Source organism: Talpa europaea, assembly GCF_964194135.1.
Source record: "Talpa europaea genome assembly, chromosome: 2".
NCBI lineage: Eukaryota > Metazoa > Chordata > Mammalia > Eulipotyphla > Talpidae > Talpa > Talpa europaea.
Genome location: NC_140068.1, coordinates 88,722,724 through 88,866,902, shown reverse-complemented (window position 1 = coordinate 88,866,902; position 144,179 = coordinate 88,722,724). Strand labels below are relative to the sequence as shown.

General features: G+C 38.1%; 1 protein-coding gene and 1 pseudogene across 5 annotated transcripts; both read left to right on the top strand.

Moving 5' to 3' along the window:
- Positions 1-35,283: 35,283 nt before the first annotated feature.
- UBR2 (ubiquitin protein ligase E3 component n-recognin 2) lies at positions 35,284-143,612 on the top strand (the record flags this gene model as incomplete). 4 transcript variants are annotated; one of them, XM_084228348.1, is made up of 47 exons in its annotated part: positions 35,284-35,361; positions 43,159-43,418; positions 63,895-63,973; positions 65,722-65,835; positions 74,928-75,058; positions 76,922-77,060; positions 78,100-78,162; positions 82,028-82,148; positions 84,346-84,453; positions 84,888-84,976; positions 86,093-86,191; positions 93,414-93,577; positions 93,663-93,762; positions 94,993-95,121; positions 96,179-96,362; positions 99,261-99,322; positions 100,107-100,217; positions 100,874-100,939; positions 102,786-102,908; positions 103,040-103,103; positions 104,005-104,129; positions 105,513-105,565; positions 106,437-106,539; positions 107,986-108,034; positions 108,439-108,593; positions 109,966-110,068; positions 112,624-112,733; positions 112,846-112,926; positions 113,252-113,430; positions 113,894-114,093; positions 116,536-116,629; positions 117,386-117,547; positions 120,102-120,205; positions 120,866-120,944; positions 123,115-123,263; positions 123,705-123,760; positions 129,516-129,612; positions 129,838-129,905; positions 132,182-132,317; positions 132,698-132,788; positions 134,606-134,736; positions 135,485-135,593; positions 137,081-137,137; positions 139,152-139,229; positions 140,249-140,419; positions 141,861-141,962; positions 143,471-143,612. In XM_084228348.1, 47 exons carry the CDS (start codon positions 35,284-35,286, stop codon positions 143,610-143,612), a joined length of 5,268 nt encoding a protein of 1,755 aa, XP_084084474.1. The 4 variants fall into 4 exon arrangements, with proteins under 4 accessions (XP_084084474.1, XP_084084473.1, XP_084084476.1 ...); XM_084228347.1 differs by having other exon boundaries at positions 132,659-132,788; XM_084228350.1 differs by lacking the exon at positions 86,093-86,191 and adding an exon at positions 85,924-86,022 and having other exon boundaries at positions 120,105-120,205.
- Positions 118,888-119,732, top strand: LOC311167396 (small ribosomal subunit protein uS5-like; annotated as a pseudogene). Its single transcript has one exon. The product of its transcript is annotated as a small ribosomal subunit protein uS5-like (transcript).
- Positions 143,613-144,179: the final 567 nt, after the last annotated feature.

The following is a 144,179-nucleotide window of genomic DNA, read 5'->3' as shown; positions in this document are numbered from 1 at the left end:
AAAGAAATCAAGTACTATGCAAAAATGAACAACAATGTAAGAAAATAAATATATTTAATGATAAAAAATAAATAAGGTTGTGCAGGCTAGAGACACAAGAGAGACAAGGGGATCTTCCTGGAAAGGTACAGTTTACAACCTATGGGATCATATGAGGTAACCCTACTCTGAACTCAGAACACAGAGATGGATTTTAATTAATAACAACATTAATATTTTGCTAAGTTTACTCTCGGTCTTTTTTCTAAGCATATAGTACTTTAGAAAGATATTACAATGTGCACCCAATATAACTTCTTTCTTTTTTTTAAAGATCTATGTTTATTTATTTATTCATACAAGAACTGGAGTATAGGTCAGAGGTGTGTGTGCGTGCATGCGTGTGTGTGTGTGTGTGTGTGTGTGTGAAAGAGAGAGAGAGAGACAGAGAGTAGAATAGGCAGATCTACTGAAATACACTGCTGTGGGGAACAGCGGGCGAAACAGGAGAGGGCTGCTGTACCATGTGGGTAGCTCCCTGGCTGGGGATGGAACTTGTGCCTCAGTGGCTGGCAATAGCTTCATAGTGCTGAGTCTTAACCCCTTGTTCCACCAGGGAGGGCTCCGCTTTATAACTTCTTTCACTTAAGAATTAGCTATAAGCATTTTAAATATTTAATTAAATGTTCTTTAAAACATCATTTTTAATGGCATGCATTTTATTATTTCACTTAACAAACCCATTGTATTTTTCAATGTGTCAGCCACTATCCTAACCTTGTTCAAAATATGAACTCCTGTAATCCTGGACAAATATCCTTACTTGCTTCCCCAGATACTGCTATCCTTTCCCAGCCCGCTCTGCACCCCACACAGAACTGCATCAAAGAGCTCCTGTGCCCTTGCACTTACTTTGGGTGTGCCCAGTGGTGAGTGCTGTAGATCAGATTATCTTTTCCACCCCACTCTCTCCATGTTAGGATTTGCCGCTGTTAGAGCATATGGAACATAGTTATCTCTCTTTATTTTATTTGGACTCAGTCACGTGTCACACTTTGGCCTGTGGAATGCCTGAGGGAATTGGTATAAGCAGAGGTCTGAGATGGACATGCCTGTTTGGTTTGGTTTTTTGGTTGCTGGTTCCAAAAAGTGAGGCCTACAAGTTGAACCCAATCAACCCAAAGACTGTAGCTGTGTCACCCCAGTCAATCTAGGAGTGAGAAAAACAAGTGTTTGCAATTGGTAGTGGCTGGAGATTTGGGGGCATTTGTATGCACCATTATTGCTGCAGAGATAGAATAACCACAGAGGTCTCTCTTCAGGATGAAATAACCGCTCATCTACCCCCCATGACCTCTGACAGTTACTAGTTTGAGAACTGCAGCATCCTTGGTGAGTTCCAGATACCTGCCCATACCTCTGTAATGACTCCCTTTGTTAAACTCTCCTCAAATTACCCTTAAATGTGTCATCTGTTTACTGTGTGAATTCTAACAGATAAAAGCTTCATAACTATTCTGTGGGGAGGCATTATTGTTATCTTCATTTTACTAATGAACAAATGGAAACTCAGAGAGGTTAGGTAACTTGCACAAGGTCGCACAGCAAGTAAGTGGCAGAGCTGAGATTTGAACCCACGCAAGCTGAATGCACACTGATCTCACCAGGCTGCTATAGGTCCATCCAACGGGACTTGTCATAATTTATTTATCTAGTTCCCTATTGTTAGACTTTGAAAAGGTGTCTGTGTTTTTTAGTCTGGATTTTTGTTTATTTTTCTCTGTTAAAAATACTATGATGAGCAATCTCTATATAAATGTTTGCTCATATCCAGGGTTAAAATTTTTCTAAAAATGAAACTGTTGAATTAAAGAACTGTTGAATTAAATTATTATGCATACAAGGACTGGGGTACAGGCTAGAGGTACAGGGGATGAGAGGATTCACCAGAGACAGAATGGGAAGCAGAACAGGCAGACTGACTGAAATACACTGCTGAGGGGAGCAGCAGGCAAGACAGGAGAGGTCTGCTGCAATATGTGGGTAGCTCTCTGGCAGGCCGGGGATCAAACTCATGCTGCAGAGGTTGTGGATAGCTTCAGAGTGCTGTGCTTAACCCCTTGAGGCACCAGGGAGGCCCTCCCAAACTCTTTTTTAAAAAAATTGTTTCCTTTTGCTTTACAGAATCTTTTCAGATTCTGTAATCCCAGGTGTTTATCTTTTCTTTGACTATCTTTGCTTTGGGTGATGAGTCTTTAAAGACATTATTGCGATGTATGTCTTGTAGTGTTTTTCCTACATTTTCTTCTAAGTTTTTATGGTTTCAGGTCTTATGTCCAGTTCTCTTATCCATTTTGAATTGATTTTTGTGCATGGTGAGAGGTAGTGGTCTAGTTTCATTTTTTTTGCATGTGGTGGTCCAGTTATCCCAGCCCCATTTATTGAACAAACTGCCCATGTTCCATTGCATGTTCTCTGCTCCTTTGTCAAAAAACAGTTGTCCATATAAGTGTGGTTTTATTTCTGGGCTTTCTATTCAGTTCCATTGGTCTGTGTGTCTGTTTTTGTTCCAATACCAAACTGTTTTAATTATTATGGCTTAGTAGTATAGCTTGAAGTGTGGAAATGTGATACCTCCTTTCTCCTTTGTTTTCATCAGTAGGTCTTTGGCTATTCGCGGTTTTTTGTGGTTCCACATGAATTTCATCAGTATTTGTTCTATTTCTTTGAAGAATGTCATTGAGATATTTATTGGAACAGCATTGAAGCTGTATTTTGTTTTTGGTAGGATGGAGATTTTAACTAAAACAGAGAGACACCCCACTGACTGGGAAAAAAATCTTGGCACTCCATTAAACTGATAAGGGACTGATCACAAAGATATACAAAGATTCACATCACTCAACAAAACAAAATAAACAAACTAGTCAAGATATGGACAGAAGAACTTAAAAGACATTTCTCCAAAAAGGAAATGCAAATGGCCACCAGGCATATGAAAAAATGTTCAGCATCCCTTATCATCTGAGAAATGCAGATCAAAATCACATTGAGATACCACCTTACACCAGTAAGAATGGCACATATCAAAAAAACCAGCAACAATAAATGTTGGCAAGGATGTGGTGAAAAAGGAACTCTCCTACAATGCTGGTAGGAGTGCAAATTGGTCTGACCACTCTGGAAAGCTGTCTGGAGTTTCCTCAGTCTACTAAAAATGGAGCTACCATATCACACAGCAATTCCACTCCGAGGGATCTACCCAAAGGACACAAAAACAGTGATTCAAAATGTACCCCATGTTTATTGCAGCACTATTTACAACAGGTAAAACCTGGAAATCACCCAAATGTCCAAAAATAGATGACTGGATCAAGAAGATGTGGTATATATACACAATAGAATATTATTCAGCAAACAAAAAAGATAAACTCATGCCATTCACAGCAATGTGGATGGAGCTAGAAGGAATTATGCTCACTGAAATAAGCCAGAAGGAAAAAGAATAATGTCGGATGGTTTCACTTATAGCAGGAATACAGGGGAACCAAATAAGACATCAGTGTAAAAAAATAATAACAGTACAAAACACGAGAAAGCAAAAACAGACAATTATAAATCAGAGACATACTGCAGGGGAGGTGGAGGGAGCAGGATCAGAGGGAGGGAGGGAGGAGCACAGGGGACTGAGGGGATGGTGCCCGGGTGCACTGAGGAAGGAAACTCTATGGGGACTACACCTGAGGGGGTGGGGAGAAGCAAATATTGTTTTAAAATGAACAATGATGTAAAAAATTAATTAATTAATTAATAAAAATAAAAATTGTTTCCTTTTGCCTATAAAAATCATCAGAAACAATGAACAAATTCAAATTTCAACAAAGTATGTATCATAAAACATGAACATCCCTGTAATTCCATCCCTCAAAAAACATTGAACCAAGATCTGTTAAGCTCTCTTTAATAACAATTAATATTAATTAGTAATATTCCTTATTAGAAAACCAATGCATGTGTAGAAATGAAGAAAAGTCAAATGAAAAATAATTTTCAATGTACAACTCACTTCCGTGAGTGTGTAAACAAGACTAAAATAGGCTTTGTATACAGCCCAGAATATGATTTTCTCACTTATCAATACATATTGTCATGAATATTTTTCATGTCATTAAATAATCTTCTAAAATGTTAACTACATGTTATATTTCCATACCTGGCTCCTATTCTACCAAAGCAATATACTATCATTTATTCAACCAATTCCTTAGAACTAGACACTTAAGTTGTTTTTTCCTTTTAACTGTAATAAATAAAACTCCCATGGATATAATTATAAACCTATAGTTGCAAATACTTTCAATTATTCTTTTAGAGTAGACTTCCAGATGTGGACATGTTGGATAACAATGAATGCATATTGGCAAAGCTTTTGAAAAAAAGCTGGCATTACAGAAAGGCTGCTGATTTATACTCCCACCAACAAAAAATGCTATTGTTTAAATATTTTTGCCACTATCACTAAGTTAAAAAAGGGCAGGGTGAGATCTTTTGAGGTTTCATTTACTTTCATTTGCTTGCTAACGAGAAAGAACTTTTCATAACTTTGTTGGCATTTGTATTCTTGTGGCAAATTTTGCATGTTGCCATTTTTTTCTATTGGCATGTTTGTCTTCCTAATACTTCATAAAAATTCTGAAATTGTCACATATAAAGCAAAGGTTTTTCCCATATTGTCATTTCTATTATATTTTTTAAACAGATTTTTCATGTGGTCAAATCTAATCTGGTTTTACCCTTCTCTGCTTTTTGTGTTATATTTAGAAAGTCTTTCTATACCTGCAAATCATAGAAACATTAATTGGTTCTTCCCATTCTTCTCTAATTTTATTTTTTTGGTGTTAAAAGTCATACACTATCTGAAAGTTATTTACCTATTTTGGGAGAGGTAGGTCCCTAATTTTATTTGCATTCAAATTATGGTTCTATTCAATGTCATTTAGTAAGTGTAGAAATCATCATTCCCCAATTAATCTGAACCACCTTTATGCCAAATTTCTTACATAGTTTGAGTTTTCTTTCCAAAGTTTTGATTTTGTTTCCCTTGACTGATCAATTCTGTGTAACACCTCACAGCTTACTGTAGTTTAATAATGTTTAACACCTAGTAACTAGCAGCACAGTGCCCTCCCCCAATTCATAACTGTTCATTTTCCAAATTTTCTTAAATTTGTTTTCAATGGGCATTCTAGCAGGTGAACTTTAGGATCATTTTATCTCATTCCAAGAAAAATCTTGTTGAAAATTTAGTGAAGACTGTTTTTAACTTGTTAACTAATTCTGGCATCATGATCTTTACAATATTTAGAAATATACTATCTCCTGGTCCAATGATGCAAGGCCTTTGGATCTTAACATACAGGTATGTTTTCTTCACAATAGTGTTTTGCGATTATTTAAAATGATGGAAGACATATGGAATTAAAGCTCCATGGCAGATATTTCCAAATTCCAAGGAGTCTGTTACAGAAGTTTTCAAAAAGCTGAAAGTTTAGATTTAGTCACCTACTACCTGGAAAAAAAATTGACAAAACTGTCCTCAATCTCAGTTTTCTCGACTGGACTAAAAATTCGTAACTTTTGAGCCTCCCCAGTGGCGCAGCGGTTGAGCGCCTCACTGCAAAGCTGTCCGCAGCCTCTGCAATGCTGGTTCGATTCCCCGCCTGCCAGGGAGAAACCCACATGGCACAGCAGACCTCTCCTGCCTCGCCCGCTGCTCCCCTCAGCAGTGTCTTCAGTCCGTCTGCCTGTTCTGCTCCCTGTTCTGTCTTTGGTGAATTCTCTCACCCTCCCGTGCTTCTGACTTGTACCCCAGTTCCTATATAAATAAATAAATAATAAAGCTTTAAAAACAAAAAAATCTATACCTTTCCCTACTTTCACTTTGCCTGAGAATCATACCAGCACTGCAGTAGTCATGTTAATACAAACGGTTAATATGCTCTCAACATATGGATAAAAATCAGAATGTGCCCAATAGGGATTTTACCATATAAGACAATCCAACCAATCAGAAAAGAACTAGTATCATAAAGTGGCTGGCTATCTTAATGGTCGCTTTTTTTGAATGGTGGGACCTTCACTGCTAAACCAAGAAAGTCCCAGACAAACCAGGATGCATTGATCATCCTGGCTGCCAGGATGATCAAAACTCAAAAATTCTGTGATTCAAGGCTTCAATACATAAGAGAACAGGCTGTTTCCAGCCTAAGAATGGAGACAGTGAATGCTTATGAAATGATGGAGGAATGTGGACATACCGAATTGTTCTGAGGGCTGGTCATGCAATGGATCTCACAAAAGGGGACAAATGGTTCAGACAGGAGACTAGAGTGAAAGAGCTTGAACTAGTCCTAGAACCAAAGAAGATTTTGTGGGGGGGTGGGATTCCAAAGGGGGAGTGAGCAGGAGCTAAGAATCAGAGAGCTTTGCACAGAAGAGATGAATTAGCATTGGGTCCCCAAACTGGCACACCAGGGGTACTTCATGATCACAAGTTCAATCGAGATCAGTGCAATTGGTAACACAGAATTGGGATATTTGTGAAGCATCTATTAAGGGTCCCACCTAAAGTTGAACTTCAAAGAGTGAATAATTAGAAATTTGCAAAATCACCTAGAATTTGCAAAATTCTCATAAAACACTAAATGAAGTAATATGAAATGTATGTAACCAATATGTTTCTCTTTTTCCTTTGACTGCCAGAGTTTTAGAGCTAAATTTAGTGCCCAGGACAACATCAAAACTAGTTCCCATTTACTCCTTCCACTTCCTTTAATGGGGCATTGTTCTTTCATATCCTGAAATATCTTAGCTTGTGTTGCTCAAAAAAAATTACTAGCAAATAGCTAGCTTAAGGAAAAATTAGAATTAGAACATAAGGAAAAATTAAATATAAAGAAAGGTGTAAAGAAGTTAACATTCCTGATGTTTCCCCTAAATTAGTTTTAGTGTTCACACACGTACACACTGACTTTTTCTTTCTGGATAGTATACGGAATATGTTTTATAACTTGTTTTTTTAACTTAATAATAATCTATGAAGATTTTTCCATATCAATAAATTACTTCTATATCAGCACTCTCCACTGTTAACCTCTTGATTCATTTTAATGGCAGTGTACAGATTTATTTAAGTAGTCTCTTATAAGAAAAGGAACACTGAAATTTTTCTAGGTCTAGTATTGTTCTGAATTATACCGTTGTTTGATCATTTCCCTGTGTAAAATACTAGAACTTAAATCAGGCAAGGTTGAAGTGTATTTTATATGATACAATTTAGAGGTTCACAGACATGTTCTGCGAACAGATTGCCTAGTTCAAATCCTCTGTTTTCTAGTTCTTTGGTCATGGATCTGTTCTTTAATTCCTCCAGCCCTTGTTTTTATCTGAAAATAAAGGTAATAACTATACCTGCTGCAAAGGATTGTTGTGAGAATTTAAATCAGATAATGTATGAAGCACCGCGTCTGACATTAAATCGATTGTATATAGTGTCCGACATAGAATTAGATTGCTTAAGTAATCCCCAAAAAGAGAGCATCAATTTTCATTGATACAAAGGTCAATTTCTTGGAGGGAGTTTACAGGATTTAACTCAGATAAAAGGTAAAAAGTAACAATATTTGCCGGTCCTTTGTCCACCCACCTCCACTGCGAGCAGCTTCCCCAGCGACACAGGCATCTTTTCGCAAATACTTTGAGACACTCCCCCTAGTGGCCAACGACTGAACTGTCACGATAAATGAATACACACTGGTCTTTCAAGGTAATTCACAAAAGGTAAGTAAAGCAACCCCAAGTTTTTTTGAAAAAGAAACTGTACGATGACCTAAAAAATACGTTAGGTCTCTGTTTTCTAAAAGACGCTAGCCTAGTTTTCCAGATGGCTATAGTTTCTTCCTCAGGGAAGAAGGATTAAAAATCTGGCAAGAAGTTTTTCTCAATCTTGGCTGAACCTCAGGTATCCTGAAAAATAGAGATTCTCCAGAGATTCTGATTTAATCAGACAGTCATGTGGCTGAACAGCAGGATTTTTTTAAGTTTATCAGGAAATTCTGATGTTCTGCTGAGGCTCGGCACCACTGGACTAAAGGAAACTAACAGAGATGACTTCAGCTCATTTTAATTTGTTTTCATCCAATCCTCAGTCATACAGGCTAAGAAGAAATTGTTTCCTCTCTCACTCTTCCTCTGCTCTTAGAAAGAATAGACACCAAATTTGAATAATCTCTCTGTCTCCCTTCCAGTTGTCTCTACCTGGCTAAAATTAAAGTGTGAATTACAAATAAGAGCCACATGAGTGAGTTTAAAATTTCTAGTAGCTACATTTTAAAAGGGAAAAAGAGGTGAAATAAATCTAAATAACATTTTATTTATCCCAAATACATCCATAACAATATCATTCCAATTGTATAATTATTATTACTGACATATGGGCCTCCCCAGTGGCGCAGCAGGTTGAGCGCAGCACTGTGAAGCTGTCCACAGCCTCTGCAGCGCGGGTTCGATTCCCCACCTGTCAGGGAGATACCCACATGGCGCCGCAGACCTCTCCTGTCTCTCCCACTGCTCCCCTCAGCAGTTTATTTTGTCACTCTGCCTGTTTTGCTCCCTGCTCTGTCTTTGGTGAATTCTCTCACCCTCCCATGCCTTTGGCCTGTACCCCAATTCATGTATAAATAAATGAACCTTTTTTAAAAATTACTGAAATATTCTGCATTTTTTTTATACTAAATCTGAAATCTGGTGTGTGATTTACACTCAATCAATGGCCACAAGTAGCTAGTGGTTGTACCATATTAGACAGCACAGGGCTAAGGGTTTAATGCAAGTTAAGTAACCTCTCTAGGGTTCATTCTCCCTGAAAATGGGGAGATGGTAAAACTGCTCTTTGACATTGTTATTGCAAGGGTCTAAGGAACACCTATTAGAGTGCTGGGTGATGAGTGAGTTTTTGTCTCAAGTGGAACAGCTACACCAGACCAGGTTGTAGATGGCATAACTCCTCTTTTTCCTCTAAAACAAGGTTTTCAACCTGTTTAATCTATGTTCCCTTTTGTTAAATACAAAAAGCTCGTGCTTTTTCCTGTGATGTATTTAATTTCAAAACACAATTTAAAAAATTCCATATTCTGACTAAAAATAAAAGAAACAGCACAAAGTATCACTTTGTTATCTATAACATCACTCTTCCTGGCCCACCCTGGCCCAGTGCTCCCTGCTCTTCTCTGTGGTGAACCCTGCTCCAAAACATCTTCATTTCAAGGCTGTTGTCTAAGCTGTAGAGAAGCCTTTATTTCTTGTGTGGTCAGAATGCTGCCAGGTTAGGCCACGAGTGGCCTATCCAGCACTCTGGGGGGCTGGGCCGTGAAACCCCTCACTCATGAGCCAGGAAGCAGAACCACCGTGGCTTAGAGACCAAGGAGCCATATGAAAAAGTCTGGAGACAGCAGAAGCCACAGCAGAGAAAAGGGTGAGAGGTAGGCTGGTAGCGAAGGAAGCCTGAGACACAGAAGCAGAAGAGAGCTGTGTCACTGATGGAGGAAACAAAGCACTGTCCTTACAGCTCTGGGTCCTGGACTCCTCCTGATTTCTGTGCTGCTTTCTAGTTCCGGTGAAGCCCAGCTCAAAAGTTGTTCCTGGTGCCCAGAGTGTTAATAACCCCCCCAAGGGTTGCAGGCTTTACAAGTGTGCTTTTCCTCACTCTCCCACTGGGGAAAGAGAGAAGGAAAGCATTGCAGAGAGCGGAGAGTGTGGAAGAGAGAAACAAACATCCCCACTGGTGGCTAGTCTGGATATTGCTGGAATCAGTCAGAAAAGGACCCAACTGATGGCTGGTGCCAGAGGGAAAGGAAGCTGAGATGCTTGGTGTAGTCCAGAAGGTGCTGAGGAGAGCATGTGAGATCCACAGACACCTCAGAGGGTACAGGGAGCAGGTGATTTCCCCCCAAGGTAGCCTTTGCTCCATTGATGACCAATCAAAAGTAGCAATTAGATTTGTCTACTTGGAGTCCAGTCTCTCCTTCTTCTGTAGTTTACTTTCAGAGGACATAACTCGGGAATCCAAAGGGTTCCCACCATTTCCCCTAAGACCAAAAATGTACAAGTAAGAACTGGAGAGTCAAGGACTCTTCCTGTTGACCATTGGGTTGACTGGCTTACCAAGTTCTTAGCTAGCATCAAATTTCCAGACAGTCCTGGATTTTACCTAGATCTCTCCATAAAGTCCTGTTCAGTGACATAAGAGCTAAGTCTGAGGCTTATGGGACATTAATAACAATAACAATAGCCAATATGTAAAAAGTCCTTACTGTGAGCCAGACACCCAGTCAGAAGCCTTACACATAATATCTCATTTCATTCTCATGTCTTTTTCACATCAGTATTTTGAAGTAGCTACTATGACTTTCCCCCATTTTATAGATCAGACACTCATAGAGAGTTATTAAGTTGACCAATGTCATATGACTGATTAGAGCAGAAATGGGATTCTTGTCACATCTGTCTGAATCCAGTCTGTCCTCTTATACCCCTGAGCAATACTGAATCTCTCATCAGTCTTGGTGAAAGTGTGCAGATAATCTAAGTTCAAAGCCACATTTAAAATATGAAGACATCTTCAAAACCTCCCCATTTCATAGTATTGTGGATTTGGAGAATTACAAGAATCACCCATTCAGCCCATTCAGTCACTGACAGTCAAGTCTCTGGAGGCAGCAACTTCCATTTGCAAACATACCCACCATTTTCTCATTTATGACCTACTGAACTCTTTCCAGATCCTTGCACTCAGCACTTCTCCAGGTGGTAAACAAATTGTGAAAAGATTTTATTCTTGAATTAGGCAGTCAAATCAACCTGGTATGATGAGCTGAAAACCATTTTCATCAGAGAAAGGAATCAGCAGATCACTGAACCCACTCAGGGCTTTGCTATGCATGCCAGACCTCACCCTAGCGGTACAGAAAGGGCCTCACAGATCTCCTCTGGAGAATTGTCTACAAAGGCTATAGAGGTCACAGAATTGTGAAGCCAAATCTGAGGACTGTGAAGAAAGGAGTAGTAGACATTCCTTATTACTGTGTCCTATTTTATCAGGCTGTTTTGTCAGGTTCTTGTGGTTAGCTGAGGAGAAACATGGCCCACTGAACTAAATTCTTATCCAAACAATACAATTAACTTCCTCCACCTCCTTTTCCTTTTCCTTCTCCTCCTTTTCCGGCTCCCTGGAGTTTCCAGAAAGTAAAATTTACATCTTTCATTCAATATTCTCTGTGTGCCTGCTGAGGCTACCACATTCAGTGTGTCTGCTAAGAGGTGGACTTTACCCTGAGAATTGGGATTTGACTTGAAAACAGTGGAAGGTAAATCTGTCCAACTACTGGGCACTATAATTTTTCAACTTTGCTTAACAGATATTTCCAGTGCTCATAAATTGTTCAAAAACATAAGAGAAAAAGCAAGCTTTCAGATTATTCTTTATAAAGCCAGTGTAATATTAATACCAAAAAACTAAAAACTACAGAATCCAAATAAAAATGACAAAGTTCACTTACGATACAGATTTTTAAAAATCCTAAAAATTCAGCATTTGTTTCTTTTAATAGGAAAAGGTAAGATCTTTTAATAGAAAAAAGGGATATTTTAAAAACATAATAGGGACTCCCTGGTGGTGCAAAAGGTTAAGTCGCAGCACTATGAAGCTATCTGCAGCCATTGCAGCATGAGTTCAATCTCCTGCTACGGCTACGGAGCTGACCCACATGGCGCAGCAGACCTCTCCTGTCTCTCCCACTGCTCCCCTCAGCAGTGTACTTCGGTCAATCTACCTGTACTGTTCCCCACTCTGTCTCTGGTGAATCCTCTCACCCCTCACACCTCTGGCCTGTAACCAGTGCTTGCGTGCAGAAATAAATAAATCTTTAAAAAATAAAACATAATAAATGGATACAATCAAACCAAGACCAACATCATGCTTAATGATAAAACACTAAAAAAAAATTAAGAAAAGACAAGGATGCCCACAACACCACTACTACTTTATGTTGTACTGAAAATATAAGCTAATGCAATTAGAGAGGAGAAAGAAAATAGGAAGTATAAAAATTAGTAAGGAAAAGAAAATGTCCATTATTTGCAGCCACTATGTACTATGGTTGTATACTTTAAAATTTAAGAGTAAGAAAATGCACTGCAATATCTAACTGCAAAATAAATATACAAAAACAAATCGCTATCCTATAAGTAAATGACTCAGGCCTAAGAAAACAGAAGTCTAAGGTATCAGTGGGAACAATAAGAACCAAACCAATTTATATGACAGAATCCCACAAAAGTTCAGGAATTGGTGGAATCAGTTGTCTTTGAAAGTGAAGGAAGGAGGGCCTCCCTGGTGGCGCAGCGGTTGAGCGCGGGGTTGCGAAGCTGCCCGCAGCCTTGCAGCGCCGGTTTAATCCCCGGCTGCTCCCCGGCTGCTCCCCGGCCACTGGAGGAGGGTCCCGCATGGCGCGCAGACCCCTCCTGCCGCCCGCTGCTCCCCTCAGCAGTGTACTTCGGTCCTTCTGCCTGCTCTGCTCCCCGCTCTGGCTCTGGTGAATTCTCTCACCCTCCCGTGCTTCTGACTGTACCCAGTGCTTGTATAAGTAAATAAATAAATCTTAAAAAAAAAAAAAAAAAAGAAAGTGAAGGAAGGATAAAATAAAAAGAACAGACTAAATACTGTTTAAAAGCAGTTAGAGCACTGAATAACTTCCCAATCCCCTTCTCCACCATAACAAAATACTGAATGGAGCATTATTCTCTGGAAAGGGAAAATATGATTTGGAGGATACGACACACTTGAAGGCCAGGGTACCAGGTGGAAAACAGGGTTAGATGTAAAGAATGGATGTTGAGATGTCTGCCCTCTTCTGCCACTTCTCCTAAAGTAGGGCATCCTGGCTTCTCCCTTCCAGAAGAAGATTGAAAAAGACTTATCTGGAGAATCTGACCATCTCACAAGGAGGACATATAGATGCAGACATCAAAGTTTCCCCAATGAAGCCATTCAGCGAGAAGACCCTACAAGCCCTTGTCTACACCATCAAAGCTTCCAATCAGCTTAAATAGCAACAGATGACCAGAGATCACAGGGATCTGAGGAAAACTTCACCATGAAGCAAAGAAACCAAAATAGGGCCTCCCCTGGTGGCTCAGACAGTTGAGCGCAGCGCTGTGAAGCTGTCTGCAGCCTCGGAAGCACTGGATCCATCCTGGCCGGCCAGTGAGGGTCCCACATGGTGCACAGACCTCTCCTGTCATGCCCGCTGCTCCCCTCAGCAGTGTATTTCGTCAGTCTGCCTATTCTGTTCCCCACTCTGTCTCTGGTGAATCCTCTCACCCGCCCACGCATCTGGCCTGTACCCTGGTTCTTGTAGAAATAAATAAATATTTAAGGAAAGAAAAGAAAGAAAGAAAGAAAGAAAGAAAGAAAGAAAGAAAGAAAGGAAGGAAGGAAGGAAGGAAGGAAGGAAGGAAGGAAGGAAGGAAGGAAGGAAGGAAGGAAGGAAGGAAGGAAGGAAGGAGAGAGAGAGAAGGAGGGAGGGAGGGAGGGAGGGAGGAAACCAAAATATACAACCGGAAAAAAGAATAAATAAAACAAAACTATCATTAATATCATGAGAAAAATGAAAACTCATTGTGACAGTGGCTCCATAAAATAAGAACATAGTGCTATAAAGAAAAAATATTCAGAGAAAGGAGTGAGAGAGACTTCTGGGTAATTAAAGACATGATATCAGAAATTTGTTTTAATCTACAAAAGGTATAGAAGATGATGTTGAAAAAAATCTCTCAGAGAAGAACACAACGAAAGAGATGGAAAACAGGAGAGAAAAAATAAGCAAGCTAGAAGCCTAGTCCAGAAGGTCCAATATCCAAACACTAGAAGTTGCAAAAAGAGTAAATAGGAAGTGTAATAGAGCAGAAGTCATTAAAGAAATAACTCAAGAAAATTTCCAGAACTAGAAAGTGAATTTCCAAATTAAAAGGATTTAACATGAAGAATTAAACTAGACCCATATTAAACTGGAGCTTTACCACAGGAGACAGGCTAAGGGAATCCTCAGGACAAATGGCAAATGGAGACACATGCACCAGGCAAAAGAAAGCAGCAAGTCCCGATTTTTGAGTCGAAGGTAACAAAGATTCAAGGGGGAAGGCTTGTTCTAACCCCCCTTAGTAGCTAGAGAGTTATTTTTGTTAACATATAAATCAGTAAGACAAAGACCAACAATCTGCTTGAAAAACAGGACTAGGGGATTTACTTATTGAAGAGCACACTACTGCTTTATAAACACATTAAAAGATGCTGACCCCTTACTAAGATATATCTATATATATCTTATATAAGATAAAAATATAACCTAAAACAAAATTGAAATACTATTTTATCTGTAAGACTGACAAATGTAAAAGAGTGCTATAATTTTCAATGTTGTCAAGAGTATGGGGAAACAGTTGTTTTCACGTACTCTTAGTGGAAGTCTATAATACCTTTCCTTAGGAGAAGTAGTCTACAGACCTCAAAATATATGGCTTGCAGGGCCTCCCTAGTGGCGCAAGGGGTTAAACACTGCACTATGAAGCAATCCACAGTCTCCACAGCATGAGTTTGATGCCTGGCAGGCCCAGGAGAAACCCACATGGCGAGGCAGACCTCTCCTGTCTCACCCTCTGCTCCCCTCAGCAGTGTATTTCAGTCAGTCTGCCTGCTCTGTTTCCCACTCTGTCTCTGGTGGATCCTCTCAACCCCTGCATCTCTGGCTCTTGTATGCATAAATAAATAAATCTTTTTAAAAATATATGTCTTGCATATCACATGAACCAGCAATTCCACTTCTATGCTATAGATACATTCACATATAAATCCTTTAGGATTGACTGTTGTGTAATAGGATTCACGATAAATACCACAGTGGCGCGGCATGGAGTGGGTTAAAAAACAGACTTTAATACAGAAAGGTCAGATCAACAAGAGAAAGCCTGTGACCCCCCATTGACCCATTTGTCCCTGGGGGCCAGGCAGTCTACTGCCTATGTGACATGACTATGTATTCCAAGGACAGGACCCCAGACCCAAAGGGGCTCCTGACTTTTAGGGACCCATGATAACCACCTTATCAACAAAGCACAAGCTCAGACATTGTGCCATCTGGATACAGAGCCTGGACTTGGGCTGAAAATAAGGAGGCACTCAACTCTGGTGCAAAATTTAAGAGGGTGCCAAAAAGCTCAGTAATCAAGATAAATTATATGTCCATGAAATATTTTAAAATGAAAAATTAATGTATATTCCAGCATGACTCAGCATGGTATGTTACTGATCTTATCTTTATAATTTTGATATTTTGCTCATCATGAATGTTTTTGCATTAATGGTAATTTTTTAATGATATTAGATTAAATATTGTGTTTCTTGATAACTGAGCTTTGTGTGCCCTCTGAAATTTTGCATCCAAGCACCCTAGCCTCTGCTCTTTTACCTCTGTTTACTGTGTTGTTCCTTGCAGCCACGCCCACTGGGAGAAGTAGAGTGGAGGTCAGGTCTAAATTCTGACTGGCTGGCGTCTAGGTACAAAAGTACCAGGGAGGACGTGGGGGCAATCATTGAGCCACAAAGGTATTCACTGAAGCAATAATTGGAGAGAAATGGGTTGCAAATAACTCAATGTCAGTCACCAGAGACAAATTTTAAAATTTTAAAGGAAAAACAGCAAGGTTTAGAATGATTCATGGTTTGTCTTTATTTGAATTTTTAAAAATTTGAACTTCTATGTAATAGGTTTGATAATTACTTAACCCCAATTAACACCCTATGAAGCAGAATATTATCTCCATTTTACAGATAAGGAAACCTAGCTCAGAGAGGTTAGGTAATTCTTCTAAGGTCACCCAGTTAGCAATTGGAAGAGACAGGACATGAATACACAGATAAAATATCTGTGTATATTTATGAATCATTTATACAAAGACATACCCCAAAATTTTAATAATGGTTATCTCTGCCCAGTGAGATTGAGAATCTAAGGTCTTTTAGATTGTTTGAATTTTCTTTCTACAGTTAGGGTTGCCAGATAAAATACAGGACACCCACTTAAATTTGAATTTAGAGAAAAAACACATTGATTTTTAGTAGAAGTACATCTCTTGCAACAATGGGGACTTAATTTTAAAAATTATGTTGTTTCTCTGAAATTTAAATTTAACCGTGTATCTCGTACTGTATTTGTATTTGCTAAATCTGACAATTTACTGAGAGTGAGCCTTCAATTGGCAAGACCAGCAATTCCCTTGGTCCTGCTACAGTGAATATCAATTCTCAAAAAATGTGCCATCGGCTCATAGCGTAGGATTCCCACAGGTGGTCTAATTCAGATATTTAAGTGACTCTATTCAATTATAGCATATTAATTAGGGATGATTCAGAAACAACTGTGCCTGAAACTCTCTCTCTCTCTCTCTCTTACTGAAAAAGGATGATTTATCATCCACGAGGACATTTAGGGGCCCTCCAAAATACATACAGTTTAGCTCTCTCTCTGACCCTAGAGGAATTCACCCTGGATCAGGGGAAAGTGTTGCCCTTCAAAGCCCCTGCCACTTAAAAGCAGGCACATAGGACCCCGAGACAGCACCCCCACATCTGGGTATTGCGTCAGATTTCTATAGGTTTTCTGAAGCGCACACGGCCCGGGAAGGCTGACAGATAGCTGTGCTTCCGCGGGGCCTCTGCGTCCGCAGCACAGATGCTCATAGAAGGTCCTTGGCCCATCGCAGCTTGAGTCACTTTGGGATTCGACAGAGGGGAAGGAATTGGCCTCAGGCTTTCGGTCCCGAGAAAGGCGAACATCTTTGCTCTCTTTGAAAATCAGTTACCTGCTGCTTCTTGGATCCCAAACAACAAAGGGGCATCAAGTACTCTCGCGTCCCACGCTGTGCAGGGGTATCAGTCGGGCTCAAACACATTCAAGCTCCATTGTTACAGAACAGAAGCCCCAAGGGTAGGAAAGCCCAGCCCGCGGAGGTTCGTCGCCCATCCCGGCCCCGCAGAGGCCGCCAACCCTGAGCAACAGCACCCCCTGCAGACACACAGCTCCAATGCCGAGGAAGCGCGTGGAGCCGCGGCGAGGTGCGCGCGGGGTCTGCCAGCCTCCCTCCTAAAACCACTTTAGGTGACAGTCATCTGGCACCTAGCGGGAGCCCGAGGGTGTGGGCGACTTGAAGAGGAGAATAAGGGATCTTGTCCCAGGGGCCTTATTAAAGGCAGTACCCATTCCTTGAACCTGGGCTCTAGATAAAACAGGACATTCTGTCTCCTGTACTTAAATTCCTGTAGGGTGGTTAATGTTTACACAACTGACTTGGCTTCTAGATTTAGCTGACAGGCAATCTGACAAAATTAAGCTCTTGGTTCCTCATGCGGATGCCACCAAATCCTTGGTGAGAATCCCTTTGGAGCAAAGCCAATCATGTTCTGACAAGATGAGGCAGGCAAGCAAGTAGGCGCATGAACAGCGAGATTCCAGAGGAATGGACACTGCCGTGGCTGGGCAGGAGTCCAAGGCAAGCTAGTTTCATAAGCTCTGTGTGTTGGCGCTTCCCTACCTACTGCTGTGTCTGGAGGTAACGCCCTGCCCTTTGCTGAAAGATAAATTATATTTCACTCCTGCTCAACCCATCAAAGCCAGAAGTATGTTCTCACAACAATTAATGCTTAATTAGGTAAAAGCAGATATTACGGAATCAACTGTTAGGGAGCTTACTTAGGAAACTGCAGAAATAGGGTATTCCTGGTTTCTCAGCATCTGACTTGGAAACACAGTTTTAGGTTAGTGTAATTATTGGTTAATTATAAAATGATCCTTTCATTGTGACCATCTCTCCCAAGCAGCCTGTAAAGGGGGAAGGAATTGGCCCCTCATTTCTAACTGAGCATGTTCATCAGGTCACGATGCACGAGGAGGCTACCTTCCCATGACATGTCATTTATTCTCCTGACAATTGCTTTTCATCATATACCTTCATGGTGGGAAGACGGAGGGGTGAGTAGAAATAACGGGGTGTAGGTAAGCATCCTACCAATAAATGGGCTAAGCCCCAAATAGGAAGGGACCTGGAAAATAAAAAATTAAAAGTTTTAGACTTTTCTTTGGTATAACACAAGTGAAAGATTGGGGCAAAGAATGGGAAAATAATTATGAATTGGAAAAAGCAGCATCTGAATATACAAGTCTAAAATGAAATGTCCCTCTACCTTTGGGTTTTACATAATGTTTGCAGCCAATGTGACAATAATTTGGAGTAAACTGGGATAGGAACTTTTTTCACAATTCACCAGAAAGATTCAAGTAAAAATGAAAACTCCTTTTAATCAAGCAGTAGATAAGTGATGAAATTACTGACCGGGAATCAAATCATTGGCAAAAATAATGGACTAGAATAAATACCAGTAGTAATAGATGTATACAGGCCCTGGGCATGACTTGAAGTATACTAAAACCTACCAAAAAAAAACCCCAAAAACATATTCATCCCTTCCAATTGACACTGAGTTTGTTTAAATGACTCAACTTGGAACTCTGGAGATTCTGTCCCTACAGGTTCTGACTACTCCTTGACAGTGGGGAGAGATTGGACTATTCAACAATTCAGGCAAAAGACTAAGAATTTTCTCTGAGAAATATAATTAGACTAAGAAGAAAGACTTAAGATATTGACATCAAAGATTTCCCAATAAAACATCCCAGATAGATTATTTTATGGCAACTTTCACTATTGCTATGTCCTAGCCCTGCTTCCATATCTTTTTTTTTTTTAAGATTTATTTATTTATGCATATAAGAGCTGGGGTACAGGTCAGAGATGTGAGACAGTGAGAGGATTCACCAGAGACAGAGTGGGGAACAGAACAGGCAGACTGATGAAATACACTGCTGAGGGGAGCAGCAGGCAAGACAGGAGAGGTCTGCTGTGCCATGTAGGTTTCTCCCGGGCCAGCGGGGATGGAACCCACGGTGCACAGGCTGCAGACAGTTTCACAGCGCAGCACTCAACCGCCTGCGCCACCAGGGAGGCCCGCTTCCATATCTTTTTAATCCCAACCCTTTAAAATGAGCCAATAACCACAGATTGCAGCCTCTGATAAAAAAAAAAAAAAGCAGATCCCAAACTAACAGAATCAAAGAAACCTGGATAGAAATTATATAGGAATGCAGAAAATTTCAATAAGAACAAAAAATGAAACCACATTTTTTGATATGCTCAGAGGTAAGCTATTGAGACCATAAAATAAGAACAAAAGGTTGTTTAAAAGAGAACAAGCAAGGAATAAACATGAGTTCCCGGAAATTAAAAATGGAAAGAAGATACGAAAAATTCATTAAAATAATTGAAAATAAAATTCAGGAAATCACCCAGGAAAAAAAAAAAAAAGCAAAGAGACAAATAGATGAGAAATAGGAGAGAAAGATAAGAAAAATAGAAGGCTAACACAGGTGCTCCAGGAAGAAAGAAACAAAAAAGTAGGGGATAACATTATTTTCATTATTTAAATTGCCCCAGACCTTAAAAGAAATTAATTTTTCAGATAGAAAGCGCTCACTCCATGCTCAGCACTAATGAATGAAAATTGACCCATATCAAGTCACCTTATTAAATCTCAGAATTCTAGGGATAAAATGAAGATCCTTTAAGTTTCCAAAGATAGGAAAACAGGTTATAAAGAATCAGAAATCAGAATGGTTTTCGGTTTCTCCCTCCAGATACTGGAAACTAGGAGACAATTGGGAACTGCTTTCAAAATTCTAGAGCAAAATTATTCCAACCTAAAATTCCTTACTCAGACCAACTATCAATCAAGTGGGAGAGTACAATAAAGATAATTTCAGAATTGCAAGTTTTCTAAAATGAATTTCTAATGCAACCTTTCTTAAGAAGTTATTAGTATACAGGGTGGCCCCCAGGAAAAGGGTAGGTTCCAGATTTTTTGCCCTACCCAAGGAAGGGTGGAGCTGAGCAGGGAGGTGAGGACGTTGGAGAGGAGACTGGAGAAGGAAGGAAGGAAGATGGGGAGCAAGAAGGAGACCTGGAGGAGGCACATGGAGCAGAGAGACAGGTGAAGAAGCTGCTTACTTCTTGGCCTTGGATTGGTTGAAACAGATGTGGGTGAGAGACCCATGGGGAGGTTAACAAAGGCGGCTTTTATCTTGATTTCTTTTTGCTGCTTCTTGCCAGACCCCTGCTGCCTCTTCCCTGCAGGTTCCCACCAGGGAGTGCCTTAGACTTGTGACAGCCTTTCAGACCTAAATGGCCCTGCTTTGGGCCAGCCTTGTTTGGAAACTTTATTCTTTGTCTTTTCTTTGTTGCAATCCAATTGTATTAAAGTTCTTATGCACTAGTATTAAAGGCCTTACGCACTAGAGTATCCTCCATCTTGATGTGGTGGATGGCAGAACCAAGAGCCAGCAGATTTGGTGGTCTGGGGTACCCCTCACCCTGCCCTGTAATGTTAGGATATATACTCTACCAAAATGTGAGTCAATCCAAGAATGAAGAAGATAAGACATGGGTCCATTAAATAGGAGCTTGAACACAGGTAGGAAGAAAGGATTCCTAAGGATCGTGGAGACTGGAGATTCCAAAGGGAAAGGGGAAGAGATTCAGAATGTTGGCTGTGTACCAGGCAGGAGTAAATCCAGGTTTTGTGGAATGCAGAGTCTATACAATTTGGGGATCCTTTTTAAGAAGATAAAATACAGGGCCTCCCCGGTGGCGCAGCGGTTGAGCGCTGGGTTGCGAAGCTGCCCGCAGCCTCTGCAGCACCAGTTCAATCCCCGGCTGCTCCCCGGCCACCAAAGGAGGGTCCCACATGGCACGCAGACCTCTCCTGCCTACCACTGCTCCCCTCAGCAGTGTACTTCGGTCCTTCTGCCTGCTCTGCTCCCCGCTCTGGCTCTGGTGAATTCTCTCACCCTCCCGCGCTTCTGACTGTACCCGGTGCTTGTATGTATAAACAAACAAACAAATAAATAAATAATAAATCTTTTTAAATAAATAAATAAATAAATACCATTGTGACTTATTAAAAAAAAGAAGATAAAATACAAAATTACCAATACAAAATTAAGTATGAAAATGAACATTTATTTAGAATAAGAAATCATAGCAAATTACAAAATTCAGAAGCTATAAATGCCACAAACATCACAACATCCAGAAAAACAGAATATTTTTTCCAGTTTTATTGTGATATGATAGACATACAGCATTATGTAAATTTAAGCGTACATCATAATAACTTGACCTTACACCTTGTGAAATGATCACAAGTATAGTTAACATCCGTCATCTCATACAGATTTTTTTAAAAAGAGAGAAAAATGGTTTTTCCTTATGATGAGAACTCAGGAGTATTCTAACAGCTTTTAAATATATCACGCAATAGTGCTAACTAGAGTAATTATGTCATACATTTCATCCCCACTACTTATTCACCTTTGTACATTTTGTCCATCTTCAACCAACTGCCCCAGTCTCCAAAGAATAATATTTGTATGCGTTAAGTGCTTGATTCATGTCTATTCTACTTCCCCCCACCCCGTTTTCAGCTGCATCATTTTCCTCCCAACAGGTTATTATGAAAATTAAAAAGCCTATAGAAAAGTTACAAGACCTTTACAATGAACCATAAACCTACCCCAAAAATCTACACTTAAAATTTTGTGATACTGTGATTTATAATAATAAACATATATTTAGTTTCACCCCTAACCCCTGACACAGGCACTCTGAAACCCTTGTAAATATCAAAACGACAAAAGCACTGGGAGCATCTTTTGTTCTAATGAGAGAACTCTGAGTGGGTGTCTCAATGGCTCCTGCATAGGGCCTGATCTTCAGACAGATTCTAGTTGAGTCTAAGGCTTAGACTACTTAGCCCCCTCGCACTTCTATAGAGGGAAGAGGTTTTGAAACTGGAGTCCATAACTGATCTTGCCTACCTGAGGAAGCCTCCAGATAACCCATCTCTCTGATGCTCCCAGGAGGGTGACACACACAGTCCCACGAGGACAGAAATTTCTGTCCTTGGGTACCTGTCAGACCTCACTGAAAGCACCTCTTCATCTGCCTGGGCATCTATATCTTCTAATATATCTATATACTATACTAGTATATAGTATATATACTATATATATACTATATCTACTACATATACTAACATATACTATATATAATATACACTGTATATACTATATACTAATATATACATATATACCTAATATATACTAATATATCTTTACCTTACAGTATATATCTAATTATATCTGATACATACTATAAGATAAAGATACCGTATCTTCCAATATATATTGATTACTTAAGTATTTACTGAATTCTATGTTTGAGTTCTGTGAGCCCCTCTGACCAATTAATCAACCCTGAGGAGGAGATCCTGGGAACCCCAAATTTACAACCCACATGTCAAAAGCACAGGTGAGGACCTGGACCTGTGTTTGGCATCTAAAGTAAAGAGGGTGCTGTCTTGTGGGATTGGATCCTTAACCTGTGGGATCTGATTCTGTCAGAATTGAACTAAATGGGAGGGCACTGGTTTGGTGTCACAGAGAATTGTTTGGTGGGGCAAGACCCCCTGACATGTGGTGCCAGGGTGTGACAGGTGTGGTAGTAGTTGAAAGGAGAAACTCAGTGTAAATGCTGGGTGTTTTTCCTTAATTCACTGACTTTATTGCAAGTTTATCTGTCCATCCTTTCCTCTAATCATCCATCAGTTCATCTTTTTTTTTTTTTTTGAAGGATTACAGATAGAACAAGAGCAAACATTTGTACATCTCTCACCAACTGCTTCAACATGCATATTACTAATAGGAGATCAACATCTTTTACATTTCTTTTTTAAAATTTTTTATTTTTTACATCATTGTTCATTTTTAAACAATATTTGCTTTCCCCCACCCCCTCAGGTGTAGTCCCCATAGAATTTCCTTCACCGTTTCACCCTTATACCATCACCTCAGTCCCCTGTGCTCCTCCCTCCCTCCCTCTGATCCCTCTCCTGCCTCCTCCATGCAGTATGTCTCTGATTTATAATTGTCTGCTTTTTCTTTTACATTTCTTTTTTTTAAAGATTTATTTTATTTATTTATTCATACAAGAACTGGGGTATAGGCCAGAGGTAGGGGGGTGAGGATTCACCAGAGACAGAGTGGGGAGCAGAACAGGCGGATCTACTGAAATACACTGCTGAGGGGAGCAGCAGGCAAGAAGGGAGAGGTCTGCCGTGCCAAGTGGATCAGCTCCCTGGCTGGGGATTGAACTCATGCGACAGTGGCTGGTGATAGCTTGATAGTGCTGAGATTGAACCCCTGCATCAGCAGGGAGGCCCGTCCCTTACATTTCTTGCTTTTTTTCTTTTGAAGTAAAATTTACATACAATGAAATGTAAAATTCATAAACGTAGGTTGCAGACTTTTTGATCACCCTTTTCATATGACAATAATTTTGTAATATTTTCTTTAGAGAGAATGGGAAGAGAAACCAGACTTTAGAATGGTTCATCAAAATCTATTTTCACTACTGATAGTAAAAATGTATATAATAAATAGTTTAGCATAGCATAGTATCGTTTGTAATACTGCTACAAGTTTGTGCAGAATTCTGATAAATTCTATTTATGTATTTCCCACCAAAAAAGAAAAAAAAGTATAGTACACTTGTAATTGTATGTATTCTATTTTCTAGTATATTACTGATAGGAGAGAACTTTCATTTTAAGTAGGCATTGCTGAGAACTGACTCCATCACCTATAATTCCCTAAACCTGATGCATGGAAACAGTTTCCACAGACTAGTTTCTGGTCCTAAATATTCAGACCTAGTTCTCTGTCCCTATTCCAGACACCCTAGAACTTGTTCATATCTCCTTATAAGCCATGAACCTTCTTGTTGTTACAACCCTGGGTGAGTTAGCACAGCAGGTGGTACTTTCAGGACTATCCCTGGAGCAATTCCCACTAGCATGACTGACAATAACCTTGCTTTATGCAGACATTATTGCAAACTTATAAGTAAATCCAAGTAAACCCAAACTGACCGGACGTCTAATTTCCATTTAGCTGGATCCTAAACTGTAATGTGAGAGGAAGTTTGACAGAGGGAAAGTTGGATAGGAAAGACACTCTAATTTAACCAATCACGGTGAAAATTTTTAAATTTTGCACTTTAGAAACTGATGTTCACAGCCACCGCTGGGGGCCCTTGCACTCTAACACCAGTGCCACCTGTAGCTCACTGAGCTTCTCCTACAGAAGGAAGGTAAGGAGGCCTCTATATCATGGCTCATACAAAGTCGACCGCTTGCAAATCCACCAATGGGAAAGCACCAAGGAAGCAAATGTCTACAAAACCCATTGGCAAGAGTGTACCTTCTACTAGCAGGGTGCACCTCACCATTTCGGGCAGGGTACTGTGGCACTCTGAAATTAGACCTTATCAGAAGTCCACTGAACTTCTGATTTAACTTCTCTTCCAGCATCTGGTGCTAGAAATAGCTCTAGACTTCAAAACAGGTCTGTCACCCAGAATGCAGCTATTGGTGCTCTGCACAGGTAAGTGAGGCCTGTGTGGCTGGCCTTTTTGAAGACACCAACCTGTGTGCTGTCCATGCCATACATGTAACAATTAACCTATAAGATATTCGGCTAGCACATCACATGTGCAGAAGGTGCTTAAGAATCCACTATGATAGGAAACATTTCATTCTCAAAAAAAAAGAGGTTAGTTTTTTTTCCAAATGTGGTCAAAGTTTACCTAAGTACAGCATTCAAATAGAAAAATAGGGGACAGAAATCAGGTATTGTCAGCTTTTCCATTTTTACTTGTATGCGAATTTTTTTAAAGATTTATTTATTTACACAAGAACTGGGGTACAGGTCAGAGGCAAGGGAGGGTGAGAGATTTCACCAGAGACAGAGCAGGGAGACGACAGGCAGACGGACCAAAGATACCGCTGAGGGGAGCAGCGGAAAAGGCAGGAGAGGTCTGCCGCGCCATGTGGGTTTCTCACTGGCCGGCTGGGAATCAAAACCATGCTGCAGAGGCTGCGGACAGCTTCACAGAGCGGCTCTCAACCCTCTGCACCACCGGGGAGGCCCCTGTATGTGAATTTTTAATATAAATGCAGGGACATAAAGCATGAATATAGGTCAAGATATTTCAATGAACAAGTTTCAGCAGTTCAACTTTATAACAATCATAAATAAACCTTTAAATTTTTCTGGGCAATGCCAGCATTTTTACTTTTTTGAAACAAATAAAATTTCTTTTGGATAGCAACTAGTCACTATATTTTTCTGAGTTGTTCTACATGCAAGAACATGTTTTTAATGATGTCTGTCTTCTGTGCTGTTCCTGTAAGTGTGCTATTAAAATATATTAAATTATAATAAAAAAGAAAATTTTACAAAACTCATCATCAGTTGGATACATTTTTAAGGCAAAGAAGGGTCCCTGATGCTGAAACCACATTAGCTTTATGAAAATACACTTCTGACGGTGATGGTGCAGGGTGCATTGGGGAAGGAAACTCCGTGGGGACTACACCTAAGGAGGTAGGGGGAAGCAACTGTTGTTTAAAAATGAACAATGATATAAAAAATAAAAAAAGAATATAAAAAATAAATTATAACAAAGGGAAAAAATAAAATAAAACTGTTTATTATTATAAAAAATACTATTCAGTCATTAAAAAAGATGAAATCTTGCTGTTTTTTACATAGGTCGACAATTTAGCTGGTTATGCTAAGTAAAATAAGTAGGAGGAGTATGACAAATACCACAGTTTACTCATTTGTGGAATATAAAGCAAGCAAACTAAACAAAAAAAACCAAACTGAAAACAAAATTGTGCTGATGGTAAATCAGAGGGGGCAAGTTGGTTGGTGGTGGATGGTGTCTCAACATTTAGTGGTGGGCATGGTGCCATATATACAGTGACTGAGACAAGAATCTGTATACCTGAAACCAGTAGTGTTTTGTAAACTAAAGCTACCTAAATTTTAAAAAAAGTCAAGAAAAAAAGAAAATACACCTCTGACACTAGGCTAACAGGGTGGTCAGTCCATTCAGGGGTAGGTCAGAAAATTCCAGGAAAGAATGCTACAACATAAAATGAATAGTCAACTGGACATATTGCAAAATAGTGAGAGATTTAGACAACTGGTAAAGAGCTGGAGAAAACTATGAAATGGAAAAATAAAACAATTATTAACTCCATGGAAAACAAAAAGTTGTTTAAAATCTAGAATACTTAAATAAGGGACCAGGAAAATGAATAACTATAAGAAAGTGAAAATCAAAATCAACAAAAACTATGAACCAGAGACACTTTTTGGGGGGTGGGGGGCGGGAGGGGAGGGATTGGGGTCAGAATGGGGGGATTGCAATTGTAAAAAAAAAAAAAAAGAAAGATGGTATGAAAAAAAAATAAATAATAAAAAAAAGGAAAAAAAAGTCATCATTATTTATGACTCAGCTATAGATAACATTTATCTATGACTCAGCTATAGATAACTTTTATCAGCATAATAATGTAAACTCTGAAAATGTACCTAAGTGAATCAGGAAGACAGAGGAATAGGCAGAGTTTGTGCATATGGTGGGGGCAGGGCTAAATCCTCATCTTTCAGAACGGGAAGTGCATAGATAATACCTAAAATGGAAAAAAACTCAGGGAGCAGTAAAAGGAAACTATTTTGAGATATAGAAGCAGCTAAAATAATTTTGATTGCTTCTGAGATGGCAGAAATGGGGGAAGGGATGTGGGACTCCTTCAGCTTTTCCTTTTTCTTTTTCTTTCTTCTTTTAAACATACTTTGTGGAACTATGTATTTCTTGAAATTTGCACATGAATATTTTGATAAAAAATTTTAATTTTGATAAAAATTAAAATGAAAAAACCCACTCATAGCCTGTATTCCAGGGACTTCAGCTCTAGAATTTTATCGATCCCACAGATATACCCACATGTGTATAATTTCATTTCTACAAGGTTGTTTATTGCAATATGGTCTGCAAGAACAAAAGATTAGAAATGGTTTAAATCCCACCAAGGAGGAATTGTTAAATAAATAAAACATACATCCTTTGGAATATTAGGTAGCCTGTTTTAAAACTGAGACAACTCTATATATTCTGATATGGAGAAATCTTCTAAATTTAAAAAAAAAAAAAGGCAGGGGCCTCCCCGGTGGCGCAGCGGTTGAGCACTGGGTTGCGAAGCTGCCAGAATCCTCCATGGCGCCAGTTCGATCCCTGGCTGCTCCCCAGCGACCGGAGGAGGGTCCCGCATGGCGCGCAGACCTCTCCTGCCGCCCGCTGCTCCCCTCAGCAGTGTACTTCGGTCCTTCTGCCTGCTCTGCTCCCCGCTCTGGCTCTGGTGAATTCTCTCACCCTCCCGCGCTTCTGACTGTACCCAGTGCTTGTATAAATAAATAAATAAATCTTAAAAATATATATTAAAAAAATAAATAAATAAATAAATAAATAAATAAAAGGCAGGAAGTGTTCATGAATGTTATCATTGGCAGAAATATGAAAATACACCTATACAAAAACTCTCTTGAAGGACACACAAGAATATGGAAATAGTTGTCTCCAGAAAGGGGAACTTAATATCTAAAGGAAGGAGTAGGTGGCTACTTTTCATGATTATACCCTTCCATACTATTCAAATTGCACACAAGGTGATAATATTATCTACTGAAAAATAAACTTTTAATTAAAATTTTTAATACAAAATGGAAAAAATATAAAATTAAATGAAGTCAATAACAAAAAAGATGACCTTGATAAGCTGACTTTAGGGAGTAGAAAATCCCAAGATTGCCTGCCAGCATTCTATTCCCAAGAGGTAATTTATATCAGTGTAGCAGATACAGAAAATGTGATATTCTTCAAAAATCTTTACTTATGTGTTTGTATCATATATTGACTTATTTACTTTTTTATTGCTTGAAAACTTTACCAGCTGCTTTAACAACATTCCTACTCCAGGCTAGAGAAAACCCACTCTAATAGCCAAGAATGAAAAGGGGGGTAGTTAACCTTGTCCCCAGGAGAGAAAAGCAGAGCATGTATCCACAGACTTAACCATAGATGAGCCTACCTTGGAGTGTCTGTCCTAAAGCAGGAAGATCTCAGGTCAGTGCTTTGAAACCGTTTAAGAATAAAAGTTCTCAAAATTTTACCCATGATTTTTAAAAAGGGCAACTATTGATAATTATTTTAGAACCTGTTAAGGCACAGAGAGACAGGGTTTTAGCCTACTGCACATGAGCTTGGTTGTCTAATTATGGAAAAAAATAGAAAATAATTTCCCTTGAAATGGATACATAGCAGTAAGACAAGCATAGAGAGAAGATGAGCCTTCCTGTTGGAGACACCCTAGTTAAAATGCTGGTTTGGCTATTAATCTATGTCACTGCATTGATTAGCTATTTCTGTACCAAAAAACCACTCATAACCCACGTAATCATTTAGTTCAGAATTCTGTAGGACAGCAGTTTAGGCCAGTTACCCTGGGCTCCCTGCATTCCCTCACGTGCCAGTAGCTCCCCACAGGTTAGGAAGGTGGCTCTGCTTCTGGTAGGGGCTGCTTGTCATCTTGCACCTCTGTTCTCCTCCGGTGGCCTCTGTCTCCAGCAGCTGAGTCCAGTCTTGTTCTCACAGAGAAAACAGAGTCCAAGAAAGAGAACAGAAATGTGCAAGACCACATGTAGGCACGTCACTTTTACCACATTCTACGCACTAAATCAAGTCACAAAGCCAGCCCAGAGTCAAAGACTCCACTGAAAGACTGGCAGTCACACTGGGTACAGGAAGTTCATTAATGAGGGCCATAAAACTACAATCTCTCTACCACAGTGACTGAGCAAGTTGCCTTACCTCCTTGAGTCTTAGTTTCATCATGTCTTTTTTTAAATATTTTTTTAAAGATTTATTTATTTATACAAGAACTGAGGTACAGGCCAGAGGTGCGGGAGGGTGAGAGAATTCACCAGAGACAGAGTGGGGAGTAGAACAGGCAGACGACTGAAAACACTGTGGAGGGGAGCAGCAGGCAAGGCAGCAGAGGTCTGCTGCACCATGTGGGAATCTCCCTGACCATCAGGGAATCGAACCCGAGCTGCAGACGCTGCTTCACAGCACTCCACTCAACCCACTGCACCACGGAGGAGGCCTTGTTTTATCACGTCTTAACTGAAGATAGTAACATGTAGGTGAAAAAATTTTAGTGAACCATGGGAATAATATGCCTGCTACTATTACTTGGCACAGAGACAAGATAGAGAATAGAGGTGCACAGCGGGGAGCCAATCAACTCTAAGAATTTATTAGCTTATCCAAAAACTTACTGCCACAAAGTCAGTTTTCCTTCTGTTCTTGATTCATTCAAATCTGTTTCAGCGCCAGGAGCTGTGCATTTGCTGCTCCCTTTGCCTAGAATTCTCTTGCCCCAGATCTTCAAGAGGACCTCTTTTCACTCAAAACTCAGGTCAGGGGCCTCGCTGGTGGCCCAAGGGGTTAAGTGTTAGCACTATGAAGCTATCTGCACCTACTGCAGCACAAGTTTGATCCTGGGCAAGGGAGGTGACCCACATGGAGCAGCAGACCTCTCCCGTCACATCCAGTGCTCCCCTCCACAATGTATTTCAGTAGATCTGCCTGTTCTGCTCCCCACTCTGTCTCTGGTGAATCCTCTCACCCACTGCATCTCTGTCCTGAACCCCAGCCCTTGTATGCATAAATAAATAAATCTTAAAAAAAAAACTCAGGTGAGTTTTCTCCTCCACAGATATGCCCCTCTGACCAACCTAACTAATGCTCCTGTTCCCCATTTTCACCATCACACTCTACAAAGCCTCCATTTATTTTCTTCTAATATTTGTCACGATCTAAAAGTTACATAATGTACTCATTTGCTTACTTTTTTGCCCATTTCTACCACTAAAATACGAGCTCTATGAAAGCAGTGACTTTGCCTACTGTGTTCACTGATATAGCAGTAGATTCCCAGTAATGAGAATACCACTAGCTCTTAGTAGGAGCCTAATGAATATATGTTGAACTAATTACTCAACTAACTGATGGATGGATGAATAAATGAATATGGCACTAGATTGGGCTCTGAGAGAACAGCACATAGATTGGTTACTTTCACAGGGGGGATGCTGTAGACAGAACAGCCGATGAAGTTCTCTGCCATTAACGAAGACTTGGAGTCTAAATGAGTCTGCAATGGGGGGAGGCTGGGGAGAGCCATCGAGAGCAGCTCTGCCTTTTACTCTCCCAGCCCAAGCTCTTATTAAAGATATGAACAAAGGAACAAGAAAATAGCACGCAATTGTGTTTTTGCTTATACAGATTAATAAGTTATTGCTGAAAACAAGGTTTTTTTGGTTAGTAGGGAACATGCACACAAGCCAGTACATCCTCAGAAAACAAGAGTCAATTCTGGGAAGAAGTTCTGTTTGCAGAACTTCTAACAACCTAGAACTCCATATGCAGAGTAAACAGGTATTCTCCAAAAACTCCAGCTCCCTTTAGGGCAGCAGGCTCCCAACAGGGGGAAATAAGAGATTAGGTAGAGATTTGGAGTCTGGGTCCCAGTGGAAATCCCTGAGCAGAGAAGGCACTGGGTGCCTGAGAGTTACAGGTGGCCACCCAAATGGAACCTTTTACAGTTCTGTCCACTCTTTGTTCGTCTTGCTCTTTCACCAATTGCATTATTCCTTTTTTTAAAAAAAGATTTATTTATTTATGTATACAAAAGCTGGGTTGTAGACCATAGTTGCAAGGGGTGAGAGGATTCACCAGAGACAGTGTGGGGAACAGAACAGGCAGACTGAGTGAAATACACTGTAATTACAGTTAAATGAGGTCATAAGGGCTCTAGTCCATTCAGTACTAGATAAGAAAGGGAGGAGACACCAAAGGACTCTCTCTCTACACATGCACAGGGGAAAGGTCATGTGAGGGCACAGCAAGAAGGCAGCTGTCTGCAAACCAATGAAACAGACTTCACCAGAGACCAGCCTTGACAACTCCTTGATCTAAGACTTCAAGTGTCTAGAATTGTGAGAAAATACATTTCTGGATAAAGTCATCTAGTCTGTGGTATTATGTTATGGAAGCCTAAGCAATCTATAAAGTTCTACCCCACTGACAGATTTTTTTTCTTCTGGGCTGGTCAATCTGTTGTGAGAAGATTCTCTCCAACTCTTTTTTTGGGAGGTACAAGCTGGTCACTAGTGTTCTCAGAACTGAGAGGGGGAAATGGGCTGAGATAAATCTGTTCAGTGTATAGACTTTATTTTTTTTTTAAAGATAAATTTATTTATGCCTACAAGAACTGGGGTACAGGCCAGAGGTGTGGGGGGGGATGAGAGGATTCACCAGAGACAGGGTGGGGAACAGAACAGGCAGACTGACTGAAATACACTGCTGAGGGGAGCAGCAGAGGCGACAGCAGAGGTCTGCTGCACCATGTGGGTAGCTCCCTGGCCAGCCCAGGGATCAAACTTGTGCTGCAGTGGCTGCGGATAGCTTCATAGTGCTGTGTTTAACCCCTTGTGCCACCAGGGAGGCCCCAGCATATAGACTTTAAATGAATGCCCTAGTACTCAGCACAGCATCCCTGGTCTCAGCTGTGCTTGGGATTCACCTGGTCTCAGGTGTCTCAAGTGTCACAGACCCTTAGGTGTGTCCTCTCTAGAGTGTAAACATCCAAGGTGGGACATGAGGTGATGTAACCTCTTGCTATATTGACTTTCAAACAATATTCTTCTTTTTGGCATCATTTTCACCTATTTCTCAGATGAATATGATACTTCAGATTTCCAAATCTTTCAGGTTTCTGCATATGAATTAGCTTGTTTCTGGTTTGCTCTACTGCTGGCTTAAGCTTCAGCATTCTCTCATCTGTAAATCACTTCCTTCTTATCCCGTTGCTTTCCATCTTCCAAAATTATGGTGCAGTTATTCTCACTCCTATTATATCTTCTTATTTTGCCTTTAATGTAATGAAGTATTAAATACGCCATGTTTAACTGGAAGTTGAGGCTTAGCTCTTAATGCCCACATGAGAACATAAGATAAGACTTTGAGCACAAGAAACACTGGAAAAAAAACTAAGATCCACACATACAGCAAGGTTTTCAAAGGAATGCAACATGAATGAAAGCATATACAAGGAAAAAACTTACTGACCAGCAGAGGAAAATGACAAGGAAGCTTTTAACCCTCACTCTGAGCAGAAAAAAGAACTCTTCCTTAAGAACTTACAAATAGGGTCAATGCCATACAATTGAATTAATAATATTAAGGAATCACCAAGCCAAGAAGCCAACATAAAAACTGGCCCTGGGTATTGATGTTTCTAGAATGCCCAGCTATTCAGAAGCAAATGGGAAACTACTTTGGATGTATGTGTTCTTAACACAGCCCTCTTCAAAACATTGTGTTGTATTCCTGACTTATGTATGTCAGTTATGTCAATACTTTTCAAAAAAATCAGAAGACAAAATATTCTTAAAGTTAATACTAAGTGGGCCTCCCCGGTGGCACAGCGGTTGAGCGCTGGGTTGCGAAGCTGCCCATGGCCTCTTAGGCGCCGGTTCGATCCCTGGCTGCTCCCCGGCCACCGGAGGAGGGTCCTGCATGGCGTGTAGACCTCTCCTGTCGCCCGCTGCTCCCCTCAGCAGTGTACTTCGGTCCTTCGGTCCTTCGGTCCTTCTGCCTACTCTGCTCCCCGCTCTGGCTCTGGTGAATTCTCTCACCCTGCTGCGCTTCTGACTGTACCCAGTGCATGTATAAACAAAACGAACAAACAAATAAATAAATAAATAAAACATGCCTCTATTAAAACAAAAACAAAAACAAACCAAAAAAAAAAAAAAAAGCTAATACTAAGTGAAGATGATGTCCAAATAGTAATTATAAAGCCCAAAGGGAAAAAATCACTTAAAAGAAGATCAGTATGCACTCAAAAAGGGAAATTAGTTTCCCAAGATTTGTTTCTAAGTTCAATAATCTGATGAACACTGCTGAATAACCGTATTTAAAAATATTAAAGGAAAACCACAATAAGATTATAATCTCACACTGGTGAGAATGCCTTACATCAAAAACACTGCTACCAACAAGTGTTGGTGAGGGAATGGAGAAAGAGAAACACTCATATATTATTGGTGGGAATGTAAATCGGTGCAACCATTTTGGAAAGCATAATTTTTCTTTTTTTTAATTAATAATTTTCTTTTTTTATTGCGGTATCATTGGTTTACAACTCCGTATATGATTTAGATGAATAGGAACACACCCTTCAGGTATGTTACCACACCACACCTGGATCCTCCATCACAGTCCACTGAGCTCCCTCCCCACTTTGGTCCTTTTCTGTTAGCCTTTCCTGGAAAAATTGCTATTTTCAGTTTTGTGAGATATAACGATATTGTTTTCCATAATGGCTACACCAGTTTACATTCCCACCAACAGTATGAGAATGGCTGTTACCTGGCATTCCTGACCTAACAATTTCCTGCATTAGTAGATATACAGATACAGACTCTCATAGGACTACTATGAAGAACTGAAATTATTTAAATATGCAAGATATTTTTGAATTTGATACTTGAGAATTCTGTATTTATTCTCTTATATGTAGACATTCTTTTATTAATAAATTATTTTATTTTATATAATTCTTACATCATTTTTCATTTTTGCATAATGTATGCCTTTTCATTTTGGTTATATTCCCCATACAATTCCCACCCCCTTTTTCTGACCCTAATCCCTCTTCTCCTCCACACCCTCGCCCCTCCCCCCACTGTAGTGTGTCTCTGGTCTATAGTTGCTTGTTGATTTTGATTTTTACTTTATTGCAATTAGTCTTGTTCCTGGTCTCTTATTTAGGTTTTCTAAATTCCTGCTATGAGTGAGACTATCGGGTAATTTTCTTTTTCTTTCTGGATTATTTCACTCAGCATGAGCCCTTCCAGCTCCATCCATGTTGCTGCGAATGGCATGAGTTTTTCTTTTTTGATTGCTGAGTAATATTCCATTGTGTATGTGTACCACATCTTCTTGATCCAGTCATCTATTTTTGGGCACTTGGGTTGTTTCCATAGCTTAGCTATTGTAAATAAAAGCATAATTTTCTAATCTAGTATAACAATGATATTTCCATGAAATGTCCCTGCAATTTATTCAAAGAATTAGTCTTTGAGTTGGTTTGGTAGATTCCTTTTCCTTTGCAGCAAGATTTCTAACACATTCTAATAAATGGTCATAACCAAATTGATTGGATTTTTTTTTTTTGAAAATTTTTTTCTTAACAGCATTCAAACAAGCTATTGTTCACCTTGGTTACTAAAGAACGAGAGGATGATGGATGCCAAAGTCATAGAACGATAGCAATAGAACGTCACTTACTCATTCTTTCAACGAGTACTGAGCGCTTTCCGAATGCAAAGTACTTGAACGTCTAGAACGTGCCAGGCACTGCCCTAGGACCTAGGAACGCAAAAAAAAAAACGAGGAAGGCAGTGGGAGGGAGATAGAACTACAGTTCCCACAGTGTCTTGCCCGGCCGCTGCTCCCCAGGTGCGCGCCGTCTCCACCACCCTCCTCCCAGGATGCTGGCTGCGCCGCCCAGCCCCGCCCACTCCCGCCCGCTCCCGCCCGCCGCCAGCAAATGGACTACAACTCCCACAACGCCCCGGTGGGCCCCGTCAGGACTCCGCGGCCTCCCCTGCCGGGCGCAGGCCGACTACAGTTCCCAGGGTGCCCGGGTCTCCTTTTTCGTGCTGTTGCCCCTTCCCCGGTGCTGGACGCCGTAGGGCGAGCGAGGGTGCCAGGTCCGGGGTCCTCTGTGTCCTTCCCCGAGGCTGGGACGAGGCAGAGACTTGACTTGCGGGCGCCGAGCCCGGGCGGGAGCGCCGGAGGCCGCCGTCTCTCTCGGCTGGTGCATTTCACCCGCTCGCCGTCTCCTCGCCCCGCGGCCGGCGGGACGGCCCCGCACCTACCGCCTGGGGCGCGGGCGGCGGTCGCGGCTGTCCGGACTGTGGCGAGGCCGCGGCCCTCGGGCGGCGGCAGCGGCGTCAGCGCTGGGGAGGACGCGGAGGGAAGATGGCGTCGGAGCTGGAGCCCGAGGTGCAGGCCATCGACCGGAGTTTGCGGGAATGTTCGGCTGAAGACACGGCGGGGGTGAGTGGGGCGACCCGGGCGGGACGTCCGGCCCTTGCTGGCTGCTGCCGTGGGGAGGACCCGGCTCCTGGGGATCCCGGAGCAGCCCACCCTGACTTGGGGTGACGGCCGCCCCGGGCTCTCTGCACTCGCCTGCTGGGTAATGGCCTTCGGAGGCCACGGAACCTGCCCCTGTATTTATGCCGAAATAGCCCCCCCGAGCTGCGATGTGCATCAGCCACCTTTATATTCCCTTTTTGCTCAGGAATCCACAGCGCTTATTATTCCTCCGTTCGACCACATTCCCACTAAGTTCCCAAAACAAGGGCCTTTGCTCTTTCTGACACTAATTGTAAGAGGCGAGGGAAAAACGCTTCCTGGTTTTGGGGGTGCAGTCGCCCTACTTGATCTTACCGCTTCCTTTTCTTGAGATGAGCAGAGCAGTCTTCCACCGGAGTGGGCTGCCTTAGTAAGTCCCTGCTTTGTCTCTGGGACTCCCTTAGGCACCAGCACTCTCCCTTGGTGCAAACAACACTATTCTTCCTCTTTCCAAAGCCCTTCAGGTGCATTTTTTGCACCGGATTGGTCAGTCAAGGAGAAGTGTCACGACAGGTTTGCTGAGTGTGAGAAAGTGGTAGTGGAGGCTGGGAGACTGAAAAAATAATTTTTGTACGAGTTGGGGATAGTTGAAAGGATTTGTCCTCCTTCTGTATAAGGAGTTAAGTTATATAACTTTAATAGAACAATTATCAGCAAATTGAAGTTAATAATGTGAGATTTGGTCACTGCATAGTGGGAACCTTACTGCCCCAAACTTCAAACCATTTAAACACGGTAGTGTACTGAATATGCTCCTCTAAGTAGAAGAGTTGTAAAATGATTAATAGACCCCATGTCATCTTTGCCCAAGAAGGATGGTGAATGGCCCTTAGAGAAAGTTGTTCAGAATGATTATGAGTGGGCGAAAACCACTTAAAATCTCACGTCTAAGGCTTCCAGTTTAAAAAGCCACCGGGAAAGGAGTGACCTTTGGACACAATAATCCAATGCTGTAAACAAAATTTGCGGGGGGGGGGGCACCATGGGACTGTTGGTAAAGTGAGGAGTCACTTGAGATGAGTTGATGAAGACACTGAAGTCAGGGTGGAAATAAATGAAATAAATGGCAGGACTGGAGATGGAAAGGTTTAAAGAAATGCATTATTGAATGGTGACAGTGGGTTGTTGTTTTTTTGGGTTTTTTTTTTTTAATTACTTGTTTAGGCCGGGTCTGTTTTCATTTACTTTCTGCTTAATATTGCAACAACCCAAAGATTTTCAGCCCCCATGTGTCTTTCATTTATCAAAGATATTTGAAAAAGAAAATGAAAGAAGTGTACCAATTACAATAGTAAAATGATAATGGCAGCTATCCCCTATCCACGACATTTTACCAATGTCTGTGTTGATGTCAAAAGCTCATGGCCTTTGGTTTATTCCCACTGAGTTCTGTGACTGTTGGACCAGTGATACAGCCTACTCTTTAAACTTTTCTCAATTCTAAAAGTGCAGACTATCAGGTTATTAGAGCTTCTTCAGCTTGTTGCTGAAGACCAACTCTGGTTCTCCTGTGGTGAAATTCTCAAACAAATAACAGTGGGGAAATTAAGGGAAATGCAGTCAGAATAGAACAATTTGGATTTAATGTGGATTGGTAGAAATCACAGTCTGAGGTATATTTTACTTTGGCTCTATTTACTTAGAAGTGGTTTTTCTGAACAATAAGATGAATAAACTATTTAGTGTGAAGGCCAACAAAATTCCTGAAGGAAGATGCAAACTAATCGTAAAATACAAGCTACATCTGGCTAATATAACCTTGATGAGTGAAGTGTTTATTATCTGTATTTAGTTAAAAAGATTCTTAAACTATTTTTTCCATCACTGTTCGCTACTACAAATTAAAATGAGTTAATAAAGTTTCTCAGGCTGAAAGTAGATTTCAGAGAGAGTAAACAAGGGTAAAGAGTTGTATTGTAGTTTTTGGACCTCTGTTACTGGTAATCTGTTGGGATCACATTCATTTAAAATTACTTAATAAACACCAGTGTCGTCTTCCCCACATTTTTATTTACACATTGCTTTTCTTATTTCTATTAGGAGGAGGAAGGACTTTCTGTGATCCCATCTATCCTAACTAGTATGCCTCACAAATAAAAGCATTTAAGCTGACTCTTCAATAATTGTAAGTTTAGGATATTAAAGTAGCCATTTTTTCTCAGTCCTTTCCTTTTCTTGGTAGAATTGATTGCATGAGTATGACTTGCACAGTACTTGGTTGAGTCTGTACATTTTATGGTCCATTGATATGAGTGTGATATGCTCCAATGGATGATTATGATATAAGAAGTAAATTTTATATATAATTTATATATAGCTTATAATTCATACAATTCAATTCAGTGATTTTTAGTATATTCACAGAATTAGTTATCCAACCATTACCACAGTCAATTTTAGAATATTTTTATCACCTCAAAAAAGAAATCCTATACCTCTTAGCAGTCATTCTTTGTTTTTCCCTAATCTCCTGAAGTTTAGTCAACTACTAGTTTATGTTTTTATCTCCATACATTTACCTGTCCTAAAAATTTCATATAAATGGAATTGTGTTCCTTTTGTGACTGGCTTCTTTCACTTAGCATCATGTTTTCAAGGTTTACCAATGTTGCAGCATGCATCGTGCTTCATTTTTATTGCCAAATGATACTCACTGTATGGATAATACCATAGTTTATCCATTCATCATTCATGGGCCTTTGGGTTGTTTCGACTTCCTGGGGTATTTTGAGCTGTGCTCTGTGAACATTCATGCACCGATTTTTGTGGGGACATGTTTTCATTTCTCTTGGGCATGTATATCCGGAAGTGGAATTGCTGGGTCTTATGGCAATTATGGGTGTAGCATCTGAGCAACTGCTAGGCTGTCTTCCACTTGACTGCTTTGTTTTATATCAGGAAGAGCAGAGTATGAGAGGGTTCCAGTGGCTCTCTCCACATCCTTGCCGGTACTTACCTGACTTTTTGATTATAGCTACTCTGTTGGATGTGAAGTGGTATCTCAATGTAGTTTTGACTTGTTTTTCCCTTTTTATGAGCTTATTGACTATGTATTTCTTTTTCTGAAGCGTCAGTTCAGATCTTTTGCCTATTTTTAAATTAGCTTTTTTGTCTTAGTGAGTTTTTTTTTGTTATTTTGATTCGTGAATGGTTTTACTTCATTTCTAGAACTCTTACTATGTATGACTTGTTTAAAACTTTGCTCAATATAGTCCTGAAAACTATTTCAGCACTAGCAATTATTGTTTTGTAATTAACTTATGTGTTAAGTTATCTCTGCTTGACAGCAAAATCAGATGTGGTTAAAGGATACAGCTTTAATTGGATATAGGATAATCATCAGATACTGTAATAAAAAGGCTAACTTCTAAGGGTTTCTTCATTTTTGTGTTTATTGTATTTGCTCTTTATACCAGTGCTTAAACTTAGCATTCAAAAAAAATTGATGCTCCTAGAAAACAGTCTCATAACATGTTTACTTTGGTGGAATGAGTTGACAGTCTTTACTTCCCCTTATCAGTAACTTTTAATAAGAAAGTGTTTATTACTCTCTACTGCATGTTGATGTGACAGCCACAAGTGTCTGAAATAATGACATATTAGCATGCAACCAAATTAGAAATCTTAATAATTTTTCATATTAAATAAACAGTTACAGTTTGTTTGTGAAAGCTATTATGGAAAGCTGTGGATTTTGTTCTTTTGAGAAATAGGTGAGCCATTATTTTGAAAGACAGCCAGAAATTTTCCACCTGTTTACTTTCTCATCACAGCTTTAAAAAAAAAATCTATACTGTTGCCTGCAGGTCATTCAATATCACTATTATAAAATTCTCATGTAAAGGTACTTTGTTTCTTAAGTGTTTCGGTTTAGTGACATAAAAGTGCTGTAATAGATCTGAAATCTGTTAGATAGTTTTGAATTTGGAGCATATGCTTGCTTTTCCTTTATGAACCAGATTTTTATGCCTTGTTAATAATTTGTAATATAATAAACAATACTTGCAACGAAATGCTAGCTTTACTAAAAATAAATTTTTATAAGGTGACTGATTATATTTTCTTAATCAGAAGCTATTTCTGCCTTTTTAAAGAAACCTATTAATATACACCCTAAATCAGTATATGATAATTGTCAATTATGCTTCAATTTAAAAAATGTAAAAATTAAATGAAAGAAATCTAACTAGATATGATGTGTCAGTGTTGTTGGAGCCACAAGACAACATAATTTCTTTTAGAAAGCCTCACCTTTTATTCTCTCTGGATTAAAATTCTGCAGAAGTGAACTTTTAGAAGTGGGAACATAGAAAATAATAAACCAAAAATTGCTTTTTAAAAACAAAACCTTTAAATGTGTTGTAAATTAAAATTTCCTGAAGCATAGCCTCAGGGTCATGAATGTTAATTCTTTGAGTGCTAATGTTTAACTTTTCATCCATAAAGAATATGTAGCTGAAGATAATTTGACTACTTACATATTTTGAAATAGGGTTTTGCTGACAGTGGGTGAAAAATTGGACAGTTACCCTTGGATATGGCCAAAAAAGTGTTTTTTACCTCAAAGAACTAGATTCTAAGTCAGTTGCTTGGTGGTTGATGACTTTTTGCCTTTCCCGTTAGCTACATTTTTTTACTCCTCTTTTCTGTAATTGCTGAACTATGGAAATTGACTAGAAAGTTACCACATCATGAATATTTAAAAATCTGTATTTTTAGAAAGAAGGAAATGTGTTGAAGATTGTACAAGTAATTAGTAAAACCATACATTGTTGTATTATGGTGTTAGACATCATTTATACATCAGCTCTTTTTTCATCGAGGATGTGGTTTGGGACTCAGGTTTTGATCCATAGGCAAACATTGCACTTATGAGTTAACTTTAACTACCTTTTTGAACAAATGAGTCTTCTTTTATTCATGTTTTCTGAGTTCAAACTTTACTTATTTTAAAAATCAAAATGAGTTGTAACTACATGAAACAATATAGAAGATAAATAAAACGAATAGAATTGGCAGGGGAGGTAGGGACGAAGACTTAGGTACTGGAAAAGAAAGGAGGCGGTTTGAAGAATGCCTTATCTAGGGTTGATTTGGTTTGGTTTTTAGAGACTGCCGCTCTGGATCTTCTTTATCTCTGCTTTCATTAAAGCCACATGGAATATCTTTCTGCAGTATCAATATTATGTGGCAGTAAGTGGTATAAGCTTATTTATAATCATTCAGTTAACAGATTTTACTAACTACCCACTGAGACCAGGTTCTGTTTTAGACCTGGAGAAGTGAGGAGAGAAGGTAAGGAATGAGCTGAGAAGGCATCTTAGAGAAAGTGAAACTTAAACTGACATCGGAGGAGTGAATAGTAAACTGCCTTGTAAAGCAGAGAGAGGAGCAGTACTGGTCAGTAGGAGACTGGAGAATATAATGCTAGGCAAAGGGCCTTGTAGACGTTACCATGGCACTTGACTTGGTCCTCAATGTAAGAATTTTTAAAAAAAAAAAATCTTTTTTTTTTTTTTTTAAGATTTATTTATTTATTTATACAAGCACTGGGTACAGTCAGAAGCACGGGAGGGTGAGAGAATTCACCAGAGCCAGAGCGGGGAGCAGAGCAGGCAGAAGGACCAAAGTACACTGCTGAGAGGAGCAGCGGGCGGCAGGAGAGGTCCGCGCGCCATGTGGGACCCTCCTCCGGTGGCTGGGGAGCAGCCGGGGATAGAACCGGCACTGCAGAGGCTGCGGGCAGCTTCGCAACGCAGCGCTCAACCACTGCGCCACCAGGGAGGCCCTCAATGTAAGAATAAATGGAATGACATGAGATTGGCCTTTTGCAAGAATCACTCTGGTAGTGAGACTGGAAAATGGACTACAGGGGGGCAAGACTAGTGGGGTTCACCAGTTATGACATTGTTATATTAATCCTGGTGAAAGATGGGGAGTTGGAGTTGGACAAGGGTAATGGAGGTAGTTGGTGCCTATGGAGATGAAGAGAAAGAATTGCATAGATTCAAAAGATATTTAGGAAGCCTAATAGACAGGATGTGGTGATTGGATATTGGGGTGAGGAAGGAAGATTTTTCAGGGTTTTCTGGTTTGGAGTCCTGCATAGATTCCAGTGTCTAAAATAGAGAAACTGAGGAAAATGTCAGTGGGGTTTTTTTGGGGGTGAGGGGTGGATTATATGTTTAAATTTGGACATAGTGAGTTGATGTCTGAAAGTAAAAACTCTGTTTACATTCACACTTATACTTCTAGCCTTCATCTATGTTTGCAGGTTTCCCACACCAGGCAGTTCCTCTTAATTCTCTACATGCACCAGTTGGGTGTCCTATAAAGTTTTGACGCTTTCCACCTGGAGTTAACACCAAATCCATAGGTTAAGAGCACAGTCCCACAGGACTGCCTCCTCTCTGTGAGGATCCAGTCACAATCAGTGGATCCTCACGTTATCCACAACCTCTGTCTGACACCTGGAGATCAGGGGTTCCTGTGACGACCTCTTTGGGTTCAATAAGTTGCTAGAATGTCTCACACCTCAAGGAATCAGTTTATTTACTAGATCACTGGTTTATTATAAAATGGTACGGGAAGTGAGAGGTGTGAGGAAAGGACTACAGGAGCTTCTATATTGTCCCTGTGTGTGCCCCCACCTCTGTGTATTCACCAACCCAGAAGCTCTCTGAACTATGACATTTGGGGATATTTATGGAAACTCTGTTACACAAACATGATTGACTAAACTGTTGGCAGTTGGTTGTTGACTCAACTTCTACCTCCTCTCCCTCCTGGAATTTGGGGGTGGAGGCTAGAAGATCCAACCCTCCAGTCACTTGGTTATCTTGGTTACTCGACTCCCCAATCCTAGCTGTTTCCTAAAGTGACCTCATTAACATAAAGTCTGGTGTGTTTGGAAGGACTTGTTAGGAATAACAAAAGATATTCCTTTAACCTTTTTCTTATCACTTAAGAAATGTCAAGAAGGAGCTCTGTACCAGGAATAGGAAGACCAAATATATCTTTTTATAAATCAAATGTCACAGAATGTATTAGATGTCTAAGTGTAATTATCACCAGGTAGTTGGATTTAAAGGTTTGGAAACCAAGAAAAATGGCTTTTGAGAGTTTGTTTTTTATCAGGTAAACAAAAGTGAAGGAGCTTTTAGAGAGGTTGGTCAGGAAAAGAAGGACATAATTGATAGAAGTCTCTTGTCAACTGACATATTCATTAGAGACAGTCTCTCATTTATCAATCAGTGAGAAATATGACTAGTGCCTTGGCTGTTGATGTTCACTGCATTTTCTTCCAATAGACAACTGGACAAGAGAATCCAAATCTGTTTCATTTGAGGAAATTACTGGAAGGGAAATTCAGATGAACTCAAGGGTCCATATCTTTTATAATAACTTCTTGTGGTCAACCTTCTGTTCTGGCTACAGAAGGTTGCTTCCAGAATCATTTTGAGGAGGGTGGCTCATTGACTTAAGTAGAATTCTAAAATACTTTTAAATTGTAATGATTTTCTTTTTTTGTCAAATAAAGTTCTTAATGAATTTTACCCTTTTTGAAAAGAAGACCTATAGTGATGAAGGTTATCAACAAAATATCTTATAAGACTTGTCATTATTGTTTTACCTAAAAGAAACTAGGGGGACTTATTCAAATTAGCAGATTATTGACATTGTCTAAAATTATTTTTCCTTTTTTTCTTTTTTTTAAAGAAATGGCTGCAAGCAACTGACCTCACTAGAGAAGTGTACCAGCATTTAGCCCACTATGTACCCAAAATCTACTGCAGGGGCCCCAACCCTTCTCCACAGAAAGAAGACATGCTGGCCCAGCATGTTTTGTTGGGACCAATGGAATGGTACCTTTGTGGTGAAGATCCTGCATTTGGATTTCCAAAACTTGAACAAGCCAACAAACCTTCTCATCTATGTGGTCGTGTTTTCAAAGTAGGAGAGCCTACATATTCTTGCAGGTAAAATGTAATTTTCTTTCTAAAAGACTTTTTACTTCTTGACATTTTCCCCCTGAAACCTTAAATTTCTGTTTAAAATTATGAAATGCGAAATATATGTATATATATTTTAAAAATCTACAAGTAAATATATAAATTAACAAATATTTATAAAACAAATATTCATGTAATTATTTTCCAGGTCAAAAAATAGAACACCAACTTTCTAGAAACCCACTGTGTGCTTGCTGATAATTGACTGCTACCTTGACTCTTGTAATAACTTCCTTGCTTTTCTAGGTAGTGATTTTTTTTGGGGGGGGGTGTGGGTTTTTTTTCTTTTTTCAGTGATAGTGATTCCTTTTGATTTTATCCCAAATTTGGCCAGTGTTGCTTTGTCACTTTCACCAGTCTCCTTTAATTTTCAAGAGCTTCTTTACTTTCTAGCATTTTGGACTTGATCTGCAAATAGAATCAGTCATTCTGCAAGGAGTTGCCTTTTATTTGGAAATGGTAGTGAGAAACCATGGTCTGTGTGCTAAATTTACTTAATACTGCTAGGAGGGCTTTCCCTTTTTTTTTTTTTTTAACATTGAACATACAATGGAATTGAGTATACAAGGGTAGAAGATGAACTGTCCTATCTCCTTGTTGACTATTACTATTTCTCACAACTAATCTTTGTTTACATTTTTAATGTATCTTTTCCAAAATTTTCTGTGTATGTTCAGGCCTATATTAAATGGCTGTCATAAACTTACAAATATGCAAACGTGTAGAATATGTTACAGATACTGGGTCAGGTTTTCCTTTTTCTGTTTAGCAAAATCTTGGCATCTGTCTATACCAGCTGATATAGCTAGACAATGTACATTGTGTGGGTGTACTATTAATAAAGGGATTAACTCTTTTCCTTAAATAAGACAAATTTAATAAATTTAATTTTGGTAAAGACATGCGTGTCTATGGTAGTCTTTATCATCCTGGTTAGAATACCAGTAGAAGCCTATTTATATGTTGAAAACTATTAGATCTAGTTTTTTGTCTGTCTTTACAAAAGCTTCTTTGAGTCCTTTATTGATGATATTTGGAGCAATAGATCAGGTTTAATCTCATAATTTACAGACAAGTAAACTGAGATGTGATTATTCCTGTTATGTCTTTTGTAGCAAAAGCTAGTTCCATTTGTATGTCATATCTTTTTTTTTAAGATTTATTTATTTGTGCATACAAGAACTAGGGTACAGGCCAGAGAAACAACAGAGTGGGGAGCAGAACAGGTAGATTGACTGAAATACACTGCTGAGGGGAGCAGTGGGTGAGACAGGAGAGGTCTGCTGTGCCATGTGGGTTAGAATTATTGACATTCTATTGAATTATCGAATTGAATTATCAAATTGAATTATCGAATTCGTGTTGCAGAGGCTATGGATAGCTTCACAGTGCTGTGCTTAACCCCTTGCACCATCAGGGAGGCCCCTGTACGTCCTGTCCTTTAACCTACAGTCTGGAACATTTTCTCCTTTATTATGATTTTGACACTTCTGGAGATTACAGACCAGTTATTCTGTAAATGTCTATCAATGTGGGTTTGTCTGTCAAGTTGCATCTTTCACAGGAATATCACAGAAATCACTTGTTCTCTTTGTACCCTTTAAGTTGTAAGTGATTTGATTTGCTTGGTGTTAACTTTGATCACTTGATTAAGGGGGTGGATATGTCTGCAAGACTTCTTCACTATAGAGTTAGTTTTTCCTTCTGCTATCAACTATTTTGTGGGGAAGTACTTTGAGACTATTACATATCTTTTTTCTTATCAGACATGCAATTTTTTCATTAATTTTTATTCACATGTGTTCATGGACTCTTCATGTGTACAGTTGTTCTAGATTGGCCAGCAGAGGCCTTCAAGCTGTCTTATTCATTCATCGTGTCTTCATGATTCTTTGAGCACCTCCATTTTCTTTCTGACACAAGATATTTGAGGCAGACTTGGATTTTCCCTTGGTTTAGTCCTAAAATCAAACATTTCCCCAAGGAACCTGGTTTGTTTTTAGTAGAGGTTAGTGTTTTGAAATTCAATACTAGGTGTGCTTGTTGGAATTGGTATGTCATCAATCCAACTCCCTCTCAGTGGATTTACATTCTATATCTGTCTTAGATGTATGCTGGAGTAGATAATGAAACCATCGATTTACAAAGCTCTTGAGTTCCAATCCAATACCACAGCATACTTTCTTCATTTTACCCTTTGTGTATTTGTTCTCCATTCTCTGATGGGAACCTGATCGCACAATTCTCAAAATATTTATTTGGTCATTACCTGGTGTGCAACCAACTATTCTTTTGTTAATGCTGCCTCTACCACCCAACTTTGCAGAGGTGCCCTCCTTACTCCATACCCCATTTGGTTATGATGGCTTTCCTCCCACCTCTTGTTAGGGCAGATCTAAAGTCTTACTTTAAGATGCAGAGTCCTTAATCCAGGCCCTGGCCATTCTGATATCTCAGCTGATGTCTGACCTGACTAGAATTTCTGAGTCCTTTCCTATTGCTTCTGTGCTTCAGGTATCTCTGTGGCATTCTCAGTTCCAAGGCAGCCACCCTCCAGGAAACTTGTGCCCCTGTGGATATGCAGCCCAACACTCAGTCAGACGCTCACTCATTGGCACCCTCCAAATACATATACTTCTGCCCTTCTCAATCCCTTGCCATCTTGCACACATTCCACCTCTTCAGTGCCTTGATTTGTGCCTTCTAGCTGTCTTACCTCTCCCAAACACTCATCTCATCTCCTTTCAAGTTAGTTCAGTGAGACCTGCCTTGCTTTGTTTAGACACTACCTTGCTGAAATACAGGGTCATTGTGGGGCTCGCCTTACAAATTTTCTTTGTCTTAGTTGTTGCAATCTTGAGCTCCCTGTTGTTTAGTGCTGGAGGTAGCTGCCTCATGTATTCATCTAGTGTACAGCCAGTTTAGTACCAGTTATTCTGTTATATAATTAAAAGTCGGAAAATTTATTTTAACCAATGAAAGTGGCATGTATTTGTTGAGTACTTTCTAGGGTCCATAATTAATATTAATATGCAATATGTTTTACATATATGTATGTGTGTGCATATATCTGTGTATGCATATATACATACACACATGCATGTATATAATCAGGCTTAATCATGCTTCTATAAATCTGAGATAATATCCTTGAGGAAACTAAATGGCTCAGTAATAAAAATTGAAATCAAGGCTCTCTGACTCTAAAATCTATGTTCTTTTCATTATGCCTTTGTTCAGATATGGGTCTCATGAATTTTTCACTGGTGATCAAAACATTAGGGAAAACATACCAAATTCTTCTTGCAGTTAAATCTATTCAGTTCTTAAATACTTAGTGACATTCTTTATTGTTAAAAATAATAATACATGACATGAAGGCAGTGAATTTGTTTTTAATGTTCTTAGAAAAAAAAATAATAGCTCTATTTTTGGTCATTCTATTGGTCCCTGAAACTTGGAAATCTAGGAGCTACTACATGGTACCACTCTGAACCCTAATCAGAAAATCAAGTTGCATTGCAGTACTATGTTCTGTACCACAAAATAGAGGCAGAGAATATTTAAAAAAAAAAAAAGTATATTTCGCTGGACAAAGAACTGTTGGTCACTTAGAATTGTGGACTTGGCCTGAATCTTTTCTCCTTCATTAATCTCCAGTTATGCTCATCTACAAGTTATTCCTTTACAATTGTAGGTGTTTTGCACATCTAGTAGGGCCTCATATATGATGCTCAGCAAATATTTGTTGAGCATATGTCTGTTACATTGTCTGAAGTACAAAGGATGATTTTAAAGATATTATTTTGCTGTTCCCTACTTTAATTGAATTGCTTGAGCATTCCCATTTGGTGTACATTCACCTACTTGTCTGGTGGCAATATTGTATAATATTTACTTGTAAACCAGATGCTTTATAAGATGTTATTCATGATTATGTGCAGGGAATCCTTCCCATTCTGGATTTTACAACTTCAAATATTTGCTTTTATACCCAGCCAGTTAATATAGGGCAGCTGATGCTATGGGTACAGAGGACATTAATCTGTCCTATGAACTTACTGCTGTCTCATTTTATCTTTTAACCTTAGGTACAGTGGTCAAGAGTTCTGTTGTCCCAGAAACCCCATATGTGCCTGTCAGGGAGACTATGCTATAAAAGAGGTTGGTTACGGGTTTGAATGCTTTCAAGAAGGCCTTGATTAAATTGGCAAAGTCCTTGATCTCTTTCTTAGAAGAAGAGGTAGTTAAAAGAACCTTGTTTTCATCAGTGATCATGGGAGTTTGTAGATGTGAGTAGGATATTTATTCCCTCAGTGAATTAGTGTACTTTGTTCAGCTGTTTGCCAGTATTTGAAGATAAAGTATGTATAAAGAATTCGTGTAAGTCAGAGATAATCTCAGTAGATTATGGCATATTGTGGAGTTTCAACTAGGATATGTCAGTCTGGAGTTTCTGAGATATAAATTCATTTCATTAGAGTCTAAGGATGTAGATTAATCCAGTCTATCTGGATAGTCTAACTATAATTAGAAGAGGTTTATAATCAGTGAAAAGGAATGCACAAAGGGTAGGGGGCTATCCTATGGAATGAAGAGAGAATTTCTGAAGAGTCACAAGGGAACATTTATTAAGGATTGAGAACGCAAAGAATGGCTTTACCCAGTGCTTTCTAAAAATTGCCTTGGAAGATTAATTTACTTGTGAAAACATATATTGGTTAAAAAATGATTAAAGAAGACAATTTAGGTGATTCAAATTTTAGCACTTTGTAAAGTGAAGAGTCATTATTTGGAGAGCTACAAAATGGGGTGGAAAGCAGGAAGCTTTTACTGGATAAAGTGTAAAGAACTAAGAGGAGAAAAATGGAAAGTATCTGATTCACTGGTTCACATAGGCAACTTTGTTTTGGGAGAAAAGGCCCAAATTTGGCTTGGCATTGGGAGTTGAATGAATGGATATTCTTTGTTTCTGGTCAAGTAGAGCATCTATAGGGACAGGAAAGTTATTTGAATTTTTCAAGTTATTTAAGTTTTGTTTTCTGATGTGGCACCCCCAGGTAGGAGTGATTCTACCTTGGGCCTAGAAAGTTATTTCAATAGATTATTATATTAAAAGTACAAAAGTGTGTGCCATGAAAAGTACCCTCCCCCTTTCAATTCCCAGTTCCTTTATCCAGAAGTGACCACTGTTACTAATTGTATGTATTCTACATATTCTGTGTGTATGCAAGCATTTATACTTCTTTTCAATAAATGCTAACATAGTACATAAATTATTTTCAACTTATTTCATTTAAAATTTGTCCTTAAGATTGTTATATTATATATAGATGGAACTCACTTTGTATTTTTAAAACAGTTTGTATTTTAATAACTTTGTGTTATTCTGTTGATTGGATGTTCTGTCCTTTATTACTAAGCCTCTATTAGACATTTAGGTTGTTTCTGGTATTACAGATAATACTGTGTTGTGTTGAACATCTTTATATATATGTCTTTGGCACATATTGAAATATATCCACAGGGTACATTCTGAGTCCTTTTTTTTTTTTTTTTTAAGATTTATTTATTTATTTGTACAAGCACTGGGTACAGTCAGATGCGCGGGAGGGTGAGAGAATTCACCAGAGCCAGAGCGGGGAGCAGAGCAGGCAGAAGGACCAAAGTACACTGCTGAGAGGAGCATCGGGTGGCAGGAGAGGTCTGCGCGCCATGTGGGACCCTCCTTTGGTGTCTGGGGAGCAGGGGGGATTGAACCAGCGCAGCAGAGGCTGCAGGCAGCTTCACAACCCAGCGCTCAACCGCTGCGCCACTGGGGAGGCCCACATTCTGAGTCTTGTCAAAGATGCGTGCATTTATTTTACCAGTAGTAAAACACCAAATGGAAAGGAGATAAATGTTAGTTGGAGGAGAAGCAGGATGGGGGATTAACAGAAACTGCTGCGATACGGGAAAAAGACTGGAAAGTTGGTCATTTAGCCAGCCTTATGGGGAGGAGAAACCAAGAAGAAGAGGGCAGATGTAGCTGCCAGAAAGAAGAGGCAGACTGGCTCATTGCCTGAAGTGTGGAAGAAAGAAAGCAGTATCTGATAACCTGGACTTGGACAGATAAGTAGCTTGGGGCCCATTAGGATATTTCTAAACTTCATCATTACCCAAAGTTGGCCCAACTCCAGGTTAAGACCAGCGTTTTCCACAGACTGTTCTCACAACAAATACAGTTGCAAATCCCCAAAGCCAGCCTCAATTCTAATGAGCTAGCAACAAATTCCAGGCATCTCCACACACTACCATACTTTGGATAATTCAGTAGAACAACTCACAGAACTCAAAAAATGCTATACTTGTTATCAAAGTTTTAGTAGCAAAAGGATACCAATGAGAACCAGCCCAGGGGAGAGATATAAGGCAAGGTTTACAAGTTAAAAGCTTCTGTTGTCCTCAGGGACACATTACCCTTGTGGCACATGAATGCCTGATGATACACACAGGGTGTTGCCAACCAGGAGAGCTCACCCAAGGGTTGGTGTCCAGAGTTTTTATTGGGTTTTCTTAGTACAGTGATTGAATCATTGCCTGAATGGCTTGATATTTAGTCTTGCTTCCCCTTCCCAGCAGAGGGACTAATATATGGCTCAAAGTTTCACCCTCTAATCACATTGTTGGTCTTTTGAGCCAGTCCCACTCTGAGTCATCGCATTAGAATAATGAACGATAAAGCGTTGAGAGAGAGCATGAATAACAGACACTACTATCACATGGGAAATTCCAGGGATTTAGCAGTTAGCTCCCAGGTACCCCGGCCAAAGGTCAGTCAAATCCTTTTTTTTTTTTTTTTAAGATTTTATTTATTTTATTTTTTATTTATACAATAGCTGGGGTACAGGCAAAAAGCGCGGGAGGGTAAGAGGATTCACCAGAATCAGAGCAGAACAGGCAGATGGACCAAAAGCACTGCTGAGGAGAGCAGCAGGCTTAACAGGAGAGGTCTGCCATGCCATGTGGGAATCTCCCTGGCTGGCCGGGAATCGAACCCGTGCTGCAGAGGTGCAGACAGCTTCACAGCGCTGCGCTGGAGAGGTGCAGACAACTTCACAGTGCTGCGCTTAGCCTGCTACGCCACCAGTGAGGCCCCTCCTTTTTCACATGTTTTGAGGAATTTGTATAAAATTGGTATGACTTTTTCCGTGTTTGGTAGCCTTTGCTAGTAAAACAAATATTCATGGCCGGGTTATTTCCTTTGGAGGAGGTTTTTGAAAACAAATTTAGTTTTTTTGGTACTTAGGAGTTATTAGAACTTTATTTCATCTTGCATCAGTTTTGGTACATTGTAGTTTTCAAGAAATGTGTTTCATTGTATTGTGTCAAATTGACTGAAAGTTGTGCATAGTATCTTCTTATGCTTGTGATAGCTGTACTATCTATAAGAATAGCCTGCTTTTATTACTGACATTCATAATTTGTGTTTTTAATGTTTTATTAATCTTTCCAAAGAATCCATATTGGACTGTTAATTTTCCTTTATGTTTTGCTTTATTGATTTCTACTCTTAATGTTCTTCTACTTACTTTACATTTAATGTGCTTATATTTTATTATTTAACCTGTGGGCTATTTATTTTTTAAAGATTTATTTTTATTTATTGTGCATACAGAAAGTGGGGTGTAGGTCAGAGGTGTGGGGGCTGAGAGAATTCACCAGAGACAGTGGAGATCAGGACTGAAATACACTGCTGAGGGGAGCAGCAGGTGAGATAGGAGAGGTCTGCTGCACCATGTCAGGTCAGCTTCCTGGCCCAGGATTGAACTCATGCCCCAGTGTCTGGCTATAGCTTGGTAGCACTAAGACTTTAACCCCAGTGCCACCAGGGAGGCCCACCTATGGGCTATTTAGAAGTGTACTGTTTAATTTTCAAATATTGTGCTTTTCTGGATATCACATTGTAACTGATTTCTAACAGTTTCACTTGCAACAAGTCAAAGACTTGTTTTATGACTCAGCAACATGGTCCCTCTTGAATATTATGTATATACCTGACAGAAGTTGTTTTGTTTGTTTTGTAAACAAGGTTGTTGGATATAATGTCTGTAAATGTCAATCAGGTCTTCTGTATAATCACTTACTTTTATGACTACTGTCAATCATTGAGAAAGGGGTATTAAAATCTTTAAATATAATTGAGGATCTCAAAATTGATTCGTCTATAGTTCCTTTTAGTTCTGCCAGTTTATTTTATTTTAGGTATCTATAAGCTCTTTTATTAGCTACATACACAGGTAATTGCTGTGGTGATAATTTAACTTCTTCCTTCCCTATTTGGATTCCTTTGTATGTCTTTCTCTTGTTTTATTGCTCTGGCTAGGACTTCCAATATTATACTGAAAAGCAGCAGTGAGAGTGGACATCCTTGTCTTGTTCCAGATCTTAAAGGAAATGCTTTTAACTTTTCACCATTGAGAATGATATTGGCCATGGGCTTGTCATATATGGCCTTTATGATGTTGAATATGTTCCTTGTATCCTGAGAATTTCAAGGGCCTTTATCATAAATGGGTATTGTATTTTGTTGAAAGCTTTCTCAGCATCTATTGATATTATCATATGGTTTTTATATTTCTTTTTGTTGATGTGTTGGATTACATTGATTTTTGGATGTTGAACCACCCTTGTGTCCCTGGAATAAATCCTACTTGGTTGTGGTGAATTATCTTATGAATACATTGTTGGATTCTGTTAGCTAAAATTTTATTGAGGATTTTTGTATCAGTGCTCATTAGAGAGATTGGCCTGCAGTTTTCTTTTTTTGTGTTGTCCTTGTTAAGTTTTGGTATTAGTGTAATGCTGGCTTCATAGAATGTGTTTGGTATTATCCCTTCCTTCTCAATTTTTTGAAAGAGTTTATGAAGGATAGGTACTCGCTCTTTCTGAATGTTTGGTGGAATTCGTAAATCCATCTGGTCCTGGGCTTTTGTTTTTGGGGAGGGTTTTGATTATCATTTCAATTTCACTGCTTGTAATTGGTCTGTTTAGGTGTTCTGTTTCTTCTTTATCTAGCTTTGGGTGATTGCAAAGTTGTAGGAATTTGTCCATCTCTTCTAGATTGTTGAACTTGTTTGCATATGACTGTTCATAGTAGTTTCTGATTATTCTTTTGATTTCTGCTGTGTCTGTGTTAATTTTTCCTCTTTCATTTGTGATCCTGTTTATTTGTGCTTTCTCCCGTTTTTTCCTTTGTGAGCCCAGCTAGGAATTTGTCTATTTTATTATTTTTTCGAAGAACCAACTTTTTTTTTTTTCTTTTTCTTATTTTTTCTTTTTTTCTTTTTTTTATTTTTTTTTTTTTATAAATTTTATTGTTATATTCCCCATACAATTGCAGCCCCCCCATTCTGACCCCAATCCCTCCCCTCCCACCCCCGCCCCCCTAAAAGTGTCTCTGGTTCATAGTTTTTTGTTGATTTTGATTTTCACTTTCTTATAGTTATTCATTTTCCTGGTCCCTTATTTAAGTTTTCTAGATTCCTGCTATGAGTGAGACCATCCGGTATTTTTCTTTTTCTTTTTGCCTTATTTCGCTGAGCATGATCCCTTCCAGCGCCATCCATGTTGCTGCAAATTGCATGTGTTTATCTTTTTTGAATGCTGAGTAATATTCCATGGTATATATGTACCACATCTTCTTGATCCAGTCATCTATTTTTGGGCATTTGGGTTGTTTCCAAAGCTTAGCTATTGTAAACAGTGCTGCTATAAACATAGGGGTGCAAATAGCTAAGCTTTGGAAACAACCCAAATGCCCAAAAATAGATGACTGGATCAAGAAGATGTGGTACATATATACCATGGAATATTACTCAGCATTCAAAAAAGATAAACACATGCAATTTGCAGCAACATGGATGGCGCTGGAAGGGATCATGCTCAGCGAAATAAGCCAAAAAGAAAAAGAAAAATACCGGATGGTCTCACTCATAGCAGGAATCTAGAAAACTTAAATAAGGGACCAGGAAAATGAATAACTATAAGATAGTGAAAATCAAAATCAACAAAAAACTATGAACCAGAGACACTTTTAGGGGGGCGGGAGGGGAGGGATTGGGGTCAGAATGGGGGGGCTGCAATTGTATGGGGAATATAACAATAAAATTTATTTAAAAAAAAAAAAGAATAAAAAAAAAAGAAAAAGAAAAAAAAAAAACATAGGGGTGCAGGTGTTCTTTGGAATTGATGTTTCTGTGTCCTTTGGGTAAATTCCTAGGAGTGGAATTGCTGGATCATATGGAAGCTCTATGTTTAGTAGGTCCAGAAATCTCCATACAGCTTTCCACAGTGGTTGGACCAGTTTGCACTCCCACCAACAGTGCAGAAGAGTTCCTTTTTCTCCACACCCTCGCCAACATTTGTTGTTGCTGGCTTTTTTAATATGTGCCATTCTCACTGGTGTAAGATGGTATCTCATGGTAGTTTTGATTTGCATTTCCCTGATGACAAGTGATGTTGAACATTTTTTCATATGCCTGTTGGCCATTTGTATTTCCTCTTCAGAGAAGTTTCTTTTAAGCTCTTCTGCCCATTTTTTGACTGGATTATTTTCTTTGTTGTTGTTGAGTCTCATCAGCTCTTTGCAGATTTTTGTGATCAGTCCTTTATCATTAGTGTTGGGTGCAAAAATGTTCTCCCAGTTGGTGGGGTTTCTCTTTGTTTTTGTTATTGTCTCTTTTGCTGTGCAAAAGCTCTTTAATTTGATGTAGTCCCAGCTGTTTATCTTTGCCTTCACTATCACTGCTTTGGGTGATGTGTCTGTAAAGATGTCTTTGATGTGCAAATCACGTAGTGTTTCGCCTATATTTCCTTCTATATATTTTATGGTTTCAGGTCTTATGTCTAGTTCTTTAATCCATTTTGAGTTGATTTTTGTGTATGGTGTGAGGTGGTGGTCAAGCTTCATTCTTTTGCATGTAGCGACCCAGTTTTCCCAACACCATTTATTGAACAAACTTTCTTTGCTCCAATGCATATTCTTTGCTCCTTTGTCAAAGATTAGTTGACCATAAATCTGTGGGTTTATTTCTGGATTTTCTATTCGATTCCATTGGTCTGTATGTCTGTTCGAAGAACCAACTTTTGGTTTCATTGATCTTTTGGATTTTTTTTTTAAGTTTCTATTTTATTTATTTCTGCTTTGATTTTTATTATTTCCTTTCTTCTACTGGTTTTAGGGTTTTTTTGTTGTTCTTTTTCTAGTTCTTTGAGATGTGACATTAGGTTATTTCTTTGAGTTTTTTCTTGTTTCTTGATGTGAGCATGTATTGCTGTATATTTTCCTCTTATTACTGCTTTTGCTGCATCCCATACATTAGGAAATTGGTGTCCTCCTTGTCATTCAACTCAAAGAATTTTTTAATTTCTTCTTTGATCTCCTCGTTAGTCCAGTGGTCTTCCAATAGTGTGGATTTCAATCTCCATGAGGTAGGAGGGTTTCTTGCCTTCTTTTTATGGTTTATTTCTAGTTTGATGCCTTATGGTCAGAGAAGATGGTTGGTCTTTTGTCCCAGTATGTGATTGATCCTGGACAATGATCTATGTGTGCTTGAGAAAAGTGTCTACTCAAATTTTTTTGGGTTTAGTGTTCTATAGATGTCTATTAAGCCCATGAGCTCTAGATCCTTATTTAGAGCTTTAGTGTCCTTACTAATTTTTTGTCTTGTTGCTCTATCCATTGTTGATAGTGGTGTGTTGAAGTCTCCTACTACATATGTATCTTCTCTGATGTCTGTTTTCAGAGATGATAATAGTTGTCTGATATATTTTGGTGCTCCTTCATTTGGTGAGTATATGTTAATGAGTGTTTTATCTTCTTGATGTATTGTCCCCTTGATCATAATATAGTGACCATCTAGGTCTCTTTTTACCTTTTTGAGTTTGAAATCTGTTTTATCTGATATAAGTATAGCTGTTCCTGCCGTCTTTTTTGGTTCATTTGCTTGTAGGATTGTTTTCCATCCTTTTATTTTCAGTCTGTTTTTATCTTTTGTAGTTAAATGTGTTTCCTGGAGACAGCAAAAGGTTGGGTTTTGTTTCTTAATCTAGCCTGCAACTCTGTGTCTTTTTATTGAGGAGTTTAGTCCATTTACATTTAGAGTTAATATTGATATGTTAGCGTCTGTATTTGCTATTTTGTTTGTCTTTTCTCCGGTTTTTTATATATATATATATTTGGTCTTGTTTCATTCTTATTCATCCCTCTGTTGGTTCTGGCTTTAGGATTCCTTGTAGTATTTTTTGGAGTAGAGGTTTAGTTGTAATGAAATTCCGGAGTTTGTTTGTCTGGGAAGGTCCTTATTCTTTCTTCATAGAGGAAGGAAAGCTTTGCTGAATAGAGTATTCTTGGTTGACATTTGTTGTCTTGAGTTTGTTGACTATGTCCCTCCGCTCTCTCCTTGCCCGTAGTATTTCTTTGGAGAAGTTTGATGTCAGCCTGATTCGTTTTCCTTTGTATGTTATCTCTTTCTTCCCTCTTGTCAGCTTCATTATTTTTTCCTTGTCTTAGATTCTTGGGAGCTTTACTATTATGTGTCTTGCTGTATTTTTCCTTTCATCATAGAAGTTTGGTGGGGTTTTTTTGTTTTTTTTTTTTTTGCTTCTTGTATGTCTATTTTCAGCTCCTTCTTCATATTTGGGAAGTTCTCTTCCATTATTTCCTTGAATATTTTCTCTGTTCCTAGGTCTCTCTCGTTCTGGGATTCCTATAACTGTTATATTTCTTTTCCTCATGGAGTCAGATAGTTCCCGAAGTCTTCTTCATTCTTTTTCCTTCGTACTTCTCTTTCCTTTTCTTTTTTGGTTCTTTGTATTTCTGTGTCTTTGAGAGTATTTATTCGTTCTTCCATTTCATCTATTCTGCTTTCATTGCTTTTCCCAGAGTTCTTTAGCTCTTCCATTAATCCTTTGCTCTCCTGCATTTCTTTCTCTTCCTTCTTTAGGGACTCAATTTCATTTTTCTGATTGTTGATTATTTTCCCCATATCTTTTTTGACTTCTTTCAGTTTTGTTTTTTTTTTTCCAAATGCCATGGTTGTTAGTCTTTTTTTTTTTTAAGATTTATTTATTTATTTATACCAGCACTGGGTACAATCAGAAGCGCGGGAGGGTAAGAGAATTCACCAGAGCCAGAGCGGGGAGCAGAGCAGGCAGAAGGACTGAAGTACACTGCTGAGGGGAGCAGCGGGCTGCAGGAGAGGTCTGCGCGCCAGGCGGGACCCTCCTCCCGTGGCCAGGAGCAGCCGGGGATCGAACCGGTGCTGCCGAGGCTGCGGGCAGCCTCACAACCCAGCGCTCAACCACTGCGCCACTGGGGAGGCCCTTCTTTCAGTTTTTTAATCATGGCGATTTTAAATTCTCTATCGGGAAGACTCAGAAGTTTCTCTAAGTCACTGTTGTTGCAGTCTGGTGTTTGGTTGTCTTTTTGTGGTGTGTCTTTTCTCTGGGAACATGCTTGATTGCTGGTAATTTTTCTTCTCCCTGCTGCTTGTTTTCTGATTTGTCCTATGCATAGGGACACTGTGTCGCTGGAACTGGCTGGCATCTCTTTGGTGTGCTCTTTCTGGGATATCGGTAACTGGTGGTCCAATCTAGTCCAATACTGTTATACCAGAGTCCCATAGGTCAGTGGTATTATGGGTATGTTAATGGTTGCTGTCCCTGAAAATCTCCTCTTTCCATATTTGTTTAATTCCAGAGGTGGGTCTCAAGGTCCCACAGACTGCCCTGGCAGTGGCTGGATCACCCGCTGGGCTCCAAATCGCTGGATCCCCCTTTTGGCTCCAACTCATTGCCAGGCAGGGCCTGGCTTGTGGGGACCTTCAGCTCACCTCTGACTGTGGGGACAGCCCTTTCTCAGTTCCACACCACAGCTTTGGTGAGGTCCAGACTCACGCAGAATTCCCTGACTAAATATGGAGCATCTTCCAGGCGCCTCCCTGCACCCTGGGTCTGCACTGGGCTGTGGCTGGATCCCCCTACTCTATGCTTCTTACATAACATTGGGAAGTGGGAGTCTGCACTTTTTTGAATACAAAATTCTGGGTTGACACTTTATTTCCTTTTGAATATTTCAAGTATCTTGTTCCATTGTCTTATAATATCTGATGATAACTTTAACATATTTATGTGCCGGTACATGAAATGTGTTGGTTTTCTCTAGTTGTCAAGATTTTCTCTTTTATCCTTGGATTTTAGCAGTTTGACTATGATATGCCTTTTATTCTTTGTATTTATCCTCTTGGGATTCCTTGAGTTTTTTGGATCTGTAAGTTGTCTTTAGCCAAATTTAGGAAGCTTAGTTTATTCTTAAAATATATTTCTGCCTCATTTTTTTTCATTCCAGCAGCACAGTAGTATAATAGAGAAACTCTAATTAGTACAATAATGTGTGTACATATTTATTTTATAAATATATGTAAAATTAATGCATAAGTGTAATATGAATATATTTACAGATAGTGCATATGCGGAACAGTTTAATGAGGGATCCGTGATCCAAGAGAGTTTGGAGATGACTGCTTTTAACAAAGCCCTAAGATCTTAGGGACCCTTGGATGTTTTAACCAAAATAACATACCTTTAATATAGCAATTAGCAACTAGTACTATACCTGTATACAGTTGTGTTTTCTGTTACCTATTGGGCTGCTGGGACACAGGCTTTACAGTTCTGTAAATTATCTTATGTTTTATATTACATATGGTCTAATGTACACTGTATATTACATAATAAAGATAACATAATCTGTTACACAAAAATATGAAGACAGAAGCACTCAGGTTGATTTTTAAAGATCCAAAAATGTTGTTTATGATGGGCAAAGTAAAACAGAAAGTCATTCAAAATAGGAATATAGGGCCTCCCCGGTGGCATAGCCAGTAAAGCGCAGCACTGTGAAGCTGTCCGCAGCCTCCACCACTGCGCTGGTTCGATTCCCAGTCAGCCAGGGAGATCCCACATGGCATGGCAGACCTCTCCTGTCTCGCCCGCTGCTCCCCTCAGCAGTGTATTTCGGTCCTTCTGCCTGTTCTGCTCCCCGCTCTGTCTCTGGTGGATTCTCTCACCCTCCCACGCCTCCGGCCTGTACCCCAGTGCTTGTATAAATAAAAAAATCTTTTAAAAAAAATAGGAATATAAATGGTGGAGAAAAATATATCAGGTAGAAAGTATGGTGCATCCAAAAAAGTAGTTTAGCAATTTTCATATATGTCAAATAGAATTAATGATAGAAATATAAGGGACATAGAAAGACAATGCAATTAAAAAATGGGCAAAGGATTTTTTAAGATATTTCTACAAAGAGAATATATACATGACTAATAAGTGCATGTAAAGATGCCCTACATCGTTAATCATTAGGAAAATACAAGATAAATCCACAGTGAATTGCCACTTCACATCACTAGGATGGCTGTTATCCACAGGCAATCAATAGCAAGTGTTGGGGAGGATGTCAAGAAATTGGAACTCTTCATATGCTGCTGATGGGGATGGAAAATCATGCAGCTGCTTTGGAAAACATTTTAGCCATTCCTTTCAACTATTAACCATAGAATTACCACGTGACCCAGCAATATCTCTCCTAGGCATACAATAGACCCACACACCACCATCCAAGGTTTCGTTATTATCCATATCCGTTAGCACAGTAATAATTGTATGCAAGAGCCATTGGTAAATGCTAAACTAATGGGCAAAAGTCTAAAATTATCTTAAAGATAAAAAATATACAAGGCAAACCTTCAGTTCAAGAAACTTGAAAACCAGTAGTGCTCACTGAAAGAAAAAAAGAAGGAAATAAAAAGGTTAGGATGAAACACAAGTAAAAGTTGAGATACTGACTCTTTGGAGTTATTGATAAGCCAATTTTCTGGTAAATACAGAATAAGGAAAAAAGTTGCATATATGCAAAATTTAAAATGAAAATTGAGAAATATACTCACTGCATGCCTATTTCGATGGCATATCTTGCAAGGCTGGGTCCTCTGCAATGCTGTGATTAAAAAGTAAGTACTTTGTAGAATAGGAAATGAGGATGTCAGTGTTCAATTTGATTCTGAAATGTGAGAAATTGTGCAGTGCCCAACAGGTACTAAGTTGTTTGAGCCTATTTGATAAACAGAGTAGTTTTTCTTTCAAACTAGGGGTGCCCTAAAAAATCTGTTGAGACCCTAAGGATGGCCATGAGCTAAAAATGTTTGACAACCTCTGAAATATAAGAATTATGAATAACTAAAAGCTAAAAAAACTTGAAAGCTTAGCTGAAATGAATAAATTCTTTGAAAAATAATAGGCAGCTTGCATATAGTCTGAAAAATATTGTGATGGTAATCAAAGATCTTCCTTCCCCCAAATCCCATACCTGAATTACTATGCAGGTGAATTCTACCAAATTTTGAGAGAACAGTTAATTCCTTTGAGTTACCAGAGAAAATGGAAAAAGAGTGAAAAATCTTCATGGGGCTAGTCCACTCTTAATTTCAAACCCTGTTAGATTCAAAAGGAGACTTCAGACAACCATTTCCTTTATTAATATAGATGAACAGATCTAAACATATTAACTGTCTGAATCCAAGAATATACTAGAGGAGTGATGCATCTCGATCAAAGGGAGTTCAGAAATCCAAAGAAATCCATCTGTAAAACAAATATTAATGTAATTCATCATCTAATATTTGAGAGGAGAAAAGTTTTTCTGATTTGATTCAGAAAAGCACTTTATAAATCCAGTATTCATCATATAAACTCTTAGCAGACAAAGTTATAGATATTTAAGGGAACTTTATATTTGTGCATTGAAATCCTAGAAATGTTTTATTATGAACTTTTTCAAACATAATGAAAATAAGGTGAATGGTATATTAGAACTGACATGCACTCTTTGCTCAGCCTCCAGCAGTAACTGGCGCATGGCACCTTTTTAATCTATGCTCCCCTGTTTCCTACCTACAGACACATACTTTTTTCCTGCCCTGCAAATTATTTTGAAGCAAATTCTAAACAGCATGCCTTTTTATCAGTACTCAGTTATTTAGGTTTTTCTCTGAAATCATTAGCATTCCTAAAAAAAAAAAATTAACACTGTAATTCCTTACTATTAACTATATGTAGCCAGAATTGAAATGGTCCTGATTGATTCATAAATGTAAATTCAGAGTTCCCATATTGCATTTGGCTGTTATTCCTATCACAACTCCTTACTTTGAAGAGGTAATTCACAGGTAATTCACCCTATAGAATTTTCCATATTCCACATTGGACTAATTGTATTCCAATGGTGTTACTTCACATGTCTCTTTATTCCCTGTATTTATTCTAAACAGGTAATTAGACTTCATTAAATTATTATATCAGGAGTGGGGACTATGGGGTGAGGGAATGGTAATATAATAGTAATATCATAATATCATAATTGTAATATAATAGTAATATCATAATATCATAATTGATATCAAAATATCATAATTGTGACTTAATTCTTCTTATTAGGGGCACATAAAACTTGGCCACTTTTGTTTAATTAAGATTGATCAGTGGATTCAGGTACCTGGTAAATGCAGCCATTAGAAAGGTCTCCAGTAGCCCTTTTACCTAATATTTTATCATTCATTGTTGCTTTTGATCTAGATCAGTATCTCACTAGAGGCAGCCAATCTTCTTTATTAGCTAGACTTTCATAAAAGCAACAGTCCTTCATCAGTTCTTTGATTACTCTGAGGTATGGTTTATGTAGGAAAGGCAAGATAAATACTTGATTCTTTCTAGAAGGGCACTTTCTTAGTAAACCTACAATGAATTTAAAAGTAAATCTATAATGGATGTAAAACTAAATGGAGAGCCTTTAGATATTGCTACTGTAATCTCTAGAGCAAGACAAGGATGCATCCTATTATTGCTGCTGTTTAATACAAACTTTGTCAAGACTATAAGGCAAGAAAAAGAAAAGGTTAACTATTAGGAGAGCGATAATATTATATACTTATTATATAAGCATCCTATTATTGCCGCTGTTTAATACAAACTTTGTCAAGACTATAAGGCAAGAAAAAGAAAAGGTTAACTATTAGGAGAGCGATAATATTATATACTTATTTATCCGGGGGGGAAAGCACAACAGAATCAATAAACTGCCTTCAGTTTATCAAGGCTCATAACTCAATAACTCTTTTCATCACCCTTAAATAACTAGAAAACAAAATTTTAAAAATATATGTATCATTAGAACAGCACACCTAGAAAGTACTTAGATATTAATGTAATCAAGCATACAGAGGACATCCCCCAAAAAACTTTAAAACCTTAGTAAAAAATATAGAAAATAATTGTGGAATGTGATCATTTACTCTGATAAGAATTTTATTACTTCTGAAGTTTATCAATAAATTCTAAGTAAGCTCTGTCAAAATTTTAGAAACTCTATAAACTTATCCTAAATGATGTATGGAAGAATAAAGAAGAGTTTATGAATAGCTTAGCCTACCAGATACTAATACATCCTGCAAAGGTATAGTAATACAGTGTGGCGTGGCATAAGAATAAACAAATAGATCACTCAAGCATATTGGAGTCCTTAGACGTAGGCCAAGAATATGTAGGCATTGAACATAAAAGTGAGACCACAGTCAATAGATTTAAGGTTAGATTGTTTGATAGATAGCATTGGGGAAAATACTTAACTATATTTGGGAAGAGAGCGAGAGAGAAAATTTCATTGCATCAAAATAGGGAGTTCTGTTTAACAAAGGACCCCATGGGCAAAATTAATACACAAATTACAAATGAGAGACAATATTTACAATGTTTAATATAGACAAATGATTACTCTAGATTGTATAGGGAACTTCCTGCAAATAAACAAGGTAAAGAAAGCAATCCCAACAGAATAAAAATGGATGAAGATGTTGACAGTCAGTAATAGAAAAGGCAACCCCAAGGGGAGTTATGTAAATATGTTAGCAGTCAGAGAAGTGCAATTAAAACAATAAGATATGTCATGTATGTTAGGCTGGTCCATATTAGAAAACTAGATAAAACCAAGTGCTGATGAAGATGCGGGCCTGTTAAAAACCTCACACACTAGTGTGGCATGTGTAGCCACTCTGGATGGTAGCATGGCATTCATGTAAGAGTAAGAACTTACACGTATATGACCCCAATAGCTGCCTTCTTGAGTTTATATGTCAAAGAAATTTTCAAACAGATCCATAAGAGAATACCTACAGGCATGCTCATTGTACCATTATTTATGCTAGAAAGCCTTCCTGGGCAGAGATAATAGAGATAAAATGTTTTGGATACATGTCATGGTATATTATAGAGCAATTAGAAGTAGCAGTCAGATGTAAACAAACAAAATGAGTAGATTATACTACTGAATTAAAGGGTCAAGAACAGAATGAGATGTAAAACAGTAATATTTGCATACAGTATAGGATTTGCATACATTAAAATACATGTATTCAAAAACATCGTGCAAGAACATATACCCACTTTGTGCGTCAATTAGGATGTCTCATGAACCATGTGTGTGGTGTCACCATCAGACATGCAGACCAAGCAAGGAGACATATGTCAGTCTACATTTTAGGGCACTTAGAATGTTTAATTCTCCTTCTTTTGTGTGACATTTAAATAAAAATACAGGTTCTAATATTTTTTATTGCATCCTAGTTGACATCTTGCCTTGCCTGGGGTGCATTCATACCACTTTTAAAGGCCCTCATCTAAACATCCATTTGGAGGAAGTTATTTGAAGTCTCAAGATATATCTTAAGAATTAATACAAATTTTGGGCCTCCCCAGTGGCACAGTGGTTGAGCGCTGGGCTGCGAAGCTGCTCGAAGCCTCTGCAGCGCCGGTTCAATCCCCGGCCACTGGGTGAGGGTCCCACATGGCTCGCAGACCTCTGCTGCCCACTGCTCCCCTCAGCAGTGTACTTCATCAGTCTGCCTGTTCTGCTCCCCGCTCTGGCTCTGGTGAATTCTCTCACCCTCCCGCGCTTCTGACTGTACCCAGTGCTTATATTAATACATAAATAAATAAATAAATAAATAAATAAATCTTTAAAAAAAATACAAATTTTAAATCTATTCCACATACATCTGAGTGTTTTAATATAAAATATGATTTCCCAAAATCTTGGAAATTTACTGTTTTAGTGATATTCAGCTTTAAAGACTACCTGATCTGCATCTAGTATGAGAAACAGGTTCTTAAAATGAATTTCATTAATCAAAGATCTGACAGATCTTTGGAAATGATACTTCTTTTTTCCTCTAACACCAAGACACTTCACAATTCTAGATCTTCTAGGACGGATTCCAATTTGAAATACTATGTTGTGAAATATACAGTTATTTTATGATGCTCTGATTTTTTTTTTTCTTTAACTTTACAGAGACTGTGCAGTTGATCCAACTTGTGTTTTATGCATGGAGTGCTTTTTGGGAAGTATTCACAGAGACCATCGATATAGGGTTAGTAATATCCAGATAATAACCACATCCAGTATTGAATTTTATACTAGGTACTTTTTCTGCCTTTTCTAAAATTCCAAGATTTAACGTTACGATGGAGGGAGAGTGATTTAAGCAATGTGGCATCTAAACAACATTAATCATGTAATGGCAGTATATAGAAACGAATTATGAATCCAGATTTCTGGAACACCTAGCTTAAGGACAACATAGATATCAGATCCTCCTCCATTTTGATTTTCAACTGGATTGTTTCTGTTCTGCTAATTTTTTTTTTTTTTGGTGTTTATTATCTTCATAATGCCGGGTTTATAAAGATTATCAAAAATTATGATAAAAGTGTGAGGTTTGAGCAAGGGAGAATGTGTGAGAAAAAGAGTAAGTAAAAGTGACATATTATTTAAATTTTGTTTATTGGTCATGTTCTACAGATGTCATTTCTTAATTAAAGAGGCATCTTCTACAGCATAAGACCAGCCAATCTCCCTGTTTTTTCCCAGTGCTGTAATACAGTCACTACTTTTCCGAAAATCTAGTGTTTTTGCTTTCAAATTAGGGTTACAGTCTGCCCTGGTTCCTCTTTTGGAAATTGAAAACAGCCATGAAATTCAAAAATTAAGAAATTATTATTAGCTGGAACTTTTCACCCTAACCTCAAATAAAATGGTAGAAATAGAATATTACAATCTTATTGGTTAATTTAGGATCTTCTAGCTCAGGAGTTATCCTCCTGTTTGTATTCACTCTACGTGAGTGTTGCTAGTAATGAACTAAAACAGTTACAAAATTGGACTCCTTATATTTTTGGATGTTTTCTTTATTTTCATAAGTCAGTAAGAGAATCCCAATTTCTAAGTAGCTATTTTATGTCTTTAGTGACCAAAATAAATATGTAACTATAGGGCCAGATTGTCATTTTCTAAATGACTGCTTCTCATGTTTTTTGGAATATGTCTTTATAGCCCCTGGAAATAATTGTCACTTGTGGGGTAGCATTAATGCCATGTGAGATGTATGACATACTTTAGTTGGGCAGACTATCATAGAGCGCATTCTAAAATTTGCTGCATCTAATACTGATTCTAAACTCTTCCTTACTGTATTGTAGGAAAAGCAGAATTTCAGTCTACCAATTATTAACTAATATGTTCTGTCTTGCCAGATTCCTTGAATCATTGCCAGATCTTAGGGAAGTATGAATACCCCACAGATGGTGAAAGTTTTTATGACCAGGCAACCCACTTTCCTATTTCCTGAGCTTTCTTCCTTCTCAAAGAATGGCTCTTCAGAGGATGTTAGAAAAGAAAAATAAACAATTTCTGTAGTTTTTATTGGTCACTTTCTCTAATGCAGATGCAGCACTCTTACTAAATTCTTCTAGGAGACAGCAGCTACAGGAATCTTTATAACCTTGTTAGCATAGATACTGGCATTATACCAAGTCAGTCAAAACCCCCAGGAAACCTGACAAAGTCATGTAGGTGGACTGTTTTGCCTCTTTAAAATGTTTATAGTTGACCAGACACCATAAAGTAGTTTGTTTTATTTTGAAATCACTTAAATTAGCATCTGGGCATATTTAAAGTAAGCCTTAAAATAGTGAGAGGCTTCATATTTAATTTCATCCCTTCAAAGCAGTTAAACACTTGAGCAATGTTACTTCGTTAGCACTTGATATTACTTATAATCCGATAGCCCTCAGTAAATACTTATTGACAAGATACTCTGCATTTTTTTTTTTTTTCAAGATGACAACATCAGGAGGTGGAGGTTTCTGTGACTGTGGTGATACTGAAGCTTGGAAAGAGGGTCCTTACTGTCAAAAACATGAACTTAACACCTCTGAAATTGAGGAGGAAGAGGTAAAAACATTTTTACAAAGTTTGAAGGAAATCCTGTTTTAACTAACAGTTTGAAATATATTTAGAAATAGAAATTAGGTTACAATGTGAGAAGTGGATGAGCAAAACAGTTCTGTCACCAAGTGTACTTTGAAAGTTCTTTGCATTTTATGGGTGTCACATCATTGCTAATAGTATACACTTGAAGTTTTGGAAATTTAAATTCTGACTTTTTGTTTTAAGTTCTCACCTATTATTGGAGAGATTATTTTTCCTTCATATGTAGACCAATTACTTAGTTGGTTTTTGTATATTTGTATTGTGACTAAGACTTTATAAGCCAGATACCTTTCTTTTTTATAGCCATATATGCAGCCAATCCTAATCATCATCTCCTGGTAAATCAGTGCTTTTGGATATGTGCTGGAACCAAGCGTAGAGATGAAAACTCAGTACAAATAATGCTTCCTCCAGCTGTAAATACGTGCTTTTAAGAATTGTTGTTGATTCTGTATTTTTCTTTTTTTTTTTTTTTTTTTGGAATTTTTTAATTTTATATACTTTTTATATCATTTTTCTTTTTTGTACAATGTATGCATTTTTATCTTGGTTATAGTCCCCATACAATTCCCACCCCCTTGATTCTGTATTATCTTTCTCTAAGTGATACTTGTAATGTTATAGTGGACGCTCGCTAAATAAATGAATCTATTGCTATTGGTGACATTTTGATGTTTACTTCAAAGTTCTCATTTAATATTTATTTTTTTTAAGATTTATTTATTTATGCGTACAAAAGCTGGGGTACAGGACAGAGATGCCGGCGGGGGAAAAGAAGGGGGTGAGAGGATTCACCAAAGACAGATTGGGAAACAGAACAGGCAGACTGACCGAAGTACACTGCTGAGGGGAGCAGCAGGCGAGTCAGGAGAGGTCTGCTGCGCCATGTGGGTTGCTCCCTGACTGGCCAGGGATTGAACTCCTGCTGCACAGGCTGTGGATTGCTTCCTAGTGTGTTGCTTAACCCATTGCACCACCAGGGAGGCCCAATATTTTATTTTTAAATGGCAGAGAGGTGAGTACACCCAAATTCTACATTGTTAGCAGGACTAGTGTAGATTTCGGGCAAGTGGACATTAATTTCGGGCAAGTGGTCTTTCCAACACGTACCTTATAAGTCTCAAATATATTAACAGAATGACTTAAGATTTCATGGTGTAGAACAGGTTCTTTTAGATTGTGCTTCACTATTTTTTGGTCAGATCCAAATTTGTGTGAAGTGGTTCAGTGCTGTGGAAAACATTTTGTTTTATTTGATTTGTGCACTTGGTTTGGGGTTTGCAACAGGGAGATCCCAGGTTATCAGGATTTCAGATTTCTTCAGTTTTACTAGAGCAACTCCGGTGTTTAAAATCTCTTTTATAAAGAATAACTATAAGAAAGAAAATATCAAAATCAACAAACAACTATGAACCAGAGACACTCTATGGGGGGTGGGGGACAGGGAAAGGAGGGATTGGGGTCAAAATAAGGGGGTTGTAATTATATGGGGAATATAAAAATAAAATTTAAATTAAAAAAAATAAAATAAAATCTCTTATATATTGGATTAGGGTTCTGTGTGTGAAAATACAAACAAGATAAAGATATATTTGATAACAATTATACTTTTAAAAAACTGAAAATTAGTATAAAATTTTAGGATTATGGGAGAAAATTTTTGCAACCATATATCCATAAAGCTCCAGTATCTATTGATATGCCTTATAACTCAATAACAAAAAGTCCTATTAAAAATGGGCAAAGGGGGCCTACCCTGTGGCGCAACAGTTGAGCGCTGGGTTGCGAAGCTGCCCGCAGCCTCTGCAGCGCCGGTTCCATCCCTGGCCACCGGGTGAGGGTCCCACGTGGTGCGCAGACCTCTCCTGCCGCCCCGCTGCTCCCCTCAGCAGTGTACTTCGGTCCTTCTGCCTGCTCTGCTCCCCACTCTGGCTCTGGTGAATTCTCTCACCCTCCCGCGCTTCTGACTGTACCCAGTGCTTGTATAAATAAATAAATAAATCTTAAAAGGAATGAGATCTGTAAACATTAAAAAAAAAAGGGGGGGGGGCAAAGGACGGCCTCCCTGTGGCACAGTGGGTTCAGCACAGCGCTGTGAAGCTGTCCCCAGCCTCTGCAGCACAGATTCGATTCCCGACCAGTCAGGGAGATTCCCACATGGCGCGGCAAACCTCTCCTGTCTTGCCCACTGCTCCCCTCAGCAGTGCTTTCAATCCATCCGCCTGTTCTGCTCCCTGCTCTGTCTCTGGTGAATCCTCTCACCCTCCTGTGCCTGTAACCTGTACCCCAGTTCTTGTATAAAAATAAATAAATCTAAAAAAAAAATGGGCAAAAGATTTGAAAAGTTGCTTCTCCAAAGAAGATACCGTACACATGACCCAAAAACACCTGAAAACATGCTTACACGTTTAGCATCAGTAACCATTTAGGGAATTACAAATCAATACCAGAATGAGATACCACTTCATACCAAATAAGATGGTTATAATCCAAACTATGGAAAGTCACAAGTTTTGATAAAGATGTGGAGAAACTGGAACCCTCATACATTACTATTGGAATGCAAATTGATTCAGTGCTATAGAAAACAGTTTGGCTGTTCCTCAAAATGTAAACATAGAATCACCACATGAGCCTGTGCTTTTACTCCTAGATAGATACCCAAAAGAGCTGAAAAGTATTCAGATAACTATATGTACATTAATGTTGGTGGCAGCTCTGCTCACAATAGCCAAAGGACAAAACAGCCAAGTCTATCAATGGATGAATGGATAAACAAATTGTGGTGTGTACATAAAATGTAATATTACTACTCAAGCATGAAAGGGAATGAAATACTGACACATGCTACAGTGTGGATAAACCTTCAAAACATGCTAAGTGAAACAACCCAGACAAAAGGTCACACATTGTATAGTTCCATTTGTATGAAACATCCAGAATAAATCAATCTGGAGAGAGAACAGACTTGTGATTGCAAGGTAGGGAAGAAGAAAACGGGGGAAAACTGCTTAATGGGTAAGAGCTTTAGTTTTTAAGTTATAGAAATGTTTTACAACTAGATAAAGATGATACTTATAAATATACTAAGTTATTGACTTTAAAATTGTTAATTGTGTGCTCTTTAAATTTCACCTCCATAAATTTTTTAAAAGGAAAAGTTTTAGGACTTCTCTTACCTTTTTAGCCTTGTTTTAGAGTCAACTTTAAAGACAAGATAATTTTCTAAGAAAAGTTATGATTCTGTCTGCAGTTACTCCATTGATTTAATCCTTATGCAGTAGTAGGGTAGATATCAAATAGTGCAGACTTTACAGAACTTTAAGAAGATGCCAGCAAGATCACCTGCCTGACTAGAATTATATAGTCCTTCCTGGAGAATATGTACTCTAGAAACTTGACAGAAAATAAAACCTGCAAACACTGCTGTTAATTCCTGTCTAAGAATTCAGTTAAAAGAAATGAGGTCTTCAGCATTCCACCATAAAATATTAAAAAGATAACTTTGTGTTTAACTTGTTGGGTGTACACTCAGTTCATATATATGCACCAAGGTTTTCTGTATTTTATGCCTGAAAGAGAAGAAAGCTGTTATATTTGGAATGTATATTTTTAGTTTGTCACAGAATTATTTTTATTGAACATAATCTTTCTGTTAAATATTTAGCTAGCATCTTAAAAAGTTAGAAAAAGCTGACAACATACTTCTATAGGGATAATGCTTAGAAGTTCCTCAGGTATTTTCAGCTCTTGGCATTTAGGATGAGATATTTCTTCATCATATAGTCCAGGGATCAGCACAACAGCCTTGTAGGCCGTGTCTTGCCTACAACCTGTTACTGGCAGCACCATAAGTTAAGAACAGTTTTTATATTTCTTAAATAGTTGAACAAAGTCAATAGAATAGTGTTTTGTAGTATGTGAAAATTACATAAAATTCAGATTTCAATGTCCACAATTAAAATTTTATTAGAACATGGCAAAGCTTAATTGTTTATGTCTGTCGTTGGTTTCCCATCACAATAGCAAGATTGAGTAGCTATGACAGAAACCCCATAACCTGTAAAAGCTAAAAAATTTAGTATCTGACCTTTTTTACAGAAGGTTTTCTAACCCCAGATGTACCCTATCAGAAGCACTTACCACGTTTATTACACTAATTCCTATTCAGTACAACTGCATCAGCCATCGCCGCAGTAAATGCCCAGCTGGGTTTCCAAATGGGCCCTTGGTCTTGGGGGTGATTAGGGAGGTTGGGGCGAGTCTGATAATTGATTGTGTTTCCTTTTTTCGGGGCTTCTTGGAAACAGCCAAATGTTGGGAAATACAGCCTATCTTATAAGCTGCTGTGTGGGAATTTTCTTCAGTTGATTTTCCTTTTACCTCCTTTGTATATGTGTTTTTATTTTTTTGGTACATGTTTTTCAGTATTATGTTATTATACTCTTATATGTTAAGTACCTGTAAATTCTTTTTGGAATGAATTTTAGTTTGATAACAAATATTAACTGAACAACCTCAGTGAAGATTTTAGAAATCTGAAATTTTCACTAACAGTGCTGCTCTCATTTCAGTTGAGTGATATTAAATAGCTAAATATTATTCCTAGTACTATACTTGGTTTATTTCATGTAAGTCTCAAAAATATCCCTGTAAGATAAATCCTGCTGTTATAGCTACGGAAGGTTGACTTTCAAGAGATTAAGAATCTTGTCTCAAGAGTTCCACACAGTAAGTACAGGACTAGGGGTTAAACCTGAGTACTATTGCCTCTAGTAATGGAACTCTTTGACAGTACATTACCCCAGTTTTAAAGAACATTTTTAGGGCCTCCCTAGTGGCACAAGGGGTTAAGTCTCAACACTATGATTCTGTCGACAGCCATTGTAGCACAGTTCAGTCCCCGGCCAGCAAGCATGTGGCGCAGCAGACCTCTCCTGTCTCGCCTGCTGCTCCCCTCAGCAATGTATTTCAGTAGATCTACCTGTTCTGTTCCCCACTGTCTCTAGTGAATCCTCTCACACTCTGCACCTCTGACCTACACCCCAGCTCTTGTATGCATTAAAAAAAAAATCTTTTAAAAAAAAAAAAAAAAGGGCCTCCCTGGTGGCACAAGGGGTTAAGACACAACCTACAGGACAAGTTCGATCCCCAGCCAGGGAGGTGACCCACATGGTGCAGTTGACCTCTCCTGTCTCGCCTGCTGCTCCCCTCAGCAGTGTATTTCAGGCAATCTGCCTGTTCTGTTCCCCACTTTGTCTCTGGTGATTCCTCTCACCCCCACACCTCTGGCCTGTACCCCAGATCTTGTATGCATAAATAAATAAATCTTAAAAAAAATTTAACACTGGAATTGTTTTTTCAAATAAAGCTCCTAATAATAAAAGAGATAAAATAGTATTTATTTTTTGTAAGTTGAAACGTGTGTTATTAGGGGCCTCCTGGAGCATAGGGGTAAGTCTCATTACCATCATGTTATCACTGCTGCAGCCTGAGTTCAATCCCCTCCCAGGGAGCTAACCTACATATGGCACAGCAAACTTCTCCTGTCTCACTCATTGCTCCCCTTTCTAGTGTGTTTCAGTGGATCTGCCTATTCTGCTCCCCGCTCTGTCTCTGGTGGAGCTTCTCACCCACCGCACCTCTGGCCTACTCCCCAGTTGTTCTATGCATAAATAAATATTTTTTTAAAAAATAAATGTGTATTGTTAGAATACAGTGTGCACAGAATTCAATTTTTGATGATTGATTTCTAATTTGTTTCTAGTTTTAGTTGGTCAGTGTAGAGAAAATCCTTGTTCATTCCTTATTTTTCCATGACAGTAATTAAAATCTTGTAACATATGCTTACATCTTAAAGTATTATAGAAGTATATCACATAACAGGTTAAAGTTCCCCATAATTCCACTGTCCTCTATGGTAATATTGACAACTTTTTAAGCAATATGCTTTGCATTCTTCTAGTTTAAAAGAATAAATCAAAATTAACTATGACAAATGCTTAATTCTCTAACATAAATGTAATCCAAGAACTATCATTTTTAGTCATAATTTCTTTTTAAATTTTATTTTTTATATTCCCCGCACAATTACAACCCCCTTATTTTGACCCCAAGCCCTCCTTTCCCCACCCCCCACCCGCCATAGAGTGTCTCTGGTTCATAGTATGTCGATTTTGATATTTTCTTTCTTATAGTTACTCTTTATCCTGGTCCCTTATTTAAGTTTTCTAGATTCCTGCTATGAGTGAGACCATCCTGTATTTTTCTTTTTCTTTCTGGCTTATTTCGCTGAGCATGATCCCTTCCAGTGCCATCCATGTTGCTGCAAATTGCATGTGTTTATCTTTTTTGAATGCTGAGTAATATTCCATGGTATATATGTACCACATCTTCTTGATCCAGTCATCTATTTTTGGGCATTTGGGTTGTTTCCAAAGCTTAGCTATTGTAAATAGTGCTGCTATAAACATAGGGGTGCAGGTAGGTGCTCTTTGGAATTGATGTTTCTGTGTCCTTTGGGTAAATACCTAGGAGTGGAATTGCTGAATCATATGGAAGCTCTGTGTTTAGTAGGTCAAGAAATCTTCACACAGCTCTCCATAGTGGTTGGACCAGTTTGCACTCCCACCAACAGTGCAGGAGAGTTCCTTTTTCTCCACAACCTCGCCAACATTTGTTGTTGCTAGTTTTTTTAATATGTGCCATTCTCACTGGTGTAGATGGTATCTCATGGTAGTTTTGATTTGCATTTCCCTGATGGCAAGTGATGTTGAACATTTTTTCATATGCCTGTTGGCCATTTGCATTTCCTCTTCAGAGAAGTTTCTTTTTAGCTCTTCTGCCCATTTTTTGACTGGATTATTTTCTTTGTTGTTGTTGAGTCTCATCAGCTCTTTGTAGATTTTTGTGATCAGTCCTTTATCATTAGTGTTGTGTGCAAAAATATTCTCCCTGTCGGTGGGGTTTCTCTTTGTTTTGGTTATTGTCTCTTCTGCTGTGCAGAAGCTCTTTAATTTGATGTAGTCCCAGCTGTTTATCTTTGCCTTCATTATCACTGCTTTGGGTGATGTGTCTGTAAATATGTCTTTGATGTGCATATCATGTAGTGTTTTGCCTATATTTCCTTCTATGTATTTTATGGTTTCAGGTCTTATGTCTAGTTCTTTAATCCATTTTGAGTTGGTTTTTGTGCATGGTGTTAGGTAGTAGTCAAGCTTCATTCTTTTGCATGTAGCCACCCAGTTTTCCCAGCACCATTTTCAGTCATAATTTCTAAGGTCTGGTAGGCTAAGCTGATTATTTATTTACTCATTCAAATGGACACACTGGGATTTTGAGCAGATTTCTCTCCTAGCAATTAATTTACCATTGTGCATATGAGTAGATTTGTACAACCTTGCCTCTCCACACTGTAGAAGTAACTCTTAATCAAGAAGTTATAGTGTGTGTACAAAAATGGTGGAAGATTCTGTGTTCCTAATCCTGTGTCAACCCCAAATTACTGATTGGTAATCCCAAATATGTACTATAACACATTCAGAGTGTTTTTATATGCCTATCAAAGAAAATGGGTCATTATATATTTTTTAACTGACAAGTAATTCAAGTGGGAAATATCTTTAGCAGGCCCTGGAATTTTGTAAAATAGAATTTGGTCACTGCCGGCTTAGATTCTCAAGAATTTATCACTTGTTTCTGACCCAGAGCCATTTAATTCCTTCATGTCTTGTTTGTTGTAATTCCTTGATCTTCTAAATATCTTATATCATGGACATAATCATAAGAAATTTAGTGACTGTGTAGTGAGATAATGTCACCAAGAAAGCTGAATTTGGTTCTACTTTCTATTTTGATATAGTGAGACCTTGCTAGTCAAAAAAAAATTGATGAGCTATAGTCTATTGAGAAGAGTTGTGGTTAAGAAGTGTCGTAAGAAATTTGAAAATTCTTTTTCTTTTTCCTACATTTGTCAAGCCCTAGAACCATCTCCCTTTAGAATCTTAGCCCTTTTTCTTCCATTCTTTTTTATTCATTTATTTTGTATCAGTTCTACTAGGCTTGTCTTTGGTAAGAAGATACGTAAATGTTCTATGTCCTTATGTTTATTAGCAAAAATGTGTTGATACCCATTCCATGATGTTGGGACATACTCATTTTGACACTATTTAGCGATTAAGCTAATGAATGTGTTTAGATTAAAGAAAAAGCATGAAAATTAAAGATTGTGTAAAACATGTCTAAAATTAGTGTGTTTATGATAATTTTTTATATTAAGCTAGAATTTTGTGACTTACTATTATGTCTAATGTAAGATTGCCAGTACCGCTGAGCACAAGTAGATGAGTGATTCTAAAACTACCAAGGAGGGGCCTCCCTGGTGGCACAGCGGTTGAGCGCTGGGTTGCAAAGCTGCCAGTAGCCTCTGCAGCGCCGGCTCGATCCCCAGCCACCGGGTGAGGGTCCCACATGGCACACAGACCTCCCCTGCTGCTTGCTGCTCCCCTCAGCAGTGTACTTCGGTCCCTCTGACTGTACCTCCCACGCTTCTGACTGTACCCAGTGCTTGTATAAATAAATAAATAAATCTTTTTTTAAAAAAAATAAATAAAACTACCAGGGAGGAGTTTTTAGATCCTGACTTCTCCCCATGAAAATACTCAAAATCAGACTCTCCTTTTTTACCTGTAAATCTAAATATTACTTGCCTGTCTCTATGATATTTCTTCATTTATTCTGGAAGGATATGAAGCTACCAAAAATGGTTTAATGTTAAGTTTTAAGGATCCTAGAATGCCATTCTAAAATTTTTGGATGTGGTCATTAGCCTTGCAGTGCCATTGAGTATTTTGATTCAATGATTAGAGTTATCATGAACAGAAGGTTTTAGGAAGCTTGATTTGGTAGAATGTAATGAAGAGGATCAAATTGTTGAAGAGAAGCTGAAGCTGGAAGCACTATCAGCTTTTATAGTAGTAGTTTGAGAATGGAAGCAGAATGGGAACGAGGAGGATCAGCATGTATTTAACATAGTTGTCTTTTTGTTGTTTCAGGATCCTCTTGTGCATTTATCCGAAGATGTGATAGCAAGAACTTACAACATTTTTGCTATTATGTTTCGGTATGCTGTAGAGATATTAACCTGGGAAAAAGAAAATGAATTGCCGGCAGATTTAGAAATGGAGTAAGTACAACTCATTCATTCTGTGTATTTATGTTTGCTTAAACTCAGTTTTAACCATTTTGACTCTTATTCCTTATTAGGCTAGAATATAATCTTTTCTTTTTTTAATAATTATTTTTCAGCTGAACAACAGCCTTGGTTTTATAGCTTTTAAATATATGTAATCTACTTGCTTGGTAGAGGTATCTCTCTGTTGATTGATTGTTTTAGTTGGTTTATCCATGTTGAAGCCCCATCATGGCTCTACTGCTGGTTTCAGGCACAGGCAGTTTCCTCCTTCATTGTCTGAGAAAACTGATAAGTTAATTACGCATTCTTTTTGTTTTATCCGCTAGGTAAGATTAGGGGATGAGCTGTTCCATAGAAGTTAGTTTTCTAATTTAAATAAATGCTCGAACTCAGTTTTACCCATTTTATTTCTAAGTTATTCTACACTTGGTGCTTCTTTTAGTATATATCTGACACTTTTGTCCTTTAAACTTTGTTAAGGAGGTCGCAGACTGGTGACCCAAGTTGGATCTGCCATATCTATGTGTTCAGTGTCCTTGTGAATGTGCTTGTCTCAAGCAGCCTTGGCTTTTATTTCTGTCTAATATTACCCAGGCTTGATGGAATTGTATTCATAGTTAAGTTTGGATACAAGATGAACGAGTATCTGAAGGATATTGTGGTGTTTCTTTTTTACTTTCTCAACAGCGTTTCCTATAATTGGCTTTGGGTTAAAGTGTTTTTTAATAAAATGAAAAGTTATTATACTTTGGAAAATTACTCAGTACTTCATGACTTTTTCTTCATCTACTCCAAATTGGAAACTATCGATTCAAGATCCAAATTTAGACCCTACAGAATAGAAGAGTTTTATTTTTATTTTTTTCTTCCATGTAGGTTCAGGGCCAACATAGAAGGGAAAGAGTCCAACTTCTCTTGCAGTGTTTTCCATCTTAGTAAATCACTTTTCATCCAAAAACCTGAATCACACATATTCATACATATATCAGGTCCATCTGGTTTCCTTCGATAAAATTCTATATCTTTTCATCTCCATTACTGCTATTCTAATCCAAATTAATTTCATCTTTGGGCAACATGGTTAAGAAACAGGATTGCCCTCATTCATTCTCCACACTGCAGCCAAAGTGAACTTTAAGGTGAATCTGACCATATCTCCTATTTCAAATCCTTGATGGCAAAATGAAAAATCCATTATGAGGTCTTCAAAATTTCTGCCTCTCTCCATACTACTCTTACACTAATCTTCCTCTCTGTGCTCTAGCTCCAAATATTTACCTTTGATACCTCAGGGCCTTTGCTTTTCCTTTCACGAGCCTGAAGTTTCTCAATCTTGGCCTTTTGAATAAAATTTATTCTTTGCATGGGAGCTTTCCAGTGGATTGTAGAATAGTAAGCAGTTTACGTGGGCTTACTAAATCCCAGTGGCACCCCAGTCATGACAACCAAAAATGTTTCTAGGCATTGCGAAATGGTCATCTGTTGGGAAACTGGGAGGAATTGCCCTCAATTAAGAAACAGTAGCAGCCAATTCTGACTTCAGGTATCAGATTACTTCTCTGGCATTTCTCCTCTAATCTGCTATGGCATTACTTCTCTAACCTGCTTTACTCTGCCGTAGTATCCTACTCTTCTTGATAAGCCAGTTCATATAGAATTAACAGGTCTAATATCTACCTCACCAGATGGTAGTATCATAGAGCTGGGATCATGGATGACTTCATTATAGGTAAGTGTGTACCCAGGGCCTAGCACATTCCCTAGAGCAAAGTATGTCCTTAATAAAACAGCCTGGAACAAGGTAATATTCACATGAATAATTAATATGTAATAAATAAACATTTTATCCCACAGAGAGAAGAGTGACACTTATTATTGCATGCTGTTTAATGATGAGGTTCACACCTATGAGCAAGTTATTTATACTCTTCAGAAAGCTGTTAACTGTACACAAAAAGAAGCCATTGGTTTTGCAACCACAGTAGATCGAGATGTAAGTAATTTTGTTATATATTTTTAATTGCTTTTTTTTAAAGATTTATTTATTTTATATAAGAACTGGGGTACAGGCCAGATACTCAGGAGGGTGAGAGAATTCACCAGAGACAGAGCGGGGAACAGAACAGGCAGACTGACAAAATACACTGCTCAGGGGAGCAGCGGGGGTGACAGGAAAGGTCTGCCGTGCCATGTGGGACCCTCGCTGGTGGGCTGGAATTGAACCAGCGCTGTAGAGGCTGCTGACAGCTTCACAGTGCGGCGCTCAACTGCCTGCACCACCAGGGGAGGCCCCATTTTGTTATATTGATGTTCCATAATAAATGGAACTTTTGCTGCAGATAAGTGATCCTAAAAAATTAAGTCAAAGGTATACATGGTTATGGTACTTTTTTTTTAAGATTTATTTTATTTATGCATCCAGGAACTGCTTTGTAAGCCAGAGGTATTGGGGAGGTGAGAGGATTCACCAGAGACAATGGGGAGTAGATTGACTGAAATAAACTGCTGAGGGGAGCAGTGGGCTAGACAGAAGAGGTCTGCTGCACCATGTGGGTCAGCAACCTGGCCAGGGATTGAAGTCGTGCAGCAGTAGCTACAGATAGCTTCATTGTGCTGAAACTCAACTCCTTGTGCCACCAGGGAGGCCCTGGTCCTTTTTTTTTTTAATTTTACTTGGATACTGGACTCAATATATATTGTTTATAACTATAACCTATTGTCAGAAAGTTTAAGAGGAAATATAGATATAGTTACCCTCATTCTCTCATGGCTTAGAATATTTAGTTATGAAAATAGACACTATTTAGAAGAATAAATGTTGTGGTGTTTAAGGAAGTACTAATGGCTTAAAATTTTAGGATAGCTATGAAGGAAACTATTTTAGTTTACTTTTCATCAGTGAATAGAATGAAGTTATAAATACTAAAAATTGATCAGAGTTGTATGCTCAGATATGTTTATTTACTGGTTCAGAATTTGTTAAAGCTGAATATATATATTTGCATGTTAACTTTAAATGTCTTTATTTACAGGGACGTAGGTCTGTTCGATATGGGGACTTCCAATATTGTGAACAAGCTAAATCAGTAATTGTGGTAAGTAATTTTAAAACATGCTTATACTATTATTTTTGTTAGATTAAACTAGTTCCTTATTTTGGCTTTTATGAACACATTTTTCTGCCTTCATGAACGTAAAGCTAACATGGACCAAGATCATATTTAAAGATGTTTCTTGAGCATGACATTATTATTTTATCTAGTTTTTTTAAGTTGTATCAAATTGATAGAGAAAATAAATGGTTAGATGAGATATCTCTTTCCTGTCTTCCTATTTCTCCATAGAGATGTGTTAGAAAATTTTTTGCTGCTTGTCTTATTTTGTTTTTGATAGGGTTTCATATTACTTTTTAGGAATTAAACTGGCCTTTAGCACCAAGATTAGAATTCAAGGGAAGTTGTTTCTTGGTACCTTAATAGCAAGGTATGCCACATATCATAATAGCATTTAGTGTATTATTTCTTTAAAAGAAAACTATAATCCACATCTACATATATTTGAGAAGTTAGAATTTATGGTCTTTAATTATTTCTTGTAACTGCATTTTATGTAAAGGTACCTTTTAAAACTAAGTTTATATATTTGAAGTACACAGATAAAGAAATAAAACAATGAATACTTGTATGCCTACATTATATCTTATTTCGTTGTACTTATATTAAATAAATAGAAGTCCTGGTATTATCCCTTCTTAATCTCATGCCCCTTCCTTCTTCCTTAAACATATCTACTTTCATTAAATCATTTGTTCATTTTCATGCATACCTTTATACTTCATTTATTATCTGTCAGAGCTCTTTGTATTGATTTGTAGGCCTTTAAATGTTATATCAAGATTCATCCCGAATGTATTTTGCCTTTTCATTTCAGGGTTGTTTCTTGATTTGTCTCTGTTAATACAGATACCTGTAAAGTATTTCATTGATAGCATAATTCTTAAATTTTCCTACTGGTGAACAATTAAGATATTTCCATTTTTGCTATTGCTAAAAGTCCTGCAATTGACCTTATTTTGTCCCCTTGTTGCTTGGATGCACGTTTCTCTAGGGTATATACTAGAGGTGGAATATCTTAGTTGTTAAGAGGTGAGCATTTTCGACTTTAAGTTAGTTCCCAAAATAGTGACTGACACACATTCCCACCAGCAGTGTATGAGACTTCCATTTCTCCACAATTTTGTCAAAACTACATATTGTCAGATTTTTAAATTTTTACCAATCTAACATGTTTAAAATGACTTCTCATTAGTTAAATTTGCATAGCCTTAATTATTATGTACCTTATTTAATATTTATATTGGTCATTTAAGAGTTCTCCGTGAATTTCCTGTTCATAGTCTTTACCCATATTTTCTTTTACATTGTCATTTTCTTACTCACTTGTAGGGGTACTTTATATAAGCAGAATCATGATCTTTAGTTGGAAATATCTTCCCCCTATATGTGACTTATTTTAAGTTTGTGGTCCATAACAAAAGCTTTACATTTTAAGTAGAACAGTTTAACTTTTTCTTTATGGTTGGTACTTTTGGTTCCTACTTAAGAAATTCTCCCTTGATAGCAGGACACATTCAATTTAATGTATCACAATCTATAGTATGGTTGTGTAAAATATTCCCATTCTTAGGAATTGTATGCCAAAGTATCTACAGATAAAAGCTATAATGCATGTAACTTATACTCAGTGGTTCATTTTTTAAACGTCCTAGTGTGTTTACCTGTCTGTGTGTACACAGGTTCATCTTTTAAAAATGTGTATGCATGTTATCTCTGTCTGGGTATACAGAAAGAAAGATAATAAGCTAAATATAAAGTAGTTAGAACAAAATGTTTACAATACATGAATCTGGGTAAAGAAAAGGGTATGTTTTTCCCTTACATATGTTATTTTATAACTTCTTATATTCAGTAGCATCCTTTTAAAAATTATTGTAACCTCTGATGGTGCTCACATAGAGTAGAAAGTCCTATAATAGATATTAGTAAGAAGAAAATCTAGTACACTACAAATTCATCTTAAGGGAGGGTGAGAGCTTCTTAATCAAGATTAGAGAACCCCACAAATTAGAGAAGAAATATTTATATACTCCATAAACAAAGTTAGGAGGCAGAATGTCGATTCAGAAAAAATATTTCTAATACAGATGATATTTAATGTTTATAATAAAGAGAGCACACATAGATTATCAAGTAGGCAACAAAAAACAAAATTTTAAAATGAATATTAAAAGGCAGGCAGAACAGAGAAAATTTAGATGGTCAATATATATGAAAAGATTGAATTCATCAGTAATAAGTTAAATGACAGGGAAATTTAATCCATCAGATTGTAGAAATCACAAGTTACAAAGTACCTTGCTGACATAGAGAATAGGAATATTTGTGTAAAAAGAAATGCTACAGTAGGTTTGGAAGATAATCTAGTAACCATTTCTCAGAATTTATCCCAGAGAAATAAAAGCATCAGTGTGTCTATAAAGATGTTTGGTATGCTTATGTTGTAATCATATGACTATGAACAAAGCAAATATGGTTGCCCATCTCTAGAGGATGTTTAAGTAAATCCACATCACAGAATGTTATGAAGTAACTAACACCAACCAAAAAAATAACCAGTTAAAGAAGAGATGCACAGGAGTAGGTATATTGTCCAAGTTTTATAAATCAAATAAAAAGCTTTAAATATGTACATATATAATTTATAGAGATGGAGAAAATACGCAAAGATGTATTATGTTCATGTGGAATGTGGAGATGGATGAAGCAGGAATGGAAGGCTGATCCAAACAGAAAATAAAAAGGAGGCAAATACATGTGGAAAAGTTTTGATAGGTTTGAGTAGATATTTCTCCAAAGAAGATAAACACATTGCCAACAAGTACATGAAAACACACTTAACATCACTGACCATTTGGTAAATACAAATAAAAACTACAATGAAATACCACCTCGTACCCATTAGAATGACTGTTACAAACAAAACAAAAGCAAAAAATGGAAGATCATATATTGGCAAGGATGTGGAGAGAGTGGAACCCTTGTATACTGCTGGAATGAAGTGAAATAGTGAGGCCGCTGTGGTAGTTCCTTTGAAAATTGGAAACAAAATTACCTTATCATCCAGCAGTAATACTTCTGAGTATATACACTAAAATTTAAAGCATGGTCTCAATGATATTTGTATACCTGTGTTCCCAGTAAGCTAGGGCAGAAGCAACTCAAGTGTCTGTCAGTGGGTAAATGGATACTCAAATGTGTATGCATACAGTAGAATATTATTCAACCTTAGAAAAGGAGAAAATTCTGAAACATGCTATAAGTTGGATGAACCTTGAGGAAATGATGCTAAGTGAAACAAGCCAGTCACAAAAAAAGATAAAAGCTGTGTAATTCTACATGTATGAGGTACCTAAATGGGTAGAATTTTAGCTTTACAAGAGGAAAAGAATTCTGGAGATTGCTTACTCAACAGTGTGAATGTAGATAACGCTATTGAACTTTTGAACTATACACTTTAAAAATGAGTAAGTGGTAAATTTTACATTATGTGTTTTTACTGCAATTTTTACAAGTGTTGATAACATCTGTGCAATGAACTAAATTAAGTAGTTAATATAAAAGCCTAAAGCAAATTTAAGCAGTTAAATCATTATATTTGTGGGGCAGATTTTCTAATATAGGACCAAAGATTACTGAACTTCTTACCGTTTTATAAGAATCCAAAACTTCCTTCTATAAAATTAGGATCTAAGGCAAGCCAAGTGGTATTTTTCTTATATGCATACATAAGGAATTCTCCTATAATGTTGAGAGTGTAGTTGAATTTAATAAAAATATTAACTTTTTAAAAAAAAATAGTCTTTTTAAGTTTGTTTTCTTCATCCTGCCATTTCTTTTTAAGAGAAATACCAGTAGACAGACAAAGCCACTCAAAGTTCAAGTTATGCATTCGTCTATTGTCGCACATCAGAATTTTGGTTTGAAACTTTTATCTTGGCTGGGAAGTATTATTGGATATTCAGGTAGGTTCATAAATGCTTGTGCTGATTGACTTAAGAAGGAGCTCATAGGCTTTAGAAAACTGATTTTGGGGAAAAATCAGGTGTAAAAGTATTCTGCTTTGATTTCATCTTTTTAAAGACCATCTCAGGTTATCTTTATGCACAGAAAAACCTGTTTCCCAAAACTTTGGTCCATTGCATTTCTTATATGTATACAAAGAGTTCTGTGTTCAAATAAATGCAGGAAACATTGGATTAAACAATAGTAAATGACTTTAGTGTGCTAATAACTGTAAATCTTACAAATTTCATGAGCAAGGTCAAAACTCCACTCTAAGTGAAACCTAAATGGTAAGCCTAATTTAATGATAAGCCTAAGGGATAAAGCCTAATTTTTATTTTTGTTTTGACTTTTTTGATTACTAAAAATTTACAAATTTGAAGTTACTGATATTTGGGGGTTTTTGTTTTTTCTGGTCTACAAGTTAGATAATCTTTTTCATGTAATGGCAACAGAATTTAGAAACCTCATGTCCAGTGCCAAAAATACAAGTTGGTTTACAACACTGAAAGGTAAAATAGGAATAGATCTAAGAATAGATTAGTACTCTATCTCATGTTGTTCCTTGGAGAAGAGAGGTGGTTTGCATAAACATTTCAGTGTGTTTACTACACTCATGCATTGCTTGACAAGAAGGACACTATCTGAGAAATTTGTCATTAGGTGATTCAAGGTGGTTGTTAGGTGATTTCATAGAGTGTACTTACACAAACCTAGACGGTGTAGCCTACTAGACACCTGGGCTCTGTGTGCAGCCTTTTGCCTCACCATTCTCTGTGTGGTCTGTTGTTGACTTGAAACATCATTGTGCAGCACAAGGACTGTATAAAGAAAATTTCTAAAATATGTATTGAAAGGCTGTTAGTAAGATCATATGGAGGTGAGGAAATTTAGAAGGACATATTGCTTGCCTTTTAAATGTTTGCAATTCTTCATGTCCTTTTTTTTTTAAGTTTTCTTTTTTTTTTTTTTTTATTGGATGCCTGTATACCAAGTGCTGTGCTACAGTCTTAATGAATAATATCATGAAGGCAATTTTTGCAGACAGTTTTCTTTGAGATAATTTACCATCAATAAAGGCCTTTGCATCTATTATTTAATGCTTACAAAGGTTTTGTCTTTAGCTTTGCAAACAATTTTTGTTCACTTTTATAATTAAATTTTAAAATTACCCCTTTTTTTCTTGATTATTAGACATGTTCATAGAAGACTAAAAACAGTGATTTAAATACTATAAAGTATGAAGCAAAAATGTGTTAAGATTTTGATTTTCTTAGCCAAAAGTGAAAGACAGTGACCCTGTAATTTACTCACTTGCTGAATATAAATAACCAGAGAAAACAAATGGGCAAAACACAACAGGAATGATTCACGGTATCTGAAATGTGGGCTGCTTACCAGAGGGGATGGGTGGGGGGAGAAAGGGAAAGGAGAGGAATATGGTAGGATATTGGCACTGGAGTTTTGGTGGAGGGCGAGAGAGGCATGTGTAAAGTTGTACTCTCAAAATTATATAGCTCTGTAAACAATTGGCAGATCAGTAAGTTTTGAGGGAAAGAAAGATTTTGGTTTTCTTAATGCTTATATTAATATTTGAAGACCATCTTTTTTTAAGTTTAGCATTTAGAAGACATAGAAATTTGTCTTCCAGTGCCACTCACATAGTAGACACAGTGAATTTTTGTTTAATGAATAAAGAACATTTTGCATAGCACTGATAAAATTCACTGGTATATAATAATAGTGCATAGCCGTATATTATTTTAAATGATAGCACAATTTTATGGCCACCTTCAGTTGCAGAGCATATAACAATTTTATTATAATACAGTTTTTAATTAGCATAGGTGCTTAAAGAATGATATTTCATTTGTTATGAGGATTTTTTCCTTTTTTTAATAGCATAAGAAATCATTGACTCTGATAGAAAGATTTTGGCATTCTGGAGTAAGAGTTGATGTGTAATGCAAGATTGGGCCTTTGTCTTTTTTCTGACAATGTTAATAAATAGTTAAAATGTTTACTTTTTCGAATAAATTTGCCCTTTAATAAAACATGTAAAACTCTATAGATCCATTTGAATGTTTCTATTAAAATGTCATTTTATTTAAATATTTCAAGTTACTGTTTTATGACTACCTTTCTTCCTGTTTTAAGATGGCCTTCGCCGAATTTTATGTCAAGTTGGTTTACAAGAAGGCCCAGATGGTGAAAATTCTTCTCTAGTGGATAGACTGATGCTTAGTGATTCCAAATTGTGGAAAGGTGAATCTTTTTAACTGCTTTTTCTTTTTCATTGCAATAACAGTGGTTTACAACATTATATATGATCACACCCTCTCCTAACTGCTTTTAGGGTACGGGGAACTTATGTAGGTAATTGGGATGTTAAATTTTTTTCACTTGGAATAGTCAATAAATATATTTATGATTTTTAGAATTAGCACTTAACAGTCTTAGTCTTTGGAGACAAAAACAGTTTTGCATCCATGAGCCAAAGTAAATGATTGTTACACCTTGTTAGAAAATTACGTGCAGAAAACTGATTTTTTAAAGAAGCAGATTACAGATATTTTATACAAGAACACATGTAAGAGTTTTGATCTTGAGACTTAGAATTGATTATTTAAAAACTTTGGAAAAATGATTTTTGACTTCTTCAGTATGACTTTTTCTTACATCTATTCTTTTTGTAAAAGGTGCTAGAAGTGTGTATCATCAGTTGTTCATGAGCAGTCTACTTATGGATTTGAAATACAAAAAACTGTTTGCTGTTCGATTTGCAAAGGTAGGTAGTTTTTCAGTTTGGAAGAGTAACAAAATAAACAGGTTATAAACAGAGTAACTACAGTTTGTCATTATATCCAGGTTTTGAAAATTAGCCGCTAATAGTAATGTCACTGTGTTGATTTTAAAGTCTAGTAAACTTCATGAATAATTTCTTTACATTTTACCAATAGAATAAAATTTTAGCAGTGAGGCTATTGTTGTTCATCACATGATGATATGAATGGACCCCTAATACAGTATATGTGATATAAAATAATAAAAGGAAAATATAAACCTATGTCATTTTGAATTTTGGTATCATTCCTATAAAAATTGGCTTAAAGAAAAGATAATTGAAATGACATGTATACAAGGATGTGATTAAGAATCATAAGCTTTTGGTTGTTGACATAGTTGAATCATGTTCTTTCTAGTAGCATGTTATTAAGTCACCTGCTTTTTGTTGGATTTTTTTTTCACCTGAATTAGGAGATTTTGGCTTTTTTGAGTTCTTAATCAAGAAAGCATGTAAGCTCATTTGGGGAGCACTTTCAAAATACATCTGTTTGTGTTCCATTCTCAACCCACTGAGACATTCACCAAGGGTGGAGTCCAAGTATGTGTACTTTGAAAGAGTCATCAGAGGATTCTGATAGGTATCCAGAGGTAACAAAGTCTAGTTTCATCAGAGACAGTGTATGTTATGGTTTAGCCCTAAAGGTACACAGTCACATCCTAGTATTTTAGTAGTTGTCACTCCTGTTTGAGCTCACAAACTGCCATTGTGCTCAAGAAGATTCTTCAGTGACTCAATATTTATATATAATTTTATTGGTAGAAATCACTCCAGTTATTTTTCTCATAGCAGTGTTACCTTATTGACTTCCTCCAGCACTGACTTTTCATTATAATCCTTAAAGATTTGGTCAATGTGGATTAGAGGTGAATCTCCCCCTTGTTGTTTAGAATTACCAGCAGTTGCAGAGAGATTTTATGGAGGATGATCACGAGCGAGCAGTGTCCGTGACTGCTCTGTCTGTCCAGTTCTTCACCGCACCTACTCTGGTGAGTAGTGCTTGCCTTTTCTTTGTAACTGATAGCTGGCACTCCTTGCCTTTTTTTGCCTTCTTAATAGAACTATGAGCGTTTGCAGAGTGATTTTGTGACAGATGACCACGACAAAGAGTTTTCAGTCGCAGACCTCTCGGTTCAGATATTCACAGTTCCTTCACTTGTAAGTACTGAAAGCCTAAGAAGAATGTTCTTGTTTTCCATTAAAAGAAAACTTTGAAATAATAGAGAATAAGATTTATATATTCTTTATATATTCTTGAATATATTTTACTGATATTCTTGAATATATTTTATTATTGAATTTTATTGATGAATGATCAGACTTCAGATACTTTCAGCCATAATAAAATTTGTCTTTGAAAATGTAATTGGGAGAGAAAAAAATCATTTAAATTTTTTTTTTAAAAAAAGATTTATTTATATTTATTTATTTATTTATGCAAGCACTGGGTACAGTCAGAAGCGCGGGAGGGTGAGAGAATTCACCAGAGCCAGAGCAGGGAGCAGAGCAGGCAGAAGGACCGAAGTACACTGCTGAGGGGAGCAGCGGGCGGCAGGAGAGGTCTGTGCGCCATGTGGGACCCTCCTCCGGTGGCTGGGGAGCAGCCGGGGATCGAACCGGCGCTGCAGAGGCTGCGGGCAGCTTTGCAACCCAGCGCTCAACTGCTGCACCACCGGGGAGAACAAAATCATTTAAACTTAACCTGTACTTTTCTCTAATGCTTCCTGAGGTTTTTGAACTGATGAGTTAAAATTAAACTAATTGGTTTAACAAAAGTATCCATTAGAAACACAGCACATTATATATGATCTCATATTTTGAGAGCTCCTCCTTCCCCTAATAAGGAAACGGGGTAGCTAAAACAATTTGAATTGTAGTAATTGGGTGGTCTTGTACTGGTTGCTCCAGAAAGACGGCATTATTATGGTTTAGTACTGCTTACTAATTAAAATTCATGCCTAATTCATTCAACAGAAATTCATTGAATGCTGGTTACTTAATGGGCATAGTTCCAGGTTTTGTGGAATGAACAAAAACAGAAGTGGCGTTTGCCCTCAAGGAACTCAGAATAAGAGGAAAGACTCATATAAATGATTAATTAAAAATTTAATGAAAACTGAACAGTTTGGATGTTTTGAGAGAGAATAGAGAGATCTGACCTTATCCCGTAGTTCAAAGATTCTCCAAGGAAGGTGCCTTTTTGCAGTGTAGTAAAGGAAACCCATGCAGAGGGACCAGCACCTGAGAGAGTCCTGAATTAGGAAGGAAGGAGCATTACCTATATTGCGAACAGAAAGAAATTCAATACAATTGAAGACTCTTGAATTTGTAGTGAAATGATATCAGAAATGTAGACAGGGACCAAGTTGTATAGATTTAAGTGTATGCTACAGGTATATTACTATCAAGGTGTGGCTTCCAGCTTTATGATTTTTTTTTCCTCAGATTACTTTCATGTTCAAGCATATAGCTGTTTGTTCAGTTGAAGCTATCAGAAATCTATTTATGCATTAATAAAATATATTACAGGCCAAATGAAGGATTTGGGATTTTAAGAGCATGGGAAGGCATTAAAGAGTTTTAAGTTTTAAACCACCATTTTTAAAAGATGGTACAGTTTATAATTTGGAGAACAAATTGGCAGGGGGCAACAGTAAATATGGGGAACCTAATTAGAAGCTAATGAAATGATCCCAACCAGGACTGATGGTAACTTGAAATGAGATGGTGCAGTGGATATGAATAGTGAGAGATGTTTAGGTTGTAAAATCTACAGGCCTGGCCAAGTGTTGGGTTTGGAAGATAATGGGTTTGGTCAAGGATTTGGTTATAAGGTTTGAGGGGAAAGTGTGGAGATAAATTTCTAGGTTTCTGGCTAGTGGATATTGTGCTACTCAAGCAGGGAGTTTGGAGAATGAGTAGGATTTGTGAAGCATCAAAGTAGTTCTTTTGGTTTAATCAGTAGTGAATTTGAGAAGCCTTCACCAATCCCATGTGTATTAGATCTGAGTTTCTTTGCACCATTGATTTTGTTGTCCATTTCCATGCCATTTAAATGCCACCCCCATTTAAATAACTTTAGCTTAATATCTTGCAAAGCTAAATCTTTCATTATTTTTTTCCAGAAATTTCTTAATTATTCTTAGACCCCTGTTTTGATTTTTTTTTTTTAAGTGAACTCAGATCAGTTTGTCCTTTACCAAAAAGTCATATTAGGATTTTGACCAAAAAGATAATATATTTATAGATAATTTGGGAAGAATTGGTATCTTTACAGTCTTGAATATTTTTTTTACTTTATTCAAATGTTATGTTATGCTCTAAATGAAGGTGTCATAGCTCTCTTGTTATAGGATCTTACAATTTTTTTTATTAAACTCATGCTTTTTGTATGTTTGATGCTACAGTAAATTATTTTTTTATTTTTATTTATTTTTTTTTTTAAAGAGGCATGTTTTATTTATTTATTTATTTGTTTATGCATGCACTGGGTACAGTCAGAAGCGCAGGAGGGTGAGAGAATTCACCAGAGCCAGAGCGGGGAGCAGAGCAGGCAGAAAGACCGAAGCACACTGCTGAGGGGAGCAGCGGGCGGCAGGAGAGGTCTGCGCGCCATGTGGAACCCTCCTCCGGTGGCCGAGGAGCAGCCAGGGATCAAACCGGCGCCGCAGAGGTCGCCGGCAGCTTCGCAACCCAGCGCTCAACCACTGCGCCACCGGGGAGGCCCAAATTATTTTTATTTTTTAATCTGGCCATAGCTATTATGTAGGAAACCCTCTGACTTTTATATACCTTATTATTGGTCCTCTCTCTGGTCATCTTATTGACATTTCTACTATTTTATTGACATGTCTACTATTTTGATTACTATTTTTTAGTAATCTGCAACTGATTTTTCTTCTATTCTTTCAATTTTTTATATTTGTTTCTTGTCTGACCCCTTTATTTACACTATAAAATTAGTGTATAAATTCATTTATTTGAAATATTTAGCACCTTTATTAGTAAGACACTGTTTTGGGCTCTGGGGCAAATACAGCAGTAAAGAAAAGAGATAAAAGTCCTTGTGCCCATTGAATTTATTGTCTAATTGGGGGAGACAGATAAATAGTTGCAAACTATTAAAAATCAAGTACTGACTATTATAAATTAAGTACTGATAAGTGCTATGAAGTAGAAAAGCAGACTAAGGGTATGGAGAAGTGACTCTTACACAAAGTGATGGGAGAAGGCATCTCAGAGAGGTGGTGTTTCAACACCACCTATAAAGAAATAACCAAAAGAAGGCCATTGTTGTTAGAGTGAATGAGAATGATCACTAAAGTCATTGAATTTGAGGACTGGGGTGAAGATGGGAGTAGGTAGCGCCAGATTTCAAAGGCCATTATAAGAACTTATATCTTTTGTCTGAAGAAAGTAGAAAGAGGGAAATAATAAAGAGCAGAAATTAATAAAAGTACAAAAGAAAGATCAATGCAGCTAAATATTGGTTCTTTGAGAAGACAAAAAAGAAGAAGGAAGGGCTAGATCTCTAAAGGTACTGATAAGGAAAAATTTAAAAATTAAATTAAAAAAGGACTATGAAAGACTATGGATCTTGTAGATATTAAAGAGAAAAGACCATGTTAGGAGCAAGTTAAATAAATATAATGAGAAATTTAAATAAAATGAAAAAATCTCTAAGAAAACCACAGGTTATTAAAAGAAAAATAGGAGGGCCTCCCCAGTGGCACTGGGGTTGAGTGCTGGGCTGCAAAGCTGCCCGCAGCCTCTGCAGCAGTGGTTCCATCCCCGGCCACCGACGAGAGTCCCACATGGCGCGCAGACCTCTCCTGTCATGCCCACTGCTCCCCTCAGCAGTGTGTTTCATCAGTCTGCCTGTTCTGTTCCCCGCTCTGGCTCTGGTGAATCCTCTCACCCTCCTGTGCTTCTGACTGTACCCAGTGCTTGTATAAATAAATAATTTTTTTTTAAAGATTTATTTATTTATTTATTTATTTGTACAAGCACTGGGTACAGTCAGAAGCGCGGGAGGGTGAGAGAATTCACCAGAGCCAGAGCAGGGAGCAGAGCAGGCAGAAGGATAGAAGTACACTGCTGAGGGGAGCAGCGGGCGGCAGGAGAGGTCTGTGCGTCATGTGGGACCCTCCTCCGGTGGCCAGGGAGCAGCCGGGGATCGAACCGGTGCCGCTGAGGCTGCGGGCAGCTTCGCAACCCAGCGCTCAACCCCTGGGCCACGAGGGAGGCCCCAGAGAGGTCTTTTAAATCAGAATTACCTTACAGTTAATTTAGTCTTCATAAATAGTTTGGTCAAGAGCCAGTATTTACATTTCAAGTGATTAGATTATCTTATTTGTTTAATTTATTTCACTAAATGTGCCCTCATTTATAGACAACAGTATCCCTCTGTACTCTCATGTGTAGTTTAACCAGAAGTGTGTGCATAGGCCATTATTACTCTGTAAAGTTTGTCAGAGTCTTAGGACAAAGTAGGGCCCATTTTGAATATGCTGCTAGACATATAATGACTGAGTTACATGAAATTAACATGAACTATAATTAAGATAAGTAGTAATACTTTTTAAAGCAAAGTGAATTGTAGGCATAAAAATCAAGTAATTTTTTAGAGTGAATGAAAGAAGTCCTAGAACTATATAAGATTGTTAGATATTTAATATTGAAATTACCTTGAGGGCCTCTCCTGGTGGCGCAGCGGTTGAGCTCTGGGTTGCGAGGCTGCCCGCAGCCTCTGCACCGCCAGTTCGATCCCCGGCCACCACCGGTGAGGGTCCCACCAAAAAAAAAAGAAAAAAAAAATTACCTTGAAAGGTTAGCAACAATCCTAGGTGATAAAGCTAAGCACTTACAGTTTGTCCTTTCCTGTTAGTTTATCCTTTTCTATTGAAACCTTAGAAAATACACTTTGCTTAGATAGCTTTTTGAAAGTTGAAATGCCTGAATAACTCCCCATTTTAATGTAACAGTACTAATGGACCACCTCATGAACTTTTTTTATTTGTTACCCACTAAAGGCAGTTAGAATCCAGTCCAAAACTATTCAGGGTGAACCATCTCTTTTAACATTCATCTTAATCTCAAATGCTTAAATGCCTGGCTAGATTTACATACATTCCACCGATATTGTCACTCCACCAAACTTTGCTTTATCACCTTTATCATCTTGTAAGCAAGTTCTGTAGTTTTTTTCATAGTTGACTAGAATTGCATTTACTCATTTAACTTCCTCAAAATCAACACTATAGGAAACAAAAGGGAAAATTCTTTTACTTGTCAACAACACCTTCCCTTCTAAACACTTAACCTTAGTCTTCACTATCTTAAGAAAATTAAAAGCACTTACTACTGTAACTAAGGAAATGTTTGCACATTGGAGGGCATATGATAAGTGCTCTTAAATAAGTACAATGCAGTGGAGGTAGCAAGATAACTTGATAAACGGCTTCCTTCTCTCATCAACAAAGGCTGATATCATATTATTCCTGGTCCAGAAATCTGAGTTGACAGAAGACATTTCATATAATACTATGATTACAATTCATTTTGTCAATCACCTGCCTTCAGAAGGGAAGGTGTGATATAAACCCATAAAATAAAACATCTGCTTTATCTTTAGAAGATAAAAAAAAAAGCACTTACTACTATTAAATTGAGTTTCTTGGGGCCTGTGTCCTGAGAATGATAATGATTTTAGAATTTTTCAAGTGTGTGTGTGTGTGTGTGTGTGTGTGTGTGTGTGTGTGTGTGTATTCATATTCCCTCCCTACCTGCATTGGTAGGTAGCTGCATTATCAAAGCAAGTGCAGTTGGTACCTGATGTCCAGGCAAGATTTACTGAAATGTTAAGGTATTCACATATTCCCTGTAGATATTTTTTGTAGCATCTTTTGTAATGAATAACATAAGGCTGGGGAAAAAAACACATGTTTACCAGTAAGGGTCAGGCTGAATAAAATATAAAAGTACCTGGTGATACTGAAAAAGTATGAGGGAAATTTATATGAACTGATAAGGAACAATTTCTAAAATATATTAAGTGAAAAGCCAAAGTCTTTACAATATGCTATCCTTTGTGGGGAATAGATATAATTATTCAAATATAAATAGATATAATTATTCAAAAATAGATATAATTATTCAAAAATAAATAGCTGTGTATATCTATACATAGAAACAAAAACAAAAAATTAATGTCAACTAAGGATATTAAGAAATAATGGTTCCGGGCCTCCCCTGTGGCACAGCAGTTGAGTGCTGGCTTGCGAAGCTGCTCGCAGCCTCTGCAGCACCGGTCAATTCCCAGCCACCCGGCGAGGGTCCCACATGGCACACAGACCTCTTCTGCCGCCCGCTGCTCCCCTCAGCAGTGTACTTCGGTCCTTCTGCCTGTTCTGTTCCCTGCTCTGGCTCTGGTGAATTCTCTCACCCTCCCACACTTCTGACTGTACTCAGTGCTTGTATGAATGAATGAATGAATGAATGAATGAAAAGTAATAATGGTTCCATACTGAGTTCTATGTAATCTGTGGTAGAAACTTTTGAATTCTAGAATAGTTATACTGTACTGTTATAGGGCAGCCCCGATATTGAACGGGTTGCCTGGCTGTGGGTCCTCCCCCGCGCACTTACAAGGGACTTATTAATACTCCATTACAGGCACACACAAAAGGTTAATAAAAGGTTTATTTGCAAGGGAAAAGGAAATAAGGAAAATGTACAACTCAGGGAGAAAATAAGGAAATAAAGTCTTTAATGCGTCCTACCCGATCCACCGACCTGGAAACCCAAAAAGTACTCTCCGAGCTGGCCGGATACTGCGAGCTGGTGGAGAGTCAAAATGGGGGACCCCTCCAAAGCCCATGTGTCTGGCTTTATACCAACCTGGCTGCTTAACCCCACCCTCAGGTCCCAGCCCCTTCCCTTTGGTGGTGATGGGATTTGGAGTTCCCAGTGTCTTTGGCTTTGGCCTGGGGTTGGGTGGAGTCCACAAAGCCTGTATGGAATTAGCTTTAGGACATCCTTTTCCCCCTAACAGTACCATCATAAGTGTCTAAATGTCTCACTTAAAGAAAATTTGCAGCTTGTTCAGATACCCCACCCTGAATTGTCTTTGACTAATGAGCCTTGGGTCTGTTTCCATGATAGTTTCTTTCCCTGTGACATAATTGTTACTTCATATAACAATTGTATACATGGCAATCAGAGTAAGTAATTGTAGAAATATAGTTATGAATGTGTGATACTATGTCATAGTGTTAAGAAAGATTTGAACTTGAAAGAGCTAATCAGTGCTGGTGGCTATTTTTCAGCTTTCTAATAAGTAGATTTTAATTACTATGTATTCCAATATGCTTTGTTCTAGGCTCGGATGCTCATCACAGAAGAAAACTTGATGACCATTATCATTAAGACTTTTATGGATCATTTGAAGCATCGAGATGCCCAGGGCAGATTTCAGTTTGAACGATATACTGCTCTACAAGCCTTCAAGTTTAGGAGAGTTCAGAGCCTTATTTTAGATCTTAAGTAAGCTTGTGTTTTATTATCACACTGATTGCAGCCTGTAAAGTGTCATTGTTTTTCTATTCATTGTTATTTTTATCTTGTTCAGATATGTGTTAATTAGCAAACCAACTGAATGGTCAGATGATCTCAGGCAGAGGTTCCTAGAAGGATTTGATGCCTTTTTGGAATTACTCAAATGTATGCAGGTATGTGTAAATGACACATGTTAATTGAAACACCTTTCCTTTTCTTTCTTTTTTTTTTTTTTTTTAATTCATTGAAAACTTGAGCACCTTTCTGCTTTCTGTGCATCTATTTCATTTTGGGGTCATTTCCAAAAGAATAATCTGGATGGGCCAAGAAGCTATTATTTAATTAAAAACTTTTGGAAGATGTAATACAAATGAGATTCCAGAAAAGATTCTGACATATACTGTCATTTTGTATATGTTTATTCTTTAGTTACCATTTACATTCTTTTTTGGGGATTGCAAGTTTATATTTTTAATACATTTGCACAAGGAAGAATGATCAAGTTAGTTATTTTAAAAGCTATAATTTTTTAACTGTTTCCGTATTTCTTTTTCTCTTTGTGATATATTTATATAATACAATATAGAACGTTCCCTCTGCATTTAATTCTCTTTTTTTGAAACATGCCCTACCCCCTTTTACCAAATAGAATCTAGAAGCAGAAACCAACTGGTATATTTAACCAGTTTTAACTATGAAAAAGATAGATGACGTCTCATAATATCTGAGCAAGTACCATTATAATTCCTTAGTAGCTATCTGGGTTTCTTAGAAGGAATAGATTTCCTGGATTGGATGGTGTTCATAGGTATTCAGTTTGTTATAATACTGCTGTGTTTTTTCTTGTACCTATAAAAAAAAAGCTATCTCATTTTGAAAATTCAAGGTTGCTTGTATTTTCTATTATTTGATCAGTTCTGATACACCAGGATAGACTATTTTCTGAAAAGTGACACTCTTGTATTAAAAGTTGTTAACTTTTTCTTGTTTTTACTTTTATCAGTCTATGAAAACTTTCAGTTTCAGATTAGAAATAAATATAAAATATTCACTCTAAAGCCTGTCGAATTGAATAACATTTCTAAAGCCTGTCAAATTTCTTCTAAAAATTTTGTCTGTCAGCTGATAAAGCTAAAAAGGAATTTGAAGGAGTATATATTTTATCGTCCAAATCATACAGAAGATTGCCTTGAAAGTAATTTCTTCTGTACTTACTAAAATTTTTAATTTGTGTTTTAGAGAATGTTATATAAACACATAATTTATGAAGTTGGACTTACACTATGTGACGCTTCCTGTTAAATTATTATTTGCAATCAATAAATATTTCTTCTACATTATTTTTAAAATTTCCATGTAAGAGAACAAATTAATTCATTTAAAATTTCTTCACTTCTTTTAAGGGAATGGATCCAATTACACGTCAAGTAGGACAGCATATTGAAATGGAACCAGAATGGGAAGCAGCCTTCACCTTACAAATGAAATTAACACATGTTATTTCAATGATGCAGGATTGGTGTGCTCTAGATGTGAGTTTTTTCTGGGGGTAGGAGTCAGAGAGATCAGTGGGGTGGGGGGGGGAATAAACAGATTCCTAAGTAAATTTTGAAGTATTTGAAACTGATATTGGTGAAACTTAGCTTACAAAAAGCATGCTTTCTTTCTTCACATGTAAATTAAATAAAAAGTAAAACTAAATCCTTAGGGGAAAAGAGGTTGAAATAATTCATACTCTGTTCTCTTACGTTAATTACTATTTTCATTTTTTCCATAACCCCTTCTAGATTTTGAGCATATTGAGAGTTTATAAATTTATCCTCCCAAATTTTTATTATTGGTACATTTGTCTTGTGTCTTTAGATTATTTTGGCCTTCCCTTTGTTGTAAAACCTAGATGAAAGTATGTTTAAATTGAGGTCCAGAGAAGGCTCTGAACTCTGTCAGAGTTAATTGATCAAAGAATTATATTCCTGACTGAGGGGACAGCTGGGTCATCTCTGTGATGGAGGAATGTGGTTGTTCCGGGAGCGGGGGAAGGCTCTGTGCATAGCCTGTAGATAAGTGAATGAGTGGCTGACTTTGCAGGGCCTTGGAGACCATGGAGAGACGTTGGGATTTTATTCTAATTGAAGTGGGAAATCACTAGAGACGTCTAATGAAAGTGAGAAGATCCAACTTACATGTCTTTAAAAGTTACTCTGTGTGGAGAATAGAAAGAGAGGGGCAAAAGTAGGAGGAGTGAATTTAAATAGAGAAATGGTTTGGCTTTCCTTTTGAGTTATTGGAAATGATCATTGGCCAGATTGGAGAGAAATTTAGAAGATGAAATTGCCAGCTTGGCAGAACTGAACAATGGGGAATGAAGGAAAGGGAAGGGTATTGGAATAATTTCTAGATTTCGACAGCTAGATAGAGATTTCCTTTCACTAAGACAGGGCACTGGAAGAACGAAGTTGGGGAGAGAAGATTGAATTTGATTTTTCCCATAATATTTGAGGTACTTACTTATCATCAAATTAAAGGTGTTTATTCAATGTTGTAGAACCCCAGCCTTTTGAGTAACTTACAGAAAACCCTCTCTTTTAGGAAAAAGTGTTAATTGAAGCTTACAAGAAATGCCTTGCTGTATTGATGCAGTGTCATGGTGGTTTTACTGATGGTGAACAGCCAATCACATTAAGCATTTGTGGACATTCAGTGGAAACTATCAGATACTGTGTTTCCCAAGAAAAAGTTAGCATTCACCTTCCAGTTTCTCGTTTACTTGCAGGTAAAGCATTCCCCCCCCCCCCCCCAAAAAAAGAACCCTGAAATTATCCTTTAAATTGTTGTTTGTGGTTTATAATTACTGAATACCTAACTACTTGTTATTACACGCATTAACTCATTTAATCATCATATTGGCCTATGAGGCAGGTATGTTCTTAAATTCACTTCACAGATGGGAAGAATGAGACACAGAGAGTGACAGAGTGTCACAGAGCAAGAAAAGTCAGAAAGGGAATTTTGAGGTAGTTTAGCACCAGAAGCCTTATTTACAACCACTGTACCATAGTACTTCATACTCAATGTTTTATATTGTTTAACTCAACCCAGCTTCACTGTCTGTGTGTTATCAAATTCAAGCCAGTCTTTCACTTTAGTAGTTGCTAATAAGTTGAAGCCACCCTAGATTTTCTCTCCCTCTAAGCTGTTTCTTACTCGTTTATTGAAAAGTTATCAATAGTTTTGATGATTGATAGGGTAATAATTGTTTTAATTATAAGTAGTTGATTTATATGCCATTTATAATTGATACATTTGAAGCTGCCACCTTGCAATAGCCAAGGATTTTGAATATATACTTGTTTATCTCTATATACTCATTTCAGAGCAAATTCCTTCCTTATTTCTTGATTACAGTAATTCTTATCCTGCTCACATACTATTATTTCCTTTAATTCTATTTATCTTAAGTGTGTGGCTCAATAACAATGTGATATCAAACTGGCAGGGTTTTTTTCTTTGTTCTTTGTTTTTTTTTTTTATAGGAGAGACTGTAGAAAATTGGTATCATTTCCTCCTTAAATATTTGATACAGAATTTACCCCTAAAACTATATGGACTTAATGCTTTTCTTTTGGGAATATTAACGGTTGATTTAATTTCTTTTTTTTTTTCAAGATTTATTTATTTATACGAGAACTGGAGTATAGGACAGAGGTGCAGGAGGGTGAAAGAATTCACCATAGACAGAGCAGACAACAGAAAACGCTGCTGAGGGGAGCAGCGGGCAAGGCAGGAGAGGTCTGCCACACCATGTGGGTATCTCCCTGGCCGGCGGGAATCAAACCCGCACTGCAGAGGTTACGGATGACTCCATAGCGCTGTGCTCAACCTGCTGCACCACCAAAGAGGCCCCTTAATTTCTTAATAGATACAAGGCAGGGCCACTTATTTCTTTTTCCTGTGAGTTTCAGTAGTTTGTTACTTTTAAGAAATTAGTCCATTTCATCTAAGTTATCGACTTGTGGGCATGGTGTTGTTCATAGTATTCCTTTATCAGCCTTTTCATGTCCCTGGGATCAGCAGTAATAAACCTGCTTTCATTTCATTGTTCCCCTAATTATCACATTATCCTACTGACAAACCCTATCATTTCCAACAGTCTTTTGGATTGTTACTCATATTGTGCTGATCTAAGATAGATTATATGAATGGTACATCAAGTAGAACAACAAATAATTACCTAGAATGAAATAGTGATTACAGGAAGAGATTTCTCTTACTCCCATTACTTGTTCAGTTTTGCTTTTATAAGTACTTTGCACATACTGAGCTGATGATTTTCAACATAGGCAAGGACAGTGTGATTTTACAGCTTAGCATTAGACTAGAATGCAGCAGAGAGGGTCCTGTCTCCAACTACAACTGCTGATCTTTTCTGCCTTTATAAGTCTGATTGATTGGGTTGAAGTTGGTGCTACTAATTATCCACAGGGAATATAGTCACTACTTGAAAATGTACTAAATTCTGTTTAGGTATTAACCTCCCACAAATTTCCTCAGTAAACATTTTGAGCATTCTATCTCACTGTATTTGACAGCTCTTTGCCTGAATATGTAATCTAATTGTAGAGCTGAGTAAATATAATTTGAAACAACTTGGAGTCTATGCTAATGGAACTTGAGTGGCAAACATTAGAATGGGATTCATAATACAGGTCTTCTTGGATAAGGAAAACCTCAAACCAGGCTTGACTGAGCAGCCAGCATTTCTTATTGAGATTGTAAAAAGTGCTGTCTAGATAACAGCATAAGCAGGACAGTTCTTAATTAACAGTTTTTAGCTTACAGCATTAAGGTTGACTCTAAGAGAATATTTTGCAATTTGGAACTGAAGAGGTTTTGATCCTAAACTGAAAGTTCTGGGGAATTCTGAGGTCAGGATCAGTGCAAATAGTGAAGCTCAGGACCATTTTTCTCTCACTCCTCTATTCTAAATGAGAACAAACTCCACGGCCCAGTGAAATAAAATTCTTAATGTTGGCTTAACATTAATTGCTTTAATACTTATATTCCTTCTTTTGCTCTGTTGTATGTCTAACATTCGTTTCTATAAATGTAATCAATATATTAAGACCAGTTCTCAGTATGCCTTTCATACAGAGGTTCATGAGGCTAACAATTGAATAGCTTTATTTGTAGATGCAATTCCTTTTATATTTTCATTTATAATACGATATATTCCCAAAGAAATTAACAGGTTCGGGCCTCCCCGGTGGCGCAGCGGTAGAGCGCTAGGTTGCGAAGCTGCCCGCGGCCTCTGCGGCGCTGGTTCGATCCCCGGCTGCTCCCCGGCCACCAGAGGAGGGTCCCACATGGCGCGCAGACCTCTCCTGCCGCCCGCTGCTCCCCTCAGCAGTGTCCTTCGGTCCTTCTGCCTGCTCTGCTCCCCGCTCTGGCTCTGGTGAATTCTCTCACCCTCCCGCGCTTCTGACTGTACCCAGTGCATGTATAAACAAAACAAACAAACAAACAAACAAACAAACAAATAAATAAATAAAACATGCCTCTATAAAAAAAAAAAGAAAAGAAAGAAATTAACAGGTTCGATAAAGGCTTGAGTGAATATTTTTTCTAAATAATTTTCACTTAAAGAAATATTTTTTTGTTGTTCTTCATGCAGGTTTGCATGTATTATTAAGCAAAAGTGAAGTGGCATATAAATTTCCAGAGCTGCTACCTCTCGTAAGTAGTACTAACGTTTAAAAGTAAATATTTATTGTGTTCCATGTATTTTTAATCATTTTGAAACAAACTTCATTAGATTTCTCCAGGCAAATAGAACATATAAGATATGTGTGTGTTATGTGTGTATAGCGAAAGAGGAGATGAGTTTTATTTATAAGGAATTGATTCATGAAATTATGGAGTCTGGTAAGTTGGAAATATGCCTGTAAGGACAACCCTGCACACTACAGGCCCAAGGGAGAATTGATATTGCAGTCCAAAGGCAATGTGGATGCAGAATTTCTTCATCTTTGGCTAGGGGGGACCTTAGTCTTCTTTTAAGGCCTTCAACAGATTTTATGAGGCCAACCCACATTATGGATCTTATTCTAGGCACCAACCACTGCTTTCACTCTTGCTGGAGATAGGAAACCAGGTTATGGAAAGTAATCTGCTTTACTTAAAATCTACTGACTTTAAGATTTTTTTTAAATCTACTGATTTTTAAAATCTTAAAAATACCTTCACAGTGAAATCTATACTAATGTTAACCAAAAACTGGGTATCATGGTCTTACCAAGTTGACACATAAAGTTAACCATCACACAACGATACCTTAACCATACCTTAACCATACCTTATTTTATATAAAATACAAGGCATTTTATTATTTTACATAAATACCTTGTATTTTATATAAAGGTATTTTATATAAAGGTATTTTATATAAAGCTTCCATCCCCATCAACCAGTCTTCTATATAGAGTTGAGATTTTTGTTTCTTATGTGTGTCCTTCTACAGAGTGAACTGAGCCCACCCATGTTGATAGAACACCCTCTTAGATGTCTTGTTTTATGTGCACAAGTACATGCAGGAATGTGGAGAAGAAATGGGTTCTCACTAGTAAACCAGGTAAGGTTTTTTAATCCTATAAAGAGTTTTCAATCCCTTCTTTGGCTTCTATGAAGGTTGTAATTTTCAATATACTTAGACATTGAAAGTTGAATATATTAAAATAATTTGAGAAGATAAATATAATATTAAGCCCAAAAGTTTCTTAGAATTTTTACTCAGCTTTTGTCAGGAAACTGTATCAACATGAACTTAATTTTCTTGATTTCTCACTTGTGATCATTTTTAGAACAAAGTTGGATGTTTTCAAAATATAATAAAAATCCAGAGTTCAAGTACTGAAATTAAATTTTTTTAAAAGATAAATGTTTTGTTGATATAGCTTTGAAATTTTGAGTTTTTGATTTTTAATCCACACCAAAGCTTGGTATAGGTTTTTACCCCTATTTTGGTAGCTGTATGCCTTACTGAAACAACTTTTTGGGAGACCCAAAAGGTTGGCTGCAAAATGTGAACCACAGGATGATTGCAGCAGTATAGAAAATTTTAATAAATCTCTACTAATCTAGTATTAACTGTTAGGGTGGGTGGGTGGGGGTGGGCGTGTGGGGGGTGTGTGTGTGTGTACTTGCATGAACCTGTGTGTTCTTTTGGAGATGGGGAGAAAGGGAGCAGCACAGATAAGAACCTTCTTATCCCATGTCATTTTCTTTTAGATTTATTACTACCATAATGTGAAATGCAGACGTGAGATGTTTGACAAGGATATAATAATGCTTCAGGTAATGACATGAAAGCATTAAGCTTAAAGGTTGTGGGGAGTGTTTTTCTTCTTGTTATTTCCACAGAGCCCAAGCATTATGATCATTCCCAAATATTTAATTCCAACCTAACCCATTCTACTAAAGCTCCAAACTCATATCATTAACAACCTATAGAACATTTCCATCTAGATTTCATCTCAGATTTAACAAATTCAAAGTAACTCTTTTTATTTCCTCTGTACCTTCTTCCTACTTTGGGTTCCCTACCTTGGGGAGTTATTCCTTAGTCTACACAGTTGCTATATCAGAAACCTGAACACCAATCTTTCTTCATTGTCCTCTGTTTAAAGACTCATAACGCTACAAACAGATTTTCAAGGCTTGCAGTAATAACATGTCATGCTCTCTTAAATTCTAAACTCTCACATTTATGTCTTTTGCTCCCTGGATTACCCAACCCCTCCCCTTCTTTTTCTGTTTACCTAGTAACTTAGTTTCCTTCATATTTTAGTATTTAGTTCAGTGTTTACTTTCTCCAGGAAGCTTGCCTAAAGCACTAACATATAGCTAGCTAACTCAAAAGCCTTATGTGCTTCTGCGCACCAGAGTATCCCTAACTGGATTGTAGTTGGTTACTTACTTTCCATCCCCTCTTCTAAACCAAGCCAACAATATCTCACTCCCCTTTTTGTCCAGAGTGCTTGTCAAATAATTTCCATATTATTGCTGAAATGGACTTAGTAATTATGAAAAAGCTGTGAATATTTTTAAAAGAATAATTTATGCATACAAGAACTGGAGCACAGGTCAGTGGTGCAGGGGGGGTGAGAGGATTCACCAGAGACAGAGTGGGGAATAGAACAGGCAGACTGACTGAAAGAAACTGCTGAGGGGAGCAGCTGGCAAGACGAGAGATCTCCTGCACCATGTGGGTAGGTCCCAGGTCGGGAATCGAACTTGTGCTGTAGAGACTGTGGATAGCTTCACAGTGCTGTGCTCAACCCTTTGCGCCAGCAGAGAAACCCCCTGAAATGTAAATTTCAAAAAGTATTGGTTCGTAATAAAGCTCAAGTTGATTTAGAATTTATGCAAATAGAGCTAGGAAATTGGGGTCTCCCCTGGTGGCGCAGTGTTTGAGCTCTGGGCTGCGAAGCTGCCCGCAGCGTCTACAGCGCCGGTTTGATCCCCGGCCACCGGCGAGGGTCCCACATAGCGCGCAGACCTCTCCTGCTGCTGTTGCTGCTCCCCTCAGCAGTGTATTTCGTCTTTCTGCCTGTTCTGCTCCCTGCTCTGGCTCTGGTGAATTCTCTCACCCTCCAGTGCTTCTGACTGTGCCCAGTGCTTGTGTAAATAAATAAATCTTTAAAAAAAAAAAACAAAACTAGGAAATTGAAACTATTGTTTAAAAGTTGTCACTTGAGCTAGTATAGTGTTTACCACCAAAAGTTAGAGTTCTAACTAAGAGTTTAATATATATAAAAAAAACCCTAGAAGTTTAATTGACACATGTCAATTTCTTTCAGATTCCATATACCAGACAGTGATGAGAGCCCTGAAATAAAACTTCAGAACTTAATTTGTAGGTTCACATTTAATTCAAAGCATTGAAAGGAAGGCGAGCGCACAGTCCATGTTATTCTTATGTATGGGTTTAGGTTTTGTTCTGTCTGTGCTTTGTTTTACCAGTTAAATTCTTGTCCATGCTTATTGCTACCACAAGCAGGGATAAGGGCTTCCATCTTTTAGTGGAATTGGTAATCAAATAAGCTGTTTTCTCTTATACATACCAGAATATATCTCACTGTGTAGTAACCCTTTTGACCGTCACCTTTTCCTCTTTCTCACATGTTAAAAAAAAAAAAAGACAGGTGTCTCCATGATGGACCCAAATCATTTCCTGATGATAATGCTGAGCCGCTTTGAACTTTATCAGATTTTCAGTACTCCAGACTATGGAAAAAGATTTAGTTCTGAGATCACTCATAAGGTAAGAGCATGTTTTGTAAGACCACAACATATCACTAAAGAAGCCTCTTTATTTTGGGTTATGTCAGTCATCTGAGATAACACAGTGTGCATATTCCTGTCTCTGTACTCTGTCCCCCTCACTTGTTACAGGATGTAGTTCAGCAGAACAATACTTTAATAGAAGAAATGCTGTACCTCATTATAATGCTTGTTGGTAAGTTTGACTCACTTGAGACATTTCTAAATTATGATTGGATTTTTTGGTAGCAAATAGTTCAGAACTTCTGAACTGTTTGTCTTGAGTAGTTGACAGTCGGTTTTTGGGAAGAATCTGTCTTCTCCCCTCTCGTTACTGTAATGTTGACAGCTCTGTGGTTACTGTGGTGCTTTGGAAAAAGGAGTACAGTTGCTAAAGCAGAATAAACTGGAAGCCTCTCTGGGGCAAAAAGGGGGGTCAGGAAAATTTAGCAAGCAAGAAATTGAGTATTTAGGAGCTCTTTACTTACATCTTACCTATGTCTCCCTCCGTGGTTTTGTGGTACAACAGTATAATTCCAGGTTCGTTAAGACCTATGGCTAACAGATATAATCTCTTATTGCCTGTGTTTCGGTCCTTTCCTCACATCTTTCCCATTTGTGTATTCTTTGCCTTCTCTCATCTCATAGACTACTGTCAGGAAGTGATACCAATTAATCAGGTTTCAGAGGTGATAAGTCTGAAGGACAAGGGAAGGTTCTCCCTCCCTGCTGCCATGCAGCAGATGGTGTGAAAGCAGTTTCCTATGCTACCAGTGCAAATACTACCACACTGATAGATACTTCACTGCCGCTAAGCCCATTCCACCCTTCTGATCCCTTTCTTTTTCACTATTAATGGTAACTGGAGTTCTCGCTGCCCTTCCCAAAGCTTGCACTTACCTGCTGTGTCTCAGACTCAGAAATGTGGTGGGGAGCACCTGTTGCCCTAGCTTTTTGCCAGACCAGTCATTACTTTTCCTGTTGCAGAAAAGGACTTGAATAGAGAAATACAGTGCATTGCATGATTATAAGTTTATATCACATAAGTATTGTGACTATGTTAAATGTGTATGTATTTACTTTTTCATTGTTAATAGGAGAGAGATATAGTCCTGGAATTGGACAGGTAAATGCTACAGATGAAATTAAACGGGAGATTATCCATCAGTTGAGCATCAAACCTATGGCTCATAGTGAATTGGTAAAGTCTTTACCTGAAGATGTAAGTACCTACATTTTTAAAAAGAAAATTCTAGAAATCCTTCCCTACTTTTATCAGTCTAGTATGTATACTGCAATTCTCAGACATTTATAACTCTTGTCACTTTTTTTTAAAAGATTTATTTATTTATGCATACAAGAGCTGGGGTACAGACCAGAGATGGAGGGGGGTGTGAGGCGATTCACCAGAGATAGAGTGGGAAGCAGAACAGGCAGACTGAGTGAAATACACTGCTGAGGGGAGCAGCAGGCAAGGCAGGAGAAGTCTGCTGCGCCATGTAGGTTGCTCCCTGGCAGGCCAGGGATCGAACTCATGCTGCAGAGGCTGTGGATTTCTTCATAGTGCAGTGCTTAACCCCTTGCGCCACCACGGAGGCCCTCTTGTCACTCATATTAGAAATCATTAGAATACAGAATACTAGGAATTGAGAGAAGAATAAGAATATAGGATCTTTTAGAGTGAAGCCTTGAAAGTGATAAGGATGCTTGTCCTTAGAACTGAAGTATCTATTAGCAAGGACTTGTTATAGGGTCTATAGTACAAAGTTGCCATGGTCAAGTTCATTCTGTGACCTGGTATATTGAAGGAGTGAGAAGTTTTTCCTCAGCTGTGTAGGGTAAGCAGTTTTCCAGAGCTTTTAAATTCTGAAGCATCCAAAGACTCCTTTGGATCTCTTCTATTTTAGCGAATGTCAAGTAATACTCGCCTATAGAGGCCATTATCACACATAAAAAAATAATAATACTTTATCTTAATATCACTAAATATCTAATCAGGATAGAAATTATTTGTACTTATTAATCGAGGATGTGAATTCTGAGTTGTAAAATGAGGGAGCAATTACAATATCCTGTAGACTTTGGAATAAGGAAGAATAAAATTTAAAAGTGGCATATGCCTTGCACAAGTGATAGCAATTAGATTTACCAAATATCTTTAACCAGAGAATTCTTTATTCAGAGAATTCCTGTTAATACCTTGTCATGAATGGGGTATGATTTGGGAAATCATAAATATCTAAAAATAAATAAGAAATTAGTATACTCATTTCACAAAATATTGCAAATATTTTACATCAGTATTGTTTAAATATTTTATGTGCTTTGTTTTCATTTAACTTCTGTTGAAAATGTAGCCTTAGTTCCATAGAGTGGTGACTTGTTTTTAATTATATCAATCTGAATGAATATAACCTTACCAAAAAGTTTCCCTAATTGTATATTAATCATTGTGTTTACTATGGAATTTTCATCTGTAAAAATCGTAATAATGTGTGGCTACCTCATAAGGTTGCTGTAAGCATTAATGAGCTAACAGCATAATGCTCAGAGTGCCAACAAATACTAGTATGATGGGAAAACACATTTATTTGTTTCCTTTTAGGAGAACAAGGAGACCGGCATGGAGAATGTAATTGAAACAGTTGCCCATTTCAAGTGAGTTTACTAGTATTTTTTTATATGTTCATGTTCAATTTTTTTATATGTTCATTTTTCTTAAATTGTTCCCTATGATGGAAATGTGAATGAAATTGCTACTTTCAAAGAGTTAAACATTTTCAAATTTTTAATTCTGAACAGGATTTCTCACTGACATTTTACTTTTATGATCTAACATTATCTCAGCAATTTAAAGAGCTCTGAGAATTTTCATTTTATTCAGGATAGGTATGCATAACATTTAATTTCAGATAACTGAAATTAACTTGGATATGTGGTCTTTGTAAATGTCTTGAATTTTCTTAAAACTGCTATGTTCCCACTTGAGTGTGCCACCTAAGTTGTGGGGTGACCTCCAAATGCTGCCTTTTCTTGTTTCCTTGTGTTGCTCCATCAATAACAAGGTTAACCCCTTGCCGAGGTAGTGCAGACAGTGTGTGGTTTTGGAGAAAATATAGAAGAGATTCTCTTAAACCCAAAAATTGTATTTACTTTTTTCTCTTGATGGACTTTATTACAAACACCTTTACATGTCAAAATACAGAAGTTTGAAATCACTTTTAGTGGCCTTCAGTTGTTTGGAGATGTTTTTATGTATGTGCCCTAGATCCTGTGGTCAGACTGGATTGTTACCACAACAGTGACCATTCTTCTGTCTAGTAAGGACAGATTCAAAGTGGATGAGCTAAATAAAATGGACCAACTTAAAGTTTTGGGTGCAGATTGCCGAGTTAACTGTTAGAGGTAGTAGTGCTGACATCTCCTAGCAGTGTATGAGCGATGTTTTTTTAATTATGTATTCTAAGACTGTCTCATGAATTAATATATGACTTAAGTAATAATATTTTAAGGACCTTTCTTTTCATAGAAAACCTGGATTAACAGGACGAGGCATGTATGAACTGAAACCAGAGTGTGCCCGAGAATTCAACTTGTATTTCTATCACTTTTCAAGGGCAGAACAGTCCAAGGTAATTGGGAACATTTAAAGTGTACTGGGGAAGGATTGGAATTTTATTTTGGGTTTTTCCTAAACAAATTTATTCTTCACTGATTGAAAAAGAATACTGGTTTTCTGTAGGAAATCTGGGAAACTTTTTAAAGTTTTTTTTTTTTTAAGATTTATTTATTTTATTGATTGATTGATTTATACATACATGCATACAAGCACTGGGCACAGTCAGACGCGTGGGAGGGTGAGAGAATTCACCAGAGCCAGAGCGGGGAGCAGAGCAGGCAGAAGGACCAAAGTAGATTGCTGAGGGGAGCAGCGGGCGGCAGGAGAGGTCTGTGCGCCATGCGGGACCCTCCTCCGGTGTCCAGGGAGCAGCCAAAAATCAAATCAGCGCTGCAGAGGCTGCGGGCAGCTTTGCAACCCAGCGCTCAACCGCTGCGCCACCGGGGAGGCCCTAAAAAGTTTTATTTTTATTTTTTTTTTTATTTATTTATTTTTTTAAATAGAGGCATGTTTTTTATTTATTTATTTATTTGTTTGTTTGTTTGTTTTTGTTTATACATGCACTGGGTACAGTCAGAAGTGCGGGAGGGTGAGAGAATTCACCAGAGCCAGAGCGGGGAGCAGAGCAGGCAGAAGGACCAAAGTACACTGCTGAGGGGAGCAGCGGGCGGCAGGAGAGGTCTGCGCGCCATGTGGGACCCTCCTCTCGTGGCCGGGGAGCAGCCGGGAATCGAACCGGCGCTGCAGAGGCTGCGGGCAGCTTCGCAACCCAGCGCTCAACCGCTGCGCCACCAGGGAGGCCCCATAAAAAGTTTTAAAGAAGAAAGTACAGATTACCTATTATAATGCCACCACTCACCACTTAACATTTTGGATTCTTCCCCAGTGGTTTGCATGTACATCTATAAGATCTATATAATTATATACATGCACACACATATAATTGTCTACATTTTATTGGCTTTAAAGACAAATGTCAACCTATATTATATATCAGTTAATGCATTTTATACTCATTTTAAAATTAGTACTACTTAACATTATGCTTTTCCATATTACTTTATGACATTTTCTTGATCATTCTTAGATAAATTTTTACTTTTATCAGTCTACTCTTTTAAAACATGAAATAAATGAAATTATTGGCTAGAACTTGAACATTAAATAGAACTTGAACATAAAGCTTGTTTTTAGTTTTTAATGCATATCTTACGGTTCAACCTAAACAACTTCTTTGGATTTGTTTTGTATATGTTTCCCCTGTATTTTAAAGCAAGAAATAACCCATTCAAGGGCACTCTTAATGGAGTGGGATGTAAGCCTTGATGTATCATTGGTGAAGGCTGTAACACTAAGGATAAAAATCTTTTAAAATCAGAAGATAATGGTGCAAACGTCAACTTATGTCAGTACTTTTGTATTATTAATTCCCTGTCCAAATTACTTTCTTTTGTATTAGGCAGAGGAAGCTCAACGGAAATTGAGAAGACAAAATAGGGAAGATACAGGTATTTTTCATCTTTTCAGAAATCTCACAACAGTCTCTTTTATTTGTTAAACACTTATATATTGATAGATTGTCCTTAGTGTAGTGGAAGGTTTAAATATAAGCTTTCCAAGTGACCAAAGTACTGATAAGCATACTAATAATGAAATAGTCCATACCAAGTCATTCCTGGGTTAATGTTTTTTCTCAGATTTGAAGATGTTCTGGGGAAAAGTAAGGCTTTTTCTTTTGTTCTGTTGGTATATACATAGTTCTTTTTGTGCATTTGATTGATCTTGAGAAGATAAAATACAACTTCAGTGTGTAGATGAATATTCTTTGAGTGATAACTATCAAAAGTATTTGTTAACGGAAGTTTTTTTGAATGCATGCTACAAAGGAAACCAATAATAACTTCATTTTCAGCACTTCCACCTCCAATTTTGCCTCCATTCTGCCCTCTGTTTGCAAGTCTGGTTAACATTTTGCAGTCAGATGTCATGCTGTGCATCATGGGAACTGTGCTGCAGTGGGCTGTAGAACACAATGGATATGCCTGGTCTGAGTCTATGCTGCAGAGGGTAGGTTTGAAGACATTTATATTTGTATTTTAGTGGTTTTGTAGTAAAACTCGAAATAATTGTCAGTAAAACTTAAGACAAAAATGTATTTTGTTACCTTAATTTGACACAAGTATATTATTACTGATTTTGTGTCAGATAATGAAAATGAGGGTGGCCTGACCAACTATATATATCACACAAGGTTGTAATTACCTTTGTTTGTTGGCCAATCTGTTTCTCATTGATTGGTCTTGTGGGTCTCTGTTTATGCAGTACTCGGATATTTGTGTATTATTATCTTTTACATATATTTTTCATTTAATTCTCTCAAACTGAGTTCATCAGTATCCATGTTCTGCAGTTGAAGAAATTGAAATTTAGAGATTTATAGTCCTCTACCTAGTAGGTGACAAGTCTAAAGCCTTGTTGTATTTTACTTTATAGCTTTAATATAAAAGTCATTCTTAGTTACGATCTCATTGAATCTACACAACACCCTTCTGAGTAGTTACAACTTTTTCCATTGTATAGGTGAGTCAAGTTTAAGTGATATTTAATTAATTTGTCCATGTTATTCAACTAGTAAGTAACATAATTATTCAGTTCATAGAATTAGCCTACTCTGCCTTACTCTGTGCTGGGCACATTACATACAGTACTTGTAATCCTCAAAACTCTGTTTTCATCCTTTTTTAAGATGATGAAATTGCACTCGGATTTTCTGAAGGCATGTAGCTTAAAAGCAATGAAGTAAACAGCCCTATTTCCAAGAAATGTTATACACAGACATACAAATCTTCAGAAATTCAGGAGCAGGTTAAGAGTAATTAAAATACAGATAGATTTGGCATAGTTATATATTTTCTTTGAAGTCCGTTAAGAAATATTTTGTGAGATATACTGAAGAAAACTAAACTTTATAGATTTTGTGGCATTAGCGATAAAAGTGTGTCTCTTTCTGAAACGATTTTTTTAGTTCCTACAAAAATTGAACTAGGTTATTTTTCATGGACTAGGTAATTACATGATAGTTTTCATCTCTAATTTTTTAATCATTGATTCTTAGAAGAGTTAAGACTGTAGTATAGGGGTGGAATAAAATTGAAAATTATATAGTGTCTTATAGTAATTTTTTAACTTATCCTATGAACTTGCAGTTGAATGTAATTGAATTTTCTTCCTAGCTAAATAGAATTGTTTTCCTTGCTGAGGTTTCTTTTTTAGAAAATGAACTTTAGAGTTTGGATTTAATAAAAATTGGAATTTCAAATTAGATTTTAATTATACTTAGTCTTTAATAACTATTTTTTGTAATAGTGTTTTTTTGTTATTTCTTTAAAATATGTACTTAATTTTCATTTTACTAAATTTAAAATATTTTGTATTTGAGGTGTTACATTTAATTGGAATGGCACTACAAGAAGAAAAACAGCATTTAGAGAATGTCATGGAAGAGCATGTAGTAACATTTACCTTCACTCAGAAGATATCAAGTATGTATACACTTTTTACTAAACATACTCAACAGTCTGTAATTTTAAATATGTAATGTAACTTCTTTTATGTGATCATATAGGTTCTAAATATTGAATCCAAATTTCTGAGGCTATATATATTCATCTGTATATTAAAGGTACTATATCAGTTCCTGATGCATATTTTCTGAATACTTAGTACCTAGATATACTTAAAATATAAAAATTTTAATTCATAAACAGAAAAAAGTTAGTCCTTAGTTTGAAATCAATAAAGGACATACTTTTAAACTCTAGTATACTTTTTTTTGTAATTAAATAGATCTGATCTATGTCATTGTATAAATTTAAGGTGTTAAGTTGATCTGTTGAATTTGCAGTTGATTGCATGTGAATGATACCTTTGTAGTAATATTTGTTGCGTTATGTAATTATAGTACAACATTGTATTCATCATACTGCACAATAGATCCCTATAATTTACTTACTACAATAGGTTTGTACTAATAAACACCATCAATCTAGGATATACTTTTAAAAACAATAAAAATAAGAAAATTAGCTATAGGGCGTTGCATTATCATTACATAATGTAATAATAGCTTTTTTAAAATGGCCTGGGAAATCGTTTTTTTAGCTTTTCATTAAAAATTTTTTTTTATAAGAGAATGCCTTTTTTTTTTTTAAGATTTATTTATTTATTTATTTATTTATTTATTTATTTATTTATTTATGCAAGCACGGGTACAGTCAGAAGCACTGGAGGGTGAGAGAATTTACCAGAGCCAGAGGGGAGAACAGAGCAGGCAGACTGACGAAGTGCACTGCTGACGGGAGCAGTGGGCGGCAGGAGAGGTCTGCACCAATGTGGGGCCCTCACCCGGTGGCCACGGATCAAACCGGTGCTGCTGAGGTTGCAGGCAGCTTCGCAACCCAGCCAGCGCTCAACCGCTGCGCCACCGGAGAGGCCCAGCTTTTTATTAAAATTTTTAAACATATAGACAGGTTGAGAGAGTTGTATAATAAATAGCCATTTACCACCTAGATTCAGTAGTTAATATTTTACTATGTTTGCTTTTATATTTGCAGTTTTTTAAGACTTTTGTTATAAACACAATTTTTTACCTCTAAAAGAAAACCTTTTTCCTTATTTACTGCACTGTGGCAGCTGTGAATCTTTTCTTGTTTGCTTAGGGTTTTATTTTTGTTCATCTTCAATATTACTTATGAGTTTTTATTCACTCTTTTACAGTACTCTTTGGTGCTCAAACTGTGCCAGTTTTGTTTGGCAAGAGTCTGTTCTAATGACTTCTATGGCCTTTGGCCCTAACTCCATTAGTGTTTTAGCACCACCTTGCTGTCCTGTGCTTCTGTTGTACTTAAGCTGTCCTGGACTCGCAGTCAACCATTTGTTGAGCTGTTTAAATGAATTTAGGTGTGATAAGAATGTATGAATTCCTTGCTTGCAGAAGATAATTTCTACAACTTTGGTTAGTGTGTTGTTCTCCACTATTTTTTCTGAAGAGATAATGGCCAAGAATACTGTTCTGCTGAAGGATGCAGAGGAATAGTCCTCTCCTATTTGTTGCTAGCTCTCTGCTTTTCCCTTCCCTCATGTGGGTAAATGAGAAGAGGATGGGCAACTGCCTTTCCCCACGAAAGACTGTATTCTTGGGTGCTCATCTTTGTCAGTATTTCTTTGTATGGATTTAACATTGTGTCTTTTGCCTTCTTTTGTTCCTGTACTTTTACTTCAAGATAACCATGCAGAAAATTTCTTAATTTCATTTACTCATCACCATACAGTTTCAGATTCCCTTTCACTTTCTCTCTCTTTTTTTAGAACAGTCATCATTTTCTTTGGAAATTCCTCATTTTTCTTTAAACATTTTATCTTAATAGATATACTATTTATACTGTTTATATCTGTTAAACAGATATACTGTTTCTAGAATTGGCTCCCTAAACCATGACCACATAATTTTAGATCTGGAAGACTATTAAAGATCACACAATTCAATAACTTCATCTCCTAGGAAAGAGGAACATTTTGCCAAAATGGTAACACTTAATTCAAGAAAATCAATAACTGGACATTTCTAACTATAGAACTAAATTAGTTAATGTTGATTAAATGTGCTTTTGAGAGTATGGATTGACTTTTGTGTTTTTTCCCCACAAAAGAAAATATTTCATTAATGAAAAAAATTTATTTATTTTGAATGGAAGTTTTATCAAAAGGTCAAAATGAATAGGTATATTTATATACATATATATCCCTGTAATCCTAAATTATGTTCTTAGACTTGTAATATCTCAGGTAGAACTTTTTTCCTATTTAATTTCGCTGGAGGCTATTTTTAAATTATCATTTGGTAGATGATCTCAGTTCTGTTGATAACTTGTTTGTCAAACACAAATGGATCACATTCTCCAAAACACTAACAAGTAAGAGCCATAATCAAATGATAGGCAAATGATGTTACAAACAACTACATTTATCATCTTATGCATGGTAATAAACACTATGATGTGTTAACTTATGTTTTGTGCCTTTTGTTTTTCCACTTTAGAACCTGGTGAAGCACCAAAAAACTCTCCTAGCATCCTTGCTATGTTGGAGACATTACAAAATGCTCCTTACCTTGATGTCCACAAAGACATGATTAGGTGGATATTAAAGGTAAAATGTCCTGCCTGCGTTGCTCTATTTTTGTGAGAAACATTAAATATTTGTTGTTCTTATAGTTAATAATGTTTCAGAGCATCAGAATAACTGCTATTTTTCTTCATAGACTTTTAATGCTATTAAGAAGATAAGGGAGAGTTCATCCACCAGTCCTGTGGCAGAGACAGAAGGAACCATATTGGAAGAGGTATAAGAAGTAAACAGTGGTAACAATGAAAAATTATAGCTAGTTCACTATAAACAAATATATCTGCATTAATATTATACATGACACCATTCACATGCATGTAAATTCCAAGATGTTCCACTATTTGTTTATTTGTTGTAGATTTTTTTTTTTTTGGTCTGATTTTTTTCTTAACATGTTAGATTGAAGGTTAAGAAATCTTTTCTCTTGTTTACATAAGATTATAGAACAGTTTTTGGTTAGTATTTACAGTAAAGATTCTGCTTTGGGTGGGAAAATGTGCATTTAGCATCCAGTGGCCTAACTGAGTGAAGCATAATTTCAGAGTTCAAGAGACAAAGACAAAGCTGAGAGAAAGAGGAAAGCTGAAATTGCCAGGCTGCGCAGAGAAAAGATCATGGCCCAGATGTCTGAGATGCAGCGACATTTTATTGATGAGAACAAAGAACTCTTCCAGCAAACCTTAGAACTGGATGCCTCTGCTTCTGCAGTTCTTGATAGCAGGTAAAATATCATAAACATTTTTTCATCTCTTGACCAGCCTTCTCAATTGTGATAAATGTTGCCTTATTTCCTTAAAGTATTCCTTTCATCCAGCTGATTTATTTAGAAGAGTTGACAGAAAAATTTTTTGGCCTCTAGTTAAATAAGTTAGTCTTAGAAATTTGAGATACATGTATATCTCAGACTGTAGATAATTCATGTGTACATTTAAAATATGTTATATAGAAGACATTCATGAAAAATGAGTAATGTTTACACAAGGCTCAGTAAACTGACTGGCTTCTCCTTTGCATGTTGGATTGCTGCAAGGATGAAAGATGCCAGTTTTGATACATAATTCTGGCAATTCAAGTCATCAAAACCCTCTCTATTAAATTTGTTCATACCTGGAGTTTATAATGCATTATAACTATATTGAATTTTCTTATGCTCATTAGTTACACTTTCAACCTTTTTATTGCAGCCCTCTGGTTTCAGATATGACACTTACAGCATTGGGCCCAGCACAAACTCAGGTCCCTGAACAAAGACATTTTGTTACCTGTATATTGTGTCAAGAAGAACAAGAGGTAAAGGTGGAAAGCAAGGCAATGGTCCTGGCAGCATTTGTTCAAAGATCAACTGTATTATCAAAAAACAGAAGTAAACTTGTTCAGGATCCAGGTAGGTCATAGCTAGATCCTCCCTATTAATAATGACTGCAACTTTGTGTGACTGATGATAGAGATTTTAATGACCTCATAGTAACTTCCTAAGTTTGGCTGTAACTTGGGCATGAATTCCCCACTAAACAAATATGGAAATACTCCCAAAATTTCAGTATCGTGCCTGAATTACATGACTTGTAAAGAGTAGAGATGAAAAGAAAAGAAAAGCTTTTCTTCGTGATACAGCATTATCATACTATGCTACTTAATAATTTTCCCATTCTGTGGACTTTTAAAATCCTAGTAATTACTTGACACACTGAGATAACAATATATTTGTTTCATGGATAGATACAGAGTAAAATCTCTTGAGAAGCAATCCTTTTTTTTTTTTTTTAACTTTTTTTTTTTTTTAAGATTTATTTATATAAGAACCAGGGTGCAGGCCAGATGTGCAGGAGGGTGAAAGGATTCACCAGAGACAGAGCGGGGAACAGAACAAACAGGCAGACTGACTGAAATACACTGCTGAGGGGAGCAGTGGGCGAGACAGGAGAGGTCTGCTGTGCCATGTGGGACCCTCACCAGTTGGCCGGGATCAAACCCGTGCTGCAGAGGCTGTGGACAGCTTCACAGCGATGCGCTCAACCGCCTGCGCCACCAGGGGAGGCCTGAGAAGCAATCCTTGAACCAGATTCTGACTTAGAATAGTGATAATATCACAAATAGGGTCCCCCAAAAGGCAGATTAAGAGAGATTATTGTGTAGGACATTTATTAGAATCTTGGTATCAACATTTGTGGAAAGGAGGGGAGGACAAAAGGTTGGGGCTAAGGGAGAAGGTAAGTTCCAGAAAAACCTCAGCTAACCCCCTGTTAGCTCTGGGACTAGATAGCTATGCAGAGGTGTCCTGAGTTTGAGCAAAGGGGCTAAGGGGTCTTTATACCCTGACACTGATTTGGAGACTTATTATGGACCACATCTGGAAAGAGGTGTGACTTGAGTGAGGCAGTTGTCCCTAAAGAAGGGTGACAGTTGAGTAACCTTTTCCCCCAGCAGTTGAGGGACTAAGATATTAGGGACTACATTATTATAGCCACCGGGCACTTTTTATGTCTTTGTTCTTATACTTGTCTATATGTGCACACAACTTAAGTAAGCTAAAGAGTGGGAATTGTGTCTTAGAAATTTCCAAAATAGGGCCTCCCCTGGTGGCACAGGCGGTTCGATCCCACATGTCGCGGCAGACCTCTCCTGTCTCACCCGCTGCTCCCCTCAGCAGTGTATTTCATCAGTCTGTCTGTTCTGCTCCCCACTCTGGCTCTGGTGAATCCTCTCACTTCCCACACCTCTGGCCTGTAACCCAATTCTTGCATGCATAAATAAAATAAATCTTCAAAAAAAAAAAAAGAAAGAAATTTCCAAAATAAGTATTTAGTGTGTGCCTTTCATAGCATAGTAGTGAAAGGAGGTTTCAAAGCCTTACAGTTAAGATTTCCTTTTCTCTTAGGGAAGTCTTCCCAGTGTGACTCCGAAGCACCTAGTTAAGATTGGTCAGTTCATCTTAAAAAATGGTCATTTCAGCTAGGGATTTATAAATTACATTTCATTCTGAAGACAGAATTGCCAGTTGTTAGTTCTTGAAGAAAAAATGTTGTCTATAAGCAGATTTTCCAAATACTTTCACAATTTATATCAATAAAGATCTTCTTTATGCTATTATAACATTTGCTCTATTCTAGTATTTGCATGTAATTGAAACCTGAATGATTTTTTCTAGAGTGTTAAAAAAATTTTAAGATTATAATATAGAGAGTTCAAAAAATTCCAAGAGACCAAGTACCCATCTTATGTTTTTCTTCATTTTTTACCAACTTTGAATATAAAAAAATTAGCACCCTAACAGAAGACTTTGAATTTCCTTTTTCACCCCCTCTGAGCTAGGCTGCTGGCCTAGATTTTTACTTTGCTTTGACTCTCCTATGGGGGATTGTGGTTATTCTCTATATAAGTGTTTCTAGGCAAACTCTCCCCAGGGAGCGCACCCCCTTACTGCGAAAACATCTAACATTTTGTTAGAGATCATTGTGACCCAGCAGCCCTAAGGGGATTAAAGGCAGCCCCAAGAAGATTATCTCTTTTACCAGCTCAGGGCATCTGGAGGAAATGGGAGTCTCATAAATTGTGTCCTTAATTGTGAAATGTCACATATGGAATTTCAATTTCAGTTAATTTAAGGTATATTTAGTTAATTTGTTCAGGGTGATGAAAATCAGAGGATCTTGCTTTTTAAATAATCCAATCTTGCATAAATTATTAATATATCAAACAAAAGGAATAAGCTGGCATTTCAAGTTTAAAAGGATATTGCAGTTTGAAGTAGTACCTTTGTTATAGGAAAATTAAATGCTTGAGTTTTTTTGTTTTGTTTTATTTGTTTGTTTGTCTTGTAATGCAGAAAAATATGATCCATTATTCATGCACCCTGATCTGTCTTGCGGAACACACACTGGTAGCTGTGGGCACATTATGCATGCCCATTGCTGGCAAAGGTAATTTATATTCTTAATAATAGTCAAGACAAGCTTACCAAAGGCGCAAAATTAAAATTTTAATAAAGGAAATTGCATTCTAGAAAAGGCAGAAAAAAAACTAAAGGTGTTGAAGAAAAAACTCTGCTTACTGCACATAGCAATTAAAATTAAGTTGCTTCTTTATACATATAAAGAAGTGACTTAGAAATTTCACAGCACATCAGCTATATCTTTTAATGTGGAAATCTGTATTAAGTAACAAACTAGATGAAGAAAAAAGTTTTTACATTGGGATAAACTCTACAAGAGTACTTCTTCAGGTCCAAGGCAAATAGCTTTGATTCTGAAGGTGTTAAAGGTGCCCTGGTACTTCTGAAATTGTCGTGGCCCCTGTGCTAAGATATGATAATCTCAAATTTGTTCTACAAAACCAATTCAGTGCTATTATTTTAGCACTGTGTTCACTGATTTATCATAAACTGTCTCTAGCAAGTAACCAGCAGCACTAGGACAGTATCACACAGCACTAAACCCAGGAATCTGCTGCATTGTTAATGATAGTCTTCTTAAATTTTCCTATGTTAAATTTCTTAACCCATTTTGATAACTAAGACATCTCCAAAATTCAAGTTACCCATGTTCAAAAAGAATTCAGTTCATTTTAAGGCTTTAATTTTTTAATTGTTTTGGAAATACATTATTTAAAATGTTAGTAGCTCTCGTTTTCAAAAAAAAACTGCCATTGTTTTTGATACCTCGTGTGTTCTTGTAAAGGTATTTTGATTCTGTTCAAGCTAAAGAACAGCGAAGACAGCAGAGATTACGGTTACATACAAGCTACGATGTAGAAAATGGAGAATTCCTGTGTCCCCTTTGTGAGTGTTTAAGTAATACTGTTATTCCTCTGCTGCTTCCTCCAAGAAATATTTTTAACAAGTAAGTTTTGACTCATAAAACTTTCATATCAAAGCATAATCTTTGAAGATAATGAAATAAACTGGGTGGGGAGGGCGATCAATCTAGATAAATCCGTTTTCCAGATGATGCTATCCAAACTTTTTATGTAGTCTTGTCTTCTAGCAGTCCCATGATACAGAAAGTATAAAATTCCTGTGTATTCATGAAAGCAGTTTTCTATATTTCTAGGACTTTACATTAACTATTTCTCACATACTTTCAAGAAATGTTTTTGTGCAGTTTGCTAACCAACAACAGCTTCAGTAATTGGGCCAAAAATTGAATATCTGTTAATGTGTTTAAAACAAATAATGTGTTTAAAACAAATTTTTGTCATTTCATCATTTTCAGGGTGCAATTTGTTAATAGTATTGGACATGTTCATTTCATTTAAGAATTTGATACTGTCTGCTATACAAATCTGACCTCAAGTTTTTTTGTTTTTTTTTTTTTAATAATAAAGAACATATCATTCCTGTATAATAATTTTTTTTTTTAAGATTTTTATTTACACAAGCACTGGGTACAGTCAGAAGCACGGGAGGGTGAGAGAATTCACCAGAGCCAGAGCGGGGAACAGAAAAGACAGACTGACGAAATACACTGCTGAGGGGAACAGCGGGCACGGTAGGAGAGGTCTGCACACCATATGGGACCCTCACCTGGTGGCCAGGTATTGAACCAGCGCTGCAGAGGCTGTGGGCAGCTTCGCAGCCCAGCGCTCAACCACTGCGCCACCAGGGGAAGCCCTGACCTCAGGTTTTATGTGCTACTTGGATCTAACTCAAAGCAAAGTCCCTCAACTTCAGTAGTTCAGACTATGCATCTTAGTCTGTGTTCTTAAAATACCATTAAACTTGAGTGTAAGCTCATGGTTTTCAGTCATAAAAGATTATCATGGTGCTGACATAAATCTGCTCTTGAGCTGATAAAGAAATTTGAGAACCATTGTTAGAATAAGGATTCATTGCATAAAAGGAGACCAAAAAATCACCTTTGTTGGAATTTACCCATCATTTGTGATGCAGGATTGTTGTTTTTTTCCCGTGAGAGTCTATTATGACATAGTCATTAAAAACACAAACTTTGGAGTCTGATAGAGGTAGGTTTGAATACCAGCTCTGTCTTTTTTATGGCCTAAGTCAAGTTACATAGCTCTATACCTGTCTCCTCCTCTGTAAAATGTGCATAATAATAAAACCTATTTCATAAGAATATTTTTAGGATTAATGTAATAGTACAAAATGCTGACCGTAAAATGCTTTATTAAGTACTTGTTAATTAATAAGCACTAAGCTGCTTCTACGCGAACACACCAAATGGCAGACAACTCCAGGGCTGCGGGAGGGCCTGGAGGCCTGGGGGGCCCTGCAATGGGAAGCCGCAGCGGCCTCCACGGAGGCTTCGACAGTGGGCCCCGGCCACGGAGCTCACGGAGGCAAGGCCGAGGACAAGGAGTGGATCCCGGCACCAAACTGGACCACTGGTCAAGGACATGCACATCAAGTCACGGAAGGAGATCTCCCTCTTCTCCTTGCCCAGCAAGGAATCTGAGATCATTGACTTTTTCCTGGGACCATCCCTCAAGGACAAGGTTTTGAAGATCATGCCCGTGCAGAAGCAGACCCACGCTGGGCAGCGGACCAGGTTCAAGGCATTTGTGGCCACTGGGGACTACAGCGGACACGTCGGATTGTGCGTTAAATGCTCCAAGGAGGTAGCCACTACTATCCGAGGGGCCATCATCCTGGCCAAGCCCTCCATCATCCCCATGCAGCGAGGCTACTGGGGGAACAAGATCGGCAAACCCCACATCGTCCCTTGCAAGGTGACCGGCCACTGTGGCTCTGGGCTGGTGCACCTCATCCCTGCCCCCAGGGGCACTGGCATCATCTCTGCACCTGTGCCCAAGAAGTTGCTGCTGATGGCCGGTATCGATGACTGCTACACCTCAGCCAGGGCTGCACCGCCACCCTGGGCAATTTTGCCAAGGCCACCTTTGATGCCATCTCCAAGACCTATAGCTACCTGGCTCACCCCCTACCTCTGGAAAGAGACCATGTTCACCAAGTCTCCTTACCAGGAATTCACCGACCACCTGGTAAAAACCCACAGGAGAGTCTCCGTGCAAAGAACCCAGGTGCCAGCTGTGGCCACCACATAGATTTTATACCAGGAAAAAAAGTGAATTACGCCTGGTGGGGAGGGGATGGGGATAAGCACTAAGATACTAGTGGTGGTTATGGTGACTGTGAGTATTTAAGAAATATTTGCAAATTCCAGTACTATAAAAGTGAAATTTTTGACAAAGAATGTTATTAACAATACATCAATAAATAATATATTTTCATTTCCATTGATAAATACCAATTCTGATTTTTCAAAAGGCAACAAACTTTCCCCCAGCATTTTTTAAAAATTATTTCAAGTGTGTTTAAAATATGCCCGTGATATTTTAAGGAGTTTTTTTTTTTTTTTGTATCTTAAAATAAGTAACAACAAAATACTAAATATTCTCTATTATCTTTTATAGCAGGTTAAATTTTTCAGACCAACCAAATCTAACTCAGTGGATTAGAACAATATCTCAGCAAATAAGAGCATTACAGGTTCTTAGGAAAGAAGAAAGAACTCAGAGTAAGTTCTGATATCCTGCTTTCATTTTCCCCTAAAGTCTAAGATTGTTAGGAAATGTAGTTTCAGAGAAATTGTTTTAAAATATTTTAAAATTTGATTTATTCTAATTTTCTTTTTCTCTAATGAACTAAATTTGACTTTACTACTTACTCCTTATTCCTTGAAAATATACAAGCTTGTGCATGTTTACAAGTTTATGTATATATACAAGCTCATAATAAGTTTTTCTCACTTATTCCCCTGCTTTATCGAAGAGCTTCTGGGGTTGAGGGAGCTGTAACTGAGAAGAGCCAGCTTCAGTCTCAGCGGGCTGACTCACTTTGTTGTTGCGTTACCAAAGGTGTCCTGTGCTCTACGCCCCTGGCCTTGTGGGAAAGCAGTGTGAGCAAAATTTTTATCAGTGGTTTTTATAGAAACAAAATAGCATACTCTTGCTTTTCTTATCTTCCCTAGCTGTGTTCTAGAAAGTATAGGTGATGGAAGAAGGCACCTAGTTTAACTGGAGAAATTGTATTTTCATGCTGTATATAACTGTTATGCCTGTTTTTATTAATGAAAAATTTTCCTGTTGTTTTTAAATTTCTTTGACCTAAATTCAGAATGAAATATATATAACATTTATAGAAACACTGTGAGTTGAAAAATAATTTGTTTCTTTAGATGATACCTTTCCCAAGAACGCAGAAAAAATGAATGAATTCCAGTTCCCTGAAGGATTTAGACCTGATTTTCATCCTAAGTGAGTATATTATTTTATTCCTTTAAAATTCAGCCCAGTGGAAATGAAAAGTTAAGTCACCAATTAATAATACAACTTGTCAAGGTAGGGAGCAAAACGTTGCAGAACATGGGTCTAACTTTTTTTTTTTTTTAAGATTTATTTATTTATGCATACAAGAACTGAGGTATAAGCCTGAGGTGCAGGGGGTGAGAGGATTGGCCAGAGACAGAGTGGGAAGCAGAACAGGCAAATCTACTGAAATACACTGCTGAGGGGATCAGTGGGAAGGAGAGGTCTGCTGCGTCATGTGGGTTGTTCCCTGGCTGGCCTGGAATGGCACTCTTGCTGCAGCGGTTGGCTATAGCTTGATAGCACTGTCTTTAACCCCTGTGCCACCATGGAGGCCACAGCATGGGTCTTTCGTTAACGTCATAAATCATGTGCTCATTACCCGATGGCACTCATTGAAGGCCTAGTGATACAAACCTAAGAACCATGTGGTGTGTTTGACTCTCCAACCTGTCGTAGTCTGCCTTGCTGACTCCCCACTCTATATATCTCTATCTGACTCCTTGACATCACCCCATCAGTACATCTAAATCCAAACCACTCATCTTCCCCACCAAATCCCATGCCAGCCTCTGGCTTCCATATTTCTATCTATGGCCCCCCAACCCCTTGTTAACCCAGGATCAAAACAAGTATTTTCAGCACTACTTCATCCTACAGCTAGTTAATTACAAAGTGTAACATAGATTCTAGAGCTGGACTGCTTCATTTGGTCCCCAACACCATTGCTTCTTAACTGTGCAACTTTGTGGAAATTGCTTGACTTCTTTTTTATCTATAAAATGAGGACAGTAATACCTATCTTATAAATGTTACACAGGTAGTCTTGGCATAATACATGTAAACTAGAAGCTGCCTGGCCATAAAAGTAACTCCATTAAAAACTAGTATTTAGTAGAAAAAACATCAGTCCTCTGCCTCCCACATTCCCCCTCCTCATCCTGAATCCTGTGGGGGTTTTTTTGTATGTTTGTTTCTGTTGTTACTTACTTTCACATTTCTAGTTAAAATACTTAGTGACTCTTAATTTATCATTTCTAAACAGTAGCTTCTGTTGACTAGTAATTTAGGATTCTCCTCTTACCTCTATCCTAACCACTGCTCCATACCAGTCTCCCAATAGAATTATTTCACAATTTTTGGTTAAATCAGTTGTCAGTTTTCACATTATAATCACATCTACTAATGTAAGTTGTGTGTTAAATATTTCCTTTCTTGCATAATTTTATCTTTCCTATGGTTAATAATTACCTAGTTTGGTTTTTTTCATGCATTTGGATTTTTTTATGTACTCAATGACTTTTTGTTCTTCTTAAATGCTGCAGTAGCTCTTCTAAGAGCTCAGACCTGTCAGATGCACTGTGCTGGAGCTCCTACCCCAGCCTCTGTCCTGGCGGCCAGTCAGAACAGGGCCCGCCGCCTCCAGGACTTTACTGGGCCAGCTCCTCTTGTTTCCTTGGTCTCATCCTCCTTTTGTCTTACAAAGGGGTATCTTCAGCAGATTGCTGAGAGAGGGTGCCTAGATGTTAAATTTTTATATCTGGAAATATCTTTTCTGTATTCTGTATGTTTGATAGTTTGGCTATAGAATTATGAGTTAGAAGCATTTTTCATCTAGATTTTGAAGACATTGTTGTACTAATTTCTAGCATCCTTTGAGAAAGAAATTCCTCTTCCTTGGTAACTATTACTTCTGAAAGTTTATTCCTTCTAGAAATTTTCTGTTTTCTACAGTGGCTGTGTTTTTCTTAAGTTCTTATTTTCTGCATGTTTGTTTTAGCTTATGTTTGATTCTTTCCTTTACCCCTGAGGATTCTTCACTAAAGAAGCTAAATCTGTGGCAGTGGGTATTGCTGATATTCTCATGATAGGGGAAAAAAGTCACGGATCCCACAGATCACCTAATACCTCCTTTTTGGCCCTATGCCTCATCCCTGCCAACCCCTAACGAGCACAGCCCCTCCCAGGCAGGGACACTTTGCATACCTATAATCGCCTCTTTGCATATAACTGTCTTTGGTTTGAGTGGTTCCATCCCAACATAGCAAATAGTTGCCAAGAGAACCACTTAATTGATAGCACATTGTTTTTGAGCTAATTCTGTATATGTTCACTTTAGGAATCCTTATTCTGAAAGCATAAAAGAAATGTTAACAACATTTGGAACTGCTACCTACAAGGTGGGACTAAAGGTTCATCCCAATGAAGAAGATCCTCGTGTGCCCATAATGTGTTGGAGTAGTTGTGCATATACCATCCAGAGTATCGGTAAGAAATTTAGAATTGTCTCTTCTTAATGTCACAAATATACATTGACATGAGTTATGTGTAGTAGCCTGTATTTAAATGAGATGTTTAAAATGGGTAGCAATAGGAAGAAATTATTTAAAGCCTTTGGAGCAAGAAATGTAGTATACTGACAAGATATTAGAGTAACAGTTTATTAACCACAGGAACAGAGAACTCATTTTGGTGATAGTTACAGCTTCCCTTCAGTTTAGGGAATATGTTTTTATTTTCTATCTTCATCCACAGTTAATTCTTGTGAAATGACTTAACAGATTTTGAAATCTGACAATAATATTGCACTTTTTGCAGAGAGAATTTTTTACTTTAAGAAAAATGTGATAATATATATATAGCAAATTAGAATATTGGTTATGTGTATATTAAAATGTACATATTATCTGAACCATTTTTAATTTGCAGAAAGAATTTTAAGTGATGAAGATAAACCATTGTTCGGTCCTTTGCCTTGCAGACTGGTAAGTTCTCAGTTTACTCAGTTCATGGAATGGTAGATTGGAAATTAGGTGGTTCTGCTTTTTGTAATCTTAAAGACCTGAAATGGTTATTTAAGCATAAATTCACACCTATCACAGTAAAACCCACTTTTGTTAGTGATATTGAAGAAATAATGTTTGCAATTTAATTTTTCTTGGTTTTTCTTTAAATGTATTTCAGCTCTTTTTATCTAGACCTCTTGGTTAAATACATGAAAGCAGGGAAAGACACTAAAAACAGTGCTTGTTTCTGAATTTTTAATGCTTTAATTGGAAATACAAAAAAACACCATCTACTACATTTTAACACCTGATACAAGCAATGTATATATAATACAAATTAATTTCAAAGCCATTGAGTACATTTACTGACTAGAAAAATGAGGAAGGGGCCTCCCTGGTGGCATAAGGGGTTAAGTCTCAGCACTATGAAGCTATCCACAGCCACTGTAGCATGAGTTCGATACCTAGCCGGGGAGCTAACCCACATGGTACAGCAGACCTCTCCTGTCTCGCCCGCTGCTCCCCTAGGAGTGTATTTCAGTCATTCCACCTATTCTGCTCCCCACTCTGTCTCTGGTGACTCTTCTTACACACACACACCCGTGCCTCTGAACTATACCCCAGTTCTTGTATGCATAAATAAAAAAAATAAATCTTTGGGGAAAAAAGGAAAAGAAAAATAAGGAAAGAATATACAGTAAAAGCTTGCTCATTTTTACTGTGTAGCTAGTGTTAGTGTTATGTACCGTTAAGACTTAAAATCGTAATGCTCTTAAGAGCAAAATCATGTAATTTTATTCATGTGGAGTCACCTGGGAAGTGATTGAAAAGCTGCCTAAACCCTAGGCATGCCTACCACCAGTCAATTCAGTCAATCCCTAGAGATGGGCCTTAATATATTAAAAGCGTCCCAGGAACCAGGATTGAAAACCATTAATATAAGAGCCTGACAAAGAAATGAAAAACCAGGATAGTAAGTCCTCACTTAATATAATGTAGTCCACAGAGTTATTAGGAATTGTGACTTTAAGCTAAACAACATAAAGAAACAAGATCCTGGAATAACAGCAATTCGTTCAACATTGGCTAGAATTTTTTTTTCTTATCAATATCATAAAGAAATGATGTCAGTCAAGAACCTGCTGTATAAAAACTATAGTTCAGGGCCTCCCCAGTGGCGCAGCGGTTGAGTGCTGGGTTGCGAAGCTGCCTGCAGCCTCTGCAGTGCTGGTTCGATCCCCGGCTGCTCCCCGGCCACCGGAGGAGGGTCCCACATGGCGCGCAGACCTCTTCTGCCGCCCGCTGCTCCCCTCAGCAGTGTACTTCGGTCCTTCTGCCTGCTCTGCTCCCCGCTCTGGTTCTGGTGAATTCTCTCACCCTCCCGCGCTTCTGACTGTACCCAGTGCTTGTATAAATCAATCAATGAATCAATCAATCTTGTATAAATAAATAAATCTTTAAAAAAAAAAACTATAGTTCAGTGTGATTATCCAGTGACTAGTTAGTGTGCTGGCTTATGTTTTCTTTGCAAACACATAGACTTTATGGTTTGAGAAATGTAGCTCCTGTATCAGAGGTTTTAGTCCAGATGTTATACATTAAATCGTCTTTGGAACTTTTTAATAATCTAGATGCCTAGGGCATTTTACGCTTATTAAATTGGAATATGTATAGAGATCCTGGTATTAAAACTGGCCTGTATTGTATCTTTATAGTAAATCAGCAAACTAACAGTTCACATTAGTCTTAACTGACATATGTGATAGATGAAATGTGATAGGATGTGACTATCAGCATCACTGTGGTATTTTGTGCTACCATAAGAGTCAATGAGGGCCTCCCCTGGTGGCGCAGGCCATTGAGCACCGCGCTGTGAAGCTGCCCGCAGCCTCTGCAGCTCCACTGTGATCCCGGCGGGCCGGCAAGGGTCCCACTTGGCGCGGCAGACCTCTCCTGTCTCGCCTGCTGCTCCCCTCAGCAGTGTATTTCATCAGTCTGCCTGTTCTGTTCCCCAATCTGTCTCTGGTGAATCCTCTCACCCTCCCGCGCATCTGGCCTATACCCCGGTTCTTGTATAAATAAATAAATCTTTAAAAAAAAAAAAGTCAATGAGTATGTTGATTATTGAACAGACAATTACAAATGTATAAAATAGAGTTCATTTTCTGTACATTTTCAGGCAATTCTTACACATTTCCTGATTCTATATACTTCACATTCCCTCTCCAACCCATAATAACTCTCCACATCTATTTTTTCTGTTAATGTGGTTTTGTGTAATCAATTTACGTTGATTAGCTTTCACATGTTAAAACAATCTTGCATTCCTGAAATAATCCCAACTTGGTCATTAATATCCTTTTTTTTCTTTGAGATTTATTTTTATTTATGTATACAAGAACTGGGGTGTAGGCCAGGAGTACAGGGGGGTGAGAGGATTCACCAGAGACAGAGTGGGGAGCAGAACAGGTAGACTGACTGAAATACACTGCTGAGGGGAGCAGAGGGCGAGACAGGAGAGGTCTACTGCACCATGTGGGTCAGCTCCCTAGACAGGGATTGAACGCATGCTTCAGTGACTGGCGATAGCTTGATAGCTGAGGCTTTACCCCTGCACCACCAGGAAGGCCCTAAATATCCCTTTTTATATTTCATTATATTCGATTTGCTAGTATTTTATCTAAGAATTTTATATCTGTTCATAGAGATTGGCTTTTTAGTGTCCTACTTGTAATGTTCTTGACAGGAATTAGTATCAAAGTTATACATGTGAGTTTATAAAAAGCAGCCTATTCTTTAAAGATTTTTATTTGATTTTGTAAAGTACATAGCCATTAGGGATAAATGCTTCCTATTTTTCTTACTCACACTCTTAAAACTTCTGTGTATCTCCATTTATCTTTTCTCTTCTGTATCCTAAGATGAGGTATCTCAGGGTAAGGTAGCTTAACCTGCCACCCGATAGTGAATTCATTCCTTCATCACTTTCTCTTCTGGTAGTTCCCTGTGAACGAGCATGCTCCACGATCCCGTCTCTTACCTTTGCCCTCAGTTGTTATCTTCCATCTGTCGTCATCGCATTTTTCATTCCTTGTTACGACCAACTATTGCAAAGCATATTTCATTTGATTTACTTCACCATGGAATAAGAAACATTTAAATACAAATAAGGAGGGCCACCCTGGTGGCACAGGGGTTAAGCACTGCACTATGAAGCAATCCACAGCCTCTGCAGCACGAGTTCAATCCCCGGCCGGCCAGAGAGAAACCCACAAGGCGCAGCAGACCTCTTCTGCCTCGCCCGCTGCCCCCCTCAGCAGTGTTCTTCAGTGGATCTGCCTGTTCTGTTCTCCACTCTGTCTCTGGTGAATCCTCTCACCGCCCGAATCTCTGGCCTGTACCCCAGCTCTTGATGCATAAATAAATAAATCTTAATTTAAAAAATAGAGAAATAAATGCACATAAGGAGATTATACCTGCAATTTCTAATTTTGTTTCGCATCCCGAGAGAGATAGAGTATATCATTTTATACACAGCAAAACCTCTTTAAACAATAGTGTATACTCTGCCTCCAGTTCTGGCTAACCCTTCAGCTGGGATTGACTTCTACCCCTAATGCATTTTCACTTTTTGGTAGCAGCTCTTACCAAGTTCACTAAATGATCTCGTTACCATTGTGGGTGGACATAACCCTTATTTGACATTTCTATTTACTTAATTCTGTTACTGCTTTTTGAAAATAATTTTTCTCTCTGATTTCTGTGACATTCCTGGTTTTCTCCCTACATTTCAGGCAGCTCCTTCTTAGTATGACTTTCCTCCTCCATCCTATAAATGTTGTCTTAAACCCCCAGAGCGCAGCTGAGTGTCATCTTGATCCTTTCCTTAGTCCCACCTCTGCCCCTGATCTATCTCACTTCAGTTCCCACCCATATGTCTCCACACCAGATCTGTTCTCATTTTTTTCACCTCAAATTGAGGTGCTTAAAAGCACCTCAAATTGAACAATCCATATTAATATGTCTTCTTACATTGTCTATGTTAGTTAATGGTACCACTGTCCGTACAGGGATCAAGAAAGAAACACAGTTCCTATCAGATGCACCATTTGGCTGGATGTTCTATCCAGCAGAGTCCGCTGAATTCTCCTGCATGTTTGTCCACGCTTGTTTCTATTTGTTTGGCTCAACCTCATGTCATTTCTTGCCTAGATTATTGTACCAGTGCCTGCCCTGAATCTTACCCTTTTCTAATACATTATCAGAGGTATTCCTCGAAAACTCATTCTCATCATATCTCTTTTTTTTTTTTAATTTATACAAGCACTGGGTACAGTCAGAAGCGCGGGAGAGTGAGAGAATTCAGAGCCAGAGAGGGGAACAGAACAGGCAGACTGATGAAATACACTGCTGAGGGGAGCAGCGGGCAGCAGGAGAGGTCTGCACGCCATGTGGGACCCTCACCCGGCGGCCGGGGATCGAACCAGCGCTGCAGAGGCTGCAGGCAGCATCGCAACCCAGCGCTCAACCACTGTGCCACCAGGGAGGCCCTCTAATCATATCTTAAACTTGAAAACCTATTTTTCCATAATCACCACCTGCTAATCCCCACCTTCACGATCCATGCTTGCAGAATCATTGCAGGTCCCCCAAATGCTCATTCCCAGACCTTGCCACTGCTTGGTGCCCTAAACAGACTACTTCACTTTAATATGCTTTTCAAATGCTTTTTCCCTGGACAACCTCTGAGCCTGTCCTGTGAGTGGATACCCTCGCCTGTGACAGTGTCTCCTACAGTTGTCTCCCACCCTTTTGCTTCTCTTTTCCCCAGGATTGTGAGCTCCTTAAGAGCAGTGGAGGGAGGATGAGATTTAATTTTAAAATCTTCAAAATTAAATAGGTCCTTAATATCTATTGAACCAAAGAACATGACAGAAAATTTAGAGAATTAAACAGAAATGGAAAACTCATCACTTATTTTTATCTTTTCATTAGCATGTTTATACTTGATTATAATTGGTACTTATGTGTAATTTTTTTCTTGGTATATTCTTCACCTTAAAACAAGAGTTTTCTCTGGCCTCCCCGGTGGCGCGCAGACCTCTCCTGCCGCGCCCGCTGCTCCCCTCAGCAGTGTATTTCATCAGTCTGCCTGTTCTGTTCCCCTCTCTAGCTCTGGTGAATTCTCATCCTCCCATGCTTCTGACTGTACCCAGTGCTTGTATAAATAAATAAATAAATCTTTTTTTAAAAAAAAAAGGCGCTTTCTCATTGTTGCTACATAGTTCCCAAAACAGTTTGTAATGATTATACTTATAAAGATTTATACAGTCATCTTCTTATATGTAGTTTTCCAAATATTTTGAACATTTCCCACATTCTGTAGTACCTTTTTAGAACAAATTTAAAGATATACTGCATCTAAGTCCTGGGAGTCACTTTCGTTTCCTCTTTGTGCATATAGCCTTCTTTTTGTTTCCATAGAAAACCAACCCCCATGGTGGCAGGGAGAAAGCTTTGATTTATTCAGCATATAATTCGCTGTTTCCCATTCCATTCTATATTAGAGACACGTCACTAGAGATGTCATAGATTCAGTCCCTACCACCCAGTGAGATTCATTGTGTATCCAGCTTTGCTTCAACTAGCTGTGCTTTGAACCAGCATTCCTGAAGGAAGAGAACTACTTCATGTGCAGGTCTTTCTTAATTATGTGTCAATATTTTTATTTCAGAATGATTGTCTCAGGTCACTAACAAGATTTGCTGCAGCACATTGGACAGTGGCATCACTTTCAGTGGTACAAGAACACTTTTGTAAACTTTTTGCATGTGAGTATTTATCCAGGTACTGTATGTGTTGTGGTAATTTCTCATCTTCTGTAATATGTTTTTAGTGGTATAATTTCTCTACATTTTTAAAGATATCTTTTGGTACTACTTTGTTATATGTAAAGGTTCTAGCTTTTAAGTTCATATATATCTTGCAGAAAGAGAAATTTTAAAATAAATACTTACATTGGCATATGACTAATACAGTTTTCTTTAACTACTTAGCATTGGTGCCTGATGACAACCACGGAGATCTTCCATGTATACTAGATATTGACATGTTTCATTTATTGGTGGGTATTTTGTAATTTGTGCTTGAAATTCCCTTTGTCATACTATATTACTTCATCTAAGACTTTGTTGAGTAGTATAAAGATAGACAGGAGGAGTTATCAGCTGTTATTCTTACCACTTCTAAGTATATTTCCTCTTGGAGGAGCCTCAAAAAGAAATACTAAGGAATCTAGTTAAGATGCTTGACCTAGGGGTCTAATCCTCTCTTTCTTATTTTACTTTGAGGTTGGTAATGTAACATCTCTGTGCTTTTTTACCTATAAAAAATGTAGAAGTAAAATGCAGTATAAGGGCTACTGCTGACCCAGACAGCACTTCAGGGTAGATTCAGTCCTGTGGTCACTCACTTTACGTCAGCCACTTTGTGTGACCTTGGGGAAAGCTGTCTTCTCAGCAGGTGCGGCCTGTTGCCACAACACGTGCTGACCAAGCATTGGGTGATTAGACTTCAGCCCCTTCTCAGCTAGGTCCCCTCCCACAGGACACTGGATGCACTGCCACACATAGCGGCCCCAGTGCTGCCCACTTAATCTCTCTGGGCATTAGATTCTTTACCTTTAAGTTGGTTAGTACCTACCTCAGATGATTCTGTCAAATCTCAGTGGCATAATCAATGAAAATCACTTAGAACAGTAAGCCCCAAGTAAATATTAGTTCCTTGCTTCTACAAACCTCCACCACTAATAATAGCCATCCAGGCAGCATGAGGCTAACAAATAGCTGGCATTTGTTGTGTACTAGATTGCTTTCACATATATTTTCATTTAGTCCTTACCTCTTTACTATCAAGTTATTAAAGACAAGCTATTAATCTCTAGTTTACCATTAGGGAAACTGGAGCTGGAGTAAAAGTAAAACTAGCACTGTAAGGGCTGTATCTACTAAAAAAAAAAAAAAAAAACAAGCAAAAAAAAAAACAGGAGATAGAAAAAAATTAATTTCACCAAATTCTTCAGAGATTACTATATTTACACATAGTTTAAAACTGTGGACCTCTCTGTTGGCTCGGGTGAAAGTCTCAGGGCTGTCAATCTATCACCAATCACTGTGGCATGAGTTCAGTCCCCGGCCAGGGAGTTAACCCACATGGCACAGCAGACCTCTCCTGTCTCACCTGCTGCTCCCCTCAGCAGTGTATTTCAGTAGATCTGCCTGTTCTGCTCCTCACTCTGTCTCTGGTGAATCTTCTCACTCCCCACACCTCTGGCCTCTTACACCCCAGTTCTTGTATGCATAAATAAATAAAAATAAATCTTAAAAAAAAATTAAAATAAAACCTGGTCATAAGCTGCTTGATTAAACCTGGCATATTCCATCTCTGCTCTATCTTCCTACAGCATGATTTTCTAAGGCTCCCTCTTTGGCATACTGTATGTACTTGGATACACGGTATATATATTGTGTATTTGCTTTACTTTACCACACTGGCTTTAATTGTGTTGCTATAAATGTAACATTTTAACTTTAAAAATCTTTGTTTATACTTAAACATTACTTTGGAAGTAGCAGCTAATAACACTTTCATTTGAGGGTCTGTAAAGCAAAAAGTTGTTAAATTGTCTAAAGAGCTCCTAAGAGGAGCTAGAATTTATATATAGATTTTTTTGGGTTCCAAAACCCATGTTTTGGGCATCCCTGGTGGCGCAAGAGGTTAAGCATAGCACTGTAAAGCTATCCGCAGCCTCTACAGCACAAGCTTGGTCCCCGCCCAGCCAGGGAGCTGCCCACATGGTACAGCAGACCTCTCCTGTCTCACCCGCTGCAGTATATTTCAGTCAGTCTGCCTGTTCTGTTCCCTACTCTGTCTCTAGTGAAACCAAAAGAACATGGTTTTGTTTTGTTTTTTAACATTTATTTATTTATGCATACAAGAACTGGGGTGCAGGCCAGAGGTGCGGGGGTGGTGACAGGATTCACCAGATACAGTGGGGAGCAGAGCAGGTGGATTTACTGAAATACACTGCTGAGGGGAGCATTGGGTAAAACAGGCAAGGTCGCTGCACCATATGTGGGTTAGCTCCCTGGCCAGGGATTAAACAAAGGCCCTCGTGGTGGACCTTTGTATTAGTAGTGCTAAGACTTAACCCCTAGATCACAGGGATGCTCCAAGATCCCTCTAGCTCTTAAGTAATTTCATTTAGCCAATCCTTGTGGAATTTATCATAAGTCTGCCCTGTAAGAATAAGGATGGGGGCGGGGGGCACATTAAAAATGGAGCTGTGTTTAGCCTGTGAAAAACAGGCCTTTTGTCTGACCCCCTGTGTTTGCTGTCTAGGTGGGCTTGGTGCTCGCTTTCCCTGCACTGCAGTGTCAGGATTTTTCTGGGATCAGCCTCCGCACCGGAGACCTTCACATTTTTCATCTGGTTACTATGGCACACATCATACAGATCTTGCTTACGTCATGTACAGGTAACTCCTCCTTGATGGTTTCTGGAAGCAAGTGCTTGAGTTTTCTTAGTTAAAAAAAAAAGTACTCACTTTTTATTTCATAAGTTCGCTAAGATTTGAGGTCCATAGTCTGATATACAGCTAGACTGTAGATAAAGCTGATTTTACACAGAGCACATTGGCCGGCACCCTGAAGCACATTGGCTTCTCTTCAAGAGCCTTCTGGCTCCTTGCTCTGATAGATATCTATACTCTGCCCACACCTGAGGAATTAAGTGCTGTGTCTTTTGTGGAAGTATTGACCTGTGAGAGTGTGTGAGTATATTGCAGTCCTTAAATGACGTGGTGATCAATCCACTTAGTAAGCAAACACAAAGTGTTAATATTTCCTTATTTTCCAGAAGAGAATGGCATGGATCAAGAAAATTCTGCTGGTGAAGAAGAATTAGCAGTTCTTGCTTTGTATAAAACACTTCATCAGTATACAGGAAGGTGAGCTTGTAAGGAATTCAGTTGTTACATAAAGGAAGTTGCTATCTGTTGACATATTTTAAAAAGAAGATGGAGGGCTCCTCTTTTTTAAAACATACGTATTTATTTTCTTACATCATGGGTCATCTTTCTATAGTTATTGTTCCCCTTAGGTGCGGCCCTCCCACCAATAATCTACCCGTGTACCACCACCCAGCTTCCCCTGTCTCTCTCCCCTCCTTCATCACTACCACTCCTCCCCTGCTGCAAGATGTGGATCCATGGTCAGCCCATGGGCGTTGTCTTTTTCCTGGAACCTTGTCTTTTTCCTGGGTGAAGATCTGGCCTCCTGGACCACAGCAGACCACGCTGCTCTAAGGATTCCTCTTTTAATATAGTAACAGAGCTGGAACTCCCTGAGGAGGAGTAATATGCAAAGCTTAGTATATTAATTTGGCCATGGAACCCTCTTTTGGTCAGAGGATCTGGCACAGACTAGTGGAAATAGAGGACTTATCTTGGAAAATGATATTTTGAAACACATCTCACTAGGAATTTAAAAATGTAAATTAAATTGGTTGTAATACATTTTTAAAGATTTATTTATTTATACAAGCACTGGGTACAGTCAGAAGCGTGGATGGGTGAGAAAATTCACCAGAGCCAGAGCAGGGAGCAGAACAGGCAGACTGACGAAGTACACTGCTGAGGGGAGCGGTGGGCAGCAGGAGAGGTCTGCGCGCCATGTGGTACCCTCGCCCAGCGGCCGGGGATAGAACCGGCGCTGCAGAGGCTGGGGGAAGCTTCGCAACCCAGCGCTCAACCGCTGCGCCACCGGGGAGGTCCTGGTTGTAATACATTTTTAAGATACTGTTCAGGACTGATAGGAGTGCAGTAAAAAAATTTTTATTTTATTTATTTATGTATACAAGGACTGGCCAGAGGTATGGGAGATGAGTGTGTTCACCAGAGACAGAGTGAGAAACAGAACAAGCAGACTGACTGAAATACACTGCTCAGGGGAACACCTGGTGAGACAGGAGAGGTCTGCTCTGCCACGTGGGTAGCTCCCTGGCTGGGGATCGAACTCGTGCTGCAGAGGCTGCAGATAGCTTCACAGTGCTGTGCTTAACCCCTTGCACCACCAGGGAGGCCCTGGGAGTGCAGTAAAATTAATAGAACTTCACATATTGTTGGAGTCACTGATTTAGTACAATTTCACTTTGCTTTTTTAATAGTATATATCAAGAAGCTATAAAAATGTTCTTTGACTAAGTTACTCCATTTCTGAGAATCCATATACTGATAAAATAATACAACACACAGAAAAACTATAGGCATGAATGTGTATACTCAGATACTTAGTTTAACAAAGAACTAAAAACAACCTAAGAGTTTGTTGGCAGGGGAATTTGGTGTAGTTTATGGTTGGTGTGTCCCAGAATATTATAATTCCAATGAAAAGTATAGTTTGAGATGTTCTGAAAAACATGTTAATAGTAAATTTCATGTTACAGCTACAACTATGTAAGTCAGATCAGTATGAAAATAGTTTGCCAGAATAATACCTACTGATAATTTCTCAGGTTCTAGAATGGTGATAGTTGTGTTTTGTTTTTTTCCCAAGTGCTTTTTCTTTCTATAGTGCTATTTTTATAAATTTAGTTAATAGCATTGAAGGTTCTCACCATATATATCTGAAATAGTGTAATAGTCAGGATGATACACTCCTTTTTAAGCCATCAATACTAAATAGCAGTTGTCTCTTGTTCACACTGCTATAATTAGAATAGCCTTTCCTTATTAGATTTCCCAATTGTCATTCCTCTCTTTTTCAGTGCCTTGAAAGGAACCCCATCTGGCTGGCACCTATGGAAGGATGTCAGAGCTGGCCTCATGCCTTTCCTGAAGTGTTCTGCTTTGTTTTTCCATTACTTAAATGGAGTTCCTTCCCCACCAGAAATTCAAGGTAATTTCTAATTTCTTTCAAAATGTAGAAAATCTATAGTCTTTCACTCCAGTGGTTGAGAATAAATGTTACTTGCATAACTTGAAATGTGTGGCCTGACAGTTCAGAATAGCCAGAATTGCATATAAATCTGATTTTAATGTGGGAATCGATTTGCTGTTTCACAGTTGTTTTCTGTGTCCTGTTTTGATTTCGTTTCATAATAGATAAAAAGGTAGGCTTCAGGTTTACTGTGTCTCAGTGCCTGATACCAGGCCTAGGAGTAGCCTGCATGTGGTGCTGCTGTATAGCAGGTTCTGTGGTCCAGGCACTATTGAGAAAAGCTTAGCCTTCTGGGTTATTCGCAGTGTTAATTAGAATTAGTGTTTAAATCCACCTTGTGATAAAATGGTCTTGAATTTCTCTACTGCTTTATACTATTCCAGAACACCCAGATCTTATTTTTGTCACTTAGTTCACAAACATCCCTATGAAGTAGATCATGCCAGGTCTACACTATTTTGTAGATGTTAAAACAAGACAGGAAATTGTGACCAGTTGGGGGTAGGGATCCCTGATTGCACACACAGTTGTGTCATTTCCTGTGGATGCCTCCCATGTGCCATCTTGTTAACTCCCTTCAAGTTCTGTGTCTAGAAGTATGAACTTTCTCACCATGCTTTTTCCTTTTGTAAGCTCTACTATTGCTTATTCTCATAGAGGATTTACTCTCAGTTACATGCTTTACACTTTTCTAATCCATTTGCAGTTTCTGGATCAAGCCATTTTGAACATCTATGTAATTATCTTTCCCTGCCAAACAACCTCCTTTGCCTTTTTCAAGAAAATAGTGAGATAATGAATTCACTGATTAAAAGGTAATGATTATCACTTTTTTTATTACATTGAATAGTTTTATGGACCAAACTTTATCACTATATAGTACAAAATTATCAGATAGTGAACCCAGCAGAATTTAATCTCTGTAATTCAAACTATGATGATTATGCCTTCTCAGTTAAAGATTGACCTTTTTGATAAGATTTTTGCCAAATTAATGAATAGCATAAGCAGATTTGTATGGAAGGCAAATAGTGGCAGAAATGTTAATTTCCTCATGTTGACTTCTTAAAGTCTTTGTTCTAAAGATTTCTGGTACTGAAAGAAAATTAAGGGTATCTAATCCAACACTCTTACTTTATATATGAGAAAATTGAAGTCTAGAGAAATGGACCTATCAATAATGTCAAGTTTAGTGACAGGATTAAAATATGACTTTTTCCACACAGTGGGTGAAAATATTTGCAAATCACATACTGGTAAGAAATTAAGACCCAGAAGATATATGTGTGTATACATATATCCAGAATTCCTAGACTCAAACAGGTACTCATACCCACATGTTCACAGTAACCAAAAGGTAGAAACAACCCAAATGCCCATTGACAGATGAATGGGATAAACAGAATGTGGGGTATGCACCCAATGGAATATTATTTGGCCTTAAAAAGGAGACTTTGGGCCTACCTGGTGGTGCAGGGAGTTAAGTCTCAGCACTATGAAGCCATTGGCAGCCACTGCAGCACAAGTTCCATCCCAGGTCAGGGAGGTGACCCACATGGTGCAGCTGACCTCTCCTGTCTCACCCGCTGCTCCCCTCAGCAGTGTATTTTAGTCAATCCACCTGTTCTGCTCCCCACTGTCTCTGGTCAATCCTCTCACCCACCCCCAACACCTCTGACAAATCTTTAAAAAAAAAAAAAAGGAGACTGACATATGCTACAGCGTGGATAGACCTTAAAAGGCAATATGCCAAGTGAAATAAGCCAGTCACAAAAGAGCAAAGATTGTGTGATTCCACGTAATCATATAGAATGTTAAAGGTGGAGAATTGGGTTAGTGTTAAACAAGTATAGCATTTTCATAGAGAAAGTTGAAAAAGTTCTGGAGAGGGATGGTGGAGTGATTGCACTAAAATATGAGTATACTTAATAACCACAGAACTATGTATTAAACGTGGTTAAAATGGTAATTTTATGTATATTTTACCACAATTTAAAATTTTTGTTTAAGTGTGTGTTCTGGCTCCATATATAGGAGCTTGTCATTAATTCAGACTGGTGTTTCCAGAGTGTCCAAATTAGTGGAATAATTATACAGCCGCAAATTTGAATACATTAAGCATTTAGAAAAATCATAAATTGTAGTCTTCTGATTTTAACAGTTGTAGGCAAATTATATTCTTCTCATGAGGTAAATATATCATACTGAGTCAAGATTTTTTTTAATTTGGAGGGGGAAAATTCTACTTCTACCCCTTATAAAGTAAAAATGTTTTCTTTTTTTCCCCCCACTTATATTAAAGTTGGTGTCAAAATGTTGGAGTTAAAAGATACCTAGAAGGTGAAAGAGATGCTGTAAGGTAAGTTAAAGATTGTCGAACACTCGGTGAGTGGCAGGTAGGGAGGAAGTAAGCTGTAAGCACTACATATTCCTTCAAAACTGACCTCCAACGCCTGTGGTCATTCTACAAATTATGTTTATAAGTATAGTGCATTATTCTTGGCAGAGGAAACAAAAAAAAGTTATGATATTTTAGAATATGTACATTTAAAAAAAATTGGGTCCTTTTCTATGTTTTTCTTGGCTCTGTTTTTTTCTTTCATTGTGGAAAATTTCAAGCTATCCAGTGGTATTTTTAAAAAAATAATGTACCGGGCCTCCCTGTGATGCACGCGGTTGAGTGCGGTACTGTCAAGCTGTCCGCAGCCTCTGCAGTGTGGGTTCAATCCCGGCCAGCCAGAGAGATACCCACATGGTGTGGCAGACCTCTCCTGTCTCGCCTGCTGCTCCCCTCAGCAGTGTATTTCAGTCAGTCTGCCTGTTCTGTTCCCCGCTCTGTCTCTGGTGAATCCTCTCACCCTCCTCACAGACACATCTGGCCTGTACCCTGGTTCTTGTATGTATGAATAAAAAAAATCTTTAAAAAAAAATAGTGTACTAAGGCTTCAGATACCTGTCACTCAGCTTCAGAAAATATTAAATCATAGCCAATCATTTTTTTTTCTTCATTCTTTTTGATATTAGCTCTGATCTGATTCCTTAAAGTGTGCTGTGATATGCCTTCCACCATGACAGATGGATTTCATCTGCTATTATCTCCTTGGTTCTGCTGAATGCAGCATCCATAAAAATCATCAGATTCTCTGTTCTATTTCTTTGATTTTATACACATTCTTTCCAAAATCTAGAAATGCTTCACACCCCAGTTTTAAAAGTCAAATGGTTGCTATCACCAATTTCTTATTCATTCGTGCATTCAGTAGCTCTCAACTTGAGGTGTGCATTAGAGTAAGTTTGGAAATTTAAAAACTGCTCAGTACTGAAAGGATTGGCACGGTAAAGAGAAGGAGAGCTAGGCCAAGTTTCTGACAGGCAGGAACTTTATTTGCGCCCCTGGGCAAGGTTTGCCAACCCCCGTGGGGGTCGCAGAAGTCGTATCCCTTGTGGGGGAGAGATGTCCTTTTATAGGGTGAGGAAAGGTTAGGCAGGAAACTGGGTATGCGGAACCGAAGTTGTTTTTTCTGAAAGTTCTGTTTTTGGCGGTTTTGGTTGATCACTCTCAGGTCCCGTTTGTGTCGGGTGGAGGCTTCTGGTTCCAGGAGCTGAGGCAAAGGTGGAATTCCTTCTGTGGTTTCAAGGCCCGGCCTTGTGCCCGCGGTCTGGGGCCCTCACCGGGCCCCTTGCACCGACCTTACAAGTACCATACCTAAAAAATGTAATGACTCTAAACCTAATCTCTTAGCATCCAAGTATATCCCTCCCAAAATCCTTCCAAGTGATTCTGGTGTAAGAACTGCTGTCTGGGTTAACTCCCCTTTGTTTTCCGTCCATTCCTGTCTGCAGTAAGTACGTAGGGAAGGCTGCACTGTGTGGCTCGTGCTGGACAGTTGTGAGCACTGAGAAAGGTCCTCAAATGCAGTTGGATTTAGATCTGAATCATACATGGATTAACTTGTCACAGAATCAGTGTGGCCTCCTCTCCTAGCTCTAATTTAAAAGGAATCTATTCTCCTGCCTTCTCGCCTCCAATTCCTTTCTGCCTTGAGATCACCTATAGTAAGCATGTCCTTTCTGTCTCTCTATTTGTTCTATGATTGGATTCTCTAGTACAATAGAAACCCAAGAATGAATATTCGCTTCTGCCTCTCCCTTTCTTCCCAGAACTGTCACATTTTCCTTCAAATAGGGTGGATACTCAGTAATGTTTACTTTCCTGAGAATTAATTCTGAGCTCTTTAAGTAAAAACATGTATGAACCTAAAGGTCGTGTTAAAGATTGAGTTTTTCTTCATTATTTCAACCAAATTAAGTTACCTTGTCTTTGTTACAGTGTGCTCTTATATTAACTTGGTTGTTTTATTTGTCTGTTTTAGCTATCCAAGAGAATCTAACAAATTAATAAACCTTCCAAAGGATTACAGCAGCCTCATTAATCAAGCATCTAATTTCTCGTAAGTTTTGATATGGGAATATTGAGCCTTTCCTTCCACTGGATACACTACACTGTTTTGTTTGGATAGGGAAATCATAACATCAGTAGTACTTTGCACCACCTAACTTGTAAAAGCATCATTCCACCATGTTTCAGAATAAGATACAGGAAAGGGAGTGATGGAGGACAAGGATGATTCATAGGGGGCTATCTAAATAAAAATGTGCACTTTAATAAGAGGCCAGAGATGGGCCTCCCGGTGGCGCAGCCATTGAGCGCTGGGTTGTGAAGCTGCCCGCAGCCTCTGCAGAGCCGGTTCAATCCCCTGCCGCCGGGTGAGGGTCACACATGGCTCGCAGACCTCTCCTGCCGCCCACTGCTACCCTCAGCAGTGTATTTCGTCAGTCTGCCTGCTCTGCTCTCCCCTCTGGCTCTGGTGAATTCTCTCACCCTCCTGTGCTTCTGACTGTACCCAGTGCTTGTGTAAATAAATAAATAAATCTTTTTAAATAAATAAATAAATTTTTAAAAATAAGAGGCCAGAGTTTTTTAAATATTTGACACAAACAACATAAAGAAAGTAGGAATCTGAGTGGTAATGTAAGCAGTTAACATTCCTTAGATACTCGCAGCTGCGGGAGTGGCTCAGTAGTGTCATACTGTGTGTGCTCTGCCCTTTTTTTTACTCAGCATTGTAAGATTTATACACATAGACTTATATGGCTTTAGAATTAAAGAATTTAGAAATAAAAATTCAACAACTTTTACCGTTTTCATTATATGACAATGCAATTTGCTTTGCTGTTTTTTCCCTCCTGTTGGTGACTTTGTCTTTTCTCTGGTTGTTAAGAAAGTCTGCAGTACAAGATTTGTGTGAGATGTTCCCTGTGCCCTATTCTAGAAATAAATTTGGGCCATAGGATATATGCCTCTTCAGCTGTACTTGATGTTGCGATTTTTTTTCTGGCTCTTTTCTCACCATCAGCTCTTTAACTTCTTTTTGGAATAATGACCTGTGCTTTTTTTTGTTCCATGGAGGTGCCCCAAATCAGGTGGTGATAAGAGCAGAGCCCCAACTCTGTGCCTTGTATGTGGAACTCTGTTGTGCTCCCAGAGCTACTGCTGTCAGACTGAACTGGAAGGCGAGGACGTAGGCGCCTGCACAGCTCACACCTACTCCTGTGGCTCTGGAGTGGGCATCTTCCTGAGGTGAGGTGCTGTGGGAGCATTGTAGCTTTGGATCTGGGGAGACTTATGCCTGTTGGGAGAAAGGGGGTGGCGCGGAGAATTTTGAGGCCGCTGTTCTTGTGTGTTTTATTCATTTAAAGAACATGGGGAACCTGTCTCATTTGGTTCCTGCCAACTCCGTGTTGGTGCTTTCATTATCATTCCCACTGCCCACCCCCAGGACAATTGTTTCATAGTTTGTGCCTCATTCTAATATGAAACTTCATTTGTCCTTGATTTCCAGACAGAATCACTTACCTTTTTGAATACTAGCATCTTTTGGGTTCATACACGATACCAGCTGATGTATATAGTTGATTATATTCTATAGCATATACCAGACTTGAATATATTCTGCAGCATTCACTTACTTAGTGGCTACTATGTACTGGACATTGAGAATGCCGCAGTCAGCAATGCAGAGAGAAAGCTCAGCTCTCAAAGAGCTCATTTTCTAGTGAGATAGATAGAAAATAAACAAGACTAATAAGAATATAGAAAAAGATACATACAGAGGAGAAAAAGTAAAGTAGGGAGGGGAATATGAAATGGCAGTTGGAGAGTTGAGCTTTAGCTAGGGAATTAGAGAAGATTCTTTGAGGTGAGTTGTGAATAACAAAAAACTAAGGAAGAGAACATTCTAGTGCAAAATCTCTGAGGGGAATGCCTGCCATGATCAAGAAATAGCACGAAGGTGGGTTTCACTGGAGTACTATGAGCAAGGTGGAGAATTGTGGGGCCTAGTAAGTTCTAGTGATACCTCTGAGGTCAAGGCCATATCAGGGTTTAAAGCAGATTCTAGACTCTATCTGTATCCTGGTCTTAGTGTCCCCCCAATGTCTGACAACATAATAAATTCTTCATAAATGTTGGATGGAGCGGAATTATTAATACCAAAAATAGTTAATCAAACCACTCAGAGAGACCATGAGACACATTGTAAAGTCGGCCTCAGGAGAAATGTAAAAGTAACATTTTGCATCATCCATCATATCTCAAAAATGTTTTGATATAGGCAGCATTATTTTGTTTCAAGTCAACTTAATTCATAATGTTTGTGTCCTTTTTTAATGAGCAATTTTGTCATAACAGTGGTTAAAATATCAGCACCTATTTTGTGTTTAGAATCTCACCCCTAATTTTTTCAATGCTACCATTATAGGAGCCATCGCTTTCTAATCCTAAGTGTCCTCCTCCCTCACAGCATTGATGTGCATATAATCATCAGTAATAAGAGTGCAATCATTTTACTTAGTTTTAAAACTTGGCTTGGTGTGTTGATAGCTTTTTTAAATGTCTCTGCTATAAATGCCATTTCTTCTCTTCTAAAACTGGTTTTGTCTATCGATAAGCTTTCTGTCCATTTGGAACTGAATCCAAACCCTGGCCCCTAATGTATGATATATAAATGGTCTCTCTACAGAGTACGAGAATGTCAGGTGCTATTTCTAGCTGGCAAAACCAAAGGCTGTTTTTATTCTCCTCCGTACCTTGATGACTATGGGGAAACTGACCAGGGACTCAGGTAAGGGTCCATCTTGGGGTCTGGGCTCACTGACTCTGGGCCTTCAGAGCCTTCTATGTGTGGTGACCTCCATGGGTCCTGTGGCCCTGAGGCTGCCTGCTAACAGCCCAGAGGACTACAGAGCTGCTTTTGGGTACAAGTGACCGCTGTCTGTGGATTCTTCTACGGAGGGTACCAGGCTGCCTGATTTGAGATTCCCTTTTCCAGCCCTCAGGATGTCATGAGGGCCTTTGGGATACAGAGGACAGGTCACATAGCACTTATCACTCACTCCAGAGCACTGTTTGAGTAGCTGTGAGGCCTTGTGGCATCAGAGGACTGCAGGCTTCTCCCGCTGTGACGCAGGTGCTCTGTGTGCAGGAGAGCTGGTGTTCAGGTGAAAGGAAAGAACAAATGTTAACTGGTTAGAGGTGTTCTTTTCTTATTCCTTAGAATCTGAACATATAAACAAAAATTTATATACTCTAACAATATAGCAATGCAACAGTATTTGAGGCTTTTAATGATAATCTACTCTGGTAACTTCTATTGTATCATAACCAAAAAAAAAACAGTGGTTCCCCTCAGGTGCTGTTTTGACTGTTGATTTAAAGTTGTGTTTATGAGGGAATGTCGGTGTACAGCTCTGTGTCTGTTTCAGGGGTAGACACCTCTGCAAATACATGTTCTCGCCCCGCGCCTACCACTAATGCACCAATAATCCTCCACTATAGTCCATCGAGCTCCCTCCCCCTTTGCTCTTACCCCTCCCTTAAAGCTTGGAAATTAAAAGATTTTAATTTCAGACCACCTCTTTTTGACTTAAGAAAGTAAAAGCCTTAACCTAGATATAACCAGCCAGCCTGGAGGAACAGAAGTTGAAGGTCTGGAAACTGAGGCTGGATAAGTAGATGGGCTGCCCAAGCATTTGACAGCAAGGATACAGCGAGTGCCACCTCCTGCATGTTCTTCCCGCTGCCCCGAGGAGTGCGGGCTGTGAAGAAGAAGAGCTGGGTAGCAGGAGAGGGAGTCCAGTCGTGTGCTCTGGGTGGGGGCAGAGGTGCCCCCCCCAGTGCCTGTACCAGTGTGAACTCACCCCAAGCCTGCGCTTTGGTTACACTGACCCGGAGTTATTCCCATTTGGCTGCTTTGCTTAGGCTTTGGCAACAAAGATAACACTCTAAGTAACATCTTTTATTCCCATGATTCTCTTACCACCCTCTTCCCTGCCCCCTTCCCTTTTTTATCAACCAAATAGACAATGAATAGCCAGTTTTAGCGGCTCAACCTCCTGCCCATCCTGGCCCCGCCCTTCACCCTGGTCCTGGTAGCTTGTGGACATTTGCTTCTTCTTTTCAGCACTTAGTCTCCTCCTGCTGCTTCTGGCAAACCTTCAGAAATTATATAATAACTACTGCCTGCCAAACAGAAAATTTGCAGAGGACCTAAAATCAATAAATCGGGAAAGGTTGGGATATAATGGATGAATAAACAGATCGCACCCTGAGTGACATGTGTCTTGTTTGTAGACGGGGGAATCCCTTGCATTTGTGCAAAGAACGATTTAGGAAGATTCAGAAGCTCTGGCACCAGCACAGTATCACGGAGGAAATTGGACACGCACAAGAAGCAAATCAGACACTGGTCGGCATCGACTGGCAGCATTTATAACTCCTTCACTACCAAAAACAAACTTGGATTTTTGTAACCCAGTAGGCTTTTCAAGAAAGAGAATAGGAAGTTCTACTGAGTTTGGAAATAAATTCTTTATTGAAGCTTTTCTTCCCAGTTTTATTTTTATAGTTTTTGGCTCCGGAGACAAATGAAAATTGTCTTCCATCAGCACATTTTATTGCACCATTTGCTGTGTCCCTCAAACAACACTTGGGAGTCTTGGATCCAGTGAGAAGCTTCTCTTCTTCAGTGGGACCCTGGGCCTTTGAGACTGTGTTGGACTTGCGCCCACGGGCTGAGCCAGGCTGCATCACTGTTCATGGGCAACTCCAGGCTGAAGCTGATTGGACAGAAAAGGAAACCAAGTCTGTGTGGGTGGCGCCACACGCTTGCTGATGCCTCCCAGTGACGCTGGCCTCTGCCGCTTGTCTGTGCCAGCAGGATCCTACCTCTCAGAGCAGAGCTGGCATCTGGAAGCAGCCTTTCCTAGTCGCCTGTGCCGGAGGAGCCTGTGGGAGGAAGGGGTGCAGGTTTCTCCATATGCTGTCTGGTGTTCAGGGCTAT